Source organism: Rutilus rutilus, assembly GCF_951802725.1.
Source record: "Rutilus rutilus genome assembly, chromosome: 17".
Classification (NCBI taxonomy): Eukaryota; Metazoa; Chordata; class Actinopteri; order Cypriniformes; family Leuciscidae; genus Rutilus; species Rutilus rutilus.
In genome coordinates, this window is record NC_140230.1 from 23,042,652 (window position 1) to 23,186,830 (window position 144,179).

At 38.2% G+C, this 144,179-nt stretch overlaps 10 protein-coding genes across 12 annotated transcripts; 6 read left to right on the top strand and 4 right to left on the bottom strand.

Annotated features, from left to right (window-relative positions):
• Window positions 1-7,885: 7,885 nt before the first annotated feature.
• hormad1 (HORMA domain containing 1) lies at window positions 7,886-45,118 on the bottom strand. Of its 2 annotated transcripts, none has more exons than XM_084384717.1 (15): window positions 44,855-45,118; window positions 12,167-12,248; window positions 11,871-12,015; window positions 11,726-11,786; window positions 11,527-11,563; window positions 11,386-11,406; window positions 11,219-11,245; window positions 11,016-11,083; window positions 10,683-10,834; window positions 9,341-9,498; window positions 9,142-9,234; window positions 8,984-9,035; window positions 8,808-8,872; window positions 8,637-8,717; window positions 7,886-8,338 (listed from the first exon to the last, which is right to left on the bottom strand). In XM_084384717.1, exons 2-15 carry the CDS (start codon window positions 12,197-12,199, stop codon window positions 8,258-8,260), a joined length of 1,074 nt encoding a protein of 357 aa, XP_084240843.1. In that variant the 5' UTR covers window positions 12,200-12,248; window positions 44,855-45,118; the 3' UTR covers window positions 7,886-8,257. The 2 variants fall into 2 exon arrangements, with proteins under 2 accessions (XP_084240843.1, XP_084240844.1); XM_084384718.1 differs by lacking the exon at window positions 44,855-45,118 and adding an exon at window positions 12,467-12,606.
• On the top strand, window positions 13,369-19,629 carry ensab (endosulfine alpha b). Its single transcript, XM_084384719.1, has 3 exons — window positions 13,369-13,571; window positions 16,564-16,686; window positions 16,863-19,629. The coding sequence occupies exons 1-3, from the start codon at window positions 13,515-13,517 to the stop codon at window positions 17,034-17,036; spliced, it is 354 nt and encodes a 117-aa protein (XP_084240845.1). The 5' UTR covers window positions 13,369-13,514; the 3' UTR covers window positions 17,037-19,629.
• mcl1b (MCL1 apoptosis regulator, BCL2 family member b) lies at window positions 20,554-22,851 on the top strand. The gene is made up of 3 exons (XM_084385211.1): window positions 20,554-21,071; window positions 21,289-21,539; window positions 21,650-22,851. The coding sequence occupies exons 1-3, from the start codon at window positions 20,732-20,734 to the stop codon at window positions 21,764-21,766; spliced, it is 708 nt and encodes a 235-aa protein (XP_084241337.1). The 5' UTR covers window positions 20,554-20,731; the 3' UTR covers window positions 21,767-22,851.
• On the top strand, window positions 32,734-33,752 carry LOC311275906 (uncharacterized protein; the record flags this gene model as incomplete). The annotated part of the gene is made up of 2 exons (XM_084385212.1): window positions 32,734-32,802; window positions 33,001-33,752. The coding sequence occupies exons 1-2, from the start codon at window positions 32,736-32,738 to the stop codon at window positions 33,750-33,752; spliced, it is 819 nt and encodes a 272-aa protein (XP_084241338.1). The 5' UTR covers window positions 32,734-32,735.
• Window positions 45,119-46,755: 1,637 nt separating the features above from the next.
• On the top strand, window positions 46,756-51,520 carry vps72b (vacuolar protein sorting 72 homolog b). Its single transcript, XM_084385973.1, has 6 exons — window positions 46,756-47,100; window positions 48,470-48,622; window positions 48,809-48,932; window positions 49,664-49,840; window positions 49,925-50,069; window positions 50,786-51,520. The coding sequence occupies exons 1-6, from the start codon at window positions 46,984-46,986 to the stop codon at window positions 51,207-51,209; spliced, it is 1,140 nt and encodes a 379-aa protein (XP_084242099.1). The 5' UTR covers window positions 46,756-46,983; the 3' UTR covers window positions 51,210-51,520.
• Window positions 51,521-51,932: 412 nt separating this feature from the next.
• tmod4 (tropomodulin 4 (muscle)) lies at window positions 51,933-62,771 on the top strand. Its single transcript, XM_084385407.1, has 10 exons — window positions 51,933-52,092; window positions 55,630-55,792; window positions 56,878-57,034; window positions 57,296-57,418; window positions 60,543-60,635; window positions 60,786-60,916; window positions 61,136-61,243; window positions 62,062-62,205; window positions 62,294-62,438; window positions 62,565-62,771. The coding sequence occupies exons 2-10, from the start codon at window positions 55,685-55,687 to the stop codon at window positions 62,585-62,587; spliced, it is 1,032 nt and encodes a 343-aa protein (XP_084241533.1). The 5' UTR covers window positions 51,933-52,092; window positions 55,630-55,684; the 3' UTR covers window positions 62,588-62,771.
• A 1,215-nt stretch (window positions 62,772-63,986) lies between these two features.
• scnm1 (sodium channel modifier 1) lies at window positions 63,987-67,691 on the bottom strand. The gene is made up of 8 exons (XM_084385753.1): window positions 67,016-67,691; window positions 66,848-66,918; window positions 66,663-66,751; window positions 66,489-66,583; window positions 66,122-66,222; window positions 65,514-65,635; window positions 65,282-65,417; window positions 63,987-64,535 (listed from the first exon to the last, which is right to left on the bottom strand). Exons 1-8 carry the CDS (start codon window positions 67,064-67,066, stop codon window positions 64,424-64,426), a joined length of 777 nt encoding a protein of 258 aa, XP_084241879.1. The 5' UTR covers window positions 67,067-67,691; the 3' UTR covers window positions 63,987-64,423.
• Window positions 67,692-67,718: 27 nt separating this feature from the next.
• lysmd1 (LysM, putative peptidoglycan-binding, domain containing 1) lies at window positions 67,719-69,893 on the top strand. 2 transcript variants are annotated; one of them, XM_084385754.1, is made up of 3 exons: window positions 67,719-68,484; window positions 68,573-68,883; window positions 69,175-69,893. In XM_084385754.1, exons 1-3 carry the CDS (start codon window positions 68,281-68,283, stop codon window positions 69,320-69,322), a joined length of 663 nt encoding a protein of 220 aa, XP_084241880.1. In that variant the 5' UTR covers window positions 67,719-68,280; the 3' UTR covers window positions 69,323-69,893. The 2 variants fall into 2 exon arrangements, with proteins under 2 accessions (XP_084241880.1, XP_084241881.1); XM_084385755.1 differs by having other exon boundaries at window positions 67,887-68,460.
• Window positions 69,894-70,827: 934 nt separating this feature from the next.
• Window positions 70,828-78,005, bottom strand: tnfaip8l2b (tumor necrosis factor, alpha-induced protein 8-like 2b). The gene is made up of 3 exons (XM_084385757.1): window positions 77,794-78,005; window positions 73,819-74,138; window positions 70,828-71,690 (listed from the first exon to the last, which is right to left on the bottom strand). Exons 2-3 carry the CDS (start codon window positions 74,134-74,136, stop codon window positions 71,448-71,450), a joined length of 561 nt encoding a protein of 186 aa, XP_084241883.1. The 5' UTR covers window positions 74,137-74,138; window positions 77,794-78,005; the 3' UTR covers window positions 70,828-71,447.
• Window positions 78,006-83,855: 5,850 nt separating this feature from the next.
• On the bottom strand, window positions 83,856-95,603 carry LOC311276392 (soluble guanylate cyclase 88E-like; the record flags this gene model as incomplete). The annotated part of the gene is made up of 16 exons (XM_084386027.1): window positions 83,856-84,416; window positions 84,833-84,951; window positions 86,355-86,444; window positions 86,612-86,721; window positions 86,888-87,044; window positions 87,790-87,936; window positions 88,139-88,285; window positions 88,468-88,597; window positions 89,242-89,362; window positions 89,636-89,761; window positions 91,559-91,700; window positions 91,863-92,120; window positions 92,227-92,318; window positions 93,945-94,119; window positions 95,249-95,381; window positions 95,476-95,603. 16 exons carry the CDS (start codon window positions 95,601-95,603, stop codon window positions 84,050-84,052), a joined length of 2,442 nt encoding a protein of 813 aa, XP_084242153.1. The 3' UTR covers window positions 83,856-84,049.
• Between the last annotated feature and the right edge of the window lie 48,576 nt (window positions 95,604-144,179).

Here is a 144,179-nt window from a genome sequence, read left to right on the forward strand (position 1 = left end):
TGCTTTGAAACAATATGTATTGTGAAAAGCGCTATACAAATAAATTTGAATTGAATTGAATTGAATTGAATGAAAATAAAAAAAATGTTAGGGGTAACTAGTGTCCCCGCACACTTTTGACACCAAAATCTTTGTTTTTCACTGAATGACAGCAAAGGGCAACGATGACCATTCCATTTCATCCAATCAAGAAAAGGTCACTGACCTCTGACCCCAGCTGACCACGAGGGGAGGATGGGCACGATCCAATCACCTTAAACAGTCCGAGGCAGCACGTCCAGTGTGGAAGGAGGTAATGAAAAGAGGGGGGTGGAGAAAGCGACCAAAGAATGGACGGGTGCAGATGCAGCATTAATCTGTGCTTTGATCGGGGCCTGCAGCACCTTGAATGGAGGGATGAAGAAGAAAAGAAGGATGAAAAACAGATCCACCTAGACTACATCTGTGCTGTATTTTAATCTGGTGGTGATGTGACGAAATTCACTTACCGCACTTTCACCCTGACATCATTCGAGAGGAGTTTAATCATCATTTTCGATTACACAGAAGGCATCACAATATGAGAATTTATGACCCTGATGACCTAATCCGCTTGTTAAGTAGTGACGTAAGGAATACTGTTTCTGAGTCCAAGCCTCTGCTCATTTAAATTGAGAACACTATCTCAACAGCAGGTTATGAGCACTATATATTCATATCATGGCATGACAGACACCAATGTTTTAATGAGTCATAAAAGATGAATCACTGATTTTGGTATGGAGATACAGGTTAGTTTCGGTAGTATTACAGCAAGTGCACATTAAAACCGTTTGTTGTTTTGCTTTTGGACATGGAAATGGTGATGCGTAACATCAGGCATAAAAAGAGGAATACTGTCACCTTAGAAGGCCCATTCACACCAACTATAACGATAAAGAGCCTATGTTATTGCTGTATGTTTTTTATGTTTTATTTTATCCAGTTATAATGAAAAATATAAATGCTGTTTAAACTTGTGTGAAATTTTTTTAACAGCGATAAAATTGTTCATAACAAAGTTTTCATAATTGTTCTAATTATACAAGACACATTAACGAAACATTAAAAAGATATTGTTGGAATCACTTTCGGAATGACTTTTTCCAGCTGATAAACAACAAAAATATTGACAGCCGATCGGAATTTTTGAGAGCTCGAGCATTCAAAGCAGCAGCGTGCGCATATAATAAACACAACATTATGGTCTGTTGGTGTGGACCCTAATATAGTTTTTGCTGTAAACGGAACTTAATGTTACCCTCTGAACGATGACACTAGCAATTATGAAGACCAAACAGGCCAGCTGCTCACAAAAATGCTCCGAGATTAGGCAACTGCCACTCCATTCAAAAAGAAAAGGCCGTTCTGTACACACACACACACACACACACAGATGGTTGGTCAGCACGTGCCCGAAGGAGGGCAGAGCAGTGACCCTCAGCTGGACACTATGGCCAGGTCAGTGACACTCAATCCCTTCTTTCAGGCCAGCTGCTACTAGTTCTGTGCTAATGGCACCTCCCCAAACACACACACGCACACCCTTAGGCCCCCTCAATCTGCCTACACTGACCAGTGAAAAGGCAGGGAATGGGGTGGGGTGGAGGACAGCTGGACACTCGCCACTCTTTTGCCTCCTCAGGGGGTGTCCTAGTGTGTGTGGGTACATGTGAGCGAGAGAAAAGCTTAATAGCCTGGTGTGGATGAGAGCAATTGGAAACAAGAAGAGAAAAAAAAGAAGCGGGTCTGGCACACATAGACCCCACAGAGAGGCAATTAGCAAGTTAGCAATGACTGACTTTGGTTGGCTAGCAGATTTCCTTCTTAGATTTCATTTTCTTGTAAGCACTGTGACTAGATCTATCACCTGATGGCAAACTTAGTATTGCGGTTACTTTGGCTAAAGTACCCTAGCAACCTCAGGTCCAATGATCCAAAGCTCCAGGCTGTCCAGTACCATGGACCGGGCTGAGCCAGACAGTCAATAAATCAATAGGTCACTCACACACACACACACACACACACACACACATGCACACACACGTCACTGCAGGGCTGAGAGGCCACATGAAACTACCATTGATTGAAGGGGGTAGGGAGAGCGTTGACGGTCAGAACTGTGCATGTGTGTGAGGTTATGGGACTCACCTCAATTCCTAGCACTGCAATAGGGAGTTCAAAATGGCCTCAGTAATGCTTACACACTTAAATACACACACAGCAGAGGCGAAAGGTTCCCTTCTATCACACAATCCAAGTAAATGGAACCCTTTGAGTCCACTGTATCTCAGACTATATTTATCTAAGGATATAATATATCAGTTATTGGTTAATATTAGCATTTATTTATCTGTGTCATTGATATTAGATATGTAATTGCGCCCTCCCTTAAAGTTAGCCTTTAAAAACACCAAAATGTAATAACACTGTCAAAATGTATTCTTTCTTTTTAATATACATTATAATGTTTAGATGCCTAAATTCACTTGTAGCATTTAAAACGATTTTAGTCTGTGAGAGTTTATTTTTAACACTGCCCTTTATCAGTTATTAGTCATAAAATTAAAATGTTTATCAGCTTATTGGAATTGGTCAAAAACACGGATGCATACCCCAACTATTTTAACTATTTTTAAAGATGTAGATTTCTTCCAATGCCTTTTAAAAATAAAGTTTCTTTATTGGAATTGATGGTTCTATGAAGAACTTTGAATATCCTTGGAACCTTTCAAATGGACAAAAAGATCTTTCTAGAGGAAAATGGTCCTGTGGATTATTCAAATGTTCTTTACACTAAGAAAAACGGATTGACTCAAGTTTGTTCTTCTAAGGTGTTGCTGTGAAAACCCCCCTTTTGGAATCTTTATTTTTAATGAAAGTGTAGGCAGATTATACTATCTTCCTGTGCATGTTATTTCAAGTCATCATAAAAACTAGATGTTCTATGTTATGACTACCGTAGTTAAGCTATTTGACTCCTTGAACGTGACCCATATTCACATAGATTACGTCTAAGAGGATTCTTGTGTTAAGTTGTCTGCTGATCTGCTCTTTGTTGCAGCGTTTTGCTCACTCATGCGCCCATTGAAAAAAAAAAAAAGCCTTAGCCTGTTCTTCTTTGGCTCTCTTTTATGACCTCATCAAGTCAACGACTGCAGCATTGAACATGTTTACTTGACCTACAAATTGGGGTCAACGCAAAGTAAAGTCCCGTGCAAAGATCAAGGAGAAATAGTGGCCAATGAGACAAAGATATTGAGCACAACTTCAAAATCCTATATGTTTTTTAGGGGAAGCATATGCAAATTGCATTGACAAAAACACATGTAAAATACATCAAATGTTTCCCCTTTTTAGATGGCACTACGAGGTGGCAGGGAGTAGGAGACAGGTGTAAATAAACGCTGGGGCTCTGTCCTTGCTCTTGTTAGTTGCCATGGCAATGGCTGATAGAGCATCCTATCGATCGCACTGTCCAGTCTGAATTGTGCAGCCCCTGAACCCACGTTTTTTTCCCTCTGTGTGGTGATGGGTGTGGATCAATACCTGATATTGTATGCCTCTTTTGCCTTGCGTCTCTCATGGCCTCCATAATGGTAATGATAGTGAGAGGGAAGGAAAATTAAAGGAAGAAGCCAGATGCAATGGTAAAAAGACAGCTGACAGCAAGTGCAAAGAAAAAGGTTCGAAAGGCACGCTTTTAAAAAAACAACAGAGAGCCATCATGACACTTTGCCTGTGTTATTCACAATCATTGCACGGCACTCCAGAATTGCCATAAGCTGCACTGCGTGCGGCCCACACAGAATTCGCTTTCCCCAGCACGGAAAATGTCACATCTGATTTTTCCGCACATCTCCCTCTCTCTGCATATGCGAACAGTCGCACGGCATTTACCTAATGTAAGGCCGTTTAGTCCAGCCATTGCTTTGACTGTTATACAAATCAGACTGGCCTGGAAGTCCATACTGCTCCGGTTCAGTAAGAGCTTGTGAAGGAGAGCGAGGCACGGAGGAGGACCTGCGGGAGCTCGTTTAAATCTGGCCTGAGGGATCCCTGCAGCTAGAGGTCACGGTTGGAGCCACCGGCACTGGATTTAAAGGTGGGGCTCCTTAAGGTGCCTCTGTTGCCCCGAGGCACGGCCATCACAATTCCTGCAGTGCTGGAAATGAAAGGCGTTCTAGGACAAAGGCCCTTTCCTTGCTTATGGCCACTGCTCAGAAAAATTACTCAAATGATTGAGATGTCGGTTACATCTTTCTTTTTCCATCTGTCCTCCCCAGTAACACCCTAGTGTGAGTTTAAGAAGAATTATTAGCGGTATGACATTTTGAGTCAAAATATATTAGTTTTATAGTACTAATTCCTGAACATTTAAACGTCAAACCATCAGTACAGTTCTATGTGTGTTAAAGCAAACATTTTAGTGTATTGACTCACTCCATATGTTTCCTAAGAACACTGTTTACTGATAATGCAAAAAGATTTTTCTTTTCTTTCTTTCTTTTTAACATATACACTTCCGTCATCCCAGGCCGAGGAGTCCTCGATCTCTAGAGACCTGACTGAAGTCGCTCGAGCTGTTTCTGTGTTTCTATCAGTGCTGCATGGATTTGGCTGTTCGCCTGCAGTACTGAGAACTGTGCAGCAGTACAAATGTAAATCTGTGTTCCACGGGGAAGGAGTGTGAGGGGGAGCAGAGTGGCTGCCCTCGCATCCCTGCGAGATGAAAACCCATCCACTCGGAGAGGCACAGCGGCTACCGGGGCAGAAGTCAGGCGCGGTGGGGCCGGGCATGTGGGAGAGAGGAGTGATGGAGGGAAAGTTTTCTCTGCCTCCAGGCGCTCTGCATATGTTGTGAGAGTAAGAGCCTGCAGTGAACTTGGCAGCACACTTCAAAACTTTATGGAGCAGACGCGCACACTGCATCCTAATACGAGCTGTGTCTTGATACGTGATTCGGGATTCTTGAGATTTGTCAGACGCGGTGCCGTGAATTTTTTTTTCTCTTGAATTCTTGGCTCCACGATATGAGATTTTGCTCGCCTACATTTTGTTTAAAGAGTGGCTTCTCATTGGGTTTGCTTTATTTCTCAAAGCACACAGATGCATTGCTGAATTAATCATAGCTGATGTTTATCACATTTGGGTACAGTGTAAATTTAGGTTCCAAAGTTTTACCTCAGGCCAAATTACATAACCACTTAGTGTGTCATGTTTAAAATTGAAAGAAATACAATTTTCAATTTAAAAATATAATAAAATATAATTCTCCCCTTCATGTCGTTCCAAATCGGTATGACTTTCTTTCTTCTGTGGAATAATAAATGTCAATGGAGTCCAATGGTGTTTTAAAACAAAGTCATACAGGTTTGGAACAACATGAGAATTTTCATTTTTGTAACAATTTATTATTATTATTTTTAATAAATTATCAAATCGTTATTATTATATTATCTATATATAAACTATTATTAAAAATAAATAAGTGTTTTTTTTTAACACGAGTCATTGACTGATTACCTGAACAGCTACACTAGATGAAATCTCTGATATTTAACATTTCACCTGCCAAAAAGAAAAGAAAAAAAGAAGTGAATTATTACTGACCCAAAATCAGTTTTGTATTTTCAAATACTGCTTCTAGTCTAATGTAAGACAGATAGCACTGGTCCTGAATCTATGGGTGGGCAGCTCCTGTATTCAATTCGAAGTCCACGTTAGCGAGCCACTCCGTCCTGTCCAGGAGCTCCATTCACTTCAGTCAATAGTTATTTATCATCCAACATATTAGCGATTGCAGTGTCGATATGAAGTCCAGCGCTGAAATTAGTCAGTGCCAAGTCTGTAACTACAGCCCAAGGTCAGACACGCACTCCACTGACAGGAGTGATGGTCCACAGCTCACAGGCACATACATCCAGCCCAAGGTCAAGTGTACGGCACTGCTATTTCAGAAGGGACACGCGTGTAAAACACTCTGTCATGTTGAGAGATGCCAAGCATGAATTCAGCTTGGTCTAGATGCATTTTATCACATGTTTTGGATACTAATCAATATGGTAGAAGTGGAAGCCACTCTGAAAGATTCAACTATTGCTATGTTTGGTCAGCGATAAAGTTGCAATTTGCATCCATATGTGATTTCTCTCATCAGACTGTCGGATCATATATATATATATATATGCATGATTGCACTGCAAAAATTGCCTTGATATTTGAATTATACTCTTTCAGATACGAACAATGGAAAAGCAAAAACAAACACACAACTATGACTATTAAGATGTCCGACTATTTTCTGTATATATTAATTTGAATCATACCGAACTATCTTCTGTATTTGTATTAAAATGTGAGCTTGTTTAAACGGTTTTGTTGGCATCCTTTAAAAAAATTAAATTGCACTAAAAGTTTAGCCAAGCTGCTAAGCTGAAGAATTGCTAATCAGCAGCAAAAAAAAATTCTACCCTTCTGGCAAGGTCAGGGGATCACAGTCCCCTGCTAAATGTCCAAAGACCCCCCCTACCAGAAGCCCTGAGGGGAGATATCACCCCCCACACATAGATACACAGCCTGACAGCAGCTAACTTGGTTCGATTGCTTGGTCCAAACTCCAGAATGACTTCCCCTACCCTCCCCCTTCCCCCACAGGTCTCTTTTTACATTGTACATTTTAGGTCCAAACTGCGTTATGTTCGCATCACCAATGTTAGAGCAAACAGGAAGAGGAGATGCTAAACAGACCAAACTCTGATGTCAAAAACCGAAAGCTCTAGTGTGAAAGCAAAAGGGCGAAGGGGCTTCTGCTGTCTCTGTTCAGTGATAAATCAAGTCCCTAACACTGTGTTTCACAGCCAAGCCTGAAACTGCGGATCTGGAATTGGAGTTCGAGACACTTTTGTCTCTAGCCAAATTCTTAGTCCACTCAGGCAATGAGCCAACAAATATTCTGGAACTAGATAAAGCGAACACTGTTGTAAACAGGGACTACTGCTTATATATTATTGTTACCATGGAGATATCCAGAATATGTTTGCAAATAAAAACTTTGCTATATGAGCTGCGACCAAATTGAGAGGCAGTCGTTGTGTGTTTTTTCAAGCAGGTGTGATAAAAGATTTTTTTTTAAATTATATGTTATAGTTGATTTAGATTGATTTTGCATGTACAAAAATACACTATTCTGCACCATCATCTAACAGGGAACAGTCTTAGAACTCTGGCTAACATTCTGGCAAGGTTCTCTCAAAGTTATGAATAAACGTTCTTCCAGTAACGTTAACAGAATGTGCATTCAAAGTTATCTGGTCTTTAATAATGTTTTCAAAACATTAGCACAAAACCATTATCTCTACATCAATTATGGAATGTTTTTATATTCCTATAATGTTTGTAAACTAGAACGTTTCCTTAATGTTCGCACAACCAAGAAAAATCCTTTTGAAAAAACATTAAAAAAACTGGACGTTATGAACGTTCAGAGAACATTTGGAAATAACGTTAACTTAATGTGAACGTTAGCAAAACATTCTTAGAACATATTTTTGTTAGCAGTGTCCTACGTATGCTGCTAATAATTTTCCGAGTTCATACTTTTTGTATGTAATTTACAAATTGTCACAACAGCGCAAAAATAATTTTCAGTGTCTGCATGTATAGATTATTTTAGTATGTCACTTTGGTTCTGCAAGTCAAAGTAACCTTGTAGTAAATATCACAGACTGAAAATGAAAATGTGTTGCTTGCCTGTACAGATCAGCATCAGGAAACGAAGCCAAATCTAGCTCACATGTCTGTACCCCTCTAGACATATATCCTAAAGTGCATTATTAATCAAATTATATCACTCGAACATCCGTAAAACTGTCTGCTTCACAACAAAAAACGGCATGTTTTTATTGGCGTCATTGTTTTGATACAATGTGCATGCTGCCATCTAGTGGACTTAACTATGCCATCTAGTGACTAAAATCAAACAATGCTACTAAAATTTCCTGGCACTGAAAGCAAATTACGACTATTCAAATGTATCTCAAAGAATATTAACATATATAACAAAATACACAATTTAGAACTCATCATGTTATCGTATGCAACTGAACCATAACACTTGTTTTACAAAGCTTTTCTGCTACTGAATTAATCAAACCAAAATACATTAAACAGCATACATCATGGTTCAGTATGTTGCTGTGTGATCGTACTGGAAATATTGTGTGTCCTAGTGAAAGTGTTACTTGGGTACACTGACTTTGCGCCTCTTCGGGGCACATGGCTGGGGATCTTGGCTTAGCGGGAACTGTAACTGAGAGATCTGCAGAGATACAGGAAGTGCATTTAGTTGTGGTACACTACAGTTCATCAGAACATGAACACTTGAATAACCTGTTTTAAAGTGATAAACTCATCTGTTTACTTAACAATTTTTCCTAACTCTGATTGCGTGATAGAGCCGTCAGAATGAGAAATGTTGCATGAAGCTAAACTTTGCATTTAAATTCAACGACTAATAAAAAATACACACAAAGTTCCAGTGATTATACTGGTAAATGTGATGAAAGTCCAACAAACATGACAACACAAACACGGGCCATGGACATTGTATTTCCCACCTGAGGCTCAAAGATGCGTCCACTTCTGGTCTTCCTGCCGTCCACCTTAAGATCAGCAGTTTTCTTTACCACATTGTCCATCTAAAATAAACATTGCATAATTAAACACAACTTCCTCTCATACACACAGGCCACTAGAGCAGACTGTGATGGGGAATTGTGTAGCGCTACCTTTGCATTTGTTGTAAGATCCTCCTTGCTGTTTCTGTGAGGCTGTTGTGAGTTCTCCTGAGTTTCTGTAAATGGTGACAGACCATGAGTAATGGTTGCTGGGAGTTAGTGGTGATTACCTTGATTAGGTTCATAACAATGTCTTTAAACTGGCAAACACAGAGTGTAACGTTCACCTGAGATTTCAATGCCAGCATCAGTGATGACATTCTCCTTTGTCATAAACTCCTGTGAGCAAATAAGTCCATCATTTGAGACGAATACTCACACTTTGTAAAGAAAAGTGTAGAAAAGCAACTGAGGAAATATCTGATAATTATTGAAAGGACCCCACCTGCTGAACTGAAGTTTCAGACATCGTCCCTTCCTCAAACATTTTCAAAGACCATTTCGTACTCACGCATACTTCCATATCATCTTCATCAGGCTGTTCACGCACATAAACACATGTATAGTATTGATCACATCTTTACAGCACTGATATTATATTTTCTGCCAGGCACATCAGTAGGCGCCTAGCTTCTTTATCTCACCGGATCAAGTCTCTTCCGCTCAGTGGTGACGTTCATTCTGAGGCTATGAAAAGGTGTGACCACCTCTCCCATGGTCAGATTGACTGGTTCCCTCTCAAATATCAGTGTCCCGTTGTCATCCTCCTTAAAGCCAGGTGGCTGATACTCCTGGGGAGTCACTGAAACCCAAATACACGTTGAATAATAAAACACCAATACTAGAGGTGCCCAAACCATTTACTAAGAAAAGTCAAAAATCAAACTCGACTGTGGGTTAAAAGTAAATTTTGCATTATATTCAAATATATTATATTCAAATGTAAATTTAAAAAAAAAAAAAAAAAGAACTTATTTTCTCTACATTGGCCCATCTCTATTCTGGACTTGCACACAAAAAACTGCATTGCAATAATTTCCTAAAATGTCATTTGTGTGGAAATATTATGAAGTCTGTAAACAGGCCAGAGATGGAACACACCAAGGACGGACGCAAAGAAGAGCACACAGACGCACACAGCAAGCTAAATGTTCGTGATGCTCGAAATGATATATAGAAATACTCAATTGGGGTGGGGTGGGGGATTATATGAATGTATCTCTGAAGGGAGCTGTCTTCAGAAAAGTTTGGATGGCATTTTATTTCCCTATTACCTGCGTATAAAAAAAAGTGTTCATAAGCGTAGCGTTGCTTTGTGTTCAGCGGTACCTAAAGAAACTGCTGCTGTTCCGTAAGCGCCTCCAACTGTCAGAGAGACAATTTGCATTTTCGTTCAGTCAGCCACTCAGCCTGCTGTTTTTGTTTTGTGCAAGTGTGTCTTATGTAGCATAATATCACAAATCTGAAGTCAGACCATTCTATTTTTGCTTTGAATCTTGAAATGATCTACTTCAAGCATCTAATTATCTAAAAATCTAATTCAAATAAAAAACTATTGCTCATGCTACATGTGTGTAGCATCTTTGTTTGGACTGTGATTAAAATGCAGTAGTTGACTTTAATTTCAAATGGCTACAGATATTTTTTTGTTTAAGGCCAGTGTGTCTGTTATAGAGCAAATAAACAACAAAAAAAATTGCTTAAACAAAGAAAAAAAGGTGAAATTTTGGGCATTGGGCAATTTGCTTGTAAAAAAAATAAAAATGAGAAATTGGAATCGGCCATGAAAAATCATGATCTATGTCTACATATCTACATCACTACAAAAATGTTAAATAATGAAACAAAAAGATAAATTAGAAATTAAGAAATGCTTCAAGGATATGATCGAAGGTCATCACTGGCCAACATTGGCCGGCGGGAAATAAAAGACAAACAATGCATGAGGATGGTACAGTCTGTAGCAGATAGCAAGCGTAGACTTACCCTCATCATAGTAGAAGAGTTTCATGTTGAGGCAGACGTCATCAGGCAGTGGGCCGAGATTTTGCATCAGCATGTAAAGTTTACGCACCAGCAGCATACTGGATTTCTGGGTGTTGTCACAGGCCATTTTAGTCAGGCTCGGTCCGCTTTTGCTGAAAACACAGATATTCATTTTCACAAGAGGAAACATTAACATGTGGTAGTAAATAATACTGCTTGAAAAATGATATTAGGACAGGCTATGCAAGTAATGTATTTTGGGCTGTACTATTTAGTATTTTGGGGTTGTAATCCATCATCTAGTTTTGTTAACTGCTCAAAAAGATATGCCACCTCTCAAAGTCCATCTGAGGTCCTTTCTCTGTGTATCTGACTTTAAACTGGTAACACTCAGTCACTTTCTGCAAAAAAAGCAAGACGTAAAAATGCACATTCAAAGTCTGAAATATGAAATTATTTAATGAGCATTACATTAAAAACAAAATTAAGTAACATTGTATGGCATTCAATCAAAAAAAGAGAGAACGTCTGATCACCTGTGGATTGTCTGGATCACAGTAAATCTACAAGTAAAAAATAGTCACATTTTTATTTTATTATATATTATTATAAGCTATATCATATAAACTAGTATACTTCTGCATGCAACATATAGTCTTAAATTGATTACTGTTAGTTTTCAAATCAATTAGTTAATACTCACTGATAGAAGAACCATGCGCAGCTGATAAAGCAACACAGATGCAAAAAGGTCAAAGGTTACTAACAGTGTTGAGGATCAGTCATATAACTGGTTTAGAAATGTAAAGGAAAACTGCAGAAGTGTGTAAAAGCACAGACTTACGTATCTTCTTTGAAGTGCATCAAAGCACCCCTGCAACCTGAATAGTTGGAGGTGAGATGTAGTCATGTAGTTTTGACCAGATGTTCTCTAAACATATTACACTTACAAATGTATGTATATGTAGTTTAATTTTTAATGTTTTAATACATTTTTTCATGAAGGGAATGTGAAAACATGAGTGTGTCAACTGTCCACTTACCACTGAACAATCTGCTGAGCACCAGGGCAGCTATGCTCTCGCAGTATCAGGACTTTCAGCTCTGTGAAAAAGAAAGGAGAAAAAACACAAAATGTATGTTATAGTAATGAAATCATGAAGGATCTGTTACCTGCTCCACTTTTACCTCCAACATATTTGCGTCCATATGCCTTTTCTGGGAAAAGACCCCTGAGGTAAGTGATGCTTGAGACAGCAATGGCTAGAAGTTTTTTCACAAGCACCAGCGACTGCTGTTCGGTGGAAACCACATCTGGCAGCATCTGACCGGTCTGGAAACATTCAGTAAGCAAGATACTGTTATATTTACAACTTATGGACATGCTAGCAAAAGCCTAGACAAGGTAATGTTAAATTCGTTTTAAAAAGTTGGTGGTATTGTGCTGGTTTAGAGAAAACAAATAACGTGTACATTAACGTTACCTGAACAGGTCGCAGTTTCTGTTCACATGCCATGATGATGATGATTGTAACAGATCACCAGTCAAAAGCCAAAAATAAGCATCTGCAAATATAAGGTGCGATTGCTTCAGTTACTGGCTTGATGACTTTGGAACATTGCAGCAAATTTTCTGTTACTCAAAAATACATAACCGTGAAAAGAATATAATTATCTTGCCAAATAAAGTTGGTAATAAAGATGGCTTTGTCGGACAGTTAAATTGTAAAAAAGAAGAAATATCCAAAAAAACGGATAATAGCATTTACGCAGGCCTGTTTTACCTCAACCGACGTTCTACAAGTACAACTGTGGTGTCAATCACTCTCGCGCAAACGCGCGCCATCTCCCGCCATAAACTCCAACGTCATGAAAATAAAAGAAGAAAGTTGTCGAAACATTAGAAGTACTAGGAATCTAGGATAACACCAAAATGTGAACTCTCTTATTAATTCCTGTCCAAGTACCTTATAAACAATGAATCAAATGCTAAGTATTTATACAGAAATATTAAATTATGCAAATAATTATAGCAATAAAGCATTATTTCTTCATTTGAAAAACAGCAACGCGTACTATGACTTTATGTAACTTTAAAAAAAATAGCTCTTCTCATACCTTTATGAAGTTTTATTTTATTTAAAGTGTAAAGTTTTTGATTTTCTAATTTTGAACTGGTGACAATACATTAACAAAAATACAGTATATTGATAATCAGCACATTTTTTTAAGTATTAAATGTTATTCTTACCTCAGTGCAGTTGTGCAGGGAAAAGACTACAATACATTTAGTGTAGGGGATAGCAGATTCAAAGGCACTGTAGCTTGATTGGTAACTGGAAATCTAATAAAATGCATTTTTGAAGAATTGTATGGAGTCTACTTAAGCCTATAGGCCTTAAAATTACTATTTCAAACATTTGAATTATAAGGTCTCTCCTAGATAACAATATAGTCGCAGGCATTTTCCACATTGAAAACCTATTGGGAATTTGTATTAAAATCCCTGTAGATTTTAATATAAATTAACAGTTTCAATAGCCCTATATAATCTTTATTATTGCATGAGCTCGCAAAGGCATTGTAGCTTACCATTGGTCACTTATTTATTTTGATATGACTATTGGAAATCTATTGGCTGGTTCTCCGGTCACTCAAACATCAAACCGGATTCCTATTGGCTTTTATCGCTGCGTGACCGTCCCCCAAAGTGACGTCGCTGCAGCGAACGCCATTTTGATACAGAACACCGTGGGTGGATCGGATCGGGCACGAATAGACAGCAAAATTTACATTTCAACACGTTGATTAAGTAGCAAACGCCGAACAGACATGTCATCAGATAACCAGGACACGGAGACGCAATCGGAGCAGATGGACGAGAATCAGGTGGGGATTAGATTGGGGCAGACGAGATTAGACGAGGCATTCGTTGCAGTCTCATACAATTTCATCTACTATAATGCCATTATGCCTTAATTCTGTATTATATAAATGACTGCTTATTGCTCACTGACACCTTCAACAGATATTTCTCTGATTCTTTGTTATTTGATTGCTTAGCTGTCACCTGCATGAGTTGAAAAAGGTGATAGTCGAGCATTTCGCAAGCATGAGCCTCCTTTTGATTGGATAGTGAGCTCAGACGTCACGAAAATAACAGCGTTTGATTGGTACATTCTGTCGCTTTTCAGTTTTGTCACACCTACTCTAACCTGATGGTGTCAGTTGGGTTGTATGAACAAAAATAACTGGGGCGCCCATTTTCATATGTTTCCCGCTAAATTGTCAAGCCATACTATGAAAGCAGTTGTAGAAAAAACAGATTCTGATATTTTAATTTCTTTGTTATTGTTCAATTTACACACACAAAAACATTTTTGTTGACGTTTATTGATAGTGTTGTTGTGCTAAAATGGCATGTACTGCATGTATCCATAATAAAATGAGATTCAGGATATGATCACGAGTCCCAAGTGCATGCAGATTTTAAGAGTAGTTTTTACTGTGGGAACTTAACAGCCTTGTTTGCACTTTTCCTAGGTGGTGCTGAATATAGCAGCTCATAAATTACTTGTTATAGATCCTAGTGAATCAGCATATACTGGACCTAATCAGAAGAGTCTGTTTCTTCTCCAGGGGCCTGTTGCATAAACAGCCGTTATGTTAAGGCTATGTCTTAAGACCTAGAATGACCAACTAGCAGTTAGCCAAGGGGCAACCAGGCTTACTTTTCTGTATCAGATTAGACCAATCTATATTTTTAAGTAACTGACTCAAAGTTATGAACAGTCTTAAAGAAAAAAAGTCTAGCTTGTAAGACTTGTCGCTTTCAGTGGAGGTAAAAAGAATATCATCATGGTAAACTAAATTTTAAACCCCTTTGATGAAAAACAACATGTTTTATACTTGTATAGTGGAATAAACGTATACAGGATTCTGCCTTTGTGTTTTAAAATGCTGTTTTATGAATTATTTGTGACTCACAGAGACTCAAAGGGTGTAGCATGTAGAACATAACTTAGTCCTGAGGATTTACAAACCTGTTTTTCTACAATCTGCCTTTTGCTACAGTTGAATGCAAATGTATCTTTTAGCCAGCGTTATATGCAAGAGTTGCCCCTATTGACTCACTGTCTAGTTATTTGCAAAATGGTCTTAATCTCAAGTCATGCATTCATAATGGAAGCATACTAAAATGCGCATACTGCAGTTTATATCATTATGTGTTTTGTTCTTTACAATTATCCAAGCCTCAGTCTAAACACACCACCACATGATTCCTCAACTTAGGGCGAAGCAGAGGATGATTCAAAATGCAAGCACACAAATAAGAGGGAAAAATATGTTGTTTCTTAAATATTTATCTTTTTGTAACCTACAATATCTTGGTATGTTTTGCTGTACTATACAATTGCAAGACCTGAAGACAGATTTAGCTGTTTAACTGTTCAAAACAAACCCCTTTTAAACCAAACCAAAACAAAACAAAAACGTGAAGATGTTTACAAATTCGCCTTGACTCGGATGTTGTATTGTTTCAGTTTCCAAGTGTTTGTTTATTTTAGCTTGTATTCAAATTGAAACCAAAATGTAATTTCCCTATCTAATAGCGAAGTCAGACAGTTGTTATAAACACACCTGATAATTTAATGCCAAACTAAACAGTCTTGTTGTACCTTGCCCTGAAATGTGTTTAAAGGACCACACCTTTTGGGAATTACAGGAAGAATGATATGATGAAAGGGGTTTTGTTTTTATTGTTTTGTTATTATATTTTGAGAATGAAATTTATTACTTTGAGTTTTGAGTGTTGATTATTAGTTTGTTCCGTCTTCCACCTCCAGTGTTTAAAGGGTTAGTTCACCCAAAAAGGAAAATTCTGTCAGTAGTTACTCACCCTCATGTTGTTCCAACCCCGAAAGACTTTCGTTCATCTTCGGAACACAAATTAAGATATTTTTGATGAAATCTGAGAGCTGGCTCACTCCTCCATAGGCTTCTATGTAATCGATATCTGCCATCCAGCAAAAGTTAGTAAAGACATCGTTAAAATAGTCCAAGTGACTACAGTGGCTCAACCTTAAGTTTATCAAGTGACGAGAATACTTTTTGTGTGTAAAAACCCCCCAAAATAACGGCTTTATTCAACTATTAATTTTATTCTGTGTGGGCCTCTGAGTGAGTTCACGTAGTGTAACACTCAGAGGCCCACATAGAAGAAAATTAATAGTTGAATAAAGTCGTTATTTTTGTTGTTTTTTTGCGCACAAAAAGTATTCTCGTCGCTTGATAAACTTAAGGTTGAGCCACTGTAGTCACTTGGACTATTTTAACGATGTCTTTACTAACTTTTCTGGGCTGGCAGATGAAATTACATAGAAGCCTATGAAGGAGTGAGCCAGCTCTCAGATTTCATCAAAAATATCTTAATTTGTGTTCCGAAGATGAACGAAAGTCTTACGGGGTTGGAAAAACATGAGGGTGAGTAACTACTGACAGAATTTTTGGGTGAACTAACCCAAGATTTAGAATAGCACCAATAGTTTCTTGAGCACCAAATCAGCATATTAGAATAATTTCATGTGACACTGAAGACTGGAAAATTCAGCTTTGCCATCCATCACAGGAATATACTAAATTTTTAAATGTATTAAAATAGAAAACAGTTATTTTAAATTGCAATTATATTTCACTATAATACTGTCTACTGTATTTTTGATTAAATAAATGCAGCCCTGTTGAGCATAAGAGACTTATTTCAAAAAAATCTTACTGACCTTATTGAATGGTTGTGTACTGTACATATAATATTTTTTTACTATGAAAACCAAACTAAACTGATGTCTAATAACTACAGATGGCAATAAATGTTTTTCAGGAATCTCAGGACACAAACTCAAACCCAGTGCGGAAAGAGGAGGCCAAATTGAAAGCGAAGTATCCCAGTTTGGGTCAAAAGCCAGGTGGATCTGACTTTCTGATGAAGAGACTGCAGAAAGGAGTATGTTTAAAGATTTTAACATTTCTTTTTTACTTCAATTGTACAACTGAATAAAACACATTTTAAAAGGCACATTCATACAGTTCCAGGTGCTTGCAACATAGCCAAAACAAACAATACCCTTTATGTACCCTTAATGTAACTTCTAAAATGTCATCCAAACTGTCTGTCTCCAGCAAAAGTATTTTGACTCAGGAGATTACAACATGGCAAAGGCAAAGATGAAGAACAAACAGTTGCCTGCCGCAGCCGGTCCAGACAAGAACATCGTCACCGGGGATCACATTCCAACCCCACAAGACCTTCCGCAGAGAAAGTCCTCATTGGTTACAAGTAAACTGGCTGGCTAACATCACCCGGAGGTTTTGATAAACCCTCTAAGCAAACTTCCAAAACCTCCCCAGCCCCATCAGGACTGGTTATCAATTTATTTTGTTTCATTTGGGTATTGAGTTTTACTGTCATTTTCATTTAACTTCAGTAGGTCTAACCAACCCAGCTCTGTTACCCTCTTCAGTGTCCCACATATGGTAGGGAAAAACTAAACCCTCGGTATTCCAGACCCCAGTGGAGCATGATGCACTTTAACCTGTGTACCTTGTACATCAGTCATATTACGAACAAAACCCTGAAGACTTTATAAAATGCTGTTTGATGCTTTTAAAAGTGTCAAATAATTTGAAAATGATTTAAGATTGTTTTAAAAGGCATTGTTTTACATAGATAATACTTGACAGCCATTGGCCCCAGATGTACATTGGCAGCCCTCTAATCATTCGCAATGACAAAAGAATGAATGTTTTATGAGAATTTCTTTGGAAAAGTCAGTGAACAAGTGGTTAGAGCAATAGTGTTAAAGAGTGGCTGGTAGGGTGTGTAGCCTTCATCACCTCTTCTACCTCTCGCTCTCTAAGTATGGCTCAGTTTAACCAAATAACAGCTGCTTACGACTGGATTGTTTTACTATTCTCAGCCTTCACCTTCTGTGGTAGGATCTGAGCAAGCGGGTTCCAATCAGGCTGATTAGATTATTGTAATCGTAGCTTTTGGGTGTAAACAGAGAATGTTGTAATTCACTGATAATAGCCAAGAGCAGAAACGGTCTTTGTATGTGGCATGATAAGGAAAGGGGCTTAAGAAAATGATCTTATCATAGCATACGTTACGCGTCAAACGTTTTGGTATGTTTATAATAAGTAGTGGCTATTTGTGTTAAATCTCACTGGCATCGGAGGTCATTCTGCTTTCATGTACTCTATCAGCAGTGTGTTTATTAATGGGATTATTTTGTTATATCCAACACGTATGTAGTATGATGCACATGACCCTTTTGATCATCTGAGATGCAATCATCTTGTCCGTCTTAACAATGTGAGTCTATTTGGTCCTAAATATCTATGTATATTTTAAGGAATGAGGTGTAGAAGGAAATTTGCAGAATGGAGCAGCACCTTTGGTTCAATTTTGTAAAATATGTCAGATTTAAATAGTAAAATGCTCTACTTAAACTCGGACACAATTACATGTTTAAACACATAAAAGAATTGGAAAATATTAGGCCTACCCATAGATTGCTTTGACATGCAGCTTATTATTGGGTTTCAAACCAACATCAAACATACAAATGACTGAATATTATATCCTATGACTTATTTTATTTTTTTTTGTATTATCTGTGGTCTTTAAAGAGATACCGCTTCTCATCATTTAGCGAAGTGTTCTTCTCCATTGGACATGAATCGATAAACCTTTCTTCAAAGTTTGTAAATCATTGGAAACTTTGTAGTAGATCTTAACAGCTCATTTATTCCAGGTTATAAGATTTTGTGCACTCTTTACAGAGTCCTAGTATGATTATAGATACCCTTACAGGGAAATCTAGGCAGTTTTACAGTCCAGGTGTCTTAAGTCAGGATTTGCATAGTCTAATCAAGTTGCCCCTTCTAAAACCATACCTGCCTACACGTGGCCTGAAGATTTAAAAGAAAATTTGTTTAGCCACATGAAGCTAACAATAAAACATGTATATTAATGCATGTTATTCTTGGTAATTAAAAAAATATATAAATACTGTACCATCACTATGTAAATTTCACTAAATGGTGAATTACATTTAAGGGATTGAATGTGTTTTTTTCCATATATGGTTGAGGTGCTGGTGGCAGTTGGCAATACATCAGGGAAATATGATGGTCTTGCACTTAGTATTTGTCACTCCGTTGTATGTGTGGATGTACAATGTGTCCTTTGAGGAATGCATTATTGCACAATGCTAGGAGATAATCTTATTTTGTGCTGCAGCCAAATTGTAAATAGTCAAACTGTGCATCTGGTGTCATATTTGTGCAATTTGTCTTACATTCTGTTTTGGTTGTCTTTAATTTTTTTTAATGTTCTTTCCAATATTCACAAAGCTTGTTTTATCTTTTTATTTGTTAATATCATGTGTCTGAAGCTCTCTGCTTTTTAATGCAACATGACAAGAATATCATCAAACTAGTGTGAGAAATGTAAATATGGGGGTTAAGGATTCTTGCATTGTAATTACAGAAATCCTTGTAATTTAATGGATTAAATTCAGACAGGTCTGAACTGAAAACCTTACACTATACTGCAATGTGATGTTCGTGTAACATTAATTGTAAACCTACAATTTAAGGCCCTCTTGCTATATAGATAAACACAAAATATATTCATGATTTGCATACTATGAAGCATTTGGTGTTTCATTATTTCTATTTTTCATCCCCATATGTATTATTATTTCAGATGTTTTGCTTGAATTAATTTGTGTTTGATAATGGATTTCCCGAGGTATCCAGAGTCATCAGGTTCCTTATAATTATATTTACACGGAATGATGGCTAATAATGAAGCAAAGATAGATGTTTAAAATCAATATTGGAGCTGTCTGGACTTCAAATAAAGTTTTACATTAATAGCAAAAACAATGATTGGTACTTTTTTCCTAACGAAAAGTTTAAAACTTCCACGTGTTTACTTTGTTTTTATTTGACCTATACAAAAAAAATGTATTATAGTATGTGCAAGTAAAATCGAATGAATGATCACATACAGACATCTCTTCTTTTTTTGAGGTCGTGTGAAGGTATCATCAAATTGTCTTTTTAAAAGTACGGCAATTCTTGTTTTGCTGTGTGAATAAAGGACACTGCAAAAGTGATGTAATCAAGGACTAAAAATGTTTTTTTGTAAAATATGTAGTATAGAGCTGAACATTCTCAGTGTTTACTAGTTTCCAGTGTACCGATTTTAATCTTGTTTGTAAAATTCAGAATGGAGTTCTTTGAAAAATCCAACCTGAACCGTGAGAGATCAGAACTTTTTAGATACTTATTTGGGTGTGCTGCATGTTATAAATTCCAGCAAATTCCACAAATTCTGTTCTACAACTATTTCACTAGGGGGAGCGCCGCTCTTTGAAAAGCTTAAATGGGCGGATCCATGGGCGTCAGTTTGGTTTGAAATGTGCTGGGTATCCGCTGCGGATCTAAGAAAGAACAACAGGATGACATTTTTAAAACCCACACATACACATCTTGTTTTCATAAACATCTCTGGTCGTTCATTAACATAATGGTCGTTAATAATCCTACCACAGTCCTTACGGTGAAACATGATTTTGACATGACATAAAATTATTTTAAATATCGTTCCTGAGAATGTAAATATTCTCAATGTCACAGATTGGGGGACGAACGTGGTACGCATTTTACGTGCAGAACCCGCTGTCCTCGACGTTTCGAAAGCGCAGTTTGCGTTCAAAACGTGTGTCGTCAGTGATTGGCCAAGACCTATTTTTTTACAGTCTATGGCCAAGACCCAGTCTATGTAAGTCCCGCCCCCATAGATACAAGCCTATAAAGAACGAAGCAGAAATTTCTAGTTCTACGCTTCCGCCTTGCACAAGTACCATGTAGGTTAGCTTTCTTTTCGGTTTAAATAGAAATTTAGAAAGACGACGTTTCCTCTTAAATGCATCGCCGATTTACAGGATTAAAGCCATTGATGTGAAGTTGCAAACATGTTGCCTGGGAGTAAAGTTTCTTGGCCATGCATTGGAATAACAGCTCTTAACGTCAACAGCTCTAGTGGGTTTAATGGCAAGCGACTGGTAATGCCAGAGCTGAAAGCTCAGAACCAGTTTACAGAGAACGGTCTCCAAGGCTCGTTGCCGTCCTCGCCTGGGTCGGATTGCGAGGAAGATTATACGTCCTTTGAAACGGAAACAAGAGAAACTATTGACATTTTCTTAAAAAACTTTACAGGACTCCCTCATTCTAAAATTGGAAAAAAACAAGTTCTGTCAACGATGAAGCGGGTTGTTGAAAGTCTCATGGTAAAGCACGAAATCGCTTACAAAGGTAATTTCACAAGTTCTCACTTTATTTGAACATATAGCGCTCCACTGTTCCCCTTTCGCTTCGTTCATAATGTTTAGTTGTTGATAAGAACAGGTTAAATATTGTTAAAGAGCCTCACCCTCTACAAACGCACCTGGCCTGGCAGGTTGCTCCACTTTATGCCACGTATTTTCACATTTATGATTCCACAGTGGCCTCTAACATTTGACTCTCTTAGGTATGATTGCTCGTCTGAATCTGGAGCAGAATGGGGAAGACATGAGTTTCATCACGACTGTGGCAACGGAAATCTTCAGCGATGGCGTCACAAACTGGGGCCGTATTGCAAGCTTGCTGACTTTTGGGGCAGTTGTGTGCAAGCATCAGAATGACAGAGGACTTGGCAAGTGTGTGAGTCTGGTGGCGGAAGACATTGCTTCCTATCTTCTCACAGCACAGCGGGACTGGCTGCTCAAAAACAAAGCATGGGTGAGTTTTAATTTCTTCCCACCCTTCACAGGACTGCATATGTGCTTGTTTTTCTTGGTTTGTAACCTGTAATCACCTTGTGTATGACTTTTTTTTTTTTTTTTCCTTAGGATGGCTTTGTGGATTTTTTTCATGTCCCGGATACAGAGGCAGCTATGAGAAACACACTGATGGCCATTGGTAGCATGGCTACATTTGGAGCTGCACTTGCTTATTTGATACGGTGAATCCACATGGACTTTATGACAGATGTTGAGAAACAAGAACTCTAAAAACAATTTTTTTGAGAGAGAGACAGAAAGCAAAAGCAGTTTGAATTCATGTTTTTTTTTTTGTTTTTTGTTTTTTCATGTTTTCACTCTTCCTGTTTATAAAAGTTGCTCCAACTAAATCTCTTGAAAAAATCTAAAACTATTTTTTTATGAAAAGTAAAAATTTAAAATAATTTTCAGCTGTCAGATCTGAATAGCAGGAAACACTTTCAATAACTGATGATATTCTGTGTGAATATCACATTTGAAATGATCACTTCCAACCAGTGTTCTCTGTACAGACATGATGTTTATAAACTTGGCTGAATTGCGAAGTTGGCATATATTAAAGCTCACAAGCTTTTGTTGAAATTGCTATATAGTTGTGTGTAATAAGTCATTGTAGTACAACACCTTCACAATTTCATGGTGTCACTTCCTGTTTCAGAAATATTCTTTTGCAATACAATACGCACGTATGACGTCAGGTGCCGGCTATAGCTGATTTAATAAGCTTTAAAGCTTTTATCTAGAAGCTCATCGTGGTTCTGTTTTGAGTCCTAATTTAGGGCAATGACAGCAGTTAAAGGGATAGTTCACCCAAAAAGTTTAATACTGTCATTTACTCACCATCAAGTTGTTCCAAACCTGTATGCATTTTTTTTCTTTTGCTGAAAGCAAAAGAAGATATTTTGAAGAATACGAGCAACCAATATAATAGTTGATAGGCCCCATTAATTTACATAGTATGGAAAAAAATTACAGTGGAGCTCAATGGGGCCCAACTGTTTGGTTACCTACATTCTTCATAATATCTATTTTGTGTGTTCAGCAGAAGAAATTCATATAGGTTTGGAACAACTTGAAGGGGTGTAAATGCTGTCAGTGTTTTCCTTTTTGGGTGAACTAACCGTTTACCCACAACGCTGCTAATTGTATTCTTTACCTGCTGGTTAACCTACACTGAAATGTTTAGAGAAGTTTGAGAACATGTTATGGTCATTGACCTTTTTCTGTGAATATACTGTTCTCTAAACTGCAAATTAAAACCAAAAAGCTGATACCTGTATTTTTTTTCTTCTTAGGTGATTTGAACTGAAACCTTAACCACAAAGAATCTATTAAACCCTTATGGCAAGGTCACAACTTAAGTCTGAAGTATATGTGCTTTATCTGGCCCATTATTATTAGCTTCAAAGGTTTTCTAACTTTTCATCTGTACATTTTATTGTAGCAGAGTTGTGTAAATTGCCAAAGACTTTAAATTTCCTCTGTAGTCTCACGTTTCAGCCGTTGGTATGAAGTTGCACTGTGCTGCGGAAATGTTTTAAGAGGTTCGTCAGAGTGAAACTCATTGGCACAATGAAACTCATTGATGAATACCATTCATACATGTATCTCATTTCAAAGAGTTCATTGTGTTGCTTAGTCACCTTGTTGAATCACTTTCTATTCAGTGGACCCAAGCATATTAATCCTTCATTATAATATACAAACCCCTTGCCATCCTTCTGGCTGTCATCACGAGTAACCAAACCTCTCAGCCAATGTGAATGACCGTCAGCTAACTCTAATCTGGTTTTGGCTCAAGTAGAATTAACATTTTTGAGCTATAGTCTGGCTGAGATTATTCTTCGAAACATACATTAGCACAAATTCCTTTTGCTTTTTAACTGTAGAAGGTGTTAAAATCATGACTCGTATTCGTCATCATGTTCTGATCCTTCCTTATACAGAGAAGATTCTCAGTTGATTTCTTAATCTCGTTTGCTGTACTTTTTGCCTGAAGGCGCTGGATTTAGCCAGTCTGGCTTGCTTTTTTAATGTGGAAGTAATTTGTTAACGATATGACACACAGCAGAACCGTGTGATTTACTTTGCTGATTTTACACTTCCGTCTCCATGAGTCATGTTTTAATGCTGAATAACCATGATGGTTTTAAAATCACATGGGGTTCCAAAAAACTTCAGCAGGTTACATCGTTCAAAAACATTTCTGGATCAAATCCTTGTGAATGGAATCGGATGTTAGTGGCTTGTTTGGGAATATCCACTTCCTTAATGAATGACTTCCACTGCCTATGAAAAGGGCACAGGAAATGTTTCCATAGCGAAATGGAAATCTTAATATCTTTGCATGTGTGTGTCATAAATTCGTGATAAGGAAAGGCCAGTTGGAAAAGTCATGAAACACGAGCAAGGCAATGGATCCCCAGTGAGGGTCCAATGAGAGGGAAGATGTTTTGACGTCTATGCCAGAGAACATGCTTGGTTTGTATTTCTACAGCAGAGGTATCCAATCCTGCTTCTGGAGGGCCACCCTTCTGCAGAGTTCAGCTGTAACACACCTGCCTGGAAGTTTTTAGTGATCCTAAAAACCTAGCTGGTTAATTAGGGATACAGCAAAAGTCTGATATATCCTGCTCTGGGAGAGATGTATTTGAGACAGTTCTGTATCACACCTGGTACAATCCTGTGTTGAAGGGTAGAACTAGTTTTCTGTGAAAACAGTTTGTTTCATTAGCCTTCCCAAATTTGACAACTTATGCAAGATAAGAAATAAACAAATGCCTTAAAGGGGTAATTCATCCCAAAATGAAAATTCTATAATTTACTAACTGTCATGTTGCTGCAAACAGGTTTGACTTTCTTTCCAATGTGGAACACAAAAGAGGATTATATGAAGACGGTTTAAATTTTTGTCTACAATGAAAGTCAATGGGGACCAAATAACTCTTTTCCTTATCAACATAACATATAACATCTTTTTTTCAAGATCTATGATATCCGCTGGCAGGATGTAAAACAATTTAGTCTACTTAAAACTTCTTTAACTACACTGTTAGAAAAATCTGTAGAAATTACAGTATTACTGGCAGCTACTTGCCAGTAACTTACTGTAGATTTAAATTGATGTTTTTTACTGGCAACAATTTTTTCAAAATTAAATGAACATTAAACATTACACAAGTCTTTATCTTTACAGAATAAAACTAAAATAACAGCCTCATGCAAAGCATTCTGGGAACCAAAATCTGAAGGAAAAAAAAAAAACAGAAAAAGGTTGATGAAGATTTCTGGTTCCCAGAATGCTTTGCATTAGATTGTTATTTTATAGTTTTATTCTGTAAAGACAAAGACTTGTTAATGTTTAATGTTCATTTAACTTTGAACAAACTGTTGCCAGTAAATAGCATAAATCTAAATCTACAGTAAGTTACTGGCAATCAGCTGCATAACTACAGCAATTTTTTTACAGTGTAATGTAAAAAAAAAAGATTCTGCTGACAAAAACACTTGTCCTAAAATGTTTTAGTCCTTAGGAAGTCTGTTGTTGGTTTTTCTGGCTAAGCTAAACAATATTTGTGTGAGTATGCTTATTTGCTCAGATTGGCTTCGTGTCTGGTTACAGGCCACCCGTGGGGTCTAATGAGGACTATGGTAATGACACACACAGGGCCTCACCTGATCCTCCAGTTCACCTGCTGTGGTTACCTGAGCCAGGAGGCTCATGACTGTTAAACTCTGTGGAATACAGGTAAAGCCATGTGATAACACATGTACTAATCTGTACAGTCTTGTGCTATGGTAGTCATGGAATTGTATTATTATTTTTTTTTAAGTATTACAAAACAGACATCTTAAAAGCCACTAATTTGTGATAGATGTATTTTTGCTTAGCCAATGTTGGTTCTTTAAAATAACTGACATACATTGACAACGTGATATGGAACTGTAATGTGGTCAAGTGTGAAACTACTAGCCTTGCTGTTATTTGAAAAACATTAGAACACCCATCAGCCAATCAGAATCAAACATTCTAGACTGCTGCGTTAGATAATAGACTTCTTGGTGTGGATAAAAATCCAGTGGAGCATAATAATGTAAAGAAAAATGTACAAATAAATATTGAGTGTCCAAACAATGTGGATATCCTGACTGCATTTATTATTAGAAACTGCTTTGTTTGATGTTGGCCTATTGTCTATTGACTTCTGTGAATGTGGAACAATAGGAGGAGGAGCATGCATTATTGTCTAAAGCATGGGTTTTCAAGCAGGGATCCAGAGAATGCTAGGAGGTCCATGGAAAAGTTTAGAGGAAAGCAGTGTAAAAAAAAAACAAAAAAACTAAAATAAAAAACTAATTAACTAGATAAACAAATAAATTGATTCAAATTAAAATAATATTGATAAATAAATGAATAAATAAAAACATTTGATTAAAGTAAATAACATTTGTAAAATATATACAATAAAATTGATTTAAATAATGCAAATAACAGTACAATAGAAAAACGCAGTGTAACACAATTTACATTTATAATATAAATTTTTCGACAGTATAAATTATACTTATAAATATTTCTATCATGACAACTCTCGGAAGATTTTAGCATGGTAATGGTTATGACAATTTTAATGTATTTGGTCCTGGTGGTATAGATCTGCTACGAATAGCGCATATATATATATATATATATATATATATATATACACACAGTATAAATTACCCATTGCAGATCTATTCAGGTGGAGCTGGGAAAGGTGGATGGTTTTGGAGGAACTCTGAAATGCTAGCCAGCCATTTTAATGTTGTGAGCAGCAAGCTCATTGGCCTGCAGATGCGACATGAACCAATCAGCTTGTGCCAAGTAGTTAACGCGGTAAATATCATCAGCTGCGTTAAAGGAGTAGTTCACTTTAAAATTAAAATAACCCCATGATTAACTCACTCTCAAGCCATCTATAGGTGTAAATGACTTTATTCTTTCAGACGAATACAATCAGAGTTATATTAATAAACACCATGACGCTTCCGAGCTTGATGATGGCAGTGAATTGCAACCATCAGTATTATGAAGCTCAAAAAAAGTGAATCCATCCATAATAAACAAACTTCACACAGCTCTGGGGGGTTAATAGAGGCCTTCTGAAGCAAAACGATGAGTTTGTGTAAGAAAAATATTCATATTTAAAACTTTATAAAGTAAAATAACTAGCTGGTCAAACAGAAATACAAATTCGACTTTAAGTGTAAAGCGCAACTTATGCGAGTAAATGTGAAGTACTGCTGATATTTACGCTACGCCATGACGCACTATGCAACTTCCGACGTCATAAGTTGCGTAAGTTGTGCTTTATACGCAACTGCGTTTGGCCGGAAGCTAGAATTTTACTTTCCGTTTTAAATATGAATATTTTTCTTATACAAACTTTTTAAACGCTTTGCTTCAGAAGGCCTTTATGAACCCCCCCCCAGAGCCAGGTGGAGTTCCTTTATAATGGATGGATGTACTTTTTTGAGCTTCAATCTGATGGTTGCAATGGTTGCTTACAATCTACTGCCATTATAAAGCTCGGAAGCGTCAGGGTGTTTATTAATATAACTCCGATTGTATTCGTCTGAAAAAAGAAAGTCATATACACCTAGGATGGTTTGAGGGTAAGTAAATCATGGGGTAATTTTCATTTTAAAGTAAACTACTCCTTTAAGGACCCATCAACCTTGCGCCATCTACTAACTAGGCATATAATTGCCTTTTAAATTTCAAGATGGGATCCCTCGCATGAGAATGATCATATTAGCTGGTTCGTGGAATTGAAAAACTCAAAAACCCCTGGTCTAAATTAAGCAGGCAGAAAATACCTAGCACTTAATAGAAAACATTTGATGTATAAATAAAAGTTGTTTTATCTTAAGCAATCTTTATTGTCATCTTTGATTCGTATTCTAGTTTGAAATCTAATTACTGTATATGTTTTGTTTTTTTTCTGTTTATTGTGTGAAGCAGTGTTTCCTCAAGAACAGTTATTTCAGTCATTAAATATCATGCATCTTCAAAACTTTGGCCATAAAGTGTTGTCCAAATGATCCCATCACATGTCCTACCGAGAAGCTAGTGGCCCTGCTTGATCATTTACCCTGCTGTTTACCTTTATCAAGGTTTTCCTTATTTTTTTTGTATCAAGTTCCCAGTGTAGCTTTCATGGTATGGTAATCTTGCTGAAAGAAATATTCGACTAGTCATGGCAGGTCGTTGCTGAATCATCAGGTCTATGACCTTTCCCCAGCATGATTCCACGAGGGAAAACATGTCACTTCCACATTCTGTCATAAAGATAACTGCTCTAAAATCAAAAAGTGTGTGTCAACCTCTGACCCCTCAGGTGACTACTTTTAATGTGTAATTTATGTATTTAATAAATATTTCAAATAATTAATCTTCTGGTTAAATGGTTAAACAATTCCCAGTGTAGTCTATATTAGTCAGTGTATAACTGGAAAAAAGATTGTCCTGACTCACTGTTGCCTTTGAGTCGCCTGAATTGTGTCTTGCAATTAGTGTTGCTTGCTTTATACACAAACAAATGAGCAAAGATTCACAAGTCACATGTAGAAGGCTGCCGACTAGCATTCATTATGTAAATAAAATCTCCTTATCTGATCTGATTTCCCTTATTTCCGTCCCTCTCACGTTTTTTTCCTCTTATGGAGGCTTCCGTCCTGGATCATTAATTCCAAGCATGTGTAAATGCATAATCCAGAAGATGTTACTCTGTTTGGGAGAGCTTATATCTACACCAAAGGTGGTACAATATTGTGATTATATTTGAGAAGAAACTGATTTTGAACATTTGGAACTGTTGCATTTTGTACTTTGTGGTAATGCCAATATAGCTGTTGAAATATATATCAGATGCAACTTTTAAATAAGCTATCTGTTGTCTTCATGTGTTAGTATTGAGAACTCCAGTGCTAGTGGTTAAAACAACTATTTACATAGAAGAGTATTGAGAAATACTGAGTAAGTGTCAGGTATTGCCATCATGGAAAGCCACTTCTTGTATTTAGACACCAGTATGTTTGTGTAGAGGTTTTACTCTAAAGTCACCATGTTTACAGTCATGAGGATTTATTCAATGACGTGTGGTCAACAGGCAGCAGGTCCTGTCTAGTTTTAAGTGGCAATGTGGTCTGTTTTTATGTTTAGACTGCAAAATGTAAGTTGAACAAGGCCAGAGTGTTATTGACATATGCCACACAATCATTGTCAAATAACTTAATGGCTCCAACTAACATATGAGGCTGACTGGTGTTGTGTAAAGGTTGTGGTAAAAAATGTTGTGCAATCGGTATATGTTTTTAGAATAACTCCAGCTGTATGACTTTTTTTATACCATCAGGTTTGAGAAACAGTCACTATATATAGAGCACATTAGCGTACACTGTAAAAAAAGATTTTTTTGGTGAAATAAATACTACTGAAAAAAAACAATGTAATTTACATGAAAAAGTTAGTTAAGGCAAGAATTAAAAAAACTAAGTAAATTCCATATCAGTACTTAATTCAAGCGAGTAGAAATGAAAGCGTAAATTTCAACTCAATAAAATTAAGTAAACATTACTCAACTTTTCTGATACTGGGGTTCCCATCATGCACTGGATCTTGAATAATTAATGAGGTTCATTTTTCACTGTTTTCCAGCTGTATTTACACTGTTTTATCATTGCTTTTGTTGTCAGGATTAGTAACTTGCCATTTTGTGACATTGAGTAAATTTTCTGCTCAAAATGACACATTCAAACACAAAAATGATCCATCAAATGTTACCGTCATTGTGTATTGTCTACCAAGTATTGAGGTCTTTGCATTCACATGAGGTTTTACATCTGACATAATATAGTATAAATTACTTACACACATACTATAAATGACTGATATAATTCAATATTATTGTTTCAACTTAAAAATTAAATTTCAACTAAATCGATATTAATCAATCTTTATTAGCCAAGTTAAAATTACTTATTTTCTTTGTTACTTTCACTTAACTAGGTTAAGTAAAGTTTACTTAATTCCATATTCCAAGTAAATTTAACTTAAAGATTTCTAATTAAAGCTACTGATAAATATGTTTAGGTTTTTACTTGGCAAACTTTGTAAATTTACTAGCATTTTCTGAGTGAAAAAACTTAGCAAGCTTTTTTCAAGTAAATACTACTCCAAATCTTTTAGCAATTATGAAAAAAAGGAGTTAAGATATTTTTGTTGTTATACCATAAGTGTAATTTCTGTTGAAGTCTTTATTAATTAACAGTTTTTCTATAATAATTCAACATAACATACTGTGTGATGCCACAATGTCCTTATAATACGGCACTTCATTATTCCATATACTCTGTATATTTCGTATGAGTCTGCTTTTATCCATATTTTATATTCTATAAGCTCCTGTTATCTCAGGATTTTTTTCTTAAAACAATAGTATAGTGTCCACGTCCAGTCTCCTCTTCTTTTTGGGTTGCTTTCACGTTACATTTCAGTTCCTACACCAATGCTCGTAGGTAAATTCCTTCACCCAAGTAGAAATGTACCCAAGTTACTTTCACTTTTCTTTATATAAGATTCCGATAAGGGATGATTAACCTCTTGGTACTTTTACCACTGTACAAAACTGCATTACTCTTTGATCAGACCTGCAAATGCAAAAGAAAGGACATAGTCTTGCAGTCTATAAAATGTTACATGAGTGTATTATATATCATAGTAAGTTGTTAAAACAGGTTTCTGTTTGTGAGAGTATAATTTTAGCAGATTAAGATGGGCCAAGAGCATACTGTTCCTATACGATCGACCAAACGATAAAAAGAGATGACTGAATGCCCTAAAACAGTAATAGACATCATAGAGATGTTTAAGTCCATAGACGCTCTGAATGTAGCTTGTACTTTGATCTGTCTAGTAAGGTTGATCTTTTTAATCTTACTACCCAAACTGTCCAATCAGAATCAAATGTTTAAGAGTCAAACTGTGTAATGATTTATTTACATCAAGTGACTTGCCTGGTTAAATAAAGGTTAATTAATTATTACAAGTCATCAAATCAAAACAGTTGGTAATCATGAAGTACTGGAATTTTTTTGTTTGTTTTAAGGGGAAATTGAGTCAGTCCTTTGGAAATTCTCTATCAGTGGAGTTCTCCTTTCTACTGTTTTAAAGGTTGAACATTTCTGGAGTTTTTCGTACGTTGCCTAAAACATCCGAGATCATATTACACATCCAAGATGATATCATCGTGCTAATCATGATCTGGCTAATTAGGTTCTTCGAACACACCTGCCAGATATGATTAGTATAGCTGGATTGAGTTATCTATCTGAGATAATTGCGCGTTCATACGCTGGTATAAAAGGGGATATGTATCGATAGTAGATACATTGATCAGCAACGCTGCTATTGGCTGTTCAGCGTGGCCAAAGAGTGCGCACAGTTTTTCTCCACAGCAGGGCAAGAACTAATAGTCGTAGTTTATTCAGAATTTTAATGTTTAATCAAACCGCCAGGGAACACCTCAAAGTCTGCAAAAGCCAGGAGAGAGGGCTGGCAAAAGTAGCAGACAATTTAAATCCGTTAGAAGTGGCGATGTTAGATGTTTTTATCACTTATTAGCCTATCACTTATTAGCCTAACAACAACTCATTTGAATATCATGCTATCACACTTACAACTCCCAGTAAGATCCACATTGTAGTCATTTATCGCCCCCCAGGTCAGCTGGGTAACTTCGTAGAGGAGCTGGATGTGCTACTGTCCTCTTTCCCTGAGGACGGCACCCCACTTCTAGTCTTCGGTGACTTCAACATTCATCTCGAAAAACCACATGCAACAGACTTCACCTCTCTCCTAGCCTCCTTCGATCTCAAACGACACATCACCACAGGTACTCACAAATCAGGCAACCAACTGGACCTGGTTTACACACGCAACTGCACCACAGACAACATTTTGGTGAGACCTCTCCATGTTTCAGATCATTTCCTCATTACTTTCAGTCTACAACTCGCTACCCCGGCACCACCAACCCCACCACCAGTCACCATCAGGCGAAACCTGCGCTCACTTTCCCCCTCCCATCTTTCCTCTGCCGTGTCATCTTCTCTTCCCCCACCCTCACAATTCTCATCTCTGGATGTGAATACTGCAACGGATACCTTATGCTCCATTCTAACCTCTTCTCTAGACAATATCTGCCCTCTCTCCTCCAGGCCAGCACGCGCTACTCCTTCTAACCCCTGGTTATCTGAGGTTCTTCGTGAACACCGGACCGAACTCAGGGCAGCAGAGAGGAAATGGCGCAAATCAAAAGACCCATCTGACCTGAGTATGTATAAATCTCTCCTCTCGTCCTTTTCTGCTGATGTTCATGCTGCAAAATCTTCATACTTCCACAACAAGATCAACAGCTCCCCCAACACACGATTACTCTTCAAGACATTCAACTCTCTCCTCTGTCCACCTCCACCACCACCCACCTCCTCTTTAACTGCCGACGATTTTGCTAACTTCTTCACCAACAAAACAACAACCATCAGCAGTCAATTCTCAGCTCCACACACACAGGAACCCAGACTGACCCCTTCCACAGCCAATAACCCTCTGTCCTCCTTTTCTCCACTAACCGAGTAAGAAGTATCTACACTTCTCCTCTCCAGTCATCCTACCACCTGCCCTCTAGACCCCATCCCCTCACACCTTCTACAAACCATCTCTCCCACACTTCTACCAGCACTCACACACATCATCAACTCATCCTTCCATACTGGCACCTTCCCTACAGCATTCAAGCAGGCTCGGGTTACTCCACTGCTTAAAAAACCAACACTAAACACATCATTTGTAGAGAACTACAGACCTATCTCTCTCCTACCATTCATTGCGAAAACACTTGAAAGAGCTGTTTTCAACCAAGTAACATTCTTCTTGTCTCTAAACAACCAGCTGGATGTCAACCAATCTGGCTTCAAGAAAGGGCATTCAACTGAGACCGCATTACTGTCGGTCACAGAAGCCCTACGGATTGCAAAAGCTGCTTCCAAATCTTCACTCCTCATTCTCCTGGATCTGTCTGCTGCCTTCGACACTGTAAACCATCAGATCCTTATGTCCAGCCTCTCATCACTGGGCATCACAGGAACTTCACTGGACTGGTTTGAGTCCTATCTCACAGGTAGGTCCTTCAAGGTCGCATGGAGAGGCGAGGTATCCAGAGCACATCAACTGAACACAGGGGTTCCCAAGGGTTCAGTTCTTGGTCCCCTCCTCTTCTCCATCTACACTACATCACTGGGACACATCATACAGGCACACGGTTTTTCCTACCACTGCTATGCTGATGACACACAGCTCTTCCTCTCATTTCAACCAGATGATCCCACAGTAGCTGCACGGGTCTCAAGCTGTCTGGCAGACATCTCCACATGGATGAAGGAACATCACCTGCAGCTCAACCTGGCAAAGACTGAGCTTCTTGTCCTCCCTGCCAATCCATCTCTACAGCACGACTTCACCATCCAGCTTGATTCATCATCGATCCCCCCATCAAGGTCGGTCAGAAATCTGGGAGTAACGTTTGATGACCAGCTGACCTTCACAGATCACATTTCAAAGACAGCTCGATTATGCAGGTTTGCGCTGCACAACATCAGGAAGATCAGGCCTTTCCTAACTGAGCACGCAACACAACTCCTCGTCCAGGCCCTGGTCATTTCTAGGCTTGACTACTGCAATGCTCTTCTGGCCGGACTTCCAACATGTGCAACCAAACCTCTACAGATGATCCAGAATGCTGCAGCTCGTCTTGTCTTCAACGAGCCCAAGAGGGCCCACGTCACTCCTCTGTTCATCTCCCTGCACTGGCTACCTATCGCTGCTCGCATCAAGTTCAAGGCATTGACGCTTGCTTACAGATCTATCACACGCTCAGCTCCCTCCTACTTTCACTCACTCCTACGAGCCTACATCCCTACCAGACACCTACGATCGATCAACGAGCGACGTCTCGTGGTTCCATCACAGAAAGTGGTTCCACCACAAAATCACTTTCCAGAACATTCTCATTCACAGTTCCATGCTGGTGGAACACTCTACCCACCCTCATCCGGAATGCAGAATCCCTGACAACATTCAAAAAACAGCTGAAAACCCATCTCTTCCGTGAGCACTTAACCTCATAAATAAAAAAAATAAAAAATAAATAAAAAAATGTTCCCTTTAAAACCTCACTTACCGTGCTTATGCTACTCTGAATAATGCTTGAACCTCGTATTCTGAGGACTTCTTGCGTTGTTGTTGTTTTTTGCCTCTTCTTGATGACTCGCTTAATTTTAGTCCTAATTTGTAAGTCGCTTTGGATAAAAGCGTCTGCTAAATGTCTAAATGTAAAATGTAAATGTAAATATTTTTGTATTTTAATAATTGCATAATTACTTTGTTCATTGTAATGTCAGTCACCACACTAGAACATGGGAAAAAATAAAAGTGAAGTACAAAAATATTCTACATAATGGCAATTTTTAGTTATATTATAGTCTCTTTTATAAAAGGCACTGTTAAATGGTTGTCTGTTTCTAAAAGCAACCAAGAAAAAGGCTGGGGAAAAAAAGAAAGAAAAGATCTTAGAAGCCTACACTGTAAAATAATTTTTGCTGCATTAAATTAAGGCCGTAGTCATTTCAACTGTTAAATCTTGAATAATGATGAATTGCTTTGACTTGTGAAAGTGAAAACTGATAAACTTATGTTAATGTAAAAATATTTTGCCATGATTTATTGATCACATTTTTTCCCGAGTGTAGTTCATTGTAAATAATGACATTTTGTTTTCCTCTTTTGTGCACTTTTACATAATACACCAACACTTGTATCTGTTCCCAAGAAAGTGGTGGCTGAAATATGTGCAGTAAGTGGACATTTTCTAACTTTCCAAAGGATAAGAAAGTATAAGACTTTGTAATGTCCATTTGTTTCCATTGCACTGGACAGTGAATAAACCCTCTCAGACAACTGTCATATGGAGGAACTAGCCTACCTGCAAGTGCATAAATAACTTTACTTAATTTAAACTTGTATGCTTTATAGCTGCAATATAAGTTGCATGATTCCACATCTACAGAATGGTCTACAGAAGAGTCTGCACAGACAGAGGAGACATAGGCCTACAGGTGGGCAGTGTATAGCCAACTTTTCCTTTTTATTTGTTGCATGAGGCATGTGTCTAATATCTCTAGTTGCAGGCACTTGACCACTGGCTTTTCTTTACAAAGAACAATTGAAATAAAACTCAAGGAACTAAGCATATTTGTCTTTTATTAATTATTTAATGAAAAGTGTTTTTTTTTTTTGGCAATGTTGTGTAATATGGCACATGCAACAATGTCACAGGCCCTGTCAGGTGTGCAACCCTCAGACTTTTCAGACACTGAAATCTTCCCTTTAGTTAGCCAAAGTTCATTTCATTGTGTGCCCTTGTCCTGGCTAGAGCTGCATTGTAACTGGTTTGGGTCAGGGAATGGGGTCATATGAAAAAATGCAGTTATGTTAGGATCAGCATAAGTGTATGTAATACAGTGAGCTTGATATTTAATTGTGGAACTTTCCTTACCATTTTCAAATAATGTGCATAAATGTGAATCTCTGAAAATTCTTAAGTCATGCACAGATCCTGGCCATTTTGCATTCACATTTGTGATATGGAAGATTTTAGTCAAATGCCTTTTTTATTTTTATATAATATTACTAATCTGGAATATTAAGAATCACAGTAGTATCTGCGCTGCACAATTACATTGTGAACCCCCTTTCTGTTCACATTATTCCCTTCATTGAGGCCTTGATGGCAGTCTATGGTGTAGCCTATATGGTACCAATCACGTTAGTGAAGCCTGAGTGACATATACTGTAATCGGCATGGTCATGATTGCATGATCTTCATAAATTATGATAGTCTTTAAAAAAAAACAAAAAAAACACACAAACACACACAGCTTTACAAAAAACTGCTTTACAACATTGGGTCTTAAGTGGCTTGGAAATGGCACAAAAAAAAAAAAAAAAAACTAAAACTGTTTTTTAAACCTAAAAGCGCCAGGTAAACTCCGAATGACACGACAGACAGCACTTTCCGAGCAGGTTTAAAGGGATAGTTCACTTTGAAAATAAATTTTGATATATTTTAGCTTACCTCAAGGGCATCCAAGATGTATGTCTTTGTTTCCGCAGTAGTTTCAATTTGGATATTTTTAGGTCAAACCGTTCTTGTCTGTCAGTCATTTCATGCAGGTCTACGGTCACTGTCTCAAAGAGCATGCACAAAGTCCAAATTAAAACAATTCCCCATCGTCCAAATTAAACAATTCCCCATCGTAAGTACACATTGATGGCCTAAGACACGAAACGAGCGGTTTGTGTGAGAAAACGAACAGTATTTATATCGTTGTTATCTCTTGAAAACAGCGCACGTCCAAATAATCTGACGGCGCGGGCGGGTATAGATATATACATAGATGTCGCCTTGGCTACGGTTTCGTTCCAATGAACTGCAGTAGCGAAGGCGACATCTAGTGTATACATCTGTACCTGCCCGCGGGCGGGTATAGATGTATACACTAGATGTCGCTAGGCTACGGTTTCGTTCCAATGAACTGCAGTAGCCAAGGCGACATCTATGTATATATCTATACCCGCCCGCGCCGTCAGATCATTTGGACGTGTGCTGTTTCCAAGAGATAACAACGATATAAATACTGTTCGTTTTCTCACACAAACCGCTCGTTTCGTGTCTTAGGCCATCAATGTGTACTTATGATGGGGAATTGTTTCTTTTGGACGATGGGGAATTGTTTTAATTTGGACTCTGTGCTTGTGTTTTGAGACAGTGACTGTAGACCTGCATAATATATGACTGACAGACAAGAACGGTTTGACCTAAAAATATCCAAATTGAAACTACTGCGGAAACAAAGACACCTACATCTTGGATGCCCTTGAGGTAAGCTAAAACATATCAAAAATTAATTTCAAAGTGAACTATCCCTTTAAGCTTACGGACCTGTTGCTATGACAGCAAGTCCAGGATGAGCGTCGAAGACCCAAACAGTCCAAGATCAATCAAATCCAGCTAAGTGAGTTAGCGAGGAACGAAGAACGGACCCCAGGTGATAAAACATAACAGACACACAAACAGTAAGAGAACGAAATTTAAGTGCAGATTCAAACAAGATAATTAATCAAACACAGCTGAACCCAACGAACTAATAATCTGTAACCATATAAACAAAGGAGAAGCGGGAAAATTAAACAAAGGATGAAAACGCCATGAAAACTAAACTAACTGAACATAAGCGTGACAACATCGTGCATGGAGCGTTTTTTTCTGAAACGTTGTAGTTGAATGCCCTTTTAACGTTTTTCTTTTTAGCCTAAATGTGCTTAAAAAGTAGCATTCTAATTATATTTGCAAATGATAGCATGGAATGTTCCCTTAACGTTTGCATAACCAAGAAAAGCATAAAAAAATAAAAATTAAAACCTGGAAGATGGAACATTCAGGAATAATATTTTTTTTTTTACTTAATGGGAACATTAGCAAAGTGTTCTTAGAACATATTTTGTTAGCTGGGATGTTGACATTTTTAGTGGAAAATCAAGTTTCTTTATTAATGAATTAATCATGTCTAATGTATGCATGAATAGAAAGATTGTTGATTCTCTTTGCAGCTTATTACATACCTGTAGCTTTTAGGAATGAGGAAACAGCCAAAACCTCACCCATTTACATTCAGGAAGTTATTAGAAAATTATTTGCAATTATAATTATGATGCATCTCTGGTGGGCGAGATAATTACTATAATTTTTTTTGTGTTTCTATACATTTATAATTCTTGCATCGTGAATGTCAAAATGTCTGTAAATGCAGCCAAAATGCAAAGTGTCTTGCTGCAGCATGTTTGTTCCAGGGTGTGGAAAACTTTGCCTGAGAAGAAATGTAAATGAATCAATTTATGTAAATAAACGTTTCACTTTGACTAACTCCTCATAATATGGGGGTTTTATGTTGCAGATAATAAAATGTAAACACATGCACAACACAGTATAAAGGGATAATTTTTCACCTGTCAGCTGCTTTGCATGCAGTTGGAAATAGGCCAAAGGTTCTGTGCAACTTGCAGGTGTCTTAGTTTTATTTTTTTACTCATCCATATATCAATATACAACATTATATTGAACATTTCTGTTGCAAAAACACTGCCATCAAATAGGGGTTTTGTACATTCCAAAAACTTGCTTTTGCAGGTTTGGATACCCACACAAATTCCAACAATGTTCCAGAGGACTGTTGTCAAACACTAAATATTCTGCATGTAGAAACAGTACATTCCACAAGTACTTATAACATATTCAAACAGTTGTTTTTTCTTGATCCCCTTATCAACGTGAATGGAGGAATGTCAGATAACATTATAGTCTCAGATGCACTGTTGGCAAATCAGATTAAAGAGGTTAAATGTTCATGCTGGAATATGCTTTATGCCAGGTGTGGTAAAAAAATCTATAGTATATAGGCTAACTAAAATGATATACGTTTGCTGTACATTTATCTGCCTGTTGCATTGTTTTATATCATTGAGGAATGGTTAGGTTTAGGATAGGGTTAGGCTTAGGGGCTCAAACATTAATATTATAGTAAAATATAACTAGGCCTATACAAATGTATTATACACTATAATGAAAGTACATCAGAGGGATTATGTAATATTGTTGCAGTGTGTATCTTGCACAACTGAATATTTTGTACATCATACTGGACTTTTTTCTTAGCAGAAACTAGTTATGAACTGGACATTGCAAGCAACTTCAGTATTCTGAAATATTTCAAAGTGAAACAAAATATTGAATATAGGGCGGGGCTTGATTTTAGCACACCTCCTTTCCATCTCTACCTCACTGAGGGTCAACAGGGGAGTGGTTATACGATGTTCTACCCAGTCCATCAAAATGACATTATCAGACAAGGAATGCCATTTCAGAAAGAAAGCTAATTTTCAGATTTTTTTTCTGGATGAACACAGACTAGTAATGTGCGCTCACATTATTATTACATTATTATTAAGTCTTTTTGAATATTTGATTGAATGCTGAATTTTGCGCTGTTCAATTTAATAAAATTAAAACTTTAATTGTGATCATTAAAATAATTGAATATTAAATATTTTGTGGCCAAGTTTTGCTCATTTATTAATAATATATATATATATATATATATATATACACACATAGGCCTATGTGTGTGTGTGCCCTCAGAAACTACAGCGTTGGCTGTTGTCTACTGGCTATTTAAATCTAGCGGGTTTGTCTCGTGCATGGTCTCGTGTCGCAAATACAATGACACTGGTAGTGACGATTCTGTCTGACCAATCAGTGATCTTCAGTGTTTTCACGTCACATTTTAGTATCGGTACGGTACGCTTGGAACCTCAACAGAGGTGGTACCATTTAAAGCGAGCCGAAGCGAGCCGTACCGTACCATGCAGTGGAAATGCGCCATAAGCGAGCCGAAGCGAGCCGTACCGTACCGTAGCCTACCATGCAGTGGAAAAGCGCCAAAGCGTGCCGTACCGAACCGAGCCGTACCGTACCATGCAGTGGAAAAGCGCCATTAATGTGACTGTCTAGTATTTATTAATTTGTATCAAAGTATATCCAAATGACAACAATTTATGCGTTTACGTTCTAGCCCTCAAATGCATAGAAAAAAAAAGATGGATTCTCAAATGGTCATTTAAATACTTCTTGTAAGAATGGCCAAATAACATTGAGTACAAGTTATTTATACTCTGATAGGACATTGACTTTGACCTTGACAGCGAACTTGACAGTAACTATAAACACGTGAGAACTTGTCACTGTTCTGTTCCCACGACCGACTCTTATTTCAGTTGATCTCTCTGAACTCTTTTTCCCATGCAGGGCTCAGTTACTTAGAAACACATTTCCAGCAGGCAGGGCTTTGTTGTCATTTTCACCTTAAACATTTCAATATCTTTCAAAGTTTCAAATGCTCCTCTCTCTTAAAGGAGAACTCCGGTCAATTTTAACATTGAGCTCATTTTTTTGTACATTTGGAGTGCTGTCAATACAGAGAACAACGACAAAAATCGGTGTTGCCTACACCGAGTTATTCTATTTTTAAAATTTGCACCCTATTGACTTCAATGGGGCAAGTAGTAAGCCTGCTTTTTAGCCTCTTAACATCCTTTAAGTGTCATTACAAGTGCACAGAAAATGTGAGTGATTCCTTCCGAGTGAACACGGGTGGATCTGACTGCAGTAGATGTTAGAGATATTAATAAAAATGAAGTTAATTCAGCCAGCGCTCATACCTTTGTTTACATCCTGTTTTCGGTGGAAGGCCATAGTAATCGATTGTCGAGTTCACGCGCGTGATCATAGGTACTAAACCTATGCGCGTGAACTCGACAATCGATTACTATGGCCTTCCACCGAAAACAGGATGTAAACAAAGGTATGAGCGCTGGCTGAATTAACTTCATTTTTATTAATATCTCTAACATCTACTGCAGTCAGATCCACTCGTGTTCACTCGGAAGGAATCACTCACATTTTCTGTGCACTTGTAATGACACTTAAAGGATGTTAAGAGGCTAAAAAGCAGGCTTACTACTTGCCCCATTGAAGTCAATAGGGTGCAAATTTTAAAAATAGAATAACTCGGTGTAGGCAACACCGATTTTTGTCGTTGTTCTCTGTATTGACAGCACTCCAAATGTACAAAAAAATGAGCTCAATGTTAAAATTGACCGGAGTTCTCCTTTAACCCCACAGAAATGTGCAATGTACACAGTGCAGCCACACTGCTGTAGTTATACAGTGGTTGTTATGTCACCTATAATGCATGACACAGCTTGTCGTGTTTGTTTTTGAACATACCATATGGCATAGTCCGATCCGTTGGCAGCAATGCCTGATGTTTTGATGTCATCATGTTCCGGCATTCATTAATCTTGTTCCCACACCTTTCTGGGAAATAAAAGCTAGCTGCTTCAGCTGGGGATTTTGCCAAACAATATAACTTGGCAGTGACATGCTAAAACTACAAGAAATCTCAAAAGGCAAACTTTTGCTTTTTGTTTTCGTTTTCGTTTCATTGCTTAAGGCTGCTATAGTATAGATTTTTTTAATCAAAATAAATAGGATGTACTTCCTGTGTGACTCCACCATTCGGCCTTTTGTCTTGTTGTTCGTCATCATCATTGTCAAACACATTACTCGCGTAGTCTTGCTAAATAGCTGGTCAGATTCTTCGGTGTAAAGCTTTTTATAGAATGCAAATTTATTATAGTCAATTAATGACTCATTTAGACACTATTCATGTCGAAAGAAGAAATGGCAATCACAAAGTTTTAAAGTATTGTCAGAATTTGTTTATATCAAAATGTGATAAACAACACATACTGATTTATAAGTGCATGCAGAGACATGCATAAAGATGATCTTGTTACTCCCTTTCATAGTTTCGTTCTGTAGGTGATAAAGGATTCGTGGGAGTTGAGTTTTGTTATGGTACCTGCCTCTAAACATTATTCTCATAAGTCATGAGTGATTGGCATGTGGTGCACCCTTTTAACAATAATGTGGATTTGTTACATGCCTGAAGGAGAATTTGACGAACCAAGCGCATATTGAACCGAAGTAAACATTCAAATCATATCTTAATACAAACGAGTCAGTTTATCCCTTTGGTGCATTGCAAGACATTTAAAATGTTGCACTGTTGGTTTAACTTATGTTCACACAATCAGCTGCAACACATATGGCAGGTTGTGTATTTAAGAACATAAAGTGTTTTAGTACATTCTGTATTGTCAAGTGTGTGTGTGTGTGTATCAATGCATGTTTGTTTGAGGTATGTCTTGTCATTTTAATTGCCCACTTTTTAGTCACATGTGGTGGTGTTTATTTATGCTGGACACTTTTAAACTGATTTATGGCATAGCACACTTTGGCGTATCATTTAACCAAGATTTATGAGAGTATGTGATGCTATGTTGGTAAATGAGTTTGCTTGGCAGGTTCAAATGTTTGCACTGATGTGTTTTTTTCCCTTTTTCTCAGCGATGTTATTAAGTGTGCAAATATTTTTGTCCTATAGTCTCCAGTTGGTCACATAACCATTTTAATGATTAGTAAGCATGTCACTGCCATTTATGAACTGTGTCCCACTGGATGTATTAAATTGATCAAAAGTGTCAGTAAAGACTTATTTCAGTTCATTTCTGTTCTTTTAAACTTTCTATTCATCAAATAATCCTGAATTACAGTTTCCACAAAAAATATTAAGGGCGTTATTTTAACGATCTGAAACGCAAGTATCAAACGTGAAACGCAAGTAAGTTTCTGGGCGAAATCTAAAATGGCTCTATATCTACATTACTCATAGGTGTGGTTTGGGCGTAACGTGAAGTAAACCAATCAGAGCGTCATCTCACATTCCCTTTAAGAGCAGGCGCGCTTGTTCCATGGCGGATTGCTATTATAACGGCGGATTTGCCGGGCGCGCGCCAGGAGCGGTTCACAGCCGAGGAGACCGACGTTCTCGTCAGGGCCGTAAAAGACAGAGAAGTGACGTTGTATGGGGATGGGAGAAACCCACCCAAATTATCTGTGTAGATGAGAGAAGCAAAGTGTATGCGCGTTGTGGAGGTAAAAGTCTGCTGCGCGTCAGGTGCAAAATAGAAATGATACATGCGTCGGTGTACAAAGTCAATTGCGCTGGGTGCAAGATAGGGCATTGTCAACATTGACAGAAATTAGAAATGTTTCTTGTGCACCAAATCAGCATATTAGAAAGATTTCTGAAAGATTATGTGACACCCTAATGTATACATTAGATTATACATTTTAAAATATTTAAATAAAAAAACTGTTATTTTAAAGTGTAATAATATTTCACAATAGATAGATAGATAGATATATAGATAGATAGATAGATAGATATATAGATAGATAGATAGATAGATAGATAGATAGATAGATAGATAGATTATTTATTTGTCATTGTAACTGGTACAACGAAATTAAGTACAGTCCTTGTCAAGTGCCAAACATCTAAAAATACAAAAATACTACTACTACATTAATACTAAAAACACATAGGAGACACACTCATACAGACATCCACATTTAAAAACAGGGCACCTACTGTTACTGTATTTTTGAGGAAGTAAATGCCACCTTGGTGAGCATAAGAGAGTTCTTTCGAAAAACATTTGAAATACTGACCCTTAACCTGAATGCTAGAGTGAGTTTATTAATAACTACTGTACAAACCAACTATAGCTCCAATTGAGTGACAGTTTAATTTTAGACTAAATTTGCCACCCTGTTTTTATGTTGTCTATTTTAGTTTGGTGTTTTTATTACTGGAAAATATCTATTAAAAACAACGTACATACTGGGTTTTAAACTGTATTTATGTCCCAAATTGGTAAAAAAATGGCAAACCTCACATAATATTTTAGTTAGTTTAAGCACCTGAGGTTGACAATCAACATTTTCTGAAGGTTGAATGCACTTCCTTTCACCATTTGTTGAAAATCTATCTTTGAAAAAATCTATCTATCTATCATTGAAAAATTCCACGTATTTCATACATGTGCTAATGATTCACTTCTGTCATTTCAAGACACTGATGCTTGTCATTTTTTTTTTAGAATAGTAGTGAACAATGTTCCAGAGGACTGCTGTCAGACACTCTAAATATTCTATAGAAACAGTACATTCCACAGGGACTTATATAACATATTCAAACAGTTGTTTTTCCTTGATCCCCTTATCAAAAGGCCTACTCTTCTCTCTGTTTCAAGCAAAAAGAGGTCATGATGTGAGCAGTGGGCTGGACGTCTGAGACGTTACGTCACCATGGATTCAGACAAGAACATTCTGTTCTGAGGTCAAAACACCAATCCTAAAACATGCCCAAACAGAACCCTGGCCTTACGTAATGTCACGATGTAATGCTTTTGACATGGACACTGATGCAGATGGAAATGACAGGTCAAACAAAAGCAGACTACACCTAATTTATAGACTCAACCCAAATACCTCAAAACATACGTGTACGTGTCCCATTGAGATGTACTGTTCCTACACTAATTGGGTCAAACAAGTCAAACTGGACTATTTTTTGTACTCATTGCATAATGTTTCTCTACACCCAACGTTGGACACAAGGAAAGAGTTTTTTACCCACTATTTCTATCTGATGTTCATTTGATTCATCATTTCCTCTGACCAAGTCTTGCCTCTTATTTTAGTGGCGTGTGGTCTGCATTCCAGATGCCTGTAGGGAGGGGGGGTGGGGGTGTATGGGATATGTAACACCCCCACAAACCTCACTTCCCAGCAGCGGCGTGTTTTCACATTCCGATACTGTGAGATCATTTTCCACTGAAGCCCTCAGAATAATGTCTGTATTCAGTGGCCCTAACAACAACGCCCTTCATATGGTACCAATCACACAGCCTACGATAGAGCCTTTGAGCTCTGTACCGCAGCACAACAACAACAACAACAACAAACAGACTCCACTCTGTAAACGCTGTACTAATATCAATGCAATATTGTCTGGGGGCGCTTTGATTTCTTCTGTGAATGAGCGTGTCCCTTCTCAGTTTCACAAATGTTTTTAGTATTCTACAGAGACTGCAGGAGGGAGAGAGGGAGAAAGAAACAGGGAACACTAAAGCCAGACATCAAAGAAAAAAAGAAACCAAACACCATTCTGAGCACAAAGCTCTCATTGACGGCATCAGCATTCTTTCTTAAAAACCGAAACCTGTTCTTTCTCGACACAGAAATTCTGGAATCAGCTGTTTTATGATTCTAGGACTTTTTGTACAACTTCATGTTCTGAGTCAAAAAATCGTTGTAATCTGGCAGAGAGAAGCTTTACATCTGCATTCCATTTCCATATCTCGGAGGAATGTCCCGGAATTACCATCTTCCTTATTCCTTATGGCTGAAACAATGCTAGCACACCTCTTTGTAAATAACCTTCAGCGTGGGAGGAATTGAATGCATGCCACCGTCAAAACAAACCTACTTGCTTTATGGTTTAACACACCAAGTGTTTAAATTAAAGCGTTTAAAGAATGTAAACTTTGTTGTTAGGATGGGGTTTGTGGGTGTGCATGTGTCTTACCTTTGGTTTTCAAATGAATGTAAATGGGTTGAGAAGGAATGACATTGAATGTTTGCTCAGAACACACACTGCAGCTTTGTTCCAAGGACAGTTGTGTTCTGTCAGTGCTGCATTCATTATGTTCCACGACTAGCAAAAGTGTATTGTCAATGTTAAATTCAGAGATTAAAAAATACCACAAGCACCATTTTGGTATTACATACTTTAAATAAACCTATTCTGTTAAAGTCCCTGCATGTTGGCCATCAAAGGAAATTTGGATATAGGAATTCTCATGTGTGTGTGTGTGTGTGTGGGTGGATGAAAGAGAGAGAGAGATCTGCGTGGGTGGCCTTTCATAGACGTGTACTTTAACCTTTCCCACACCAGGAAAGGGAAAACAAGTACAGAACCATGGCATTCACATGATCTTGACCTCTACCTGCAAGTTTATTTTAATCATTGCCAAGATACCATTAATTAAGGTATTTTAACTTTCTAGCCCTGTAATGAGTACCTCTTATCTCATTTAAAGGAAGGCAGTTTGACAAAGTGTTGTTGTTTTGTACTGAATTGAGTTTCCCAGCACGGAAAACTGTTTCCTTTCTCTGTTTTTCCCCATGGACTTTTACAAAAAATTTAAATCATTAAATTGGTTCGGCCTTGGTATTTCCCCCTCAACTCCTCAAAGGTAAAGTCCCCAGACATTGTATTGATGATTTTCATCTTCAATTTGATTAAAATATTTTGCCTTTAAAAGGTCTGTGGCATTTCGTTGTTTGGCAGCAATTCCGTATCATGTATTAAAAAATAACCAGAGCATTTTGGCTAATCTGAAGTATGTCCCACATTTATCCTGCAGTGGTATACAAACAGACTTTTAAAGGATCGATTAGTGAGCGACACAGTTCTGCAAAACTTAGAATCAGTCTCTTTCAGTGTAACATGCATTGCTATTCTATACCTGGGTATGATGAAGGCATTTTTGAAACATCTTGAGTTTTTTAAAACTGGTTCATGACATGTTGAAAGGCAAAATGAGAATGTTGCTTTCGTTTGTGTTTAATATCCTACAGCAGAAATATTTTAAAAATGTTATCTGGTTTCATCGATATTTTGTACAAATGAGTAAGCAAATGACATTGCCAATTAATATTGATATATGAGTTATTAAGTTCACAACATTTGACAAAGTGCACTAAACAGTTTTCAGAGGTCAAAAGTTCTCTTATTTAACATTCATAATTAGTTTTTTTTTAATGCTCAACACCATCGTCAAGCATAAATATCCACTTTGTCACATAAATAGACAGATAAAATAGTGTTTATTTATTAATTTTTTTCAACTATTTATAGAAACATATTGCTGACCCTTGAATGCTAATGATCCGTGAACACAACTTTAATAACAAGGAGAACAGCGATCACTATCACACCTTTTCACAGATTATTAATTTTGATCGGTTTTTATGTATATATATGTTTCAGGTTATGTCCGACATTAAATTATATAATTTGGTAAATGCTGCTTTTTGTGAGTGCAGATTTTTCAACATTATTTTTTAACTCTTTATCCAGTTGGCTAATAGCTAGCATAAGTAATGGGAAAATGATCATGGCGAATCATTGGTGAAAATGTGTGGGAAAACTACATAACTACGTATTTCATAGAATATAGTTTCCTGGTGTCATTTGACTAAGCCGTTTGACATCTGGTGTCACAAAGTTTATGAAAATGAGCTTGAATAATCATTCCCAGCCTAACACGAGGGTACTTTAGTTCAGACGTCCTCACTCGACCTCTGTCTCCACCTGGTGGCCGTGCGATGAATCTCATCAGTTCTATTAGTTTGGTCTGGAAATAGATCTCTACATCGATTACTCTCTTAATGCCACATTAGACTAGTGAGTCTAACGTTTATTCTGTCATGCAGGCATGATCTGATAATAATTCGAAAACATTCAATTTATTAACCTGATGATACAGTAATATTTTGCTTTGCTCTACAGATTTGAGTCCTATCCTGAAATCTGGTCTCAATTTAACCCTGCTCAATTTGAAATTGTCATGTCATTCATTTTATTATAAATACGTATCTTATTGTCTTTACATATCTGATTGATAGTGAAATATATATTTAGGTGTCAGGATGAGTTTAGCTTTCAGCAGGGCTCCTCGAAAGACTGCGGGAAACCGCATGTCCAGACTGCTGGATGCAGAAGAGGAGGATGAGTTCTACAAGACCACCTATGGAGGATTTCACGACGTGAGTGATGAAACATCACCTGGTCGGCTTGTCGTGGGCTTGTGTTGACATTTTTACGCAACTGTAATACATTTATACTTGTATGACTTATTTCTGTGAGAATGTGCACTGTCACCCTGATTTTTATTGTCTTGAGACTGTCAGGAGATCATTATCCCATGACTCTCTGGAGTCATCGTTCTTTTATCTATTCCGCCTATGCTAAAAATACACAACAAGTTTAACTTATAACATACAGTATATAATACATATATGTATTTTTGTATATAATTTGGGGACATTTCAAATATTTCGCCTTAGTTATTTTTTGTCAATGTATTGTATGGAGATTTTCACAATATATATTCTCTCATATATTGTATAGAGCTTTTCACAACATACTATAAAGCAGCTTTAAAGGGATAGTTCACCCAAAAATGAAAATTCTGTCAGTAATTACTCACCCTCATGTTGTTCCAACCCCGTAAGACTTTCGTTCATCTTCGGAACACAAATTAAGATATTTTTGATGAAATCTGAGAGCTGTCTCACTCCTTCATAGGCTTCTTAAGGGATTGAAACTTGCTGGCCCAGAATAGTTATTAAAGACATCGTTAAAATAGTCCAAGTGACTACAGTGGCTCAACCAAAGCGACGAGAATACTTTTTGTGTGCAAAAAACAAACAAAACTAACGACTTTATTCCACTATTCATTATGTTCTCCGTGGGCCTGAGTGTTTACTTAGTATAACTGCGCAGCGCGTCTGCGTTGTATGTCACACGCATCACACACATGACCAGCTAGACCAGCGTCGGCCAATAGTGAGCCTACGTGGTGACGTACAACACAGATGCGCTGCGCTGCATAATGAATAGTGGAATAAAGTCGTTAGTTTTGTTTGTTTTTTGCGCACAAAAAGTATTCTCGTCGCTTGATAAACATATGGTTGAGCCACTGTAGTCACTTGGACTATTTTAACGATGTCTTTAATAACTATTCTGGGCCAGCAAGTTTCAATCCCTTAAGAAGCCTATGGAGGAGTGAGACAGCTCTCAGATTTCATCAAAAATATCTTAATTTGTGTTCCGAAGATGAACGAAAGTCTTACGGGGTTGGAAAAACACGAGGGTGAGTAATTACTAACAGAATTTTCTTTTTTGGGTGAACTAATCCTTTAAAAAAAGTACAATAATTGGGCTGACATAACCCTCATTCGAGGGTGATCAGATGCTTACATTGACGGTTAATTCATTTAATAGAAATGTATTAGTCTTATAAATTAGATATTGTATTGGATAAATTATTCCAATTGAACGTAATCTATGCAGTAATATGTAGTCATTTGCACCTGTCTAGAGTCTAGAGTCCTCAAAACTTGATTTGTGCAGGAATCAGGTGATGAAGAGTATAAGGGTGACCTGTCTGAGACGGAAGATGAGGTGGACAGTGACTTTGACATTGATGAAGGGGATGAACCTGACAGCGAGCAGGAGGAGGACGGGCCACGTCGGAAGAGCAGAGTGGTGACCAAAGCCTATAAGGTATATGGGAGTTATTCAGATGACTGGGAATATAATGCACGCGTGTGTTGTATGGACTAGTTTTATGCTTCTTTGGCATCTTTTTTAGAAGCTAGAAATTGTATGGAAAAGAGTGACCAGTACATTCTGTACCTAAAGTAAATAATGACAAATCCCTTTTAATCCCAGATCCTTGTGTTTGTGTAGGAGCCCGTTAAAGTGGTGCGGCCGAAACCAAAACTACGGAAACTGGCTGAACTGCCCAGGAGGACAGACAAGACAAAGATCGACAAATACAACCCCCCTGAACTACAGGAGGACATCAGCAAGAGTGAGAGTCTTTCACTTTGTTCACGCGTGCACAAGTGACATAACCAAACATACACAGCCAACCTTTTTAATGATCAGTGTAAGTATATTCTATAATGTTTTCATTTGTTCTTCCCTTTAACAGAAAGAACAAGTCACTTCAGTTCATTGCTCAAAAAAATGTGTGGAGCTAAATCAATTAATCGGATTTTGTTGCATTGTGCGAACTGTTAAAGGTGATTTTGAATGCTTGAAATTTGACATTTGAATTTTTATGCAGTGATATACAAACAGTATTTGTTTTTACACATTCACCCTCCCTCCTTCTTAAGAAGTGAGTGACTGCCATAAAAAAAAGTTTCTGTAAAGAAAGTAAACATTATCACAACAACATTATTCAACAGGAAGTGAGTAAGATGTTAATGATAACAGATGTTTTCAAAAATAAAAATACATTTATTACCCTCTGGTTGCATATTTAATCTAAACTCATAAAACACAAACAGATTGTTTTGGTCATTGTTTTGGTTCATGTAAATTAGTTGATTTACAGTGCAATAAAATGTGTTTGTTGGCTACTAAAGATAAAAAAATCCATCAATAAGTTGTCAATGATAAAATTTTACATCCCTTTCTGGAAAGCCAACAATTTACTTACGTGTCAGCTACATTATAAACTGTTGGAGATAATAAACTGAGTGAATGTTAGTAAACATATCCAAATCAATTTCTGATGAGTTGTTTTTGTCTTAGACAGGAAGTCTGTACGTCAGTCCACGACCGAACACACACGGCTGACGTACCTGAGGCTGCAGGAGAGGCAGGTCGCTCCACGTCGAAGGAAGGGTACTAGACATGAGCGACCTTTGACCCAGGCTGAACTTTTGGCAGAAGCCAAGGTCACAGCAGAGATTAACCTTCGATCACTGGGTGAGGAATTGATAACTGATACTTTTGCAAATTGTTCTGTCTGTAAAACTTGAATGCTAATTGCTGTTTGTGATTTTTTTTCAGAAAACTATGAGCGTTTGGAGGCAGACAAGAAACGACAGGTTCATATGAAGCGTCAGTGTGTGGGTTCTGTTATCCGATATCACTCGGTGCTCATGCCCCTGGTGTCGGACGTCGCTCTTAAAGAGGAAAACGTGGATGTAGAGGGGTACTTTTACTGGTTCCTCATCTCTTTCTGAACGTCTTCATGCATACTTCTTTTGCTTTTTACTTTTTTTTTTTTTTTTTACTTCTCTTGCTTATTAGACTTAGACTTTCATTATCTTGGGTGGGGCGTACATTTTATCTAAGATCTATCTAATCTTTATATTGCCTGGCACTTAAAACTGGGCAGTGCTCTTATGTTTACAAATACTTTCATTCATTCATTTGACCTAAAAATACCTTCTTTTTTTTTTCTTCTTTTTTGAGGTGAACTCAGTCACTGAATTTTTTTCTCCATCTAATGTGTACATACATTATTTTAAACATTTTTCAGAAGTACTGTTGAGTTCTACATGTGTAAATCTTTTTTTATATTTAAACAAACATGTTAAACATGCTTAAAGTATAATATAAATAGAATAAACAATCAAAAAACAACTTTTAAAATGGGATGTACTGTATCATACATCATTCTATCAGAAACAAATTCAACTCTTAATTATAATTTTTTATGAAATTAGCGAAAAAATAAATACAGACATCATTGCTATGGTTATGGAAAATGTATTTATTTTTTATTTCCAAGGGAGACACTACAATTCATTTTCCTATACACATTCTAAATTCTAAAATTCTGTTAAAGTTTTCAATGAGTGCACCTTTTTATCTTTATATCTCTTATGTCTTTACATTTTTTTTATCGTTACCTCTCATTAACAGTTTGGACCAAGATGCCCTGCAGAATCCAGGCCCTCACCTTCCACAAGCTCTTTCCCAGTCAGTATCAACCCTTACTGCCCCACCTAGTGTCCTATCCACTAACACAGCTGCTGTAAACCCTGCCAAATGCTCCCGCACCTACATCACATTCAGTGATGATGAATCTTTCCTGCGTTTCTTTCCCCAGTCCCCAGCTCCTCGAATTCCTGTCCAGGAGGTCTGCCCTGTTACCCATAAGCCTGCGCTTTACAGAGACCCCATCACGGACATTCCATACGCTAATGTACAAGCCTTTAGGATAATCCGGGAGGCCTATAAAAAGTATGTGACTGCCCACGGCCTGCCCTGCACGGGCACAGCGACTCCAGCCGACACCACTGCAAAGAATCTGCGGCAGAAGATCATTATTAAACAAGGGATGTAGAAAAATACAGAAGATTGACATGTAGGAGGAGAGAGAGAAGAGAGGATCCTCCATCCATCCATCCATCCATCCATCCATCCATCCATCCATCCATCCATCCATCCATCCATCCATCCTTCCATCCATCCAAGTGTCCTTTTGTGACATACAGCCAGAGTATAAGTGCAATAAGCTTCATTGTTGTATGGAATGTGTAGTTTTTCTTTGCATAACAGTTTTATGCTTCTTCTTTTTTTAAATGCACTTTTTAATGTAATTATGTGGTGATATGTATTTATAATGTATTCATATTAGTAAAAACAGCAGTAATGATTGCTGTCCTGTAGCCTATTGAATGTCATTGTTATTTTTTATAATAAAAAAAAATTGGTCCATCTATAAAATTTGCTTATGTTGAAGAGAACCAACTTCTCATTACAGCCAATGTATAAACTTCGAAAAAATTGTCAACAGAGATAGCTGATCTTCAAATTCGAGTCTCTCTTACTTGCAATACCGCGTCTATACCCTAGAGGTCAGTCCTATCTACCAAAATGTAACACTTTTAATGAGTAAACCTGAGTTAATGAAACAGAACTCTCTCTCTCTCTCTCTCTCTCTCTCTCTCTCTCTCTCTCTCTCTCTCTCTCTCTCTCTCTCTCATAGTCACTAATCTCTCAAAGCCAAAATAATGAAATGCTGACCTCATGAAGAGTAACCCGTATCCCTGTCTCGGCTCCACCCAGAGAGCAGGCGAGTTATCGGGGGACAGACAGCGAAGAAGGGAGGGCTTAAGGGGGGGAAATACTACCGGGGAAGAAGGGGGAGAGCGAGGGGCTATTCTCTGATTTCAAACATACAGTGTCTGTACAGAAGATCCCAACAGCTCTGAGTCCTAGTGAGGGTAGGTAATCTGTGTCTGTGTGTCTCTTCTAGCAACAGAACCACATATTTATAAGCTTTTAAACTTCATAGGCTTATTTGTATGTCTATTTCAGTGTGCAATAAACGCATTGTTGCATTCAGCTTCTAATTGCATGAATTATTATTTGTATTGTGTTGAAGCAATCAGTTAATGGATATACCCAGTGAGTGGTTCGTGGTGTATTATTATTAGAGTACTGTTATCAGATTAGTTAGAGACTAGATCTATTTAGATTAGTTGGGTTAATTTTTATTTTTATGTTAGAGTAAGGCTTTGTGTTTTCCAGGGTCTCCCTGCATGCACCTGTTGATTTGAGGTTTTATCAAAACAATCTTTCTTTTATTGAAAATGTCTTGTTTAATGCCTGCTGATTGTCATCCTTCTATGTAATATAATTTTCTTATATATATATTTTTGTTTTTCAAACAGCCATTATTTTCCCAGCTGGCAGTGCTACTGCACACTGTAGCTTTGCAAGCAGAGAGGATTTATGCAGCTGGAAGTAGCTGACTTGTGAAGCTAAAATTAATCTGAGGTTGATTTGGAATTTTACACTTGGGTGGTTAGACTTGGTGAAGTCAACCTACAAATAGTGTGAAGTCTTATGAGCTGTGTGTCAGCTGGAAAATGCTCCCAATAAAAGAGTCTATGAATAAACTGTGAATCTGAATAAGAAGGTTGTTTGCTGCATGTCAGAAGAGTTCTGGACACTTTTTCTGGTGGATGATATGTATCTGATGTGTCAGTGCCCGATATTTGTTCTGCGTCCTTTTGAAGTACCAGAGGGGGAATTGGGTTTCTGAGACCGAACCAAAGTTTTTGCCATATGGACGATAATAACTTTGTGGCCTCTGGAAGGAGAGCAGTCAAAAGAGTCAGGTTGCTTTTGGAGATGCCTTCAGTCAGTTTGAAGGACAGATTTAAAGTTATTTGCCAAAATGTACAAGAAAAAAAAAATTAGAAACAAGAAAGGACTATAAATAAAGGTTCCAAAAGGCGGGTTTCACTACAGTTCAATAGAATAACCATTCTGATTTTCCCAAAGATCCTTTCAGTGAACAGTTCTTAAAATAATTTTGTTAAAATGTATTTCTTGGTGTGAAGAACCTTTTGTGCAATGGAAAGTTTCCATGGATGTTAAAGGTTCTCAAAGATGCTAATAAAGAATTTTATTTTCAAGAGTTTGGAAGTTCTGCCCACATTCCTAAAAACAAAGGTTCCATGAAGAACCTTTAACATCCACAGAACTTTCCATTGCATAAAAGGTTCTTTAGATTTTTTTCACACTATAGGAAAAAATGGTCCGTTTAAGAATTGTTCACTGAAATGTTCTTCTATGGCATCGCTGCAAAAAACAACAACAACAACAACAAAACTTTGGAACATTTATTTTAAAGTGTAGTTCTGTCAATATTGGTTTTCTGTCTGTCTTTTTGCATGAGTTTAATCACTTAAACAGTTAATCATTATAATAGTTATAATTTGAACACTATATTAAAACAACTTTAAAATGATATCTGTAACACACATATCAATTCAACAGAACAGTTACTTTACCAACTAAAATTAAATTGAATTAAAGAAATATTTTCTCCATTTGGAAATGTCAAATGTTAGCTGCTGCCTTGCAACAGTGAAATAACAAGGATTCCATGTTGAAGGACTAATTTAAAAGACCCTCTTCACAACCAGCGAGCCTAAACAGGTGAAACTCAGCTAATATTATTTAGGCTTGAGTTGGTGTCACTTAAGAGTTGAGAGAACAGGTGTGCGGAACTGGCAGACAGCCGCTTATTTTTCTTGCACAACACAAAAAAGATGACACCTGGTCAACAGAAGGCATGCTTTTGGCCTGTATGTTTATTGTAAGGCTGAAGAGACAATAGTTAATAGCTATTTATAATCCCTGAGCTGTCAATCTTGTAGACTGACAGGTTCCTGAAAGACTGGTGTCAGACGCATTGTCCATTTCTGAGGGCAAGGTCATTCAGAAGATAGTTAATGTCATTAACCTTTGTTAAAAACTGAGATTGAATTAAACTTAAGTTAGTTAGATATATTAATTCAGAGAAATGTATCTTCTGTAAAGTGCTTTGGTAGAATAGGTACAATTTAATATGTTCATAGACTCTTTACCATTAGTCCAGCTAAAGACAAATTAGTTAGTTATATATAACTAAATCTGAAAAACAATTCTGCTAATGATTAATAATTATTCTTCAAATGGGGTGAGGACTGAGTTTTGTGATGTAATGATTAGTAAACTTATACCACATGATTTAGTAAACTTGTATCACATGCATATGTGGTGGATTGATTGATGTCTACAATATTTTGTTTTTTTTCCTTCTGTTTTTAGCTCTCTGATCCTGTGTTTGTGTCACTGGCTTTACAAATTAGAGCCATGCTACTGTGGTCTAACACCTCTGATAGACAGACAACCACAAATGCACACCCAAAAAACAAACACAAAAACACTTTTTTTTAGATTCTTCCCATAATATAACATTAGTGCTCTATATAACTAATCTGCTTTACTATATTTATTTCATTATGTAGCAAGTATCAGGAGCGTATGTTCATGAAAGTGTGGAACATAACAGATCTGTGTGATTCATTGTGTGAAATTTAGCAGTAATGTTCATTAGCATATATTTAGATCATGACCTCGTTGGTCTCCAAATGGTTTTGCTACATGATTGTAAACATTGATCGCCGATCTTAAAAAAAGTAATTTGATTGGAAATATTTACATATCAAAAGCATTTGAAAGATTACAATCAAACGTTTTTGGAGAGCTTTAGCTTTTTTTTAAGTTAAGACAAATAAATTGTATCTAGATACGGATGGGTGAGTTTAGGTCTGTTACACAGCATGTTAGTCTGTATTGTCTGTAGTTTGTGTTGCAGATCTAGTTTGGGTGTGGTGGTCTGAAACTGTTGACTAGCCCATGACTCTATCAGCCTGTTTAACAGGCGGCCACCTTCACATGAGTGTGAGCCAGTGATAACTCCTCACAATTCTAACCTTCTCCTCCTTACTGTAACCCAAAACCCAAGCGTTACTGTTGAGGGACTAAAAATAGATAAGATTCTCTCTGTCTCTGTGCCCTGGAATCAAAAAGCAGTGAGTTGTATCCTCATGTCCCTTATGATCTTAGATGGTGTTGTCAGAAAGGCATATCTCTGTTCCCAAGTACACTGTACCCTCAGACCCCCAAAAGCTCTTCCTGTACACAAATGCTAGCCTTGTCCTTTTAATTCAGCTGGGCTTTGTGGCATTTAACAATGTAAGCGGTTCCCGATCGTGGACTTTCAGTGTCTGGCTCTTTTGGCCAGGCTGAAAGTGACTTGGACTGGAAATCAGGTTTCCCCATTCATTCTCAACTTCTACAGAAAGCTTTGAGGGACTGAATAAAGCAAGCAGCCATTCTTGTGCCTTATTTGCAAGCCAAATATATTAAAACTAGTTGTTTTTTGTGCAAGTTTCTGGCTTAAACTTTTATTTCTCTCTCAGGGCCCACTGTCTCTGGGCGAGCTGTGTGAATTGAGAGTACCAACAAGCATCAAGCATGTCTAAGAGCGATCCCCGAGACATTGACGAGGATGCCATCCTCAAAGGCCTCAGCGCAGAGGAGCTGGAGAAGCTGGATTATGAACTACAGGAGATGGACCCTGAGGTACTATGCCGTGCAACTCTTTAAATCATAGCTAGCTAGGTGTCGTTTGAGTATATTACAGACCTTTTGTATAAGCAATTAAAAGGTTTTGCCACATGCAACTGTTTGCAAGGTGACATCAGTTGTAGACGAGATGAGAAAATATATGACCAAAGAGAAAAACCCCACTGTTTTTCAACAACTCGGTAGTGCCATGTACATGGACTCTTGCATTGCAAATAAAGGTTTTTATTGACATCGATGGTTCCATGAAGAACCTTAAACATCCACGGAATCTTTCGATTGCACAAAAGGTTCTTTATAGTGGAGAAAGGTTCTTTGGGGAACCAAAAATGGTCCTTATATAGCTTTGCTGCAAAAAAAATTGCATTTTTAAGTGGATTACATATTTGAGTTCAGCCCACAAACTAATTTAAATCAATAAACAAATGAATAAATGAACAAACGTAACAAATTTTCGCAAAATAAGGTGAACCTCGAGACACAAGATTGCACCAGATGCTTTGCATAAAACAAGAAAAAAAAAGAGCCCGCGGTGTGATACGAAAGACATGAAACTAGCACTGTTTCAGCGGAACAATGGTCTGATATAAAGCAATGCTATGTGCAACAGCGAATATTCGGAAATATGTGACCGCTGAATGCAGTGTTTGATCAATCAGAGTCAAGTATTCCAGAGATCTGCAAAATAAATAAGCATAATTGCTGCTGAATTTGACAATGATTTGTCATGCATTTTTGTTTTGAAATTACATTTTGAAAATAAATTTTGTGTCCCATTGAAGAAAAAAAAAAAAAAGTCCTGCGATTTTGTAATGACATGGGGTGAGTAGATGATGACGGAATTTTCTGTTTAAAACCAATTATTCTATGTTAATAGGTGATTTCTGGTTGCAGAAATCATTTAAAACTTTTTTACATACACAAAGGGTTCAATTTAATTATTAAACATACTTTTTATTGAAGTTAAAATCCACTTAGCTCAAAATTTTACAGGAGCACACTTCATTTGTAAACAGCACACACATGCAGGAAAGTGTAGCAATGATGGTTTTAAAATTCACACACTTCTCTGGATCTTTCAGAATGACATGCTCCCAGCCGGTTACCGCCAGCGTGACCAGACCAAGAAAAGTCCCACAGGCCCCTTTGATCGCTTCGCCCTGATGGATTACCTGGAGAAGGAGGCCATTGAACACAAGGACAGAGATGATCTGGTACCCTTTACAGGGGAGAAGAGAGGTACCACCACCATCGGACAGATAGTAACATAACAGTTAACATAACATGACTTAGTAAACACACATGCTTTGAGATACTCAACTGACACGTGCATAGAGAATAAAGGCAGCTTCTTAATTATTAGAACATTTATTCATTTTAAATGATTATTTATTATAAGTATGTATCATTTTCTAATGACAATTTCATTATTAGTTTGTTCGTTTACATTCATTCTTAATTAGTATAGTGAGCATTTCTCTTTCTCTCTGTTGTCTGTAGGTAAAGCCTTTGTCCCTAAACCAGGGTCAGGACAAATCCCTGCGGAGGAACAGATCACTCTGGAACCCGAGCTGGAGGAAGCATTGAGGAATGCAACAGATGCTGAAATGTGTGACATTGCAGGTGGGCATCACATTTCTGCTCTGTTCCTGTTGTTTCTATTCACATGACATAAAACATCTTATGATATCAGGTCCAGAGTGCTCTAAAGATATGCATTACAACTCTTCTAAAACCAATCACTCGCTTTATAACCTGTAATGTCCTGTAACGGCTCTGACTGTAATCCAAATTTGGATCCTTGACTAAGGACTAGTCTTCTATTTGCTATTGTAAACAGCTGATCAAATACCCATTACATTTGTCGGTCAAACCCTTTCTAATTTCATCTGCTCTATTTGTACAATCAGTGTCTCGTATGACAATTTGTTTTTGAATATATATATAAAAGAACCAGCCTAGCTGACTTGTATGTGGATCTATGAATGTAGTAGGTCATGCACAGAATTATACCACGCAGTATCTATTTTCCCAAGCTCAGCAGCTCACCAAAATAAAATGACCAATGACCAACTAGTCAACGTGCAGAGATGGAGTGAAAATGTTTAGCTGCAAGTCGTCTGTAGGCTAGAAACACTCTGTGACGGTGTGTTGGCAGTATTTAACCAAACATAAATATCAGATATTTTACCGTAAGTGCAACATAAAATTTTTCTTGATGTAACATAGGCTACTAAAGTGATGGAAACCGGTCACTAGTCTAATGTCCTGGTGCTGGATGTGAGCACATAATAATAAGCCTTTGCCCTTAAGGGCGTTTAAAGCTGTGGCCGTAGCACACATGAGTTTTGGAGCGTGTCACTGGGTGCAGATTATCCAGCAGAGCCCCTCATTCAGAACACCGTTTTAATTCTGGAACACGTCCAGTTCAGGATTAAACTGTCAATAGGGGTTTGCCTTTGGTGATTTTATGGATGAGTCTGCTTTTGCTGTGATGCAGCTAACTAGAGATTGTACAGACACAGATAGCTGTAATATTCCATTTTTTAAGGGGTCATGAATTGAGAAATCAAATTTTCCTTGATCTTTTGACATATAAGAGGTCATTATACTGTAAAAATATCCTTGAAATATCAGAACTCAAAATTTCCTTGTTAGTCCAAAAACAGCTTTTACTAAAACCAAGCTCCCTAAATAACTTGTTTCGGATTTTGTCTCAGTATGGTGTAATAAAGCAACGAAAGACCGCCTCTACAGAAGAAAATCAACACCTACTTCTACATCATTGCCTCTTTAGCCCCGCCCACCGATTTGCACGTCACGTAGTAGTAAATACGAGAGAGATGCAAACATAGGATTACTCCAGCAACAAAACCATAGAGATGACTCTGAGGATTACAAGACATTTTGCAGTGCCAAGTTGTGGAAAAACAGTCTATGCATTGCCTTTCTTGTGATCCTAAGCGTGGGATCGCGTTTTTGCCATGTGTCACTATTGCTTTGTCTGTTACAGATTGTTTAATATGTTCTCTCTTTACTTTCATTTGACTGAAAATGATGAACGATGCATATAAGAACAACAGTGCGATAAACTATGCTACATTCATTCATAATTAGTTTACACTAAACACCGCAATTTGTGGTAACTCCAAGTAGCCCACTTAAAGGTGCATTAAGCAACTTTTCATGTTAAAAATACCCGTTTTTCTAACCCATACATGCTTAAACAATTGCCTGATGGGCTGAATGAGCCCTTCTATGATCACTGCGATTGCCTCTATAATCCTGTACAGTAAAATAAATAAGAGGGATTCGGGTCGGAATCGACTGGGCGTGACGTCATGCGCGTTCACGCTCACCTGGTTATGTCTGGCAGGTTTGTGTATTCGCTGCCATTATCCGCATCAGCGAAGACAACTCGAGCGACTTTTGCAAAAGTAGAAGATGGATTCAAAGAGACCGGCTTCTAGTTCATCCCAAACCCCAACGCAAACTCCATGTAACCGCGTGCACAACTCTGGTTGCAGTTTCGTGTGTCGCCAGAAGGGGGCATAGTTCTGCAAAAACTCAGAGACTTGCGCAATGCACCTTTAAACTTTATTTGGTAAAACCAAGACTTTTAAAGCATATGTAATACGCATAAATGTGTAATGCTATGTAATGAGATAAACACATTTCTGTAGCATATTCGTTGTAGGTTCGGTGTAGGTTTGTGGATTTTCTTCTGATTCTGGATCAGACTCTGGCTCAAACATGAATGGTGAACATCAAAAGTTGAGGCACGACCCTTCAAAATGGAGTGTTTAAAAAGAGAGGGTAAAAAAAAGGATAGAAAATAGCCTATTACTTCTGAATTAGGATGTTTTCGATGTAAAAATCTTACTAACCTTATAGGCAGACCTCAAAGAACATTATAGGCCTATATATAAACGCACTTTTTGACCCCTTTAATTGTGCTGGTGGTTTTAATCTGGCTATTGTATCTGAAAATGGCATTCAGAGCTGTAGTATAAAGGTGAGGTCTGGTCTATCACCCAATATCAATTTTCATCTGCTATTGCCTCACTGTTTTTGTTCACTAGTCCAGCCAGTCTGCTAATTGAAACATGGAGAGGGAGTTTTTAATGGTGGGTTTACTGGTTAGTCAGCGCCACCTGCTGTTCAACACAGTTCTCTGCAGTGCAGTTTAAATTATTTGTGCCAGTGTTTCTCACAAGCTATTCCACGAAAATATGATCTATAATTATATTTCAAAAAACATTAGTAATTTATTAAACATGTACTTATAATTATTATTATTTTTAAAGTAAATTTCTTTTTTATTATATTAAAATAATTATTTAAAATGAAATGATTAATTATGATATCATTTTAAATTATTAATTATAATTACTATTTATACATTTATCATTAAATCAAATATAAATGATTTATTAATTTTTATCTTCAACATATTATTATATTCAATTTTGTATTTATTTTATATTAAATATGAATAAATTGTATTATTTTATGTAATATTATTCATATAAATGTATTGCAAATGTACTATATATATATATATATATATATATATATATATATATATATATATATATATATATATATATATATATATATATTGATTGATTAGTATTATTATGTTTTTATTAAAACATATTTATATATTCACTGGCATCCTATTACAATACCCTGAGAGTATTGTATATTTAAATCATCTACTAATGAGATGCTTATATCTTCACAGCCATCCTGGGGATGTACACGCTCATGAGCAACAAGCAATATTATGATGCCCTGAACACCACTGGCAAGATTGCAAACACAGAAGGCATCAACAGTATGTATACATACAACACATTTAACACTAAACTATTTAATGTCAACTGAAAGTTTTATATTTGAGTTTTTTTTTTATTCACTGAATGTCGCTGATATATTCACAGTAGGAACTTCTGTATCATTAGCTGGTTGGTCAATTCTCTTTTAGGTGTGGTGAAACCAGATGTGTATAAGATCTATCCTGACGAGCCTCCAAATGACACAGATGTGGAGGACACTCTCCGACGCATCCAGAAAAACGACAGCAGCCTGGAGGAGGTCAACCTCAACAACATCCCGGTAAACATGCTAACAGTACTGACATCTCAATAAGCACAATTATAATCACATTACAGGCTTGACAAAACATTAATATTATAAACAGATTGCTCACTTACACTCTAAGTATTTGTTTCCTTCGAAAACTTCTGATTAATTACCTAAATTAATCATAAGAATTGATGCATTTCTCTGCTTGAGCGGAATGCTGATATTAATGAGTGTTTATGTTGATTGTAGGACATTCCCATCCCAACCCTGAAAGAGATTTTTGAGGCGATGAAGCGCAACACACATGTGCAAATCCTCAGCATCGCTGGGACACGCAGTAATGACCCTGTGGCCTTTGTAAGTCCTGAAGCCTGCAATTCTGATGTTGTTTCATTCACTCATTCCTTTGCTTTCAATCTCATATTATTCTTCCACATACTAGTCTGAAAATATATTTCAAAATATTTTAACTGTGTCTTGATCAAATAAATTCTTAGTCTGGTTAAAGTTTTGTAGTTTTAAAATGCCATAAATAAAAGTAAAAACTTTTTGAACAATTTATTGTAACTAATCAGTTTAGTCATGTACAGTACCAAAAAATTTAAAGAGTGAATACTTTTTTCAACAAGGATGCATTAAATTGATCAAAAGTGACAGTAAATGCATTTATAATGTTACAAAAGATTTCTATTTCAAGTAAATGCTGTTTACTTGACCTTTCAAATCATCAGTTAATCCTCGAAACATGTATCCCTGTTTCTACAAAAACATTATTTTTAACATTGATAATAATAAGAAATGTTTCTTGAGCAGCTAATCAGCATATTAGAATGAATTCTGAAGGATCATGTGACACTGAAGACTGGAGTAATGATGCTGAAAATGCAGTGTTGACATCACAGGAATAACATTTAAAAAATAAATGAAAATAACCTTTCACATGATTAATGATTTTACTGTATTTTTTGATTCAAGCCTTGGTGAGCATAAGAACAAAAACATTAAAACATCTTATCGACCTCAAACTTTTGTAGTGTATTTTTCTTGGCTAATGAATCGTTTTTTTAAATATTCTTCATAAAGTCATTGCTCAAATCTGTCTTCATCTGTATGTACTATGGAAATGATGTTCAGTCGACATCAGTTGTGTCTCTTGATCTTTTCTTGCGAGTCAGGCTGTAGCTGAGATGTTACAGTCCAACACCACCCTGCAGAGCCTCAACATCGAGTCCAACTTCATTACTGCACAAGGCATGATGGCCGTCACCAAGGCACTGAGAGAGAACTCCACCCTGACTGAGATTAAGATTGACAACCAAGTAAGAGGCTAAAATACTCCTGCCAAAAACATCCGATGGCATGTTTGTTTAAATCGTAAAACTAAATGGTTCATGCGCACTCCTACAGAGACAGAAACTGGGCGACTCAGTTGAGATGGAGATTGCATCCATGTTGGAGAATAACCCCAGCATCATAAAGATTGGCTATCACTTCACTCAGCAGGGCCCGCGTGCAAGAGCCGCCATAGCAATCACCAGAAACAATGACATCCGTGAGTCTGTTCTCATATTATTTTCTGGAATATTGCAGTTTGTACTTGTCTGCAGCTGAAACAGGAACATTGTTTTATTCATTATTGTTTCTACATTGAACTTTTTTGTATTCACCCCATATCCAGTTCGTCAGCAGAGAGTAAGATGAAAAGAAGATGGAGTTTAGTTCATCTAGGAGGTATCAAAGTTCTCCATGTGCACTCTTGGAGTCCTACAGACACTTCAGCAACAGCCATGACAACAGCGGCCATTGTGGATATCATTATCGCCAGCTTTTTGTGGATTTCATCAAATCAAAATCTCTGATCTAATAAAATTGACCTGCTCTTTAATACCTCAGTTTGTAAACTTGAAAAGACACTAGTTACTCAGTTCATTTTCTGCTAATATGGTGCTCCCGGCAAAGTTTTTTTTGTAAATATTTCAAATAAAATATTACAATCTATATTGTCTAATCAGACTTCAAAGTTTTATTAAATTACAAAAGCATAATTTAATTCAGGTTTGTTCTATCAAAGCACTGACATACACTAAGGTTCTAAAGTTTGGGGTCAGTATGATTTTTTTTTTAAAGAAAATATTATTCAGCAAGGATGCATTAAACTGTTCACAAGTGACAGTGAAGACATTTTTACGTTACAGACATTTTTTATTGCAAATAAATGCTGTTCTTTTGAACTTTCTAATCAAAGAATTCTGAAAAAAAAATTTTTAATTGATAGCAAAGGCATTTATAATGTTACAAAAGATTTCTATTTAAATGCTGTTTGTTTGAACTTTCTAATCATCAGTTAATCCTCAAAACATGTATCACTGTTTCCACAAAAATATTAAGCAGCACAACTGTTTTCAACGTTGATAATAATAAGAAAATGTTTGAGCACCAAATCAGCATATTAAAATGACTTATTAAAAGGATCATGTGACACTGAAGACCGAGCAATTCAGTGAAAATTTAGCTTTGCCATCACAGGAATACATTGCATTTTAAAATATATTAAGATAGAAACATTTTTTAAATAGTAATATTTCTAATTTTTTTCTGAATTTTTGATCAAAGGCAGCCTTGGTGAGATTTCTTTTAAAAAAAAGTGGGAAGTGTAAACACGTAGTACATTCTCAAAGCAGATGCTCTCAACAGACTCACTGTAAAAAACAGCTTCATTAACATTTGAAGATCTGGACTCTGTTAAAATATAGATTAGATTTAGATTATGCATTATTAAATTAATAGAGGATTGAGATAAAATGATGCACGAGTCATTTCATGACTTTTATATGATTAACCTGTGCAAATGATGACCCAAACCGAGAGGCACAAAACAAATGGAACTATTCAATATCCCACGGCAGAGCTTCCTGCCCCCCCTCCACTAACCTATTTATACACGTAGAGCACCCAGTCATGAAACCCTGGCTGATGGCTTTGAGTTACAAAGCTCCAAATATATACCGCCTTCCTCGAGGAGATTTACGCTCCACTTTGGAACAGCTGCTATCCTGCTATGAAGATTCCCAAGCGTCACCAATTGACAAGTACAGTTTTTAAAGAATTTATAAAAAGGTACAGCAGTCACAAAAGTGAATTTTCCCTTTCTGTGGGTGACTAAACTTCTCAGGTCTACTGTAGAATGTGGTCCCACTCTGCCAAGATCCCTCTGATGGCATTTGGCAAAGGAACCACAGTACGAAGCAGCCGTTTCACATAACTTATTTCTCATAACTTGCTTTATTTTCTAAAACATCCTCTATTGGGTCAGAATCAGAAAATTGCTTAAACCAGATGGCAAGTACACAGTACTAATACACAAACTCTTTTCCAGAAAGAATGTCTTTAAGTTTCAACCTTATTGTATATAAAGTGGGTCACACTTAAAGATGTCATATGAGAGCTGACTATCGAGAACATTATCGTCATCTCACACACAGTTGTAGCCTGAAGCCTTTTAAGCAGTTGCTGAACTGTTTTGAGCAGCAGAGTCTGCTATGAAGATTCACTGCAAGGAGGCAACAGAGCCGGTTCTTCATCGTCCGAGTCAAACTCGACATTCTCATCTTTCACCCATTTACCACTTCGGTCCTGCAGCCACCCTGAACTGGAATAGTGGAGTGAGGAGGGGAAAAAAAAGGAGAAAAAGAGAGCGGTCACCTAAATATTGATAAATGAGTAGCATACATTTATTGAATAATCTCACTGTGATCTTAAGGTTTATTTTGAATACCTACTTGCAGGGCCGTTTCTAGGCATAGGCAAACTAGGCGGTCGCCTAGGGCGCAAACAGCTGGGGGGCGCCAGTGAGAGCCCCCGACCCACCAAGAGTTTTTTTTTATTTTTTATATTTTTTATATATCTGAACAGTCGTTGGTGTACGTTAGAAACTCACATTGATTTCTTTGAAACGAGGCGGCAAAGATGACACCGACACGGATATATATAGATGCCGTGACCTGAAAGTGTTTATTTATAGAATTTGCGGAAAAAGGTCAAGTGTCCGGAATACCGTGATGTCCGAAAATACAGTGAGTACTCTAAAACTAGAAAACTGTAAAAAAAAAAAAAAAAAGTTTGTAGAAATCTCGCCTAGGGTGCCAAAAAGGCTAGAAACGGCCCTGCCTACTTGTATGCTAACATCAGTGTCCATTTGCATAAAATGCTTGGACTAGTCTTACAAATTAGTCATAATTTTATTTTCTTCAAACTTTACGAATGGTCATAACTTTAAATCAGTTACATAAGCGAATTGGGACACATCTACAGTCTTAACACTTCGGCTGTTTATGCAACTGGCCCCACTTCTATAGTCAGTAGTAATGTGAGCCATTGTGTGGAGTGTTGCCATACCTCTTTAATTTGAGGTAGTGGTCGAGTTCTCTACGTCTCTGCTCTGTTAGAGGTTCACAATCAGTGGAGGTCACAATGCTGGACCCCTTCTTTCTCTTCTTTGTCTCTCCTTTCCCTTCAGTCTGGCCCTGATGCACTACAGATGACAATTAACACAATGCATATGGAAAATGAAAATGAATTATAAGCACAAAATGTATCTTGCCTTAACATAAACAGACTTTTGCTGTACCTGTGGTGCTAGCTATTGACATGGAGTCAATACTTCCTGTGCTCATGGACGTGTGAGGGTTGATATTGTTGACTTGATCATTTCCATCTTCTTGGCCGCATCCTGACGATTCCGTTCGTTCACTTCATGGATGTAGAAAATGACAAAATAAGTGCAAAATGAAGATAAATTTGTCAAGTCACTTTCATTTATATAGTGCTTTATACAATACAGATTGTTTTAAAAGCAGCTTCACCGTAATAAACAGGAACATTATGATTTCATTCAAAATTAGACAAATTCTGCTGTAAAGCACCTCTACAGAACACAATAGTGTCTTTATTAGCTCAAGTCAATTCAATGTTGATTCAGTTCAGTTCAATAACTTTGTAAAGTTCATCAATTAAGAAATAAGTTCAATTCAGCTATAAGAAGCTCTACAAAAGACAATAGTATTGTTATTAAGCTCAAGTCAGTTTATTGTTGTCGATGTTGCAAAATTCATCAGATATGAAGTGTGGTTGAGGTCAAAGAGACTAGAAAGACACAAACAGCCTAGAGAAGTCTATAAAAATTCTGACATATGACAGCAGAAGGTTCACAAAGATGGTTCAGCTCAAAGACATTACCTGGCCTTTCTGTGGCAGCTACTGTACGGAGCAGTTCTGAGTAAGGCATGATGGGTGATTTTGCGTGTTTGGCTCAGTAGAGGAGCTGAACTGGAGGGTTCCTGAGGGCAAGCAATAATGTACTGAGTACATAACCTTGTTATATCTACATATGTACTGTACGGTCTGAAAGTCTGGGACTACACTGAAAATTTGAATTAAAAAATGAAACCTGGAAATAAAAATTAACTACATTAAATCATTCTGCGCACTATTTTTAGGTCACTAATCACTGACAAAAGTGTATTATATCGCCAAAATAAAAGACAGAGGTTTAGAATTTTGGATACCACTGAATAAACTGATTGAAGAAAATGCATTCAGACACCTGTCGATCATCTTCTGCTTTGACATAGTCTTGATGCCGCCGTTTATAAATTTCACGTTGCAGTTTATTCTTTTTGCCGTAGAACCATTTCATTCCTATAAATAAATAGACAAAGAGGACTTAAATCCTGAATGACAGTTTATAAAGAGGCTGAGTGAATGTGTAGAATTTCACCTTCAAGATGTCGCTTTCCCTTCCTGTGCACCATGAGCATATCAACAGTGTCAAATACAGGACGGTGAGAACACACAAGGCAGCTGTATCTACAATGAGGAAAAACATTACTTAGTGAATGGGATCAATTCAGTCAGACTTCTTGGTGCAATTCAAACAACCAGCAATACAATAACGTTAATCACCTCCCGTTTTTCATCAGAACAGCTTCATCATCTGAGATGAAGTTTGACAGAAGATCTGCAACGCGTCGTTTCTTGTAAGAAAAAGATAGACAGAGAAAGACAGTGAGAAAAAGAAAAGGGGTTGGTGCAAATTTCACATTCTTTGTCTGTTTGCTGTTTTTGTTATACCTTCAGAATATTTAGCTGACTTTGATCATCACCCTCCCGTTTGAAAGACATGTTTGGTGACTTGTAATTATACTTCTAGGAATTATAAGTAATTTATTTTTCTTATTTCTCTACAACCACCGATAAGCAGTCTTACTAAAAACATCCCTTCCTTCCTGTTTTTGTCTGTGGAATTGTGGGTAGTGATGTCCGATCAATGCATGAACGAATCGTTCCTTTGAGTCAGTTCTTAAAGGGGTAGTTCACCCAAAAATAAATATTCTGTCTGTCATCGTTTACTCACCCCAAAGTTGTTCCAAACATATTTTAATTTATTTGTTATGTGGAACATAAAAGAAGATATTTTGTAGGATGTTTGTAATCAAACAGTTGTGGGGCACCATTGACTTCCATAGTATTTTTTCCCCCTCCATAATATGGATGTCAATGGTGCTCCACAACTGTTTGGTTACCCATATTCTTCAAAATATCTTCCTTTGTGTTCAGCAGAAGAAAGAAATTCATACATGTTTGTAACGACTTGAAGAATATACATGAGTAATTTACATGGGTGAGTAAATGATGACAGAATTTTCATTTTTGGGTGAACTAACCATCCCTTTAAGGCTTTAACCATAGACTGTAAAAAAGGCTTTAACAGACGGGTAAATTCAGACTGATCCGATTCAGTTTTTGTCATGTCCGAAATTAGAACTGATGAATCGGTTCGCCAAAATGAGCGCAACAAGGGCGGGTCTTACATTTAGCCGACGCCATGGCAACAGAAGCTAAGCTAATCTGCTAAGGGCTTGTAACAAATACGTTTTATGATAGTCTGAACCTAGAATGTAAAGGCTACCGTATATGTCTCTTTAGATTATATGGTTTATGTATTGCTTAATGTTTGAATTTATAATTTTGAGGGCACCGCTGTTATTTAATCGAAACAAGTTAAAACTGTTCAAACTTATCTTGGACTACGCAGGACTGAATAATTATTTCTCACGGTGTAATATATCTAACGTACTGGTTAAATGGCGTTAAATGCTTTATATCGGTTCGTAATGTCGCTCGTTGACAAGTTTATTCCAATTGCGTGACAACTAACGTTAAGTCAGGGATTGTTTATGTGAAGTGCGGCAGACTTCTCCCCTATAGTTTGCCTAATAACAGAAGCTGTTATGAGTCCTGCCGTCTTGCGTTCAGCAGCCGCCGCCGCAGATGGTCAGCTGAAGTTCATCTTAAGTAATATTAGCTAAACTCTTGATCCCGCTGGAGCTCTGGTCATGTCCGCGGATCACTCAGCGACACAGACCGGGACACACGGCCTCCTCCGCGGCCAGCGCACCCGGTCCTACGGCAGCCTGGTGTCCTCTTCGTTATCACCCGTGAGACAAAGACGAATTGAGCACAAAGTTCAGCCCGGGGAAACTTTGCAAGGACTATCACTGAAGTATGGCGTGTCTGTAAGTAGGCTAATCAGAAAGCAGGTATTTGAGGAATAAGGTCTTTACTTTTTAAACGTTTAGTTTTTTGATAATTACATAATTATCAATGTAACTTTTTATTGCTTTACAGATGGAGCAAATCAAAAGGGCAAACAGACTGTACACAAATGATTCAATATTCCTGAAGGAGTCCCTCTTCATCCCTGTGCTGCTGACAGAGTCTGTGTCTTTCACTAATGGAGTGGAATTGACCGAGGAGGAGACAAGTCCTGCACAAACACACACAGAAATGTCTAATGAGACCCCCAAAAGCCAAACAGACTCCAGCAGATGTGAAGCGAATGCTGATCTGTCACCGGTGGAGTACCTGAAAAAAATAGACAGCTTGATCAGTCAGTCAAAACAAGCAGCTGTGAAGACCTGCCAGGAGGGAGAGAAACAGTAAGTTGTCAAAATGAAATTATGACTGCTGACATTATTGTTGGGGTATTACAGAGTTCAGTTATTGCAATCGTTTTGTTTGCTGTCAAACGAGTCATTCAGCAAGTTTCAATTCAATGGAAGAACCATGAGTCATCTGACTCAGGAGGGGTTACAATGAGCTGATTCATTAAACTGGTTACACCTATATAGAAAGCCATTATCCACCATTAAGGACCTTTTTTTTCATACGTAAAGCATAACTTTTCCAGTAATGAAATCACTGAAAGATTAAACTTTTGCATTTTAAAGGATCTCTACTATGGAGCAACTCCGTCACTGCAATCTGAAGTCCGACACCGTATCCTCCCAGCAGGCCACATTGGGAGCTGTTCCCATTACCATCACCAGACGGACCAGGAATTTGAGGGATAGGGAGGATGAATTCTTCCAGCTCTGATGTAGGCTTTTTGTATAAATGGAATGTTTTAGAGGGCTCCCTCTTCTGGTTTCATGCCTTTAAAATGTGATGGAGATTGCTGGAGTGATATGCAATAGTCGTGTTTTTATAAAAAGCTACCAGCTTTAGACATGCACACATATTAGCACTGTAAAAGCACAAGCCTGATGCCTAAAAGTAATAATGTAAATTATAATTCTGCTGTAACCAAAGTAGTGGTGGACAGTTTTAGGTGTGATGTGGACTACTGCATTTGAGGAAAAGAAATCAGGAATGTTGCTTAAAAAATAGTTCTAATTTACAAATTGATATATTTAATACTACCTCACAAATAATTGATATAAGTACTAGTTTTAGGGATATTGAATAAGTATTTGGGAATGTGCCATTGGACATCTGCATCTTTCAATGCATAGTTTTGCACTGCAGTGCTTCATTTTCTGTTTTTTTTTCTTCACCTTTGTTCTTTTCCTGGACCAGTTCGTGATTTGCATTAGTGATTTGTGAACGCAACTCCCCACAGGAAATCAATGTAATATGAAACAGATTAAATGCCATAAACACAAACTGATCTTGGTCTTTTAACCTGGTCTTTGAAATCTTGAGTGGAAATAAGTGTACGTAAAGATGATCTAATGGTACGTTTACATGACAACAATGTACTAAAAATGGACAAGTTTTTTTCATTTGCTTTTTCAAAATCGTACATTTTAAAACCGTTTTTTAAAAGTTTGCTTTTTCAGACGCCCAAAATGCTGCTGTTGTGTAAATGAATGGCCAATACGCCTAAAAAAATCCAGTTTTTAGTTGAAAACGTGAAACGTGTCATGAAAACGGCCCCTAAGTTGTAACTGACCTAAAGCATACATTGTGTTTATTCAGTTAATGTAACAACTGAATTGCAGCATTCCATCAATCATGTGCGTTTCTAACCCAAAACACTTTTAGACATTGATTGAATATGATCACTTTTAGAATATGATGTTCATATTAGGGTGTGAATTATGACTTTGAATGTTTTCCAAACAACAAAATGTAGTCATACATTTACAAATACATGTACAATACAAATACATTATAGTAGCTGACAGTTAAAATTTTGTAAATTATTACAATTTAAAATAACATTTTTATTTTTAATATATTTTAAAATCTAATGCATTCCTGTGATGGCAAAGCTGAATTTTCAGCAGCCAGTGATCAGATTTCAGTGTCACATGATCATTCAGTAATCATTCTATTGTTCTGACTTGGTGCTCAACTAAACAGTGATACATTTTTCCAGGATTCTTTGATGAACATAAAGTTAAACAAAGAATTGCAGTTATTTAAAATAAAAATATGTTGTAGCATTATAAATGACTTAACTGTCATTTTGAACAATTTGATGCATCCTTGCTGAAAGTATTTTCTTTAATTAAAAAAAACAAACACGTACTGACCACAAACTTTTGAATTGGTAGTGTATTGCAACACTGAATGCAAATTACATAATAAGCCATGAGTGAGGGCTGTAAGTATTTATTTAGTGGTCGTTCCATTTTAGAACACAGCAGATCCCCCTCAGAGATGTTCATGTAAAAATATAGTTGATGACTGTGTAGTGCCAAGCTTAGATTTGTATTTCATAGCCATAACCACAGTTTAACACTAGATGGCGGTGTGAAGAGACTAAAACGTGTTTGTGAGTACTGGTTTTTGTTATTTTGTTGTCCTAGGAGGAAAATATTCAGCTCAAAAAATGTTAACAGTATTGAACATTACAGTGTGCTCTAATTTACAGCAGAGTGGCAGAACCCCAGTGGTTTATACATCATTATTAAAAAATAAGTAGTCTAGAAAACCTCCATCCAACGCAGCTGGAGTCTCAGAGCTTAAAAAAAATTGTTCATATATTTTTTACATTTGATCTGAGCTCGCTCAGGCAGTGGTTGCGGCTGTGTCAACACTATCAGGCCACTCAATGATCTAATATTCATTAAAGGCACAGCAACACTGTTTCAAAGGTTGAACTGAAGTTCGATGTCGTCAAGTCAGTCACTTTTTGGTTGCATTGTATGCAGTTTGAGATCACGGGTGGCCCTCCATGCCAATCCTGTAAAAGTCTGTCAGTGCATCACCGTCTTCATAACGTCCCGTTCTCCAGCAGTTTGTTAAGCCCGTTGCAGATTTTGGTGAGGTGGGGTTTGAGGGGCCCGGCTGGGTTGTAAAGCTGGGTGAGGAGCTCAGGGTCGGCGTAATGGTTGAAGACGTGATTGATGCGTCCGTGGGATTTTTGTGTGAGGTGAGTATTAACAAGCTTCAGAAGCATGTCCCTACTTTCTTTCAGGATCCCAGACATAACCGCCTTGTCAAATGTGAAATCTACCTGAAAAGGGAAAGAAGAGACTTTAGTGAGCATGAAGTACAAAACTGGTTACAAATATGGCTTTGTTTAGAACGGCACCACTTGATTTGTTAAAAAAGCTGGAAGCAATTCTTTGCCACTTAATGATCAATTGACAAATATTTAATTAACAAATCAATCAATCAATTGATTCTTTAATTTCTGTAAAAGTAAAAATATTATCTTAAATCATATCATATCACATCATATCAATCTTATCCTATCCTCACTATGCCAGAAGATGGCTCCCAAAACGTAATCATATAATTTCCCAGATCTTACATGAGTTGTCAATGGTCAAAAGGTAAACATTTTTGTCAATGTTTTAAATACTGTGATCAGAAATGGCTTGTCTGTTCTATTCTATTCTATTCTATTCTATTCTATTCTATTCTATTCTATTCTATTCTATTCTATTCTATTCTATTCACTGTTCCAGGTGGCACCCAAAAAGTAATCATGTAATTTCCCAGATGTTAGTTGTCAATGGTCAAAGTATGTTACATTTCTGGAGAGTCTAAACTTTAGATTGTTCATTTAATTGTTTTACCACCTTATTCAGTGCCAATATATATACAGGGGTTGGACAATGAAACTTAAACACTTGGTTTTAGACCACACAATTTATTAGTATGGTCAGGTGTAGGGCCTACTTTTGCGGCCAGTACAGCACCACTTTGTCTTGGGAATGACAGATATAAGTCCTGCACAGTGGCTAGAGGGATTTTGAGCCATTCCTCTTCCAGAACAGGGGCCAGGTCAGTCACTATGTGATGCTGCTGGAGGAAAACGTTTTCTGCCTGGCTCCTCCAAAACACCTCAAAGTGGCTCAAAAATATTTAGATGTGGTTACTGTGCAGGCCATGGGAGATGTTCAACTTCACTTTCATGTTCATCAAACCATTCTGTCACAAGTCTTGCTGTGTGTATTGGTGCCTTATCATGCTAATACACGGCACACCCTTTAGGGCAGGGTTCCTCAAACTCGGTCCTGGAGGGCCGCTGCCCTGCAGAGTTTAGCTCCAACACTGATCAAACACACCTGAGCAAGCTAATCAATGTCTTCAGGATCACTAGAAACTCACAGCTAGGTGTGTTTGATCAGGGTTGGAGCTAAACTGTGCAGGACAGTGGCCCTTCAGGACCGAGTTTGAGAAACCCTGCTTTAAGGTACAGTGTCTAAACCTTTAGGTGCACACGGTCCTCCAGAATGGTTCGGTAGTCCTTGGCAGTGACGTGCGCATCAAGCACAGTATACTATAGGGAATGCCATGATATTGCAGCCCAAACCATCACTGATCCACCCATGCTTCACTCTGGGCAGCAACTGTCCGGGCATTAAGCCTCTTTGGGGCTTCTCCACTGTAACTACGGATGTGGAAAAGACAGTGAAGGTGGAGGACTCATCAGAGAACATACATGTCTCACATTGTCCACAGCCCAAGATTTGCACTGTTGGCACTAATGAAACAGACATTTGACATTGGCTTGCGTGACCAAAGGTTTGGCTATAGCAGCCCGACCATGAATATTGACTCCCGACGAACAGCTTTTGTGGAAACAGGAGAGTCAAGGTGCACATTTAATCCTTCAGTGAGTTGGGCAGCTGTGGTTTTATGTGTTTTTTTTTGGATAGAATCCTGGTTAGTACCTGGACATCCTTTTCAGACATTATCCTCTCGAGTCGACAGTTACTACCTTGGATACCGTAGCTCTCGATACACCACAAAGACTTGTTGTCCTGGTCACAGATGAGCCAGCGAGATGCACACGAACAATTTGTCCTCTTTTGAACTCTGATATGTCTCCCATTATGTTGTGAAGATTGCAATATTTTATGTACAGCTGTGCTATTGCTCTACTAATTCAACTTTCACACTCTGCTCTTACTGATGGAATGTAAAATCAGAGAAGATTGGCACATATAGAGGTGTGAAACCTCCAACACTGTATCGACCAGTCTTTCAGTATATATACAGGGTTTGTTCAATGAAACTGAAACACTGGCCAATATAGTGTTGGAGGTTTCATGCCTATTAGCTACCGTTGAATTAATTTCATGGAACATACATTCAGAAAATACTGCTCAAAGATGTTAGATGTCGTGTACCTCGTGGAAACTGATGGCTGTCATGGCTCCTTGGTGCAGTTTCTTTTGGAAATTCTGGGCAAGCTTTAGCTCCTCATCATTGAATCGATTGTGCCTGAAAAGTACCGCTATCTTCACCACCACCTTTATGAGATCTTTCACCACTTTCTGGGCCTCTGAGCGGTTCCCACTGTACTCTTTTGACACACGGTAAAGCTCATCTAGAATCTCACTGCTGGTGTCGTCGATGAACATCTGTACCACAGACTTGTTGGCCATTTGGCTCAGGATCTTTTTCTGGGCCTTGAGAGCCATGTCCTTGGAGTTGAATGACTCCATATCTTAAAAAGGAAAAGGAGAGATTAATAGTAAAGCAAGAGACTAGCATAATAACAACGTCATGTAAAAGGGCATATGCAAATGACTTATCACATGGTGATATTTCTGAAATGTTCTATATGATTAATTGTGAATTTTCCGTAGAATTTTATTTCTGTTTGTGTATTGGTAAGAGTGTCAGCCCTGGGAGAACTCCCACCATGGGGAAGTCCCCTTACAGTCTAACTTTAACACTTTCTTTTCTTCAGGGGAAAGCTCGTGCCATATAGGACCTCATCATTGCCCACACATCTCATAAACAACACTAATTGTTCTCAAGACTCTCATGTTGTGTCATCATATCCAGCACTAGACTCTCGATGCTGCTCAGTGTCATCCAAACATCTGTGATCAATGTGACTATAGCATTCAGTAATTCATCATGTTTAAATTTACATGATGTTGTTGTGCACTAATTTAATGCAATATTAGCTGAACTTTATGCATTTTGGCTGATGTAGAACACAGCATAGCTTAGGATTGCTTCACAGATCAGGAGAACGTGCAAAGACATGTATGGAAAAAAAAACCTCATTGCATAGTACTAACAAGTTCCTACACGAGTCTTCAGATTGTATCAAAATACAGGCATCTATGTGCTTAAATATGTCTTCATGCAATTTTGAGGTCTTACATATTTGCTGCGCTATAGAGCTCTTGTCATTGTTGATTATCTTTTTGTACAGAATTTATAAAAAATTCTTTGCTAAATAGATTACAGATATACAAATGCAATAACTGCAAAGTATATTAACATGCAAATGACAAGCACTGTGGTCTTTTAAATGCATCAAGACCAAAAGTGATGTCATATTTCAAAGCCGCATTAGCTCTGTTTTGCTTTTTAAATCCAATTCTGTTTATGGCGAACCAACCTGATTAAATTTTAATGCAGTTAGAGTTTCATTTCCTAATGAACTCTATTCAATTAGAGTGCATTAGAACAGCCATTACGTTCTGTGACATGGAACATCAAAACAACTACATAAATACTGATTTGAACAAATCAACATGCTGTACACTTCAGTTGAACTGTGAAAGCAGCATAATCCTAGGGTTTAACGCTCACTACTTCTCATTTACTCTAATGAGAGCAAAACTGATCTGATGTCTAGTGTTTGATGATGTCTATTTTTATTTAATTAAAAATTTTCAAGAAAATAGATATAAAATATAAAGTTGGTTCTGCTCTGGACTTCAAACTGTTCCTAAACATTTGATCAGATCAGGCTTATACTGGGCTTGATTTCCTTTTTTGAAGGTTTTCTTTGCATTTTTTACTCTACATTACTTCACTACATAGTACAAACTAAAATACAGTATGAAATATATACTATTTAAAACATAATTTTAAATAAGAAACCACGTTTGTGTGTGAATAGTCAATCATGTGCGTCATGCAAGAGTTAATATAATTTGCTATAAAACACTAAGTAAGAAATAAAAGTAAGAAATAATAATTGTAACAATTCTTCATATTTGTAAAAAAAAATTAATCTTAATATTATTTGATAAAATACATTATTTAATAAAATAACATTTATTCATGAGTAATAATTAGTTAATAATTGAATATTAATATTATTTGATAAAATGTATTATTTAATACAATTTATTAAATCATTTTATTCAGTAAATACTATATATTTATTAAAAAACAAACATTTTTTTAGGGCCCACATGAGCTCATTCGTACCTGACAAGATGAGATATAAGCAACTTTACCTTAATTTGATTACGATTGACTTTTAATCCAAGACTCTTAGCTAAAAAACATCTAAGGTCAAGCAAATTCATTCATTTTATACCTGTTCAGTTACAATCACCCGAAATTACCATCTGTATCCACCCTCCTGATTTAAAGGTTTGTAACAGACAAGGTAAATATTTAGCATTCCTCAGATGACTTCAGCGCATAGCCTGAAGCTCTCTCGCTCTCTCTCTTTGTGTGTGTGTGTTCACATGTGTGTAAAGCCCAGGGGATTTACAGGATGTGAGGAATCATGTTGTTCTTCCAACCTAAAGACCACAGTAGTCACCCTGTCATTACAAAGCAGCAAGTCACAGCACAAACTCCAGTGACAGCATAGAAGAGACAGGTCAAAACCTGCGTCTGAGATCCGCAGCCTACTCTTTGGGTTTTTTTTATTCAGAGGGGTCGTCAGACGTGACATTTACAAGAAATGTATAAAAATGATAGTGTGGAAAGTCCTGTTTTAAGTGTGTGAGTGGGAGCACTTTGTTTCTGAATGGCTCTAGGCTAATTTAAAATGATTTAAAGACAGCCCTGCTGAAAAAGACTCCTGCTTAATCCAGCCTAAAATGTTGTGCTGATCTTAAACAAACATTTTTTAGATAGGCTAAGCTGGTCTTCAGCTGACCTCCCTTTAAAACCAGCCAACAGATCAGCCTGGACGATCAGGTATGACCAGTAAACCAGCATAGGCTGATAGTAATTTTATTAGAGAGAACCCTACCTAAATTATCCTGAACCAGCATGGATTTAAACTGGTTTATAATGATGTCCTTCATTAACAAAAAAATCTGATTCAGCTTGACTGAGGTACCCCAGCTGGTTTAGCTAGTTAAGTTGCCTGGTCAGCATACCAGTACCCCATGGGCCAGCATCCAAAACACAACATATGTGGGTCTTTTCAACCTGGTATTCTCTAATAACAGGCTTAGACTCATTATTCTGAGGAAATCATTAAAGAATCAGGCCTTAATGTTTTAAATAGTTTCTATACCCATCTACACTGACATATATGTAATACGGCGAGTTTGTTGCTTGTTCTTGTGCCATTTTTCCCCCTCAGTATTTCCCCACAGCACATGAACAGTGAGATTTGAGTATGTGATTGTCACATATTGGGATTTTTCCCCCCTTATTACCCAATACAGCCCGCATTTTTTTATTATTAGCGTTTTTATTCTATGCATGCAGTAAAGGTCCAGTGTTGTTTTTCTTTGTAAAGTTAGCACTCATATGCATGTGTGAGACTCTCACTCAGCCTGAGAAGTTGTTTTTTAATATGATCAAACAATGTACAAACCTGATCATAAGGGAAGTGAAACTCTGGGCTGTTTGGCACAACTTTCCCCCCAGATATTTTCAGTTAAACCCACAACAGCTTATTTCTCTTGACACACGCTGCTACAAAAAAGCTCACAATCTATCCATAGCCTGAGATCACCAAGGTCAGGACACTGCTGACCCTGAATATGAAGCATCACACTCTTTATTTCAGTACGAGGTGTGTTTTCTCCAGATCATAACAGAGACTGGACGTTGTTTTGTTTATAAAAGGTCCAGCGGATGGAACATCAGCTATCACAGTGTGTTTTAGTTGTTTAACATGGGAGTGGTTGAACAGAAAAAACAAGTTTCAACTTGACATTATTGCCTACAAACCTCCATATGCTTAAAGCAGACACTTTTAACCAAAGCAACTCTGTAAAATTAAAGTCTCTCTTGCTGTTAAAACAGAATGCTGACATCTTTTTATCTTAACAACTTCTGGAAGAGTGCACCATGCCTTTAATGTACAGTGTACATAATCACAGAGCTCTCTAATATGATGGAGGAGAGGGCAGAGGTCAAGACCAAAACAAACTCACCTTTTCTCTCGTTCACTCTCCCTCTTCTGTTTGAACTCTCTGTCCTCCCTGCGCGCTCAGATCAGGTGTTTGAAATCCAGCATGTGTGTGATGAAATAATCTCCTCAGACAGGTGAAATCAAAGAAAACTCCTCAACAAACTCTTTTGTGCTGTAACAAGCCCACTGTAACAAGATAATTTGACTTGTACTTCCTTGAGGAACTAAATGTATAAGACACACCCATGAGTGTGATTCTCTCTCTCTCTCTCTCTCTCTCTCCACCCTGTCAGTGTGTTAGCTGCTGACATGGTGTGTCTGCTTGCCCTAACAAGTGCAACCCTTGTAAAGAATTCAGCAGTAATCCTGGATGCGGCCCAGAGAAAGGAGAGGTTTTAGTCTCTTTGTGATCAGTAGAACTGGTATGCAGCCACAGTCATCACTAACACTGCTATGTTTCTCAATAAAATGTCTATTAACATTATTATTGGATTCAAATTGTGATATTTAATTTATTACGCTCTATATTAAGTTATATTTTCTGTTCTGGAATGTCGCTAGCAAACAATGAGAGTGATACAAACAAGGACAACTGCCAGTACACATTTGAGGACTGGACATTAAATGGATAAATAAATAAATAATTATTTATATATCATTTTTCAAGAGAACTGGGGTGTGTTTTCCAGCAGACAGTGTTGTTTGCTTATTGTTTAGATCTTTTACGCCTACAAAACCATGACATTATTTTGCACTGAATGACACTCTCACTTTGCATGACCAGGACAGTTATTTGCTTATACACTAAAAAAAACAACAAAAATGTCATTGATTTTATGCAAATTGCACGAGGCTCAGTTAATAGATTTTTTTTCTTTTTACGTTTATGTGCCAGAAAGGTTCAGCTTTATTTCTTTATATTATGAAATTACTAACTTTTTTCAGTGCCATCATAATTTTTTTTTGATACTTTTAAAAAACCTTTATGTAGCCTATAGTTTTAATTCTTTGACATTAAATCTTAATCAGAAAATGCATCATAAAAATATTAAATTTTAAAACTGGAGTACCCGAATGAACCTAGGAGCTATGTTGTCTGGGGCTATATGCCCCTGGTAGGGTCACCCAAGGCAAACAGGTCCTAGGCGACGGGTCAGACTAAGAGCGGTTCAAAACCCCTTATGATGCCCAAAAAAAGGAGGACCGTGACGTCGCCCGGTATGGCGCAGCCGGGGCCCCACCCTGGAGCCAGGCCCGGGGTTGGGGCTCGTATGCGAGCGCCTGGTGGTCGGGCCTCCCCCCATGGGGTCCGGCCGGGCTCAGCCCGAAGGAGTGACGTGGGGCCACCCTCCCGTGGACCCACCACCTGCAGGAGGGACCGTAAGGGGCCGGTGCAAAGTGGATCGGGCGGCAGTCGAAGGCGGGAGCCTAGACAACCCGATCCCTGGACGCGGAATCTAGCTCTAGGGACATGGAATGTCACCTCTCTGGCGGGGAAGGAGCCTGAGCTTGTGCGTGAGGTTCAGAGATTCCGACTAGAGATAGTTGGGATCTCCTCTACGCACGGCTTGGGCTCTGGAACCACACTCCTCGAGAGAGGATGGACTCTTCACCACTCTGGAGTTGCCCATGGTGAGAGGCGGCGGGCTGGTGTGGGTTTGCTTATAGCCCCCCAGCTCAGCCGCCATGTGTTGGAGTTCACCCCGGTGAACGAGAGGGTCGCTTCCCTACGCCTTCGGGTCGGGGATAGGTCTCTCACTGTCGTTTGTGCTTACGGGCCGAACGGCAGTGCAGAGTACCCGGCCTTCTTGGAGTCTCTGGGAGGGGTGCTGGAAAGTGCTCCGACTGGGGACTCCATCGTTTTACTGGGGGACTTCAACGCCCACGTGGGCAGCGACAGTGACACCTGGAGGGGCGTGATTGGGAGGAACGGCCCCCCTGATCTGAACCCGAGTGGTGTTCTGTTATTGGACTTCTGTGCTAGTTACAGCTTGTCCATAACGAACACCATGTTCAAGCATAAGGGTGTCCATCAGTGCACATGGCACCAGGACACCCTAGGCCGGAGGTCGATGATCGACTTTGTGGTCGTTTCATCTGACCTCCGGCCGTATGTCTTGGACACTCGGGCGAAGAGAGGGGCGGAGCTGTCAACTGATCACCACCTGGTGGTGAGTTGGATCCGATGGCGGGGGAGGAAGCTGGACAGACTCGGCAGACCCAAACGTACTGTGAGGGTCTGTTGGGAACGTTTGGCCGAATCTCCTGTCAGAGAGATCTTCAACTCCCACCTCCGGCAGAGCTTCGACCAGATCCCGAGGGAGTCTGGAGATATTGAGTCCGAGTGGACCATGTTCTCCACCTCCATTGTCAACGCGGCCACTCGGAGCTGTGGCCGTAAGGTCTCCGGTGCCTGTCGAGGCGGCAATCCCCGAACCCCGTGGTGGACACCGGAAGTAAGGGATGCCGTCAAGCTGAAGAAGGAGTCCTATCGGGCCTGGCTGGCTTGTGGGACTCCTGAGGCAGCTGATGGGTACCGACGGGCCAAGCGGACTGCAGCCCGGGTGGTTGTGGAGGCAAAAACTCGGGCCTGGGAGGAGTTCGGTGAGGCCATGGAGAAGGACTATCGGTCGGCCTCGAAGAGATTCTGGCAAACCGTCCGGCGCCTCAGGAAGGGGAAGCAGTGCCCTACCAACGCTGTTTACAGTGGAGGTGGGCAGCTGTTGACCTCGACTGGGGATATCACCGGACGGTGGAAGGAATACTTCGAGGATCTCCTCAATCCCGCCGTCACGTCTTCCATTGAGGAAGCAGAGGCTGAGGGCTCGGAGGCGGACTTGTCCATCACCCAAGCTGAAGTCACCGAGGTAGTCAAGAAACTCCTCGGTGGCAAGGCACCGGGGGTGGATGAGATCCGCCCTGAGTACCTCAAGTCTCTGGATGTTGTGGGGCTGTCTTGGCTGACACGCCTCTGCAACATCGCGTGGCGGTTGGGGACAGTACCTTTGGACTGGCAGACCGGGGTGGTGGTCCCTCTTTTCAAGAAGGGGGATCGGAGGGTGTGCTCCAACTATAGGGGGATCACACTTCTCAGCCTCCCTGGGAAAGTCTATGCCAGGGTACTGGAGAGGAGAATCCGGCCGATAGTAGAACCTCGGATTCAGGAGGAACAGTGTGGTTTTCGTCCCGGTCGTGGAACACTGGACCAGCTCTATACCCTCTACAGGGTGCTGGAGGGCTCATGGGAGTTTGCCCAACCAATCTACATGTGCTTTGTGGATTTGGAGAAGGCATTCGACTGTGTCCCTCGCGGCGGCCTGTGGAGGGTGCTCCGGGAGTATGGGGTCCGGGGCCCTTTGCTAAGGGCTATCCGGTCCCTGTACGACCGGAGCAGGAGCTTGGTTCGTATTGCCAGCAGTAAGTCAGACTTGTTCCCGGTGCGTGTTGGACTCCGGCAGGGCTGCCCTTTGTCGCCGGTTCTGTTCATAATTTTTATGGACAGAATTTCTAGGCGCAGCCAGGGGCCGGAGGGGGTCGGGTTTGGGGACCACACGATTTCATCTCTGCTCTTTGCGGATGATGTTGTCGTGTTGGCCTCATCAGACCAGGACCTCCAGCATGCACTGGGACGGTTTGCAGCCGAGTGTGAAGCGGCTGGGATGAAAATCAGCACCTCCAAGTCCGAGGCCATGGTTCTCAGTCGGAAAAGGGTGGTTTGCTCGCTTCAGGTTGGTGGAGAGCTCCTGCCTCAAGTGGAGGAGTTCAAGTATCTTGGGGTCTTGTTCACGAGTGAGGGAAGGATGGAACGGGAGATTGACAGGCGGATCGGTGCAGCTTCTGCAGTAATGCGGTCCCTGTACCGGTCTGTCGTGGTAAAGAAGGAGCTGAGCCGCAAGGCGAAGCTCTCGATTTACCAGTCAATCTACGTTCCTACTCTCACCTATGGTCATGAGCTGTGGGTCATGACCGAAAGGACAAGATCCCGGATACAAGCGGCCGAAATGAGCTTTCTCCGCAGGGTGGCTGGGCGATCCCTTAGAGATAGGGTGAGAAGCTCGGTCACTCGGGAGGAGCTCAGAGTAGAGCCGCTGCTCCTCCACATCGAGAGGGGTCAGTTGAGGTGGCTCGGGCATCTTTTCCGGATGCCTCCTGGACGCCTTCCCGGGAAGGTGTTCCGGGCATGTCCCACCGGGAGGAGACCCCGGGGAAGACCTAGGACACGCTGGAGAGACTATGTCTCCCGGCTGGCCTGGGAACGCCTCGGTGTCCCCCCGGAAGAGCTGGAGGAAGTGTCTAGGGAGAGGGAAGTCTGGGCATCCCTGCTTAGACTGCTGCCCCCGCGACCCGGCCCCGGATAAGCGGTAGAAGATGGATGGATGGATGGATGGAAATTTTAAAACTTTGATAATAACAAAAGGGAAATACTTCCTTTTCCACGTTTTTTTTTTTTTTTTTTGTATACTTAAAAATCAAAGAATTATCCAGTACGTATATCCACGTATATAATCACATAATATTAGTAGGCAAATTAAAAGTAAAAAAAAAAAAAAATATATATATATAGCCTATCCACAAGGTTAAAAATGCTCACAACGAAGGATACATCCTTATACACAAACATCCCTTTATAACTGAACATATAATGTTCTAAAGCAGCTGATCATTTTTATATAGGCCTATTCCATTTCATTTTAGAGGCCTAATAACCAATTACTACACACACAGAGACTGGTGGGAGAGCTGGGTGATAACATGACTTTATTTGCCCTTTTCTTGTGCAAACTTCATTGTTTATTCACAAACATTAGAAATTGCTGTACAATTAATTGATCCTGTATCATAGAAAGACACCCTCAGGGCTAATGTCTGTGCATTGGTAATGTCCTTACTAAAAATGGCTGCTTATCTGCCTGCTATCTGAATGGAAACCATCTGGACTTAAGCCCTAATGCATATAATAATGGACTAAAAAAGGAATCGACGCATCTGACTCGACTCTTAAAATAAAAGTGTTGTTTACAATCTGTAGTAGGCTATAGGTGACTTCTCAAGTTACAACAGCTTTCTCTTTCAGTTGTGAGATTGAGGCTGAAAACATGACATCTGTGTTTTTCTGCAAAGCTAAGAGCGTTCAGGCAAAGTAAGAATTAAGTTCATCTCCAAGGCAACAGACAGGAAGTGTCGCTTAAGTGGTTTCCTGATGGCTTCCTCTTTATCGCTGAATGATATCTGACATGTTGTGTGTGTGCGAATGTGTAATGTGTTTCAGAGATAAAGCAATGAGTATCTATCCAGTACAGTTTGATGAATTTAACTTACTTTGTGATATTTGCGATAATGTAAATGTCATGACTGCCTTAATCTGATAAAAAAAACATAAAAAAAAAAACACGTTTGATCAGGATCAACACATTTTCAGATTTCTGTTACATTTTCTTATATCATTTGGGTTCTTCCTTTTTTGAGTCTAAGCAGACTTACTTGACAGTAACAATGAACTTATAGCATGGGAAATACGTTACGTTCTAAGTATGATGCTAGTGTTTGTTTCCTGGTTTATCTGGTATCTCCTTTTGTTTACGTGTGTGTGCATGTGTGTGTGTAGGCCTGTCTGAACGTAGGTGTATGTCTTCGGGTGAATGTGTTCACATGCTTTATTTAGGTCACTTGAGATTATCTGATAATGTTTACTCTCTAAGCAAAGTATGTGTTTCATGGCAATTTTACAGTGCTCATCAAACAATGAATTCAAACGTAATCTGTAAACAATTACATTTAACATGTTAGATATACAACAAACTCACTGTTGTTACAGTAACCGAATGAATACAGGGATTCGGCACATCTACTGTATCATAGTGAACCTCTCTAAAGATTAACATAAATGTTCTAACTGTACATGCAAATGTTCTAATATACTCAATAGATCGATTTTAATATATCACATCTGTTACTTTAAATAAAACATTCAAATACAGTTATTCAAACTTTTTAAAGAGGAAGTAGCAGCCGAACTGCACTTTGGACATCCTCTCTTATTTTCGATTTACTGTCAAATTGTGATCCAAATGCATCATGTAATTTAGTTACCAGTATTTATTTTTTTGACACAAAGTAGTATCTTATCTTGACATTAAGAAGACATCTAAGAAGAAGTCTGCATGATAAATAAGTCTGCATTATTCACCAGATTTATTCCCAAAATTTGCTTTTAAAATTCAAGCTGGAAAGATTCACTAATATAGTAAGTACTATTTTATAAATCTCCCCCTGGATATTTACAGCAAATTGCAGGCTGTGCTTCGCATGGGGAGGTTCGCTGGTAATCGTGAGTACTGGCTTCTGAAACTGTGCTTTTTGTTGTTAAGCTCTGTAGCTGCATTCTCCTGGCCGCCAGCAGGCGGAGTGCTTTCCTGCACATTACTCAAAGCATTTTCTACCTTCCCTTCTTTGTTATTCTTTGTCTTTTTAACCTTTTCTTTGTCCTGCTGGGACTCATTGGTGAATGTGTTTGGGTCTGGAGCGCCCTCTAGTGCTGGTAGGGCGTCAGGGGGCAGGTCAGTGGAAGTGGGCTTGCCCTCAGCCTGCTCCTCATTGGGGGTGTTTCGGTTTGATGGGGAATGTTTGCTGTTGGTGCAAGTGGACCTGAACGAAATTACATTTAAGATGGAAGACAGAAACACAACTGTTAAGCATTCTGTCAGGATATTTTTCTGGAAGATGGAAAAACATGATGAATTGAAAGGTATAAGGTTATGGCCTACGGCAGGTAAGTCATATCATCATGTTTAAGGCATCAAAATGATTCATTATAAACGACAAAGAATATGATGCGAAAGATATATTCGCTTACCAGCAAAACCAGCATTATGTTTTGTTTTTGCTGGTATGCTAGTGTCCCCTCTAGTGCTTATTGACTAGCAAAACATCCTTGGTCAGCCATGATGCTTTTCAACCAGTTTCACCAGCTAAGTTTTCTAAACCTACTAGAATTCTGGTCTTTTTTCAGCAGTGTAGATCACATAGTTGTTGTGCTTTGACGTGTTTTTTTCCCATCTCACCCATTTGAGCTTCTGTCCTCTGAGTCCTTCTGCTCATTGCAGTATCTGAGCTCTGCAGGAGTCTTAAATGACAGATCTTGCTTTCCCTTCAGCCAGTATGTCTTCATATAACCTTTACCCTGAATCAAGAGGGATTACAGTTGATTTCACACCACTTTATTTGCTTGCAGAAGGATTAATATAAAGTCATACTAAAAAAAAAAAAAAATCTTTATTTGAAAAGTTTTACACAAAGTAGTGAATGGTACTTTTAGACATAATGCCCCTCCAGTTCTACTCACACCTTTCTAGAGGGGATTTAAACTAGCATTCCCGGCATGGGAGCCTCTAGTGCATCTCTTGAGGCCAGGGAAGTGAGGTTTACTCGCACAGCTCTTTACTAACTGGCCTCCTACTACTCTTTCCGCTCCGAGTGGGATGCGAACCGGCATCTCCAGCAAGGAAGGCAGGTCCTCTAACAAGGATGCTAAAGAACACAGCCTCTGGTGTCATTGGGTTTTTCCAGCACAGCTGGCCTCAGATACACTCACCCCCCTAAACCCCATTCCCATCTGGGTCACGGCAGCAATGTAACCCTTCCAATTCTACTCATAACACGCCAAGCAGGATTTGAACCAGCGTCTCCAGCATGGTAGGGGGGTGTGCTAACAAGAACGCTTAAGACCGCAGCCTCTAGCGTCCATCGCTAGTGCGCCTCTTAAGGCCAGGGAAGTGAGGTTTACTCGCACAGCTCTTTACTAGCTGGCCTTACACTTACTGTCATGTACACTTACATGATATGAAGCCATTTAAATAGGCTAATAAATGTTTTACTACACATGGATCGGGTTGAGCATTTATACTGCTGAATGCAACTGTTTTTGGGCAAGACTTTGGTCCATGGAAGTCTTGGATTAAACTGTGGCTCTGAAAGAAATGTTTAGGCCCAGACTATGTTATGCTATGTTATGATTGTGAACTCTTATATATACACTACCATTGGAAATTTAGGGTCAGTAAGATTTTTGTTTAAAAGTATTGAATTCTTTTATTCAGAAAGGAATGCTTTAAACTGATTAAAAGTGACAGCAAAAATTGTATTAAACATTTTTTTCTTTTGAAGGTTCTTTTAATCAAAGAATCTTGGAAAAAAATGATCACGATTTCTAAAAAAATATTAAGCAGCCTGTTTTCAACATTCATAATAATTAGTAATGTTACTTGAGCACCAAATCAGCATATTAGAATGATTTCTGAAGGATCATGTGATACCGAAGACAGAAAGCTGAAAATTCAGCTTTGCCATCAAAGGAATAAATTACATTTTAAAATATATTAAAATAGAAAACAGTTATTTAAAATTATTATAATATTTCACAATAATTCTATTTTACTGTATTTTTGCTGAAATAAATGCAGTCTTGGTGGCCATAAAAGACTTTTAAAAAACCGTTTCATTGTGGTGTACATAGTTTTGGAAGTTTTTAATGTGCATAACATTGTTGATAATGATGTTGGGGATGATAATTATGTACTGTAGTACCTTAACAAAAATCTTTCCACGTTCCTCAATGATGTACGGCTCATGCTCCAGATGGTCTTTGGTGGTTTGACTGATGTGGATTTGCATGCCCTAGCCGCACAGAAAGAGAGAGAGTAAAATTAGCTGTTTAATTAACTGTATTCCCTGTAAAATATAATTCAAAATCACTCATTATTTATTTCATGATAAGACAGTTTTGTATAGTTATTTGAGGCTGTTCATTTCTAGTCTCAGTACAGCATAAGAAAGTGGCCCACCACGCCATTTGACTCCATCCGAGAAGCCGTGTTCACAGTGTCTCCAAACATACAATACCTGGGCATTTTCAGACCCACCACCCCTGCCACCACCATTCCAGAGTGAATGCCTGTGTGAAGACCAAAACAAAAGCCTTAAGCTGGAGCATGAAGAGTTTAAAATGTGTAAATCATGTTCTTACATTGTGTGGCACGCATACAAATTATGAATACATCACATGAAAGGGTTGTTGTTTTGTTAAGCATGGGATACTGTGTGAGTCCGGGTGCACCTACCAACACGGATCTGGATGTTGTCCCCGGTGGAGGGGTCTTTTAGGTGATCAATGGAGCTCAACATATCTAGAGCCATGTCACAGATGTGGTGGGCATGAAATGTGGTTTTATTGGGCACACCTGCCACCACCATGTAGGCATCCCTAATGGTCTCCACCTGAGTGAGCAAGAGCATTAGTTGAGTTTCATTACGCACTCAATTTGAAGCGCTTTAAAAATGACAATAAAGATGAAAGGTACTGTACTTAATTAGAAATTAGAACGTTTTATTAAAAAATAGGGATGCATAGATATAAAAATTCTGGCAGATACCACCAAGCTGATATTTTCTGGTATTTACCAGTATTTACATCCGAAATTATTTTTAGGCAATGGTTAGTATTTAAGACATTTATAATGTACAGTATAATAAATGGTTATTCATTTTGAGATGTGCCAAATATGACAAATACTTAAATAATATTTAATATAAAAAAACCAAACATTTTTTTATACAGCAAGGATGTATTAAATTGATACATATAATGATACAAAAGATTTCTTTTTAAAATAAATGCTGTTCTTTTGGAATTTTGAAAAAATGCATTAAAAAATGTATCATGGTTTCCACATGAAGCAGCACAACTGCTTGCAACATTGATATTTATAAGTAATGTTTCTTGAGCAAATCAGTAGAATGATTTCTAATGCATCATGTGACACTGAAGACTTCCATTTTTACATTTCCATTTAAAAATATATTAAAATAGAAATAGCTATTGCCAATATTAGATTATAGAATAATCTAATTTACGGCGATAGCCGATATGGTAGTGATATACATCGTGCCTCCCTTGTGAGAAATGTGAAAGAACATGTTGTGTCAGTGGAAAAGTTGCCTTTGTTGGAGTTCCTTATGTTACCTTATAAACATTGTGCTTCTCGCTGAGTGTGTCAAAAACGATGTAGATCTCGTTTAGCATGTCCACCACCTGCATAGGGCTGATGTGGATACAGATCTCATTAAACTTCACCACATCGCTGAACAGGATGGTCACGTCTGGGAACACCTGGAGGGAGATAACGGATCAAGAACAGTGCTTAATAACAGCAGGACAGCACTAGAGGAAAAAATAAAGTGCTTTTCATCGTATTTCATTAACCCTCTTGAGATTTTGATCTCAATGGTCAGTCTATACTAAGTGAAATTCATTTAAATTTGTGTGTTTTATTGTGTTTAGAAGTGTGTTTAATGGGTGGGTTTGTGTGTACCTGACATGTCTCCAGGGCTGTGATTCCCTTGCGCAGTCTGTCCGCCACTGCTTTGGGTATCATGGCATACAGCAGGGAGTCTCCTCTCTTCTTCTCCTCATCCAGTTTTTTAATGATCTCCTGCAGCTGTGCATATTTCTGCTGCTCCTGTAGGAGGCAAAGTCAGAGATCGGCCTGTCATTTCTAGATGCAGTAACAACAGACTCAGCTTAATAGACTTGAGTCAGTCCATACTGGAAATTCTGCTGCATAACTCCTGCATTTTAAATAAAATGTGTCTCCTTGAGGATGGGATTTTGGGCTTGGTGGCATCAGTGTGACATGTATACCTGGTCAAGTGCCAGTTGCAGCTCTGCTGATTGCTGTGTTCCAGCCAGGATGAGCTCTCTGCTTGAGTCGTGCAGGTTTAAATCATTGACGTAAACACCCATTTTTATCATATCCTCCACTGTCTCAATACTGTACAAAGGAGAATATGTTTTAATAAAGACTACAACATATGTAACTGTAATCTTTTTATAAAAACAGCTTTTTTCTGCAGTTAAACTGTTTCTACAGACAGATCTGACAATTGTAGACTTATTACTACACATTTTAAAGGGCTCATATGGAAAACAGGATTTAAATGATATAGATTAGTACTACTCAACTGGCAGGTCTGTTCTGATCGGGACATGGACAGTAGGGGGAAAGAACCTATATAATTGTGTATAGTCAAGATAGTAAAATAAATGGGCTTAGTAACTTTAAAGTAATTTAGTAACTTTTTATTTACAACATGCTTGTTTTTAAGGACATATTTGTTGCTTTTGTAAGCTTAACATTTTTGCTGCAGTGTTGGATGATGTCCAATGTAAAACCTGCATTCTGAAAAAAACCCAGTTGAGAACCTGTTTAATTCTCACAGGTCAGAGAGAGAATGGAAAATGGTCATTTCAAACTAAATAATGACTAAAAAGGCTGCGAGAATATAGGATATGGTCCCTTTGAAATGACTTGGCAGAGAACTATTGATTGTCAGTTTTATGTGGCAATAACTAAATTAATGTTTTCCATTAGCTCAGACTACAATGTTGTAAATGTGTGAGATTATGAAAGCTTACATGGGAGTTCCTAGAAAGATGAGGGAGTCCCACTGAGGGACGTACTTCATCTGGCCCTTGAGGTGGAGAGGCTTTTTAGGGGGCTCCCGCATGTCTTCAAATATGGTTTCACTGCACTTTCCTGAACAAGAGAGAAGTTTAATTTTTCATTGCATAGACAGAAGATTTGGATTCCTTTGGATGATGAAGACTAGAGGCACTTTCTGAGGTCCCCAAAACACTTTAAATAATGATTTTAATCTCATTGACTATAGAATTTCTCAATGTTGTCTTGGATCAGAGTTATGCCACAGAAGTGTTCTTTTCTTGAATGTTTTCCAAAAGCATAAAACAATGTCTAGAAAGATGCCAGTGGAACTCATTCAGAGCATCACTTTTCTGTAATGTGTCTAACCGGTGACAGTCTGAAAAGCCAGCAGCTCGATGTCCTCTCCTCCAGAATTAGGCGAGCTGTTGTACTGAGTCAGAGTGCCGCTGTATTCCTGATCTGTCCCCTTCATTTCCTCCATCACTTTAATATCTGAGAGAACAGCAGAGGCACAGTCACAGAAGTCAGCATGAGATGTTTTAGGACATTATCTGCTTTAATCCGTGTAGATCTGTGTAGGCTAGATGGTTAGATGCATTACATCCATCAGCTGGAGTGCCCTTGATTTCCACTCCTCCCGTCTTCTTGGCCTTTCCCATCATGAACTACACTTCCCAACCTTAACCCATTGCCTGGACTCATTTTTGTTTGATCACTTCTACCTGTGTGTCATTACCCTTGTTAACTTTGTCTATATAAGCCCTGTTTATTCAGTCACTCATTGCAAAGTCTTGTATCTTGTCACACTGCATTCTGTGTTATTTTCTGGTTTTCTGTTTCATGGTTTTGATCTTCTGCTTGTCTCCCTGGATTTGCCTGTGTCTTGGACTCTGTTATTATCTGGATTGTTTGCCATGTGGTTTTGACCCTCGCCTGTTATATAGATTTTGATTCTGGATTGCCAAAATAAAGCTGCATTTGGATCCTCAACCCTTTGTGTCTCAGAGCAGTTTGTGAAAGGATGTGAATGCTTATATGCTATTAATGTATCTGACTCCTGATGTCAGCACCGCAGCGGTTCTTGTTCTGACTGGTCAGTGTGGCTTTGGCTATTATTAGGCATGGAATATGTGAGCGAAGAATTCTCTGTGCACATGTGTATACAGTATATGAGTGTGTGTGTGTGTGTGTTGAAGGACAAATCTAAATAAAAATCTAGTTTAAAACATGCCAAGTTCTTTAGAAATGTCCTCTTTGTGCTCATGTTGGTTTCATATGATTTAGATAATCCTTTATACCATTTTCAAGAAAAGTTTAAATTTAATGGTTCTAAAAAAGTGAGTGTCACACTTGTAATAATTATTTTCATTTCTTATTATTTTAAATGTTGAAAATAGTTGAACTGATTAAAATTTTGGCAAGAGCCATAATACATTTCTTCTAGGGGTGTAACGATACCCTAATTTCACGATTCGATACATATCACGATACTGAACTCACGATACGATACTATTGCGATACTCCAAGACATATAATAAAAGGTTAAGAACATTTTTACTGTTGATTAAATGCTAAATTTGATATAATATTGTGGGTGTAAATGAATAGGCTTGGACAATGGTAACACCAGAATAAATATATTCATGATTCTGAACCTGAAAATACTGAATTATTTTAGACGAATATGCTTGCACTCTGTCACTGGCTAGATATATTTAAAATAACGTAGGCCACGTTTTACTGGTAACATAAGACTTATAACATAAGCATTATCAGGACCCACTAATATTCCCCCATTATTATACATTATATTCAACATAATATATTGTAGTTTAATGTAGTACTGACTCTGAAAACTTCAATTTTTTCTCACAGGGTAATTTTTATTTTGGGTGAACTATCCACGATACATATTGTCATTATCCACGATACATATTGTTGCATTTTTGTATTGCGATATATTGTGACACGATATATTGTTACACCCCTAATTTCTTCAGATTTAAAATAGAATAGAAAAAAAAAAAAAAATCGTAACAATGTAAATCTTTACTGTAACTTTTGATCAATTTAATCGAATGAAGAATAAAGCATTAATTTCTCTAAATTATCTATTTCTTGCTGACCTTTGCTTGAGTGAATCATGTCACTGACTCCTATTATTTTTATTTAACGTGATCATTTTTGTTACACATTTGACCCTAATATAATCTATTCCGCAGAATTACACAGATTTTACTTCACAATGAGTGTACAAATGGTTTAACCAATACAGAATAAGCACTGTACCTCGCTCTTCTTTTTTAGGTTTTTCACTCTCCTCTTTCTCCTCCGGTTCTTCTTTGTTGAGTTTAGGGATGTTGACCTTCTGTTTGCTCTCCACCACAGCCTTAGACAGCAGTTCAAACACATTGTTGAGGTGGGTGTAGATCTGAAAGAGCACACACCAACAAAGCACCTTTTCAGGACACAAATGCCAAGAGCATGAAAAGAAAGCATGAACATTTTTTTTTTTAAACGCCTCATCTTTATGTTGTTGGTTGTTACTTTTATGCTGCTTTGGATCTATTCTCCAACCCTCCAGTTCACTCACATTATCCCAGCTGAATTCCAGCATGGGTCGCACCAGGGTAAACTCCTCATTGACCTTTTTACCCTGCAGATCAGAAAACACCTCTTTCAAGCCATCTCCTATCCAATACATGGTCATGTCCCTACGGAATATTACGCTGAAGGGGAACATGTCAAAAAAGATTCCTCTCTTCATGGGCAGTTTCTCATAGCCTGGAGCTGTTTTCTGCTGGGGCATACGGTGCTTAAACGCAGCATTGTCAAAATTCATCTTGTACACCTTCAGAGAGAGAGTGAGAAGATCAGAAATGGGAGAAATAAAGAATAACAGAGCTGGGTTTGTGTATACAGAGGAAGGTAAATGTCTCGTCTGTTTGGACTCTTACCACATATGTCATTTTCTCTGTTTCCTCTTTGGATAGAATCTCCACCTCAATATCTGTGTTGTAAAACTGTCGACCCACCTGAGAGAGCTGCCCTACAGAGGATCCAAAACAGACTTTAAAAAAAAATGTTAAACAGCCTGAGGCTACAAACACTTTGACTGACCAGCTTTTATTGTGTAAGATCTAGTCAAACATCTCAATTATCTAAACTTCACTTTGAGATCATTATTTAATAATGTTGCACATCTCTCAAGAATTTTAATATGCAGTTTCAGAAAGCACGCATGCAGAGGTCACCATTATGCTCATCCTGTTAATATGGTAACTGTTCATTCAGTAAAAGATGTATAAAGCAGATTTATTAGGCAAATGTAAGGAGGCTCAGTAGGAAACAATTTGTCTCAGATGTACAGTTTTTGGATGTAAATTATATTAGTTGTAACTTGGTGTAATCAGGTGGAAATCTTAATACTTGGTCTGTACTTTTTATTATTGTTAAAAGTTTATTCTGGGCCTTGACTTTGCATTACTGGTGTGGTGACTCTTTCTTCAGGTTACATTGTTACGCCAGTAGGTGGCAACAGGCTACTGTCTGAATGACTCAAGTGACTCATTGAATCATTCATTAAACCAATTTGTTCTGATTAATTTAGGACTGAAACAAGCGACTTAGGCTGCGTTTACACTTGGCATTAACATGCGATCACCGTGATCCGATCTAGCAGATCAGGACATGACGCGTTTACATTAAGTAGCCTCTGTATCTTGATAACCGATCAGATTTCCTCCATAATATTTAAATTAGGTCTGTGGCAAGACAGTTTTTTGAACGAAGAAATACTTCCAGAGCTGATCATACAAAAATAACTGGGTTGATCATGTTAAACAAGTCACATCATCGATCATCTGGGTTTAAGGTTATAGCGTGCAATGACTATATTGACAGAAATGTGAGATTAATAAACATGCTGAAACAATAAAAACATTCAACATTTAAAAAATAAAAAAAATAAAAAGTGTATTCCGATTATTTCTCTGATCTCATGACTGATTGTGATTGTACAGGTGATCGCCTCATTCAGATACTGTTGCACAATTAAAATGAAAAATTATACACACAGTATCATGCAAGTCTAAATAAACTATTTTAAAGATTGACGTTTATTGTAAGAGTTTAATTTCTTGTCTAAACTGCATCTGGCCATTATTTTCTGACAGCCACGTGGGGAGACTGGGCAGTGATTTATATGATGTCGCCCTCTGAATGTAGATACGATGGCTGGATTGCGTTTACATTACACTGAGATCTGATCACAATGCGTCCTCGACTACCTCTGGACCAGGACACGCTGATCGGATAACATTCCGATCAGAAACACGTTTACACTTGTCTTTTCAATGTGTATGTGGACAACATCCGGATACAGGTCGCATGTTAATGCCAAGTGTAAACGCAGCCTTATATGTGAATCATATGATATAATCATTCATCCACTCGATTCGTTCAGGAGCGAAACATCACTTTCTGTTGCTCTGAGATGCCCAATATTTAATTCTGCTTTGGCTTTTTTTTTAATGAAGTAACTGCCAATACTGTCAGAATGTATGTTATTGATTTGTTGTTTATTGAACTGTTGTTTAAAATCAATGTCACACTTGCAAGTCGTGCTGCTGATCTGAATACAATATACTCTCTACACTTACAGTAGCACTATTACCTTTGACAAACTGTGTGAATCCTTTCCTTGTTGAACGGTAGTGCAGGGTAAGACTTGTCTCACATTCTTCCTCAACACAGAAACTGGGAGGCTGGACTTTTGGGAAAGAGAAACGGAAGTACTCATGCAGGTTATCCAGCTCATTGATGAAATCTCGTACATTGCGCCCCAGTACCTGAGACAAAGAGATTAAAAGAGATTAAAAAGCTATGTAAAATGTGTACAATTATACAGTTGTCCATTGAGAAAAAGCCCAATAAAGAAAAATAGAAGATAAATGTCATACACTACCTGTAAGTTTGAGGTTGGTAAGATGTTTTCGTTTTTTAACGATATAGCAATAAATCATAATTCTTTTTAAATATAGGCTAAAATGCTGCGTTCACGCCAAACGCGAATATGCGTCTAAATTCGCGCCTGCCGCGTCTAGTTATATGCGTGACCACTTTGTGTTCATTCGCGCGTCAAGAGCGAAATCGACGCGCGTAAAAACAAAAGTTTGAAGCGAAATTTACGCGTGTCAGAGGCGAAAACCCGGAGGCGAAAGTTTCGAACAGAAACAGTCTTAACTTAAGACAGTTTATTTAAAAAACAATTAAAGAGTAGCCTATATTTTATTATACTATTAAAACCTCTTATGCTCATTAAAGCTGCATTTATTTAACAAAAAAATACAGTAAAACTATAATATTGTGAAATATTATAAAAAATTTAAATTACTATTTTCTATTTCAATATATTGTAAAATGTAATTTATTCTTGTGATGTTAAAGCCGAATTTTCAGCATCATTACTCAATGCTGAAACAGTTGCGCCGCTTAATATTTTTGTGGAAACTATGATACATTTTTTTCCAGGATTCTTTGAAGAATAGAAAGTTCAAAAGAACAACATTTGATTTTAAATAACATTTTTGTATAAATGTAAAAGTCTTTACTTTCACAATTGACCAATAAAAAAAAATAAAAAAAATTGGTAAGACTTTATTTTGATGGTCCCTTTTGAACATTCTGTTGACTATAAGTAACTTTGCAACTACATGTCAACTAACTCTTATTCAGTATTAGCTGACTGTCTGCTTAATATTGGCTAACTCTTTATTGTGATGGTCCTTCAACAGACATTCCACTGACTATAGGTAACTTTGCAACTACATGTCAACTTATTTTAACCCTAACCCTACCATGTGTTAAAGGGACCATCAAAATAAAATGAAACCAAAAAATCTTACCGACCCAAAACCTTTGAATGATTATCTAAATGAGTACCTGTGACATACAGAGTCTACCGTGCTTGAAAATCACCTTTAAGATCCTCTCATATCCATAGTTTCCTATCCGCTTGACCATGTAGACCCCGAAAGCGTACATCAGCTCATCATGAGTTTTTCCTAAAACCTCACCAGCTGCCTTTGCCAATCTTAGGATCAGATTATCGCTGGAATAATAAACACAAGCATTGTTAAATTAGCTAGATGCAATCTATGACACTTAATTAATCAGATATGTGACTCTGCACTTTCAGGACTTACTTGTACATCTGGTGGCGAACAAATTTGAGGTGCGGGATCTCCGCTCTGGCCTCGATTAGCCTCCATACGTCCTCTCCATATGATTCATTAATGTAGTCATTCACCGCTTCCAAATACAGGCCATACATCTTCAGGGGGTTTGGAACCTCCAGTATGCTGCCCCAGAAATATGATCAGTCTGAAGAGAGCTCAACCTGGATCAGAGATGCTTCATGGACATCAAGAGGCTTTTAGTCCAGCTTTTAGTTAGGCTTTTATATGGCAAAAATCAATGAGATGCATAAACAAGTAAGAGTAAATGTATGTGGCTTACCTGCAGACCTCAGTCCTGTGTAATGTGTAGATGAGTCTGAATTTGGCTAAAGCTACCCCCCCCCCCCCCCCTCTCTCTCTCTCTTTCTCTCTTTCTCTCTCTCTCTCTCTCACTCTCTTTCACTCTCTTTATCTTTAAACACCTGTTTTTGGCACCTGAAGCACTTCATACTCATTTCTGTCAGTACAATGGCCACATGGACTAAAACAAGAGAGCAGGGGTATGTTCGTGGCAGGTGCTAAACAACATGCTATAAATTAACCCTAAAGTTTTGCCCTTTTTATGTGTGAAATTAGATATTTTTAGTCTCTTAATAAACCGGCTTTCAAACAAATCACACACACACACACACACACACACACACACACACACACACACACACACACACACACACACACACACACACATTTGTTTTTCTATTATGAATGACTTGCTATTGACTTCTATTGTTTGTACTGAGCTAATCATCAGCTAACCATTGTAAAAACCTATAGCGTTTCCTTAAGACACGATTTATCTTGCTTATTAAGCTGCTATTTAGCAGCTTGTTTATGACTTGTTTAATAGTGCTTTAAAATAAAAAATGTTATTATCCTTGTATAACTATATTATAGTTATGGTGGATAAATTAAGTAAATAAATTGTTCCATTGTTCATTCGCGGATTTTAAATAACTTTAAAGTAAATAAAAGATTTCATTAAAAACTTGCAAATTATTAACCCTTCTCGTCAAAATACGACTGTGTCTTTGTGCATTACTCTCAGTATCCGCTAGGGGCCACTGTTGACACAGCGTCGTTAAGCTATTGACTCAACGCTGAAAGCAGCAAAATGACTGACTAGGCTGTTGGTTGCCCTTTACTAACGACTTATTGTCATTGTTTTCCAACAAAAATAAATGGCTTACATCATATGTATCCTACATATGTCACACGCACATACACACACACACACACACACACCAGTTGTGTACGGTGGTGTTTTAAAATGAGGAGGCAAAGTCCTCACATTTTTTTGGTATAGCCTAAATATCAAATGTAAATTTATGTCCCTGTTACACTTAATTTTCCTGGTTAAATAAACATTACATAAAAAAAGACTAGCTATTTTTACACTAGAGCTCTATCCTATGTATATTTATTCAAGTTAGTAGTTTTACGATTGTTTACATTTATTCCAAAATAACTAAAGGCAGTAACAATTTAAACAATATTATTTGTGAACTAATGTTCAGCTTCTCTTTTTAATGGTCAACTTATTTTCATCAGTCATCAAGCTGGTCACAGACACGAAGATTTAATTTCCCCAAGCTGACTGATCACTAAAACCCCCCACAGTCATCATGTTTTCAGGCCATTTGAAGTTTGACTTTGACGTTGACATAAAGCGGTGATATCTAAATGGATGAGTTGTTTACTTACTTTTTAATTAATGCTCTCATTAACGCCTTCATTGTCTTCATTCAGGCCAACTCACGCGCACGAAAACAAGAGGCGGGATTTATCGTAGCCACGAACCAATCATATTTAGTCATTACCGATCATATCCAATCATAGCGCGATTCCTATATATATACATACATATGGTGCGTTCAAGTCCTCCTGGGAATTTCGTACGTACGAGGTGGGAAGTCGTGTTGACGACGTGAGGTGCGTTCAAGTCAGTTTCGTCGGAGCAAGATGGTGATGTACCTTCTTTTAATGAATAACACGAAAATATAGCAAGTTTTGTTAACTCTGCTTATAGAAAATGAAAAACAAAGAATGCGCATCGGGTGTGTTTTTCTTTTTATGTTTTTAATTAACTTATGAGGCCAATGTAAATTAACTGTATCATTATATAATTATATATATAATTGTTATATTACAAGTAGGCTATCATATTTTGTGCAGAGAGCTTACTTTGTTATAAATGAAAAAGCCTTACAATGTCACTGCTATACCTGTAAGTATTGTGATATATTTTACTATCACTTTGCTCAACTACAGACGTTGCATTCATTGATTCCGCCATGTTTCTCACTGACACGCCCCCAACTCGTACAGATCGGGGCTTAAAGAAAATCCCGAGCTCCCCACTGGTATTTACGACATTGTGGTGGCGTTCATGTGCATTCAACTCGTAAATACGATCTATACGAGATGACTTGAACGCACCAATACATACATATATATGTATAGCTAGCTAGCTAGATAGATAGATGGATATAGATATACAAACTGAGCGCTTGACAGTGCAATTAGTGGTGTGTGGGGAATGGACCTGTCACCTGAGAAGCGTGAATTGTGTTCCTGTAGTTTCATCACAAGCCAATAATTAGCATGTCTTTGTTTCCAGTCACCCAAGAAAAACCTCTCAGCTCATCAGCCTCTATCTCTCACTTAGTCTCTCTGTAGTCTATTTAAAAAGGGGTCATATCCATAAAGTCCACAAGTTAGGTTTCTCCTTCTTGTTTATTTACTGTATTTCTTTCTCTCTATGCATGAGTGTACAGTATGTTACAGTAGGACACAATGCCGGTGATAAACATGAGTATCATGGCCATGGGGTATCACAAGGGCTAGCTATCACAGTGACTGTTAGATGTTGTTTTTAAACACCTTGTTCAAAACTCTTATTTAAGAATATTTTCATTGTATCAACCTATTTTTTGCTGTAGCCCTAGCTGTTGAGTGCACAAGAGAACACAATAAAACTTCACTGACAAACATTTGTATCCATTGTGACAGCTTGCCCCGATGTTAATATTCAAGTATTTGATGAATTGTATCTTTTTCTGTGTAATAAATTTTTTTTATTTTTTATTTACCAAGCAAATTGTGCAAAAAAGAGTACTTGTTATATAGAGAAAATATATAGGCTATAGAGAAAAAAGAACATTGTACATTTAGATATTATTTTCAAATTCGTTTTAATGTCAATTTTAAATTGTTCAATGGTATTCTTCAATTCCATTTGAAATTTTGAGTATAATAACCAGCAATTATTATAACAGAAGTGGCTACACTGTAAAAAGTGAACAGTTGGATCAACTTTAAAAAATTACTTCAATTGGTAACACCTAAAGAAATTAAGTTTTCTCAACTTAAATTAGCACGTTTTTCACGATAAAACGTGATAATTTAAGTTTAGAAAACTTAATTTCTTTAGGTGTTACCAATTTTTTAAAGTTGATCTAACTGTTCACTTTTTACAGTGTAGTTACGACTAGCCACAACTTTTAGGGATGTCTATACTGAAATTAAAATTCAAACATAAACCTACCCTGCAAAATCTTAAGTAAAATCTGTGATAACCAGCCCTGACCTCCCATATGCAGTTATATTCAAATGAATACTTTAGAGAGATTGTCTGCAGAACCTTCCCTCTTTTTCATCTGAGTTACTTTTACTCTTGCCTCTGAGGATTGTGCATACAAATACCTCGATCATTTGTTTGCATTAGCATTTCTGCTTCATGCTGAAATCTTTCGAAAATCCCATGTCAGTCTATCTGCGAGGCAAATCAGGAACTCTCAGAGGAGCTATGATGCTGTGTGTGTGTGCTGAATGCAGCATATGTGAATGCGTGTGCATGGATGTGTGGGAGGACGACATGCTTATGTGGTTCCAAAGCCAATGCTCTGAAAACCTCTGCAGAATTGCTGTTTTATTCTTATGGCAGGTTAAAGAATTACATAAGATGTTTTATTGATTTGTTGTTTCGTAAGTAATAAAATAAGAAAGATGGAATAATTTAACTCCTTAAAACATCTCCAGCATACAGCTGGTACTGTGAACTTGTGCGCTTGCAATGACATGCTTTTATGTTTGTCGGCCTGCAATGCGTGCTGCTGCTCCACTGCTGAATGATGGATGAATCGTGTTTACAATACAGTCAAAAATATTACCAATGCATGTGCATGGCAGCACATGTGGTCTGACACTGATGGATTTTATGCATAATAAGGCCAGATACTTTCAGGACCAGTCTGTGGAGAAGAATGCAAATACCATCATCATATCTAAAATGTATTCACTCATAAATGTTAATTCAATGAGCGTGCGTATTTACCACCAGATTAGAATGAGTTCACAGAAATATTGCCACATTTTCAAATATGAACTCACTATTTGGCAAATCATTTGTGTGGTCCCCGTAGATAGGATTGAGTCTGCAGCTTATTTAATAGGAACGTGACCATACAAAGGCGATGTGGATAATTCACACGTTGTGGATATGGAAATTTCTTGGCAGACAAGCCCGAAGCCATTATGCCCCATAGCTGAATTCTGAATACCCGTCTGCGTCTGTTTCCTATTTCTCCTTTTTCTTTCCCCCCTCTCAATCCACAATTCTCACAGAGACCTTAACGTTCTGGTCTATCAATAGCATAATTTTATTCGAACACAAGGGTTCATGTCTAACCACACAAGCAGTTAAAATGTCTATGATCACTTCGCTTTTAGCTCTGAAGCCAAATGCCTGGATTGATCTTCCAGTAATGTCGAGCTGTAGGAGTGCACTATTTGACCATTTAGGGATGCAACTGCAAAGCCCCAGTGAAGCACAGACGATTCATCTTGTGCTTTTAATGAAATTATTGATATTGATTCAGAGAGGTTGGTGTGACCTTGGCATTTGCTTTGCAGGCTTTTAGAAGGATGTAAAACAGACATTGTTTTGATTTATATCACCATAACATATCAAGTCAGTTTGTTTCTTAGGGTTGATGGATATCAGATTGATGACATGGACATGTAGCAGACAGCTTCTAATAAAATCACTTTACTAATATGCCATATGGTCTGTGCTTTCAGTTGCACTTTCAATTACAGGAGAGATAACTTCTATATTAGTTGAAGATTGATATATAAAGATCAACTTTGTAATTTTTTATTATTGGTTTCAAATTTTAGTAAAAGGTTCATATGAGTAAGCAGGGTTATTTTAGACCTGTTTACAATTTTAAAGTTCAGATTCTGCAATGACTTCTTCGATTAAGTTTTGTTTATACCCGTAAGATCAGAGGATATTTCTGTAGATATTTTAGAAGTAAACGATTGAATTACATCTTTCATTACCTCAAAGACTGATAAATAATTTGGGAAACCTATTACAGTTGCAGTGGAACACCGAATTCTATATTTTATTATTGTTAGGCCCCTCAAAACTGAATGAATGTACAAAAAGCTCTAACTTCAGGCTCTCATTTAATTATTTAGGGTATTTCTCAAACTAAAAATCAAAGCTCATCATATTAAAAACACGTTGTTTGGGTAACCTAACTCTCTGTGAAATCAAATTTGATGTAATAAGTTTTGACAAATCGAATATTAGATCTAATTAGTTTCAGGAACACTATCACTTTTGCTAAAGGCGGCCCTTGATTTTTGTTGCTACGAAGGTGGGTATGTTGATGCCAGGGTTCATTACCTGCTCTGGGGCAGGTTATGTTCTAGATCACAGATCTCAAACAAACATGAGCCAAATCAGCAGTGAGCAGAGTGATGAATCTTTTTATGCACTGAAGTTATTCGCCCTGTATCTCTCCCTCCAACCTAAAATGCACTTCACAGGAAAGGCTTTTGTAAATCCACATAATCAGCTTACCATAATAATTATTTGAGAAATATAGATTTTCAGGGGAGAGAGTCTCATACCTTTTGAGCTGCACATTAAAAATGTATCGGTTTGTATCTCTTTGCAAGTGTCATATATTAGGTGATGCTGCATGAGAGCCTCAGAAAAATACTTTTTTTGTAGTTCTGATTGTAAGGTGTAGATTAGGTGGCGATTTTTTTCTTCCGGTGACTCTTGGTTGCACGCCAGTAGGTGGCAACAAGTGACTGAATCATTAAATGATTCATTTAACCGATTCATAAAAAAGTGTTTGAATTAATGACTCATAAAGATCGAGATCGATAAAATCTAAGTTACTAACATTTTGTTTATTGAATTGTTAGTAATCACATTCTTAGTCATTCTGATCATTTGAAAATTAGCAAGGATGTGGTTAGGTCTCGTGTGTGCCTACGGTCGAATCACAACTACGCTGATATTCGGAAGAACGGCACTCAAGCTCGGGTTTTGTAAATAGGCTATACAAATAGTGTAAGTCAGTAAAATATTTACTATGATAGTTCAATATAATGCTGTCATTAATGTTTAATAATAAAATAAAATAAGCTTAATCACTCAAACAATATAGGCATAATAGATTGCTGCAGTGTAATGATGGATTTTTGTCAGCCGACCTGGAAGTTACGGTAGCATCACCCAAACCTTATTTTCTGCAATAATCCAAAAACCAATGGAAAATTCTTCATTGGTTTTTGGATTATTGCATAAAATAAGATCTGTGACCAACAAAAGTTCATGAATCTTACACAGTTTGTTCATCAAAAGTCTTCACAAATGAATACAACGTTTGTGAAATTTGAAGCCTAAATATACAATCGCCAGAAAAATAAATAAAATACACGTCAGTCTTTATTTAAAAACATTTTACATGAAAGTTTGAGTTAGAATAGTTTGCAAGAGTGCGATTATAAACACAACAAGGATGTAAAAGCGTGTGTTTGGTGTGATGATGTTAGTAACCACCTTTTTCAAGACACGTAAAAGCTTTCAAATATTACAAGTGCATTACCGATGTATTTTATATCATGAATGTAAAAATATCTTAAGCTTACATTCCAGACCTTATTTATTTTTTCCTAAAAAACCATTGACTTCAAAGAAACCGGAACTGCTAAAATGCTTATTAATTTCCAGGTTTTGTCCTACAAAAATACGTCATCCCTCTATTGATTCATTTTGGTACTGTTGACTCAGAAGTGACACATTTCACCTTGAAAGAGCTAAAAGTATTTAGAGTAGCAGTTTTACTCTCTGTGAGATTCAGATGACACATTATCAATACACTGGAAGACATTTCAGGTCGTTGGCAATGAGCAGCAAAATTATTTGTTTGGAAGTGATTTGTAAAACCTGGATTTTCCAGCAGGGAGGCAGCTGAGAATACATGATGCTTGCAAAGCTAGGCCTTAAACGCCAAGGAGAAACTCGTAAGTCCTCAGCCTAACCAAAAGCCATTACTACAGTGTTGGCTAGCACTTCCCTTTGGGCCTGCTATACAGCAGATCTCACAGCTCTGAGCCATAGGCAGGAACACAATAAGATTACAGTGTCTGAATGACAGCTATAGCACAATGCAGGAAGGATAAGAAGTGAAAAGAAAGAAATACAGACAAAGACAGACAGAAGGAGAGAGAGAGAGAGAGAGAGAGAGAGAGAGAGAGAGAGGGGAAGCAATCAGTGCATGAATATTCCATTTACTGCACTGGAGCACCATAGCAGTGCCTTTATACCTTCAGCCACCTGATCTGGAAATGAAATTACTACAGCCGATGCTCTTTTCTTCAATTTCTCACTCTTCCCTTTACTGTCCTTCGTCTTATCAAGGCTGACACTAATCCAATTTCAGCCCTGCTGGGGCCACAGCTTGCTCAGTTATGTATACTGATGCCTACGCCGGTGTACACACACACACACACACGCATGCGCACACGCATGCACGCACACACACACACACACACACACACACACACACACACACACACACACAAAAACTTGCTCATATGCACCTTTGTGTTATCTGGATGCAACAGCTGCTCTGTAATTGCATTAGTGAAGTTCATTTGGCCGCAGCTGTTGTGGACAGGATGAGCAAGGTGGGCTTTATACACATACCGATTCAAGCACATCTGCCTTTAAAATGCATGTGGACACACACTCGCATACTCAACCCCCAAACACATGCAATCAGCCTCTCATTTTTAATGGACATTTTTAATTACTTTAAATCTGAAGCAAACTGCCATGTGAAAACACAATCCCCCCCCATAATCACCTGTGGCAGTGCTGGCAGGAGGGATTAATCAATCATAAGAGCCTGTTTTTTTCTGTTGTGCAAGCATTATGGTCTCATTTTTCTGCAGTTTCACTGCACTAGTGTTCACTGCATACTCGCTGAGCAAAGGATGAAGTACACTTCATTTGACAGATTTAGGTTATTTAGAATGTCCTGAAATGTCATCACACACCATTTGAGAAAATGTAATTGTAATATTACTTTCATATGTATTAATTTCATATTATCTTATATCTCTCTCTCTCTATATATATACAGTGTTGTGTGTAACTCATTACAAGTAACCTGAGTTACGTAATCAGATTACTTTTTCAAGTAACTAGTAACGGATTACTTTTAAAATGTACAACAAAATATCTGAGTTACTTTTTCAAATAAGTACTTTGTTTTCACATTTATTGACTGACAGCTCTCTTGTCCCCATGCTGAGACAAATCATAAGTGCAGAGGCGTTGTGTGTGTGTAAACTTGATGGTTGTTCTAGACTAAATGTGAGCGTGCATTTACACATCTCACTTGCGCAAAAAAAAGATTCAATATTCCTCAAAATGAATAAAATCAGTGAAATGCAGAATCAGACTATGCAAACCTCCAATATGAATATGTTAAAAAAACATCACTTTATTGACCAATGTACTTGCTTCTCACCTTCGATGATTCAGTTAAACCATATAAGCAAAAATCTTTTTTTACTGGTAAAGTTAGTGTTAAACTTTTTTCTCCTGCATGTCCGTTATTCAGAACAGCAGCAGCTGAAAGGTTTGTTTGAGCCTCTACTGGACATGCGTGAATCTGTATTTCCTTCAGACTGAGGCTTATTTCACTTTTGGTGTGAAAGGGTCTTTACATTTGCCCAAAAATCGAACTTTTTTGTTATAAAAAAAAAACAAGGCCAGCCCAGGTGGAAAAAAAGTAACGCAAAAGTAACGCAACGCATTACTTTTCTAAAAAAGTAACTAAGTAATGCAATTAGTTACTTTTTAAGGGAGTAACGCAATATTGTAATGCATACTTTTCAAAGTAACTTTCTCCAACACTGTATATATTTGTGTGTGTGTATGTATCAGTTTCTACAAACATATTAAGCAGCACAACTGTTTTAAATATTGCTATTAATAAGAAATGTTTATTGAGCACCAAATCAGCATATTAGAATGATGAAGGATCATGTGACACTGAAGACTGGAGTAATGATGCTGGAAATTCAGCTTTGAGAAATACACAAAATTGATTAAAACAGAAGTTATTTTGTTAAAAGAAGAACTTATTTACTTTTTATAATCTATATTAAAATATAAAACAATTATTTGTAATTGTAATAATATTTATAGTATCTGTCAACTGATGAAGAAGGCAGATTCAAAATGTATACAAATAAAGATGTAACAGTGTGTCCAACAGAAACACATACAAGCTTGATTCGAAAAATATAACAAAGCTTTAATGTACACTGGCAGATGAACAGGACGCAACAGCGTGTATCACATAGACACGAACAATAACCGACAAGGGACTGAACTGAACGGGGAGAATATATACACAGGGTAAACGAAGGAACTAACTATGACACAGGTGGATGAAGGTTAACTCAGTGACTAACAAGAACAGGTGCAGACAAGACAGAACATAATTGTGACAATGATACATATACAGACATTGATCATAACTGTTATGTAACAGGCTTAGGATTGCATTGTAAATAGTTGAAAGATTGGTGGAAATACAAATTTTAAGGTAAGGCACAAAGGTACTAGCCTGGAAATCCAGACCTAAATCTGAAAGATTAAAGGTCTGGCGTCGACTAATGAAAATCGGCCAGCTTGAGGGGCGGCACCAAGCACGCATTTGAAAATCTCACTGTACCCAATTGGATAACACTACGACCAATCACAACAAGCCCCATACGCTTAGTTACCAGCGGAGATAACTGGTAGATTAGACTCTTGCCGTATCCGGTCGGCAAAACAGCAAAAACGCCCTTCTTACAAAGGAACGATTCGAGCGGCGTCTTCTGTACCTCTTTTAGATAAAAAGCCAAGTCTAACTCGTTCATTGTAGCGGCCTAAGCCGTTTCAAACAACTGGTGTTCATCCATAGCCATCTTGCAATGTTTACTAATGACTTCAACGTCACAGCACTGTCATCATCTGTTTAGCTCGCCTCTGGCCCGCCTATATCAGATAACCCGATGTGATTGGTGCAGTTCGGCTATAAGGGCATATTTAATGAGTATCATTACTCGACGCCAGAGTAACTCGCTGAGCAAATTCAACTTGTGCTCTCGCGAGAACTCTGGATTTCCAGGGTACAAAGGTACAGTTCATATCCACTTGAATAGGTAATGTACAAGTGGCCCGTCTCGTCCTACCGTCTCTGAAATGACTGACTGCACTGTCAGAATTCCTCTGTCAGTTCATCAGGTAAAGCTGTTGAATTTGTTTGCAATGTATAAACTGTAACATCAGAAATGCCCTTGACCAGACTTGGTAAATGGAAGGAGGTGAAATTTTTCCCCCCCTCAAAAACAGCTCTTTAAATCCATTGCTCTGTGGAGCAATCATTGCACCCCTATTATTCCTCCTGCTGTCACCAACAACAGATAGTGTGTCTGAGTGTGTATGTGTGTGTGAGTGCTGAGTAATGGTAGGTGTAGGAAGGTCAGCCAGTCCTTGCAGAGAGACTCCAGGGAGTATGAACAGGGATTTTAGATTATCCACACATGCAAATCACAGGCTAAAACAAAGATCAACCCACAGATTCCAATCACAGCAGCAACAGGCTCACAGTAGAGCTGTTGTGAATGTGTTTGGATGTTTCTCTATTAAAATGCACCCTATAAGGAGTAGTCTGGGTTGAGTACAAGTTAAAGGTAGGTAGGCAAAAATCGTTTTGCAATTTCTGAGCGGCTAGCAATAGCAAGCTAGCTTTGAAAGCAATAGATGCCATGCTTCTTCAAAACACATGAACACGCAGCCAGAGCAGGTTCAACAAAGCGGCATAAGTGATGTGATGTCTGTGTGAGCAGGGTTCACGAAGGTATGAGGCGAATTTCAAATGGCTCTTAAAATCTAATTTTAAATCTAGATATGGTGGGAGAGTTGGAGTTAACACATAAAGAGAATAATTTATGCTTAGTTTTTAATGCTTAACTTAAGAGCAGATAGGGAACACACACACATACACAAAGCATATTTTACTTTATTATAAATGTACATTTATGTGTATCATATTAACATCAATAATAAGATATTCCTGTTGGTGCTGCCTAGCTTTGTCTTGGTAACATTCCATGTGAAGCTAATGAGGAAATTACGTGGTGTGCCACACATGTGCCGCCCTCCTTCCTCTGCCCTTCCGAGTGAGTTGGGCATAGGTATGCTCACTTCCAATTGGAATTTGCCCATGGAAATACATACGCTAACAGGCAGGTAGAACATTGTATCATTGCATTCGGTTTGAATGCATTCAGTTTTGGACGAACATTTTCTTTGGTCCTGAGACTTCCACAGAAGATATACAGTAGTCAACATTTGAAGTAGATCAAAAAGGTTCATCAAAGTTGTCCTAAGACAAGAACGGGTATTGTTCAAATTTCATGTATAACTTATGTATAAGGTTTTGATCCACTTCAAACGTTGACTACTGTATGTAAATGTTTTAAACATTTAGACCACTTCCATCATTGATTGCTATCAGGATGTGAAGAGTTTCAACCAGAATAACAAAAAATGACCCTACCTTTAAGCTCAATCAACAGCATTTGTGGCATAATGTTGTTTACCACACAAATTAATTTCCACTTGTCCCTCCTAACATAAATCTGGGTTACAGTGAGATACTTTTGAAAGGAATGGGGCCTATTCATAAATGTTGAAATACAAGCCTGATCTCGATTTCGTTTCGCAATTTCGTTTAAATCATATTTAAACATTTCTTTAAACATCATGATTTTTAAACCGTATATATGTCAAATATAGTGGACCCATAAAACACTTATAAGCACTTTTGTTCTACTTTGTTACAGAATGGTCACTCTCACTCCCGTCAACAGCTAATCAGCCGATGTTAAAGCTTTTGAGCTCGAAGTGTTAGCTGCTCTTTCGAACTTAACGAAACAAAAACTATGCATTCATATTTACCTCCTGTAAATCCCTATTGGGTAGTGCACCGTAAGCTTCTTTATATAAATGTATAAATTTAGCACTGCGATAAAAAGCTGAGTTTGACACCGAACTCCTGAGATGAAGGGCTCACTTGTGTCTGTGTGTGTCAGTGTGCAAGAGTGTGGGATTGCTTACTTCGGAAATGAAGGGCTCCCAAGAGTGTTTGCTTAGGTAGACTTTTATAGTATAACGGGAAAAAATGGGCTGCGCTGTCATCTTTTACCCCTCAGGCACAGACAGAGAGAGAGGGAGAAGGAATTGTCCCCCTGCTAAGCTGCAACTGCTTCGGCAATACAAATGTAAACTGAAACTGTGAGTGAGAGAAATTTTCACTTTCAACACTTTTATAGCATAGATCAAAGACTCCGCTGTAGTTATTCAGACTAGTTTATTATTCAGTGTACCAGGAGTTTGTAACTGCATTTAATCAGCGGAATGGCCATCAGTGAAATAGAAAATTAATTACTATGCACTGTCTGGCAGAATAGTTTGCAGGGTGTAACGCTCATGAATGTGTGAATTCATTTACATATATTCTAACCTGTGTCATCATGATCACGTCTGTCCTAATTTGGCAAAAGAGCTCTGATTGGGTCACTCCGGGACTTTTGGTGTGTCTTTTGTTATTAAGGTAAATTCATGCTAATCTCACAATTTTGATTATAGTTCATTGAATTTGAAATAGGCCTAGTTAATAATAAAAAAAACATGTTGTTAATAACATAATTGTTGTTTTTTGGACTACATTTAACTGTTAAAGGAGCCATATGTAAGATTGTGGCCAAAACTGGTACTGCAATCACTTTCAAATTACTGTAGAGTAGTGTATCCCCTCCCCCTCCCCCCTGACTCGAGGTTGCCAGATAGGCTGCAGGATCCAGCAGGAACGTAGGCTGACACGTAGCTGTGGTAACTAGAGCAGAGCTGGCAACCCGGATGCCGAAACACTACTGACTTCGTGATTGGTAGATAGGTGGAGGGTGGGGCTTCAAGCCAAAACACAACATGACAACATCAACATTAGCTGAGGGCTGCAACTTCACTTTTTAAATGACAATATCCTGGCCGTACTACTGTTGTCAGTGATATAAGTATTTGAAATGAACATGATTTCTTAATGTCTAGTGACATATCAGGGCCATTTTATGATTAATTGAAATACATTTCTTACATACAGCTCCTTTAAGTTTAAAATGCTGTGTTTCTGACTTGTCAAATCACATTTCTTTAACACTTTATACTGAGGCTGATTTTGAACGGCCATTTGCATTTTCATCGCATTGCTCACTCTGACAATAGGCCTTTATGACTGGTCATGTGTGACAATTCATGATCGAGTCTTTGGTTAAAGGGCTCAATCTCTGGTCTTCCGCCCACCAACCAAAATCACCAATGTTTGGATACGCATGTCTGCTTTTTCACCAGAAGCTTGCCGTGCTCCGGGGAGGGAGGAACCAGAGACAGACTGATGATCTCTCCTGCACCTCCCGTCTGTGGTTCGGGTTCCTACCGTTGCTTCGCCTGCAGGCCTGTGTGATGTAGTGTAGAAGAGCGGGGCCTGTGAAACGCTGTCTGCTGTGAACTAATGTGCTTGTATTCTTCCTGCAGCAATGTCTCCCTTTCTCTCTCTCCACAGCCATTTGCCTCATCTTCTTCTGTGAGTTTGCCACCCAATAGATCTCCTGCCTTTATTCCCCTGCTCAAAGAAGCATCCCAGAGAGAAAGACATAATGAAGTGGAAAGATAAAGAGTGAGATGAAGAAAGATAAAGGTCAAAGTGGGAAACAGAAAGAAAAAAGGGTGGCTATAAAGAGATGGGAATATTTGGAGGGTGTCATCAAAGCTGGATCTTTCTTCATCAGTGCATTTTGCTTGCATGGTAGAAGCTCTGGTTCTCGGCCAAGCACGCTGAGTCAATGATGCTCCTAATCTGGATTCAGGCACACATTACTGCGGTCCTGGAGGAATCTGGACCCCACTCATCAGTTGAGGGGCTCTTCTCGGCTGATCTCTCCTCCTGGCAAGGAGCATTAATGTGATGTGGAGGCTTCTAATTTCTCTGCTTCCAGCAGGCCTACACTTCACCCTTTGTCTGGGTGAATTCAGCTGCTGAATGATTACAATGAGCACCTGATTACTTTTGTAAATAAATAAATGTGGAGGCTGTTTGGTGAATAGACTGTTGTCCAAACTGGCCAGGATTATACCATTTTACTGTCAGCTCTATAAAAACATCAACATTTCAATGCTTTCCCCCCACATATTGTCACACGTATTAAGTTCTGTTTGTTCTTAGTTTCTGTTTTCATGGACTTTTGGTCTATTTTCATTCACATGTTTCTTTGTCTTTTTCCGCCAGTTTCCCGTCAGTCATCAATTGTCATGGACAAGCTCATCACACCTGTTTGTTATCTCTGTATGCAATGTAAGTTGTTCGATGTTTGCGTGTTGAGTGTGTCTACTTCTGTTAAACCTTCTGTCTGTTCCTGTGTTTATTGTTTTATTAAAATCACTTCGTATTGGATCTTGTGTAGCTTCGTCTTCTTCCGTCTTAATCTTGTGACACATATTCACTGCAAAAAGTGATTTCTTTCTCCACTGACATGTTTTTCTTGTTTTAAGCATAAACTCGCATAAACAAGAGTTATTTGTTATGATATACCGTGATGTCAAGATATCTAATGTCATTTTGCTTCTCAAGTAAATGTATCTTGATTTAGGAATGTGTGTACTGAAAAATGACAAAAATGCAGAGTAAGAGACGTAATGTATAGTCCCTTCATTGCAAAAAAAAAAAGAAGAAGAAAAAAATCTTAATCAGTAGGCTACTTTTTTTTTTAGATCTAAAAATCCATAAAACAAGATATGTTTACTTTAGAAGCAAAGTTGCACAATATATTAATATCTGTTTTTAGAAAATTACCCATTCTGCATTTTTTCTCATTTTAAGCATAAATCTAAGTTCAATAATTTAATGAAGCTTGTGCTTAAAGTAAGAAATAAAACTGGGGAAAGACAAATACATTTAATTTAAGTCTTAATATTTTATGCAAATTTGCTTCTGAAGTCTTTAAAGGATTGAACAATGCTTTGATTTTTACAAAAAAAGAACACAAATACTGATTAAGAAAATGATCATGAAGGCTAGTTATGATAATTGCAATGTCAGATTTAGATGTCAATTGATGTGTATGATTTATGATGTGAGCTTATTGTGTTAAATCAAACTGTTCTGTTGTAAATTTAGGAAGAAATCACCGTATGCTCCTGCAAGCAGCCATGTATGAAAGCACCCTGATGTTCTTGCAGATATTGATTCTTCAGAAACCAAACTCAAATGAAAATTGAATGAGCAGATGATGAGCAGAATGTTAATTCTGCACTACTTTTTAAATCATACAGTGTTAATGTTATTTTACATGACAGACAGAAATGTTAGACGTACTGTAGTAACACCATCTATAATATTACGTGAAATATTCTAATTGACAAGCTACACCTTATTCAAGACATGCATATTAAACATTAATCTTTTTTTGAATTATCTAACTTTCTTCATTGTAGTTTTTGCCAACGATATTTCGTTGAAAATGCAGTTATTCTTCACTCCATAAATATGAAAATGTCCTAGTGATAGCCCTCTGTGGACTGAATCCTGCTGCGTACTGTGTGATCAGAGAGCTTCAGTCACTGGTAAATGTGTTTGTGATGATCCCTGGCAATAAGCGAAACCATTTCTCAGTCGTTCGCAAGACAAGAGTGACACTCATTTACTTTGCAAAGATCCTGTTCGCTTTGTTACTGCCCCACAAATCTGTGTAATTCTGTCACACTTGGATTAAGACTAGCTCAAAATCTCCTTCAGCAGGGAAACAGGACGCACACACGCAGATTGTGGCGTTTGGGGGTCTTTGTCTTCTGAAACACTGGTGTGATAAATCCTGCTTGACTGCTGTATGCTCGACTGTGCTTGTTTGTGCCAGTAGATCTAGTTGTGCCAGTCCAAATGTGGGCATATGCCCTCTTCCTCTAGCTTGTGCCAGGACTCTGACACCATCTGTCTGGATGTCACACTCCCATTTTCCAGCCCATTTCTTTCCACTGTAGGACGCTGTCAAGGTGTTTAGCGTTTGTGAGGTTGAAAAGGAAGGGAAACCATTTTCTTCATTGCTGAGCTCTTTTATGGCACATTATTCTGGGCCAAACACTCAGTCATTCAAAGCGGGAAAAAGGGATCAAATCTAATTCCCTTCAGCTGGATATGCGGGGAAACCAATCAGTTTATGATACTGCTAGGCTGTGTAGGAAAGCGAACATTAAAAGGGAGATTTACAGCTCTTTCTGAATCACTGGCATGGCCTGTGACGGAGTTTACACTGTACAGTGGCCCCAAAATATTTGGATGCTTATGCTACACTGAATGCCTTTGCAGTAGATAACGTGATATCATAGCAAGTGGGTTATGCAAACGAAAGATGCTAGCTACCCTTTCTCATACATATTTTTTTAGCCATGCTTTTAGCTTTCTTTTAACTGTTACTCAAATCATTTTTTTAGTAGATGTACATTATGTTGTTACCCTTCAAATCCACTGGTGGAGTGGATTTCACTAATAATTCACTAATGCCTGACAATCAGAAAGTCTCCAATTACGTTTTCCCTTTAGAAAAAAAGAAGAAAAAAAAAGACACAGCCTAAAATGTTTTGCTGGTCCGTTTGACGTGGTTTAAGTTGGTTCACCAAGCCTGGTCAAGTTGGTCTTCAGCTGGTCTCAGACTGACCAGCTGACAAATTGCCCAAAACCTCTTTCAACAAAACAAACAAAACAAACAAACAAACAAACAAACAAACAAACAAACAAAAATCAGACCAAGCTGTCACTGGCTTAGGCTGGTTTAAGTTTTCAGCAGGGATATTGATTATTTATTCATTTATTCATTTAAACCTTGAAAATCCATTTTTTTCTGAAATGTTTTGAATGAAAAATATGATATTTTATATTAAAATAAATGCCACCCGGTATGATATTTTATGATTATATAATGAAATATAATTAATAATCAAATTACTTTTTCGGGCAACATTATGTAGTTAATTTCTTTTTTCATGCGAGTTAATGTGAGTGTATATACAGTATCTATATCTATGTGTATATACATATACAAATATGTACATACAGTAGTGACCAAAAGTGATGTCCGGAAGGTATATTTGTTTTTAATGAGTAAGCCATGACAATATGAGGATTTTTTATATTTTAAATATGAGGAAAGAACAAAAAACACTAAACTTGGACAAGGTATTTATCTGACGAAATTATTTGTCAAAAAGGCATATAGATTATGTTTTACTAAAAATGCATAGAAAAACAAAAAGCTCACTGGAAAAAGCATTGACTACAGCTAAATCAGTTATTCATATTTCATTGGTTCTCTCTCATTTTTGATTGTGTTCATAATTTCTTTGTGTGATAGCCTGGCTAAAAATTCTGTCTGCACAATTTGGCATGTTTCATTGTGTTATCACAAATAAAACAATTGACTCCAAGCCCAACTACGCAATATGCTTACAAAATCAGCAACACATTTTTTAAATAATATTTGAATAAAGGGTGAAGATGTCATTTTTCCTAGACCAGAGGAAAAGTCACTTTTGGCCACTACTATATGTGTGTATATGAGTGTGTCTCTGTATGATAATTAGGCTATGATGATGCATAAATGTCAACCTTCTAAATCTCAATCTCCATCATGGATAAATGAATGAAACATCTCTGAGATGTTAGATGAGCCAGTCGGCATTATCATACATTGTAATTCCTATACCATTGCAAATGTCATGCATAATTATATGCATAATATATTTTTCTCATTTTCCACAATCAAGTTTTTGCTCAAGATTTCAGGATTATTACTCACCAGTAATAAGTTCCAATTGAATTGTAATCATAGCTAGCAAGTGTTCAAAAAGCAATCTTACAATGTGAGAGGAATAATTAAGTTCTGCTTTATTGTAATTCTGATACAGATTAGATATTCTCTCTTTGTCTTTATGTAAATACAGATACAAAACCGCTTTCTTTTATTAAAGATGAGCTGCCCAAGGGGGAAACATATTAAATATTTCATCCGCAGATATGGGGCTCATTACACAAGACTGTTTTGACATTATTTAATGCTTGGGGCCAGCCCAGCTTAAAGAACAAAACACACACAGACACATGCACATAAAAAAAAACATTTCCCTTGATGGCATTTTAATCACAGGGAATGCTGATATGTACAAAACCTTTTGACACTAATATTATTTACACAATATGAAAAAGAAACAATGTTCACCTCTACCACTCAAATCGAATTTCCAAGGCTCTGAATAATTCAGAAAAAAAGTGCTTGCAGCGACACGCAGTTGCTGTAATATAACTCAGCTGTTTTATGTTTTGTTCAGGCAAATTCCTGAGTAACCCACTATATTGCTGTTCTTAATTGTGAAGATAATGAAGCGTTGTCACCTGGCTTCATTTCATGAAGGAAAAGATGAAAATACCAAAAATACTGTTGTCATTTATTAACCCTTCACTTCAACACCAACACTGTAAAACCTACACTTTTTTATTTCAGTGCATATGATTATTGTATCATGGATAGAGCACTTTTATGATGGGTTTATTAGGGCTAGGTCACAATATAGATTTTTTATTGATATTGATAAACAATGCCCTGTTTAATTTACAGTAATGCAGAGAGAGAGAGAGATAATTTTACTACTAGAAATAGATTAGCGTATACCCAAATTAACCATTATCAAATACAGTCAGATAAAGAACTTGTGAAACAAGTTGTTTGGGTTTTTGGTATTTCAGAGTTTATGGTGCTCCAGTCCTCATATGTTGCAACTGCATGAAAAATGTTTTGTATTCCATTTAAGAAATGTTACACTGTAACCCTTTCTTCAGTGGAATACAAAACCTTTTTTATACATGTAATTACTGAGTAATAACAACTAACTGTACTGACTAAAGGGTTAGGGTTTGGTTGCATGTAATTATGCATAATTTATAGTTATTACAGTAACTACATGTAACGTGTAACAACGACATTGTAAAATAAAGTGTTATAGAAGAAAGTTTGGAACCACATGGGGGCGAGTAAATGATAACAGACTTTTCATTTTTGGGTGAATAATCCTTTTAAGGCACAATCCATGTCTTTCATGCTCACATTGGCATGAAGAGAGATAAATGCAGTATAAATGGTCTTTCACTTTGTTTCTCTGTCTCTTGTTCCATCATTTCATCGCCTCAGTGCGACCTCAGATCTCTCACAAGGTTAAACTGTAAAGGCATTGATTCTGTAGAAAACAGAGCAAGCTCTTTTCCATCTCAACTGTTAGGCTATATTAATATACCGTGTGTGTCTCCTGTGGGAGCTCACAGACGCTTTGCCAACTGAGCTCCAACATGCTGCAAATGACCGGCTGCATCCCACTTATCATCTCAGGGGTCCATCTGAGAGTCCTTCTCTTTGCTCCTACACAGCCTTCTTTTAGATAGGCTTTATCCTGTGTGTATTTGTGCGTGTTGGGGCCTTCTTTTTAAGCTCTGTCATTGGACGTCCTTGAACTGTTATCTCCCCTGGTTTAACGTTCATTGGCCACACACCACTATAAACCATCTCCGAATGCTGCATCTCCCAGCTGATGGAACAATGAACACAGCACATTCCCTAGACCATGCATTGTAGCACATAGGGCTGTGTGCCATTCAGGATTGAATGACAAAGTCCTTTTAAATTCCAGTTGACAAATAATCTTTTATGGACCAGTGTGGAAGAACACTTCATTTTGCAGAATGCTTTTCCTTCTTTGAATTGACTTGCAGTTCAGTATACATTAATCTTATTTTTTTATTATTCCAATTATTATTCCAGTTCCTGTGGGGTGTGGCCAATTTAATTGCTTCTTCAATTCCGAATTTTGCCCACCATTGTGGAGCCAATCAGATTGTAGTTGCATCAGACAGTCCGTGAGAGGTTTACGGTAGAAGACTGAGACTGTGAATGTCCTTCTTAATGACCTCTATCTTTGTGTGAACACTCTTAGACTTGATCACAGAGTAGGCCCTCTTTTGTACAGATTGCATGTTTCCTATACAGAACTGAATGTTTAATACCAAATTGATCCTTATCCTTAGCGTATGATCTGTAAATCTATGATATTGATGTCTCCTTGCTCTTACATCTGGATTGCACAAGCATGAAGGAGGGAAGAGAGTGAGGTGGATGAAAAGGGCAAATTCTTTCTCCAATTTAAACCCCAAGGGGCATGTGCAATGACCTCTTTGTCTGGCTCCTGGAAGAATGTGGGATTTGCCAACGTTTACCTACAATCCATTATTTAGTGCTGGAGAAAGGCTGGCGGGATGGAACTGGGCTTCTCTCTTCCTTTTGCTCATGTTATAAGAGAGCCCTGAATTGGTATTGCATTTATTCTAAGGTTATATTTGACTGGATCTTATGCATCATTCAGCTGTTTTCAATGTGCAGAGGAGAGAGGAGGAAGCAGGCCGCCATCTTAGCGCCAGAATGGCTTTAAGTGGGATTTATTTTTCAGAGATACAGCCCTTCAAGTTCTACTAAGGGAATGCTAATCCTCATTTTTGTTTATTCAGGTTTTTTAAAAGGATGAAATAAGATATTTTATAACAACATTTGTTAAGCATGTTATGCTTGGCCCTTTCCTCGCTTAGCGAGAAAAAAATCATATGTGAATGGAAATCATAATGTATCATATTCACTCTGAGCACCATATTGTTATATGATACTTTTTAAACACAACGAGCACGGGCTCCCCGTGGCTTACTTTGGCTGAGAGAGCTCTGCAAATTGACATATTAAACTGCAGTGGGCAACAACAAGGTTTTTATTTGTACCATTTTTATTTTGAATCTTGCATATGGCAGGGATACTCTACATTCAGCTTTAATGGCCATTGGTGCAGCGTCTTTTCAGCAGTAAATCAGTATGCCTTTTTTTACACTTATGTGGCACATTTCCTCTTCATTGGTTACAGCTCTAAAATATACGGTCGTTGATTAAAGGTTTCAAAAGATCCACTGTCAGCTTTAAATGCAAGTAGCAACGGTCAATTGAGAGAGATTTTGGTAATAACTTTGGTAATAACTTATTACAGTTGGTCTGAAGCGATAGTCTACAGTTTAAAAAGTTGAAAATATTTGTATTTTTCTTACAAACACTCATCGTTTCCCTTCAGAAGACATTGATCCATCCATTGGGGTTGTATGGATTACTAAAGTTATTGCAGTATGTGCTGTTTGATGCTCCAACTTTTAGGAACACATGAGTGCTTGCATTATATGTATCCCCAGAGATCTAAATGGTTAAGGTTCTAAAAACCTTCATTTGTGTTAATTGTGAAAGTCGTATACATCTCGGATGGCATGAGGGTAAAAGATGAGTAAATGGTGAGGACGTATTACTGGGTGTACTGCATTTTCTTTTAATACATAATATAGAATATCAAGAGACATGATGTCTTCTTCAGATTCATCAGTGGAAAGAAAGAAAAAGAAGAAGAGGAACAAAAGGAAGAAGCCAAGCAAGAGAAAAAAGGGGGGACAAAACCTTCTGTCAGGACTTAAGCATTTGAAATGAATTGTTGATTAAAAAAAGTTTTAAATGAAAAAGAAGTGTTGTAAATCTGTTTTGAATTAAGTTGTTTTTCAAATAAAGGTTTCCGAGTCAGTATTATAAGATTATGTGAATGTATTTTTATTGTACCCTGAAACAAGAGTATCTTTCCCCAATATTTAAGCAATAGTTTTAGTTTTCAGTGCACTTTGTTAAAAAGATTACTGTATAAATGCATAGATGTACCCTGTAATTTTTAAAAAGCCTATACAGTAGGCTATGTATTGGTACACCATTATTAAAAAAAGGTACGCAGTGTATGTTCTCGCTAAATTGCTCCCAGATGTAAGATTGTTGTATCATAATAGTAATAAATACCCCTTAGTTCTATAATACTTACAGTATAAATAATAACCCTAACCCTTTATTCCCTAAACTTTACATATTGTTCCCTTATACTTACATGTAAGTACTTTATAGGTGCACTATAATTACTGAAAGTTACTCTGTCAAATCGCTTTAATTACGTAGTACTTTCCAGATATGTTTAACAAGTAAAAGATTTTTATATATTCATTTCATGTTTTTTTCCTGGACAAAAACATTTTTTTAATTTCCTTTTGTGTTCAGAGCAACATGAGTGAGTAAATGATGACAGGATTTCTATTTTTGGTGAACTATCCCTTTAAAATTGTTCATCATCATGATGCATCTTAATTTCATTTTTGTTATTGTTGACATATAAAACCCTTAATCAACAAACAGTTTCATCTGAAATTTCATTGACAAGATTACCCAATTACCACAGTTTTGAACTACTCATTTTTATGTACTTTAAATAATATGTGTTTTGTATGATTCACTTGAACTTCACTTCACTTATATAGTTATGTTTCTCTCTGCATACTATATAGGGAATTAAGCATCTTCGGATGCAGGGATTGTTAGAAATCTGTTTTGTGATGCTAGTGGCACACAAATGACACAGTAATCCTTGTTCTCCATCATGTAAACAACATAAATCTGGTTTGTGCAGCAATGGAATGAATATATTTAGAGAATGTGGCAAATGGAGCAAAGGTATGCTATTAAGCCGACTGACATTACAGTGAGCAATTCTGTGATTCTCTCAGTGAGAGGCCAGATTCTGCCTCCTTTTTCTTCCTTAGCATTTGGTTGTAACCTTTCCAAGAGTCCTGTGTGAGTCATTGAGACGATATAGGTGCCTCTGCTCGTGCTGAATGGTAAGGGCACCAAGCCTGGGCCTTTATGACTCTGACCTTTAGCAGACAGCTGTGAGGATGAAACCACAACAGTGAAATGAACAGCAAGTGTGCTACCTTCGCAAAATGAAAAATCATACTCTCTATGGCACTTTTTTTTTTTTTTTTTGGCTAGAGGAGGTCAGTGGCTCAGGCTACGTGATGTGTTACGTGTCAAACAGATCGTGTGGTCCCAAATGGCAACAAATGGAAAATAATTTCAGCTGAAGCTCGGACACATGTAGTCTTTCAGGGGAAGATTGCTTGAGTGCTGAGCACATTACTTACCTGTGGTTTTGCTTCATTGTTTGTGTACATGTAAGTCATAATGTTGCTTATATAGCAGATTAATCTCATATTTATAGTACATTATATCATTAGATCAGGGGCTGTTTTTCAGGACCCTTTGCTGGATATACAAATGGATGCCCCATTACTTATCAGCCACCAATTACACAGCTTTGAAATTCTAAACCATGTTGCTGTCAAAAAAGTGACTCTTCAAACCCCAGTTGACCATCAAATCGAAAGCCACTTAATTCCATTTTGGAGTCCTCTTTCCCCCCCATTGTGATTGGATTCATAATCGAAAGATGCTCTATTTGTTTGTTGGGGTTGAATCCATTGGGAGAGCAGTACTGAGATTAATATTTGATGGAGCATAGCTGCACCAACCTTTCCAGCTTCCCTCAGGTAGGATACTCCTCACTGACCTTTCAATACACACCTGTCACCATGCTGCTGTTAGCCCAGCTGCTCCTCTGAATCTTAAAGATGAACTGAGATCAATATGGAGCACTGTAACCACCTGAGGACAGAAATTTTGACTTTCCATCAATACCAAGCAAGGTTCCATCAGCTAGAATCCATTGCCACCATGACTTCACATGTTGCATAAGCCAGAGTATGCGGCAAATAATTACTAATTTAGCATATCATTTAGTGCATTTCAGTCAATTTATTATGTCACCATAAATATTTTCATTATGATAGCAAGGAAAACATTTTAGTTTATTTTAGTTTTTTTAAATTGGAAGAGAAATCGTATTGGTCTATACACTTTTTTTGTTATAACTATAACCAATCTAACCAGAATGAAGTTTGATGATCTATTTTCAAAAAATAGTTTATGTAGGCTATACAGTTTACAATCCGAGCTTTCGATGTTGTTATGGAGAGGTGGTTGGTTTTTGTCACATGACCGGCTTGCGGGATTCTGAAAAGTTGAGATGTTTTCATCTCGCCAAGGCATAGGCGCGCCTGGAAAAACGAGCGCGCTGCACCGCATGCGCGTCGACGCTTCTATTATGAGCGCGCTTGTCGCGCACCTACATTTAAAATAACAAATTTGCACGCGCAAAAAACGTGATATGTGAACGGCCCCCAAAAGCTAGATCTACACTTATATAAAGCTTATATAAAGCTACACTTATAATTTTCTTCAGCTCATATTTTCTGGAGTTTTTTGTCTAGTGACATTTCTGGGAAAGATATTTTGCAGTGTTTCGTCAGCAGAGCAATTCAAAAACACATTAGGTACACATTAGCCCACTGAAGGTACTGAACAGAACAGTACAGCCCACAGTAGCCTACTGCCCACTGTATGGCATCCCTCACACAGCCTCGGATGGCACTTCTGTGAATAAGCTGGGAATTCCTGTTTCTCTCTACTGTTCTCTCAAAATGAAGGCAAAAAAGCCCCAAAATATTACTTAAAAACAAAAAAGAAAATAAACCATTACATTCTAAATGGCTGTTTACACGTCACCGTTTTCAAACTAAAACCGTCAAACTTTTTATGCGCTTTGGCCGTTAATTTATACGACAATGGTGTTTTGGGATCCTGAAAACGCAAACTTTTAAAAACAGGTTTTAAAGTGCAAGGTTTTGAGAAAAAGGTCTCCTTGTAAACAACAAAAATGTGAATCTCTGAAAACGATGGTCATGCACATGATTATTACGTTTTCAATCTATTCACCTTATTTTTAACGGAAATACGGACGCAGCCAGTTGACGGTATTTTGTGCGAGACTTCCGGTAAGGCACTTCCGGTCACTGGCGAGCGTTGTTCGTAACAACAAACTCATCGTTATGGCTTCGAGGAAGACCGGGATTGTTTGTGCAGTTAGAGGTTGTCATAATAACTGGCACAAAATAAAGATTTACTTGGAGCAGGAGTGTTTTAATCATCGAATTATTGACATTTTAATAATCAGGCGCCCTATACGACCGGCGACACACTGGCTGCGTGGCGTTTCTGTTGCGTGGTGTTTTCTATGTCTTTGCACACCAGAAACGTCTCTGACGAGGCGTTGCTGCTGCTAGGTGACATGATAAGCCTCATTGGTGATATATTCGACATATGGGGAGAGAGTTGTGGAAGGCACTTAATGTTAAACATAAATATATAGCAGCAAAGACAACGTCGGCAGTATTGACGGCAAAATAGGCTACAGAATATTTCGTTCTGTATTGACAGGTGCAATATTTGAAAATCGATAATATATATATATTTTTTTACATTTAGGCTATATCTGCATTTATGTCAAAACCTAAATTCAAACATCAAAATGTCATTAATATGTATTCATATCAAAATGACATACAAACATATTTTCCTATTCTATTTTGCCTGGAAACGCTTCCGAAACGCTTGCGTGTCGCGTGAAAAATAGGCATCGATTCTATTTCTAGCATGCACGCATTTTCCCTGAGACGCGCGTGTCACGCAGGCAGTGTGCAAGCTCTAAATAACCGGTTAACATGGGAGCCGAAATAACGGACACGCCACGCAGCCCATTTGAAGAAACGACCGTATGTTTGTTCTTTTCATTTCGTGAACACAAGACCTACAGAAGACCACCCGATACCAGAAAAGTGGCTGGGCTACGAAGTCTGAATAAAAACTCCAAGGAGAAACAAAATCATTATAGTAACCCCTGTATAAAATCTAGTCATCATGGCATGATCATCATGGCATTTATTTTGTATGATTTATAATTATTTATAGCCATCTATGATCTACTTATTGCTATCATGTGCTTTGGTTGCATTCTGATGACATTATTAATACATTTGACATGACAAAATAGCCTACCTCCATAGATATATTAACTTAGTCCAGCGTTGGCTCGACCGTGTTTAGGGCGGTGCTGAAGGCGCCGGCGAAGTTTTGGCAATCTGCCAGCTAGATGCATGAGTGTTTTCAACCAGGTCCAGAACCCGACCTGGGTGAGGCGGGGCTTTAGTTCTTTGTTGTATTCATCTGCTACGGCATGTGTAACATTTTTCTGTCAACTCTGCATAATCCTTCGCAATCGATATCGTTAGTTAGCCCAGAGAAGCGAGGAAACGGAAGTGCCGCACAAAAACCGGAAACTGGACCCATATTTACTTCCGCGTTCGAAAATAAGGTGAATAGTGTCTCATCGCCATCTAATGGCCTGGCAGCAGAATTAGGCCTACAGCATTTTTAGTGGTTTTCACGGATCTGAGTGAATGGGGATTGTTTTGACAATGGTGTCATCTGTACGTGGAAAAACGTCTCTATTTTAAGCATATTGTCGTGTACACATACCCTTAAAGGAGTCATGACCTCGTGTTACCTTGGATACCCAACGCTCTATTATAGTCTTTCAGGCACTTCTAAAAAAAAAAAGTGGAAAAAAAATAAACACAGAGCTCCTCAGACCCTTATTTCTAAAGGCATTATTGTCTCGCGAGATCTGATGCGATGTTTTGGATGTCGTGGACGGTCATTATAATAATGCAAATGAGGGGCGCGTTGATTGGTTGCAGGAAGGAGGGGGGTTAACAGCGTTGCATGCTCGTAGTTTCTTATGCCCTTGATCAGTGAGGCGATACACAGCGCGGGCGCCTCCGCATTTACACGTGTATTGAGTGTGCGCTCCGAGCACAGGATAACGGCTGACAGGACAAGAAAGTAAGTTTTTCTGAAGTGAAAGACTTTATTTCAGCGTACACTAATGTCACTGTCTGGTAGTTCCTATTGTGCTGGGGTTTCTGAAGTAGTCATAATTCATCTCTCATAACATAACATGCTCTAAACACGCACGCAGAGTGGAAAAGGAAGAGCGGAGGCACGGGGAGCAGAGCGCAAATTTTATTGAAAAATAAAAAATAAATTTTATTGAAACTATATCGATATATGCGATATGGTCTAGCAAACAGTTTTAGCCACTGACCATGGACTGTACCATCACTACTGTTGTGTAAAACAAAGTGGAAAGATGTGGATAGCATTCGTAGAGTCCATTCACCGTGTTTATCTCGAAGCTAACGTTACATACAATAGCCGCATTAACACAGTCTTACCGTTTCAATTTCAGGCAGGTCTCTGATGGTGGGGATGGCACCTTTTCCCAAACGGAGCTTCGAGGCCAACTTCGCCTGATATTGTCCCAAATTACTAAATGAATCCTGTGTAAAATGTTTAGCGCAGACACCAAACGTTAGGCCAGTTGAAAGGGTTGTTGGGACAGCGTCATTAAAAATGAATTTCATCCACTGATCCCTGATAGTTTCGTCCGTTTTGGGTAGAGAAAACACATTAGAATGCTGTTTATGGCAGTCAACCACAGAGCAACGCAGGTGTGCACTTGGTTTCTCCATCTTTCTTTGCCGAATGAATATGAGGGGGAGAGGGGTAGGGCGTGGCTTCCTGCTGCGCTGTCCATATATGGCATATCCTCCACCGTCGTGACGTCAAGCCAGGGTAGAAATCAAAATCTCGTATTTGAGTGCGCGTGCACGTGGGATATTTTACAAACCCTGAGGTAAACAAACGCTTCACTTTTAAATATCGGCTTCCCGGCCAGTGTATAATCGTTAGGCAATCATAACATACATTGATTCTTGTGGAAAAATGCAAAATGTGGGTCATGACACCTTTAAGTAAGAAAGAAATTACAGTAATTTACTCCTATCGAGGGATAACTGTCAATTTTAAAATAGTTACTTTTCTGAAATGAGACAATCTCAATGATGCATGCGGCCGAGGAAATGTGACTTGGCACAACGTTTGAAATTAAAGCCAGCTCCTGTCTGAGATGAATGTGAATGCTAACAGATAACTTGTGTCCAAAATAGCAAACTGTAGCCTATAGTAGATATTACATTTGGTTTAAAACCGTAAAAAGAAAAATGTTCTATATAGTATGAAATTCAGACTCAATACATCTGTCATGTGACCTGCGGCGTCAGTTGCATCGCTTCACTGCCATTCACAAATCCTTTCCCATGGCTTCTTGGAATAGTAAAGTTTCCAGTGGATGCGCACTTCAGAATCCCTCCAGAAGTAGTAAATTATTCAGGTAGGCCTACTTTACGTCCAAATACAATGAATTTGGTAGGCATAAGTATGACTATAAGTAGGCATATTTTAATGCAGGGACCCTTTTGTAGACCTCTTTGGTCCAAAGGGATTATATTCTGTTGAGGGCTCCCTCTGGTGGTTGGGAGCCAGTTTATAAGTCAGTTGAAATAATTGTGAATTGACTATTCTACATCTTCCCCTTGAATTAGCTCTAAACTGTTAGTGAACTGACCTTGTTATAAAGTAAGAACCAGTATTCAGAGTCTTGAGTGTTGTGGCTAGTACACGTTTGTGACAAAGAGGTTTTTGGGTCCCAGGATTAAGCCAGGCTTATGTCATGCACTTTTCTAGTATGTAATTAAAATGTATTATGGTAGCACTAATATTGTTTTCTACCTCATTTCTGCTTTAACTATTTTATTTTTACATCACTAGATGAAAGGCCCTGCTAGATGAATTAATAAAGATGTTCCAATCCCATTATCCCTTTACTTAAATATAAATACAATAACAATTTTTTTTCCTAAAAATGTTCAGAATAATAATGGATTAAGAGTTAATTTTGTAAATTAGTGAATTCATTAGTGAATTAATTGCTAATGTGTTCACGACTTATTCTGTCATTGATCAGGCCCATACGATAAGGGCCAGGCATGTCAGACTGTTAACCTCAAACCTCAACCAAATCAATTCCTGCCATTTCTGTGCTACTTTGTACAATACAAGGACAACATAATAATTGGCTTTGCCCTTTTTCACTGCCTATCTGACACCTGCATTTTCTCTCTCTGTGGGGAAAGTTTAAATTAGGGTGGGAGTTTGTTAGTCCTGAATGAGGGCTGTATGTTATGTCACTGCCATGTGATGGAATATACTAAAATTACCAGAGATACAAGCTTGCTGTTTCTTGTTGTCCCTTCCTGTTGATCTGCTTTTTCTATATTCTTCCTCTCTATCTCCTTGCCGCATAGGGAAAGACCCTTCTGTAAGGTGACAAAAGAGAAAGATGCTGCAGACTTGGGATTTGGGAATGATTTCTTCTGACAGCTTGGATGTGCAGCACTGTAATATAAAAACATTTTTTAACATTTAATTTTGTGTTTGAAATGAATAAAGTCCCCTGGTGAACCCTCAATAATAACTTTTGGTTTCACTTACAAATACATCACATGTCTCTTTGAGTAGAGCTCAGGCTTGTGTAGAAAGTAACTAAAGTGTCCAGACGGAAACATTCTCGAAATCTCAACCTAATGTGTATCCTTTTATTTTATTTTTATACTCATGTGATCATTGACAATGCATTACAAAGATGTACACACAGAGAAAATTCCGTTAGCACTGAATGAGTTGCCAATGGAGATATATCAGAAATTGACAATGGTCTCTAAATTTGGAGCCAATGTTGACGGGCTGGATAACCATCCATCCATCGTCCTGTTGAATAATGTTGTGGGGTTTTGCCTTGAATTATTTTATATTGCTGTAAACTTTAGGTTTATATTCTACATTATATTCTCTGGTTTTACTCCACCATTTTTGGGAAATACATTTGCGCTTTGTTGTTACTTTTAGTTTTTTTGTGTGAGGGATTTTTTTCTTTGATTTTAGTCTGCATTTTGCTTCAGTCATACCTGAGTCTTTGAACTTCAGTGGTATTTGACCCAAGGCTAGAGTTGTGAGGACTCCCCGTCTACTCCGTGCACCTGTGTTTACTCGCATTTCATTAGAGGAGGCAAACAGCTCTCTTGCAAACAGCACTCATGGATATTTAGGCATGTTTTGCGCACAGTTCAAACAATCACCATATTTGCTCTAAACCACCGTTAGTACCAAAGCGTCTAGCGGGTTCTGTGTTTCAGAAGGTATTAGACATGATTTGCACTGCACTTTTGTCTTAAAACATTCACTTAGTGCCTAGTGCCGCTTATGAAGTGAAAAGCACGAACTGTACAATAATGAGGAGGTTATAGAGAGCTCCACGCAGCCTTTAATCGCTTCTGCTGCAGCTCATGTAGCTAATGAGAATCCCTCTTTATTCTCTCTGATGCCTAATTGCTTGGAATGGACAGTAAATCATAGATTGTTCCCCTCAGCGCACCTTTTGAATCCTTTGCTCTGAGAGAACAGATGTTCACCACCCGTAGAAAATACTCTGATGGTTTATAAGTTAAAACTCAACTGTGCAGACAGAGCGTGTAACGCTGAGCAGTATTCTGCTGTGTTTTATTAGAAATGTTTGCCTCTCTTGACACAATGTTTAAATTTGTACACTGATGGCAGAGTTATATTTAGTTTTGATCACGTTGACTCTCTAATCATTGAAATCCAGTTTAGTGTGCCAGATATTTATATTCCTGGACAATATGTAGCCTACAAACAATTCATGTGACACTAAAAGAATTGGTGGAAAATTCAGCTTTTCCATCACAAGAATTTTTTTACATTTTAAATATATTAGAAAACAGTTATTTTAAATTGTAATAATATTTCACAAAATTTACTGTATTTTTGATCAAATAAATGCAGCCTTAATCAGCATAAGAGACTTCTTTCTATAACATAAAAAAAATCGTACAATCCCCAAACTTTTGAACATTGTATTAATACCTCAATGGCGCATATTAGACTTTAAGGTAATATGCACATTTTAGGGAAAGATAAGAGATAAGAGAAATATGTACTTTTGAGGTTGGTGGCCTTTTAATATAGCCTGACTACGTCAGACTTCGTACTTCCGCTCAATTTCAGTTCGCTTCTGTACTCAGTCTGAGATATCGACCTGTCTTTCAGTTTTCCTCCGGCCTCAAAACAGCCGGCCAATCAACGAACAGAGGGCGGGCTGAGAGCCGTGAAGTAGACGCTGATTGTACCGTGGATGCGTAGTTTTACTTCTTCACATATTCTGCAAAAGTCGTTCACAGCCATGTTCACTCCGGTATTTCGCTCGATGGTTTTGTTTTCGCACCATACATGTGTTTACAGTTGAAGTTCAATGCGGCTGAGTCGGCGCATAACACACTTCTTAACCAAACGTTATGTGATTGGCTTACGGGTAACCAATGATTTTAAACTTCAGACAAGCGCCCCCCCCCCCGAGAAAGAAAACGCTTTTCTATTACGCCCTTCCAGACTCTGTCTACGAAGCAAAGCGAAGTAGCAGAGTTTGGTATTACCAGGCTACTTTTAATAAGCTAATGGTACAATTTCTTTCTGAGACTTTTGAAAATTAATTCTGTCCTTGGTAGACTTGGGTACCATTCACACTTAATGTGTTGTTTTATTCCATTTCTTTCTTCTGTGGAACACTAAATATGATGTTTTGAAGAAAGCTGATTACCAGTTTTGGTTCCCATTGACTTCTTCGATAGTATTTTTTTGTCTACAGTGGAAGTCATAGGGAACTGAAAATGTTTGGTACCAACATTCTTCCAAATATCATATTTTATGTTCTACAAAAGAAAGTCATACACATTTGGAAAGACATGAGGAATGAGTAAATGATGACAGAATTTTCATTTTTGTGCGGACTATCCCTGTAATTGTTCCAAATTACGTTCTACTGACAATCGTACTTTTTATGGTTAAAAACTACAAGAAAAAAAAAAGAGATAAGATAAAGTAAAGCCTTCATTTAAAGGTTTAAAGCAAAGTGATGTAAAATACAGGTTAAAGATTCTGAAAAGAGTGAAAGATAAGAAAGTTTGCTGTGAGAGACAGGGTAGATGTGAGTCAGAGAGAGGGCTCTATTTGTTCTAGGGTGCATGATCAAGCCTGTGCTATTTCAGAACTCTTCATCTCCACCTAAGCTCGTAGCTCCTCTTCCACAGCGAGAAGCTTCATTTTTTTGTTTCGTTATCGACCGGGGCAGGCTTCATTCTCATCACACAGGAGGAAGGAATCTGATTTGAGAAGCACATTTTTTTCTCCAAGCCTCATTAAAGGGAGGGTGAAGCTACTTCACACTCCCTCTGCTGTTCACCCCTTCTGTCGCCAAAAACCCTCTCATCTGAAAAAATTCTAGGTTGGAAAGAGAGGAGAAGATACGGCAGCGATCGTGCCAGGCAGGATGGATCCGTCTTCCAAAAGGGGTCCAGCATCAAAGAGACCCATGAGGAGAACACTAACTCCTGCCAACAAAAGATGGAGATGGAGAAAGAGAGAGAGAGAGAGAGAGAGAGAGAGAGAGAGGGGGATATCTTTGAAAGGAAACCATACAATAACATTATTAAGACTGCAGACCAGGGAGACCGCTGGCTACTTTCAACCTTTGAGTGTAAGCACACACCGCCATGGGAGGACGTGTCAGGATGTGGATGTGGGTGCTTTCATCTGGACTTGTGAGTCATACTACAGCTGTCCTTCAGAGTTCAACACTTTCGTCTGTGAAACACTGAAAGGGGCGTGGCATTCAATTACCGTATGCTAATTCAGCCTCGTTTTCAATCATGGCCACAGAGTTTATTGAACTAGTGAATTAGACAGTCTGGACAAATTATCATAAAATTATCACTCATATTTCATAATGTCCATAGTGAAAAAGATATTAACGGCATCAAAATAAATGAGGGTAGTCAAGCAAGGAATATAATTAAAAATAGATGAATGACGAACTTGGAAAATAAATATGTATAATACTTTTTTGCCAGGTACTTGATTTCGACTTACTTGTGATCTCAACATACCAAAAGTCTTTTAGATCAGAACATGACACATCTATTTTACTTTCTTTCTTCATTCACTTATTTACTTATTCAGTAAAGGGATAGTTCAACAATGAAAAACTAAAAAGGAAATTCTGTCATAATTTACTCACCCTTAAGTTGTTCTAAACCTGTAAGAGTTTCTTTGTTCTGTTGAACACAAAAGAAGATATTTTGATGAATGTTGGTAACCAAACAGTTTCTGGTCTCCATTAGCCGCTTTCCGACCGGAGGAACCTTTTCACAGTTCCTAGAACTATTGGCTAAAGTACCCGGATGTCGGCGTGTTCGCACCGCAGGAACTAGGAACGATTTTAGTTCTAGGAACTCCATTTGAAGGAACTAATTTAGGTCCTACTTCAGAGTAGGGTCTAAACCAGCACTATAGGAACTACCCGTGACGTTAGTGTATGCTGATTGACCGAAAGTACGCGGAAATCCAAGCACCCGCCATTTTTAAAACAGCTAGAATGTAAACACACAGATTATAGCCTATATATTTACTCCAGAAACTAACTATACAAACATGGAAAACAGTGATAGATGGGCCTCTAAACCTTTATGCTGAAGAGAAAATCCAACGCAACTTTCAGGGGACAAGGCCAAACATGATTATGTTTATCTGCCCAGCTAGCAACACTGGACATCAACCACACAGCATAGGCTAATAACCTTTTTTTCATATACTGTCTACTTTCTATAACAGTTCTATCTAATAACATGTTAGACAGATCGCTAACTATTAAACACAGAGAATGCGAGCATTGTTTGCTGTGGCGTTCTCAGCGCCGCCAAAATAAAGGTTCGTCGCGCCGTCAAAATAAAAGTCACCGTGCCTGCGTCACTCCCTTACCCCTCCTACCAGTTCCTATGGCCACTTGGCCAGTGCGAACGCAAACAGCAAAACTGAGTTTGGGGGAGAGTAGTTCTTAGAACTGTTTAGAAGTGGACAGTTCCTAGAACTAAGTTCCTGTAACTACTTGGTCGGAAAGCGGCTATTGACTGAAACAAACCCCCATGGAAGTCAATGGAGACTAGAAACCAAAATTCTTCAAAATATATTATTTTGTGTTCAACAGAACAAAGAAACTCATACAGGTTTAAAACAACAGGAGAGTGATTAAATGATGACAGAATTTTCATTTTTGGGTGAACTATCCCTTCAATGTCTACTTGTAAGTATATTTTTCGTGTTGCATTTTTTTCTGGAGTGTTTTTATTCAATGGAAATTTTTGGGAAGTATGATGCCTGAACAATCTATTCCTGAGTACACAACAGTGCAACCGATTGAACAGACTGTACATCTCATTTTCATTCTCATAGAAATTAAATATGACATCTACCCTGACCATGGTCCACTGTTAGTGCTGCGTTTTTATTTATTTGTACTCTGTACTCTGTGTTTTTTTTTTTTACGTCCAGATCCAATTTCTGAGATGCTTTTTCATATTTTTGATATGTGAAATTCATAGGGCTTCAGAAAATCATAATTCAAAGACTTGTTTTTCCCCTGGAAGCATAAAATCCTGAGCTGATCCCAGACGTCTCATGGATCTGAGGCAGAACTGACGGAGGAGCAAAGTTGAGGTGTGAGCGATGCAGACAGAGTGAGAGAGAGGGAGGAATAATGCCAATCAGATCGTAAAAATTGTGTAACCTCCTGCTGCTTCCTCCTTGCAGCTGTCAATTTCACTTACCACCAAGAAAGAGACAGCGTATGTGTGTGCCATGTGTGTCTCTGTTTGTACTGCCTGATAATTGGCCAGTAACCCCCGGGACCATAATGATCAAAGAGGGACTTCTGCGGTGGCCACAAAGTTAAGGTTGTTTTCTGTTATGAGTTGAAACCCTTTCACTGATTCATTCACTTCTGCCAACATCAACTGCAGACCTGTGATGGACAGTAACTGAATGCTCTCTGTTCAGGTTTGTCACAAATTACTCTTATTGTATTCACAACCCACATCACAATTAAAGCTTCTCAAGATTACTTCACATCCATTTGATGGAAGCTCTTCAGCTTTGAAACATTCACTCTTGAATCACTAAGTAATGAAACCTTAAAATAGGCGATATTTTAATGGCATTTTGAGTCATTTTTTTCTCTTTTTTTTCTCTCTCCATCAAATGCAGCTTTTAAGGTGTTGATGAAGGAGTCTGCAGTTATCCAATAATTCGACGTTCAAAATTGCGAGTTTAAAAAAGCGGACAGTCTGTTTTTTATGTTAAGGTAATTGTCGAAAGCAATTGTTTTAATGGCTTCTTCAACCTTTCTTCTTGGCTGACTAAATTTTTCTGGTTGAAGTTCCATAACTGCACAACAAAGGAAGTCTTTGCCTGCACAGTGAATCCCTATTGTTAAAATATCCCATTAAGCATCTAAAGGTGACTTTTCTTTTCACAGAAAAGACACATAGAAGCGCACAGAGAGGCCGGAGAGAGAGTATAAGGGGTATTGATTGACTGAATTCGCCTCCATCTCGCTTCTGTTGTCCACTTCCTTTATGTTCGGCTGTAGTGATCATCCATCCCCTCTTTCTTTCTCTGCGGGAATGTTTTGCTCATTTAACTTCATTACAGTGGCTGACAGCCAGAAAGTAAACAAAACAGCGCACAGCCTGGTATGATCACCTGCAGACCCCCGTCCCTCCTCCCACAGGCCCATCTCGGCCCCTCCTGGGTTATTCAGACCCGTTTCCCTGCAGTCTATTGCTCAATTGCATTGATAACAGTCTGACAGGCCGCAGCAGAAGCCAGGAAACATCGTCCCTCCTTCTCGTCGGCAAACCCGTTCAGCAAGGTCACCGATCCCCAACTGACAGCCAAACTGCCAGCTACAAAACTGTCTCCAAATGAAAGAATTTCTCTGAAGTGTCGAGCATGCCTGTCTGCCAGCCTCTTTCAGAAAGGAGGAGAGGAAGCAGGCCACCGCGGAGAAAAAATCCAGGCATCCTTCCAGCAGAATTCAATATCAACAAAGCAACATTTCTACCCCCATAAAGTACCTCCCTGAGTCAACATTTGCACAAAACTGAACGTCCGATCCATACATACCCGCGGGACTAGGGTGAATGTCAACGTTATGGTTATGAGTTATTTATAAGATCACATAATACCTTATTCATTAAACATGAAGTCGTCAATCTGGAATGAGGAATTGAGAAACTGCAATTCCATATTAAGGCCCTGACATAAACCATGCGCTGAGTGATTTACACCTCAGCAGGTTTACAAATAGATGGACTAGGGCATGCTGGGATTGTGGACTGCATTTTTTTAATGTATTTTCAGATGTTTTTGTTTAGCTTTATTAAAAATGCATGAAAAACTTAGAGCGGCTTTAAGACTGGTTTCGTGACTGAGAAGTTGCTGTTTTTAAATTTAGAGATGCTGTTACTGCAGATCTCACTTTTAGACTTTGGGACGAATTCGTAGCCATCTGTTCTGTCATCAAATATTTATTTAATATTTGCTCTAAGGGTCACAAAATGTCATGTTTAATAACATTGTTTTGTAACGTTGTCTAATTCAGTTAATCCTATGTGCAACACATAATTGTATGAATTTGGTAGTTAGTATTAAAGCAATGGGTTTTGCCTCAAACTGACTAGTACTATTTGCAGGACTGTTTCCTTAAAGTCATTCGAGTTATGTCATGAAATATGTGGGTAGGATAAATACTTTTTACTTTCTGATTCACATTCAAGTGAATCAGTTTATCCTAAATTACTCTCATATGTAGCAATGGAAAGTCTGATTCATTCTAGTGAATTGGTTCATTCTAAATGACTCTCTCATATGTAGTATGAAAAACTCTGATTCATTCTAGTCAGTAGATTCATCCTAAATTACTGTCTCTCTGATGTGGAGTATTGGAAAGTTTGTTTCATTCTAATTAATTGTTTTATCCTAAATGACTCTCTCTCGTATATGTAGGATTGGAAAATGGGATTTCATTGTAGTTAATGGGTTCATCCTAAATTACTCTCTCACATATATGTAACATTGGAAAGTCTGATTCATTTTAGTGAATTAGTTTATCCTAAACAACCCTCTCTCATATATGTAGCACTGGAAAGTCTGATTCAATCAAGTGAATCAGTTCATCCTAAACGGCTCTTTCTGATGTGTAGTATTGGAAAGTCTGATTCATTATAATGAATCGTTTTATCCTAAATATCTCTTTCTCTGACAGCAATGAAAACTCTGATTCATTGTAATGAATCAATTTGTTCTAAATAGTTCTCTCACTCATCTAGCATTGAATTAAGACTTTTTACTCCCATTTGGACAGTTTTCTAAATGAACAGACTGACAGAATTATAGTTATTAAACATTGGGTGTTGTCACATTCACCGCCTTCTTCATCGTCTGTGTCTTCACTACACTTTCCAGAATCCTCTGTCATCATCACCTGGACCTGCTCCTCATCACCCTCATCATCATCATCACCGTCACCTGTTGTCTTTGTCATTATCTGTGTATTTAAGTTCCCCTCTCACTCCTTTTCATTGTCGGTTATTGTTTGTGCACTTGCACATTGTTTCGTGTTTGTTTGGATTTTGCATATGGAAATAAATATTGAGTATTTTGTATCTTCGCTTGACCTTCGTCTTCTTCAACCTGCTGACGTTACAGGTGTATTCTAATTCAAGTTGCGTTTTGTGTAAATTCATCAGTTCAAGTTTGATGTTTTCACCCTTGAGAGTGTAAATTGCAGCATCAAAACAGCCTTCCCAAATAAAATTCTTTAGCATTTGTGTCACAAAAAAATGTTATGGACATGTTATGCATCAAGTATTATTATTATTCATGATAAAGGTCATTTGAATCGGTCATTAATATAGTAACAGTATGTGACGTATGTGACACCTTCCTGTGATGGAGGGGGTGATTGGTCGTTCATGACAGGACAGTGACATATTGCTGCACGCTGACTCTCTCTCTCTCTCTTTCATTAATCACTCTTTATCAGCATGAAGAGAGAACAGATCATGCCTCTTCACAGAATGCAGGGGCTGCCTGGCAACATGGTGATACTCTGTCATAAATAACAACCCTCTGTTTCATAAGCCATTTCAGCCTTGTGGCTCTATTTTTGTTTGCCTCTCAGGACGACTGGCTGTCGGATAAACATTGAAAATTTGGGAGAATGCGAGATGCAGGGGCTATTCTAAGCTGCAGGCTTCTTCGTGTTGAAGTTACAACATTCAGGCTTTACTCCAGAGAGGTCTCTGCAGGGGGTCGATGGCAGCCTCACACAGTATTCATAACAGTGCATTTATAGTTAACATGCCCAAAAAAAAGAAAGCAGATCAAGTAATTGTGAGTCAGAGTGGTGTTTGTGGGTAGAGTTTGAGGAATGATTTCATACAGAGATAACATTAAATCTAAGACATTTCATGTAATTGTAACCCTCTTCGTCGGTGTGCTTCCCCAAATGTCTCTGAGTTGTGTTAATGTTTTTATTAGGCTCTTTATTTGCATCGGCCACTATGCAGCAAACAGCAGCATCTCCACATATACATCACAGAACTGCGACAGCTTTCCAAAAGGAAACAGAACGTCTTGGTTACGTATGCAACCGTCATTCCCTGAAGGAGGGAACGGAGACGTAGTCGACGTGTCGACTGATTGGGATCACGCTTAGGGAGCCTGTCATCTTTGAGTATTGATAAAACGAGCCAATGCACATTGGCGTGCGAGATTTGCATCTCACGCTCCACCCCGTAGTGCGGATATAAACACAGAAGCAGATGCACGCAACACTTGTTTTTCGCTGAGGAGCCGAGTGGAGCCTGGAGTCAATGGTGGACCAGCAGTAGTGGTGACGGGACTATGTCTCCGTTCCCTCCTTCAGGGAACGAGGGTTACATACGTAACCAAGAGTTCCCTTTCAGTCGCTCACTTTCGACGTAGTTGACGTGTCGACTGATTGGGATCCCTATGGGAGCCCCCCCTGGGGCTCATACGCCAAGATGATGGCATCCACTTTCCAGTGGGCCAACCTCTGCTTGAAGACAGCCTTTTCCTTCTGCTGGCCTTCGTAACAGACGAAGAGCTGATCTGAGGTCCTGAGGCTTTGCGTTCTGTCCACATATAACCGCAAGGAGCGGACGGGACAAAGAAAAGCCTGGGCTGGGTCTGCCTCCTCCAGGGGGAAGCGCTTGCAGGTTCAACACCTGGTCCCGAAAGGGAGTGGTAGGAACCTTGGGTATATATCCAGGCCGGGGTCTCAGGATAACGTGAGAGTTAGCCGGCCCGAATTCCAGAAACGATTCATCGACCGAAAATGCGAGCAGGTCCCCTGCCCTCTTGATGGAGGCCAAAGCAAGCAGGAGAACTGTTTTTAAAGACAGGCAACTCAGCTGCCTGCAGTGGCTCAAAGGGAGGTCTCTGCAGTGTGGTCAGCACCAGAGATAAGTCCCAAGAGGGTATAGAGGGGGCGTGAGGCGGATTCTGTCTCTTCGCTCCCCTCAGGAACATGGCGATTAGGTCGTGCTTTCCCACGGATCTCCCATCCACTGCATCGCGATGTGCGGCAATAGAGGCAACATACACTTTGAGGGTGGAGGGAGATAGCCCTCGCTCCAACCCATCTTGCAGGAAAGAAAGCACGGCGCCGATCGAACACCTTCGGGGGTCTTCTCGGTGAGAAGAACACCACTCAATGAACAGGTTCCACTTCAGAGCATAAGCATGCCTCGTAGATGGTGCTCTCGCAGAAGTGATGGTGTCTACGACTGATTGTGGTAGATCACCTAGAACCTCCGTGTCCCGTCCAGGGACCAGACATGGAGTTTTCAGAGGTCTGGACGCCGGTGCCATATGGTGCCCTGTCCCTGAGAGAGAAGGTCCTCCCTCAGAGGAATGCGCCAGGGAGGGGCTGTCGAGAGGAGCATAAATTCGGGGAACCAGGTCTGGTTGGGCCAATAAGGGGCAACTAGCAAGACCTGCTCCTCTTCCTCCCTGACTTTGCACAGTGTCTGTACAAGAAGGCTCACTGGGGGAAACACATACTTGTGGAAGCCCCGGGGCCAGCTGTGTGCCAGCGCATCTGTGCCGAGGGTCCCCTTGGTCAGGGAGTAAAACAACTGTCAATGGGATGAGTCCGGAGAGGCAAACAGATCGATCTGTGCGGCCCCGAAGTGGTCCCAGATCAGCTGGACTGCCTGGGGATGGAGTCTCCTCTCTCCCTGGGCCACAGGCTGTCGTGAGAGCTTGTCAGCGGCACGATTGAGCAGGCCGGGAATATAAGTGGCACGAAGTGACCTCAGATGCTTCTGACTCCATAGGAGGAGGTGGCGGGCGAATTGCGACATGCGATGGGAGCGTAGACCACCTTGATGGTTGATGTACGCAACGGTCGCAGTGTTGTCCTTTCGGACCAGTACATGCTTGCCGATGCTTGAGGCGTCTCAAAGCAAGGTGTACTGCAAACAACTCGAGGCAATTGATGTGCCAATGCAGTTGGGGGCCCATCCAGATCCTCGCTACTGCATGCCCATTGTACATGGCCCCCCAGCCGGTGTTGGAGGCATCTGTGGAGACCACAGCATGCCTGGACACTTGTTCTAGGGGCACTCCAGCCCAGAGAAATGAAGGGTCTGACCATGGGCTGAAGGTTTCGCGGCAGGCCGGGGTGATTGTCACACGGAGCGTGCCGCTCTGCCACGCCCAGCTCGGGACTCGGCCGTGAAGCCAGTGCTGAAGCGGTCTCAGATGGAGCAAGCCGAGCGGCGTAACTGCGGCTGCCATATGCCCCAGGAGCCTCTGAAAAAGTTTCAGTGGGACCACTGTTCTGCTCTTGACAGTATTCAGGCAGTTCAGCACCAACCGGACATGTTCCTCTGTGAGGCGTGCTGTCTGTGACAGGGCCAGCCCGAAGGGTAGGACTTTGTACTGATATGCTCGACCCTCGAACACAAAGCGCAGGAATGGCCTGTGTCGCGGCAGGATGGAGACATGAAACTACGCGTCCTTCAGGTCAATCGCTGCAAACCAATCTCGGGGACGGATGCACTCAAAAATGCGTTTCTGCGTTAGCATCTTGAACGGAAGCTTGTGAAGGGCCCGGTTCAAGACTCGCAGGTCCTAGATTGGCCGTAACCCACCACCAATCACCCATCCCACATGGCACCCTAGGGTGGGGCGTGATAATGGGGACTCCACCTTCGAGGACGAAGGCGAGTCTCGATCTCAACACCGAGACAGTCATAGACAAGTGAGCGAAAGACAAGTGGTGCATGCATCCGCTTCCGTGTTTATACCCGCGCTGCGGGGCGGAGCGCGAGATGCAAATGCATTGTGCATTGGCTCAATTTATCAATACTCGAAGATGACAGGCTCCCTAAGCGTGATCCGAATCAGTCGACACGTCGACTACGTCGACCGTGAGCAACTGAAAGGGAAATGAAGCTTCAGCATAAGTTCTGCCAGGAAGACTTAATTACTACGTCACTTATTACCTTCACATCTATCCAATCATGTCCTTATACTTGATGTATAAAAGATCAGTACTTACACAAGTTTGAGTTCGCAGATGCTGATGCAACAGTCCCCTCCACCCTCCCCACCACCACCAGGATGATCCTGTCTAAACCTTCGGTTGTGCCCCTGCTTTCGTCTTCAGGCAGGAAATGCAGATCCGCTACCCTCGGATTATGCACTACGGACTACGCCAAAGAACTGTACAAAACCTCCTTACCTTTTCACAAGGAAACAGAACTGACTAAACAACAGCTCCACCCATGTAAAGAAGGGCTCACTCATACAATACAGTTCCCCCCTAAGGCTGGGAGAAACATTTTACATCTTCCCTACATAATAAAAAAAAAAAGTAAAATATTTGTGGCATGCAGGGCGAGGCCGAGGGCCGTGAGAACGGCGCAAGGCCAGAGGCGTGATTGATAATGAGCATCACCTGCACGCCACACCGGCCTCGTATCTCTCACGGAAAGGAAGCATAAAAGAAGGAGCGATGACAGTGAAGGAGAAGAGAGGACCAGGTCTGGTCATTTTAAGTTATGTTTTGTTAAATGTGTGTGGTAGTCGTCCGTGAGGGGCTGCCGCTTTTACTTTCGTTTTGTGATTATTAAAGTGTTTAAACATTCACCGGTTCCTGCCTCCTTCTCAATTCAATTAAATTCACATTCGCTTCACATTCAATTCACATTCGATTAAAATTCAATTCACATTCGATGCACATTCGATTCACATTCAATTCGATTAACATTCAATTCACATTCGATTAGTTTCACATTCGATTTACATTTGATTTACATTAGATTCACATTCAATTCACATTCAATTCAATTCAATTCACATTCACATTTGATTCGATTCACATTCGATTCACTTTAATTCACATTCAGATTTGATTTAATTCACATTCATTTCACATTTAATTCAAATTCACATTTACTTCACATTCAGTTCCATTCAATTCACATTTAATTCACATTCACATTTGATTCACATTCAGTTCCATTCAATTCACATTTGATTCACATTCAATTTGAATTCAATTCAATTCACATTCGATTCACTTTAATTCACATTCAGATTTTATTCACATTCAGTTCCATTCAATTCACATTTGATTCAATTCACATTCGATTCACATTCGATGTACATTCGATTCACATTTATTTCAAAATTCATTCGATTCACATTCAATTCATATTCAATTACATTCAATTCATATTTGATTCTATTCACATTCAATTCAATTCAATTCACATTTGATGCACATTTGATTCACATTCAATTAGATTAACATTCAATTCACATTCGATTAGTTTCACATTCAATTTACATTGATTTACATTGATTTACATTAGATTCACATTCAATTCACATTCAATTCACATTTGATTTAATTCAATTCGCATTCAATTTAATTCACATTCGATTGGATTAAATTCAATTCACATTCAATTCAAATCATATTCGATTCACTTTAACTCACATTCAGATTTGAAATCGATTCACATTCGATTCAATTCACATTCAAATCGATTCAAATTAAATTCAAATCACATTGATTCAATTCACATTCAGTTCACATCCAATTCTATTAACATTCAGTTCACAACCAATTCAATTCACATTCAATTTACGTTCAATTCACATTCAATTCAATTCACTTTTCAATTCTCATTTAAATTCAATTCACATTCAATTCACATTGATTTCACATTTTAATTCAATTCACATTTAAATTCAATTCACATTTCAACTGCATTCAATTCACATTAAATTCAATTCGATTCACAGTTGAATCACATTCAATTCGATTCACATTCAATTCACATTTGATTCACATTCAAATTCTATTCACTTTCACATTTGATTCAATTCACATTCGATTCACATGCAATTCGATTCAAATTCAAATTCACATCGATGTACATTTGATTCACATTCAATTTGATTCACATTTATTTCACATTTGATTCGATTCACATTCAATTAATATTCAACTCCATTCAATTAATATTTGATTCTATTCACATCCAGCACTTTTGAATCGATTCACATTTAATTCAATACAAATTCAATTTACATTCAATTCACATTCAGTTCACATCCAATTCACATTCAATTTACATTCAATTCACATTCGATTCAATTCACATTTCAATTCAATTCACATTTAATTTAATACAAATTCAATTCACATTTAATTCAATACAAATTCAATTCACATTTCAATTCACTTACAATTCACTTTCAATTCTCATTTAAATTCAAATCACATTCAATTAACATTGATTTAACATTTCAATTCATATTGATTTAACATTTTAATTCAATTCACATTTCAATTCAATTCAATTCACATTTCAACTCAATTTGATTCACATTTCTATTCAATTCACATTTATTTGTATAGCGCTTTTCACAAAACATATAATTCAAAGCAGCTTTACAGAAAATGCATGTCTACATTACAAATTAGAATGATCTGTTATCAGAGTTGACTGTGTCCAACCAATGTATTTCAGAAATGATTTCAGAATTTCATATATACAAATCACGCAGTTAGCTAACATAATTTTAGGCAGAAACAATGAGCTCTTTGAAGTAATTATTACAAGTTGTGAACATAACGATTACAATAGGAAATTTAGCATTGGTGCGTGTTGATTCAGTTTTTGCATCATCTGATGTCCTCATAGGAGTTGGAGTCATCTCTCTCAGTTGGAGAGATCCAAACTGGAGCTGACGTACTAGTTACCTCAGGATGGGCATATATGTATGTGCATACTGACAATGACAAGTTCACCAATGCTTTAATGTCTTAATATCAGATTAATCAATTCACTATCACAATCTATATTTACCTGTTATGCTTACTTCTTACCTGTAATGCTGACCTGTTACGCTTAAGAACTGTTATTCATCAGTCAGTGTTTACAATTATCATCACTCATCTGCTTGCATCGCTTGTTTCCTGCTTATTACCTGCAATAAAAAACCTGTTTGGAAGGTACCTGTGTGTGCTAACATGGAGTGAAGAGAATCATGCAAAATGTAAATCTGCCTTTAACTGGACCCACTACTTCTAAAATTATACAGAACAGACAGGTTTAATGTGAGCACTCACCATCTTTAAAATGCCATTATGAAGAGCCTAACTGAACAAATATATTGTTGAAATTTAGGAACTAATACATCAGGATATCAATTATATTAGCTTCACTATTAACCAGGGTTAGGAAAAATCTTTGTTTGTGGTAAGCCACTTTGATACCAGCCCAAGATTTGATCTCGGTCTTAGAAAGTATGAGTATGATTTTATATGTCACGGCCGCGGAATGCAATTTCCCCTGCCACCGGAGATCTGTGCATGCTAGGTATTTTGTTTGGTAATTAGAGTTTCAAATCATTAGCTTAGCTAGCTTGTGCCAAGTGAAACTGGCTTTTACCAAATAAGAGCACTTTAGACATTAACACTATGAGATTCCATGTCTTTCCGTACTGAGACACGCCAAGCCTCCATCTTACATAAAGATTTTGTCTCTTGTGTCTGTTTGCGTGTTTGAACACTGGATTGATTTGTGTCTGTGGCTACAAGTAAACAGCTTAGGAAAGAAGTGCTTCGCATCTGATTGACGGTTCCCATGACGCCAGGTGCATTCCAATAAATGTCATCTAATATCCAATGGAGATGTGTTTCCCCAACAGAGTAAGATCCACCTCCGCCCAGACAGACTAACCCCAGTGCAGCTCTGTCTCCTACCTAAACATTTATGACATTTACAGTGCATTATCCAGTTCGGAAGTACTGAGGGCAGCGTGAGGCAGAGAGAAAGGAAAAAAAGAGTGCATGGAGTTCTATAGGATTGGAGGCTAGCACCAATCTGCTACTGGTGGAGGACAGTCAGGTGTAGTCAGGAATGAACAAAAAAAGCCCAGGCGCTATACCCTATCAATCCATCACAACTCACGACTGATTATACTCCACTATGTGTTTTACATATGCATAAATATATGAACTACTGCATTAACTAGCTTAGAGTTTTTCAAAGTGGAGGCTGTGAAGGGGGTGTCAGGTAGTCTGTGGAAAATTTGCAAAGAAAATTTTACAACTGAGAAATTCTACATAGTTAATTTATTTACTATGAGAAAAAAAATACCAAATCATAATTGTTATTGAACTGGATTGAATTGTATATTTTGGGTATGGGTACAATATTGAAGAAAACATAATAATAACAGGAAAAAGATATGTGTAACAATGTTCTTTTTTGGACTTTTAGTTTGTATTTCATATTTTCATTCTTTATAATTACACTTGTTATATTTTGCACATAGTATGAATGGGTTTACGAGAATATATTGCTGCCTATATATTTCAGGAAGGGGATCCTTTGCAAGGCCTCATCATATTTTGTGGTCCTTAAAGCATTTAAAAGTCTCAGACTTAGTTTATATTTATATTGAGATAGTTGACATAACAAAGACCAGAAAAAAGTCTCACGTGGTATTAGATTTCATTTTTTTTGCAATTTTACTTTTAGTCATGGGCAGATAGCAATAGTTTGATGGGACGACCTGCAGAGGAAAGGGAAATATAGTAGGCTACAGCCCCAGAAAAGCTAAAAAAAATGTTTTATGTGAACATGAAGTGAGTGTAATCCCCAAAAACTGTTGTGAATGTGCGATAGAGTTTAGAGACTGCAGAAATAACGCAACTTCTGAAAAATGATAATGGAAATGATAGTTGAGACCGGAAGATATTGATCTTGGAGATGCTAACATGAATCAAGGTGGCAGATAACATTTCTGCATCTGTGCATCATTACTGTTTGTGTTGTAAATCATTAGCACAGTTCTTTCCAGTTGATTTCTGTTTTGGTTTGATTTACAGTGGGATAATTGCCTCTCGTTCAATATATAGCGTTAGAGAGATGTACTCCCTCTTTTCAAATTATTTTGATACTTCAGTGTTCAATATACTAAGATCGAGAGTAGCAATTATCACATGCACATGTTTTGGTGAAACTGTGGCGTTCTGTCAGGACACAAACAAACATGATGGAGTGCTTTCTCAAAGTCAGGGGAGAGGACACAGTAGCAGAGGAGGGTGGTGATAGATGGCCGTTCTGTCATCGAGAGGTAGGCTCTTGGATTAATATGAGGAAAATGGTGCTCTTTCTCACAGGAACAATAACTGAATAAATAAAAACAAGGATTTGTGAGCACTCGCAGCACTGGCAAACAGACAAGTGTTTGTATCTAACTCATGACACTTTAGTGCTCCTGTCCAAATTGCTGCCAAATGCATTGTTTTGCATTAAGGTTAATGTTTTTAAACAAACATGCTTACCAGTCATATTTCATCACGATAAAGCAGAGAGAAAGGCATTTTGGTATTGGAGACAAAGAGGCTGTCACGACTCCATTACTCTCTTACCAGAGGGTTAGGGATGAAAAAGTTGGGGTGAGTTTTTGGCTGTCTAGCAGATTTTGATCCCGAGGTCTAGCTGCGTTCATTGCAAATCAATTAAAAACACTCACCTCCTGAATGCGCACGGTCACTCTCCTGATTATTGATTCTTATATTAAACTCGGTGGTGTAACTGTCTGTAGTGAGTTAGGAGATATTTGTGAATTTGGAATTGAATGTTTGACATTTGTGAATTGGACAGACACTGGGTATTAAGCTGCACCAAACAGATGATCGCCTCAAAGGCCAGGATGTTGCGTAAAACATTACCTATAGCAAAGCACCGAAGACAAAGGGCCTTCTCATTCACTAATGATGTTGTATAATTTGCATATTTATGTGATCAGAAAGTGTTCTCAATAAAATTTGCATTATTTTTTGTTACTCAGAAATAATGAATAGCTTTTCCAGTTCTAATATATATATATTTTAAATGTTGGTTTAACAAATGACTTGTTTATAAGGCCATTGGGAGTATGTGATATTTGCATTCTAAATTTGATCATGAATTTTGAATAATTTCGCAGATTTAGTGAATCGAGACAAAGATTAGATCTAAATATCTTTTTCCAATTTCAGTTCTCAAAAGAATCTAATCTAATCTCATTGTGGCCTCAAAAATAATGGAATTTGATTGGCTGTTATAAATTCAAGTCATTAACCATCTGGATTACTCATCATAATGGGGGACCTGCCATTAAAATCTTAAAGCTCCTGTGAATAATGAGGCTTCTAAGAAAAATATTAAATATTGTCAGGAAATGAGGCATGTTGTGGAGTAAATGGTTACTGGAAAGGTATTTGGGTCCATCTCTTAAGTTAAGTATGTTTTATTAGTTTGCCTTGGTGAATCATTGATGTGATTTAGCAGAACGAAACAAATCTTATTTGAAACATCCTCTTTCATCCCTTCAAAGCAACAGCTAATCCTCTCTTGTCCCTTAAAAGGGAATACTGACTTTCTCTCCTTTCAAACAGGGAGGTTCCATCTACCTTAAGTGCTGGGTGATTTTACAGTCACTTTGAAATCAAGGTTACATACATGCTGAACTCTCCATTGTGACTCCTCCAGATCCACTCAGAATTTTCTCACACTCACGAATTAACTGAGCCATTCATTTACATCAGCAAGGCAAATTAGGCAATCCATTACGGTGCTCTGTTTAAACAAATTACTCGCTGCACATCAGCCTTGGTGTGTTTACAGCACTGTATGGGGGAAAGGGGGGCTGCGGGGCGGAAGGTCATGTGTGCATTAATGAGATAAGGTTGTATTTAAAGTGCGTGAGTGTGTGTGTGTGTGTGTTTTCAGAGGAGGATGGATGGATGTCCATCGGAGTGCTGATGCAGCAGTGTCCGTCCTCTGCTCATCCTTTTCCAGTTTCTCTCATCCTTCTTCATCCTCCACACA

Excerpts from the sequence above, each read along its gene's own strand:
- hormad1 (XM_084384717.1), bottom strand. The coding sequence starts at position 12,199 with ATGGCATGTGAACAGAAACTGCGACCTGTTCAG. Across the intron at positions 11,084-11,218 it reads GTGATCCAGACAATCCACAG|AAAGTGACTGAGTGTTACCA; the intron begins GTGATCAGACGT and ends CTTTTTTTGCAG. Across the intron at positions 8,873-8,983 it reads TGCTGGCATTGAAATCTCAG|AAACTCAGGAGAACTCACAA; the intron begins GTGAACGTTACA and ends CACCATTTACAG.
- ensab (XM_084384719.1), top strand. The coding sequence starts at position 13,515 with ATGTCATCAGATAACCAGGACACGGAGACGCAATCGGAGCAGATGGAC. Across the intron at positions 13,572-16,563 it reads AGCAGATGGACGAGAATCAG|GAATCTCAGGACACAAACTC; the intron begins GTGGGGATTAGA and ends AATGTTTTTCAG. Across the intron at positions 16,687-16,862 it reads TGAAGAGACTGCAGAAAGGA|CAAAAGTATTTTGACTCAGG; the intron begins GTATGTTTAAAG and ends GTCTGTCTCCAG.
- mcl1b (XM_084385211.1), top strand. The coding sequence starts at position 20,732 with ATGTTGCCTGGGAGTAAAGTTTCTTGGCCATGCATTGGAATAACAGCT. Across the intron at positions 21,072-21,288 it reads GCACGAAATCGCTTACAAAG|GTATGATTGCTCGTCTGAAT; the intron begins GTAATTTCACAA and ends TGACTCTCTTAG. Across the intron at positions 21,540-21,649 it reads TGCTCAAAAACAAAGCATGG|GATGGCTTTGTGGATTTTTT; the intron begins GTGAGTTTTAAT and ends TTTTTTCCTTAG.
- vps72b (XM_084385973.1), top strand. The coding sequence starts at position 46,984 with ATGAGTTTAGCTTTCAGCAGGGCTCCTCGAAAGACTGCGGGAAACCGC. Across the intron at positions 48,933-49,663 it reads ACAGGAGGACATCAGCAAGA|ACAGGAAGTCTGTACGTCAG; the intron begins GTGAGAGTCTTT and ends TTTTTGTCTTAG. Across the intron at positions 49,841-49,924 it reads GATTAACCTTCGATCACTGG|AAAACTATGAGCGTTTGGAG; the intron begins GTGAGGAATTGA and ends ATTTTTTTTCAG.
- tmod4 (XM_084385407.1), top strand. The coding sequence starts at position 55,685 with ATGTCTAAGAGCGATCCCCGAGACATTGACGAGGATGCCATCCTCAAA. Across the intron at positions 60,636-60,785 it reads AAACACAGAAGGCATCAACA|GTGTGGTGAAACCAGATGTG; the intron begins GTATGTATACAT and ends ATTCTCTTTTAG. Across the intron at positions 62,206-62,293 it reads AGATTAAGATTGACAACCAA|AGACAGAAACTGGGCGACTC; the intron begins GTAAGAGGCTAA and ends GCACTCCTACAG.
- scnm1 (XM_084385753.1), bottom strand. The coding sequence starts at position 67,066 with ATGTCTTTCAAACGGGAGGGTGATGATCAAAGTCAGCTAAATATTCTG. Across the intron at positions 66,752-66,847 it reads GTTCTGATGAAAAACGGGAG|ATACAGCTGCCTTGTGTGTT; the intron begins GTGATTAACGTT and ends TCCTCATTGTAG. Across the intron at positions 65,636-66,121 it reads AGCTGCCACAGAAAGGCCAG|TGAACGAACGGAATCGTCAG; the intron begins GTAATGTCTTTG and ends ACATCCATGAAG.
- lysmd1 (XM_084385754.1), top strand. The coding sequence starts at position 68,281 with ATGTCCGCGGATCACTCAGCGACACAGACCGGGACACACGGCCTCCTC. Across the intron at positions 68,485-68,572 it reads GTAGGCTAATCAGAAAGCAG|ATGGAGCAAATCAAAAGGGC; the intron begins GTATTTGAGGAA and ends ATTGCTTTACAG. Across the intron at positions 68,884-69,174 it reads TGCCAGGAGGGAGAGAAACA|GATCTCTACTATGGAGCAAC; the intron begins GTAAGTTGTCAA and ends TGCATTTTAAAG.
- tnfaip8l2b (XM_084385757.1), bottom strand. The coding sequence starts at position 74,136 with ATGGAGTCATTCAACTCCAAGGACATGGCTCTCAAGGCCCAGAAAAAG. Across the intron at positions 71,691-73,818 it reads CAGCCATCAGTTTCCACGAG|GTAGATTTCACATTTGACAA; the intron begins GTACACGACATC and ends TTCCCTTTTCAG.